A 144,179-nucleotide genomic window follows, 5' to 3' on the forward strand; every position below is an offset into this window, starting at 1 on the left:
TATGCATCCTAGTCTAAGCAGGAAATTAACTCTCTTATTCCAAAATTTACATTATTACATCACTAAATAAAGGAAATAAAAGAAATTTGCAGACTTCAGCTCCTTCTTTTGATTGTTCCTGTCAAACTTGAAATAGGGTTAGCTCAAATATGTAGGTTTTTCCAAGATTTTCCAATAATATTATGAAATTATTGGATTTAAATGGATATAAACCCTATTCTCATGCTTCCTTGATATTTGAAATGATGTAAATGCAGAGAATTCAGTGGAAAACAGTTTGAAATTCGGAATTGGGGTCAAAATGACCAAAATACCCTTAAAATTAAAGTTACACCTTTAAAATCAGGGTTTTTTGAAGGAAAACTTGGTAAAGTTGAGATTTCGAAATTCAAATTGAATCCAATGATGATGAAATGCAGTATGAGGCATGATGACATGCTGCTAAACACATTAGGACTGTAAAATCAGAATTTGACCTTTTGCAATTTATCCAAAATAACGAATTTCGCTTGTTTTTCACTTGGATCCGGGTCCTGCGGGACCCTGTTTTGGTATTATGGCTAATCCGAACCTCAAATGGATTCCAAATTGCACCAAATTCGGTATGAAGTATCTACTTACTCTGATAAACAGCCTAGAATGCTAAAAATCACGAAATGATATGATTTAAATGCTAAAATTTAAAGAAAGTCTTAAAATGGTGGATTTTGCCTATGGATCCGAACCAAATGCAATGCTTAATATGATAATGCAAGATTTACACCATGAAAACTTATGATATTTTGCATACTTTTAAAGGACCTGAAATGGAACATTTTTGGTTTTTACAGCCTCGGGATTTGAGCCATGGTGAGTTCAATAACAGAGATTTAGTTCTGACAGAGGTAAAAATCACACTAATCTGATGTAAAATTCTAAAAAAATATAAAACAGCCATGGAAATTTATGAAAATAATCAGAGATACTCACGACACCTACCTGAACAACTTTCATGTTCATGACTTCGGCATTTGATCAACATAAACATAGATAAAAATATAACTTTGTCTTCCTAAGTTGACAGAACAGACCAATGTGATCAAACAGGGGACTGACAAGAAAAATAAAAAGCAGGTATCAACATTGTTCTACAAATCACAGTCTTTCAGATGCAAACAGAGGACATCTCGCAAATAACTTTCGTTTTTTACAGTTTTGGATTTGGAGCAATACACAAATAGAAACCATAGCCCTAAGTCGATCCAAGATCTCAGAGGCCCAAATCAGGCTCTGACACGTGTCCCGAACTCTCGGATTTTTGTCAGGCATAAAAAAAAATCCGAAAACTCTGAGAAAATCAGGTTAAAAACTAGACATTCTCCCGAGTTCATAACATATTTCGGATTGAAAATCGGATATCCCATGAGGGTGATCTCGATTTTACAAATTGTCAAATGATTTTCAAAACGCCTCCCGGGTAACAAAACCCGACTTGCCATTTTGAACGTTTACCGCAGTAAACAAATTCAAATGCCTTTTTGGCACAATTCTAGGGACACCTAAGGGCGCATTCCGTGATTTTTTGGGGATTTTTAAATAAAAATAAATGCATGAAATGACGTGTGGACTGACTGACAAAAACAGAGACCTACTGAAAATGAGCAGAATTGAAATAAATGCTAAATTAATTCTAGTTAATTCATGCAATGTGCTAAATGAATGAAATAAAATGCAAGTTAAACCTATCTAAATGCATTAAGGTTAAAAATCATCAAAGAAGCATAATTGAGTATTTTTATGTATGTCGTTTTATGAGAATAGCTCAATCCATCTCTCGGATGAGCTCTTTCTTCAAACGACTCTCGAATCAAACTACGACATCAAATCAAGCGAAAAAGAGGTGCACCTTGCTTCGTTAGGCAGCGTAGGAGCTCTTGAAAGGGGCGGCTATCACGAGCTTCGTTCGTCCTTCGCTCCGGGCTTCAGATGGTTCACCAAAATCGACCCACCGTCTTCTTCACTGAGCCACAGGGGGTGTGAATTCCAAGGTGCAAGAAATCGGGTTTTCAGAAAGGCTAGGTCGAATTTCCAAGTTCACAAGAGTGGTCAAAAGATGGTCTTCTCTCCAAAAAAAGAATCTCTCCCTCCTACTGGGCGTGGAGCCTTGTTTTTATAAACTTTCTGAAAAAATTCGAATTTCAAACAGGCTCAATCTGAGCCCTCCATGTGGCGCCGTCTCAGGGGTGCTTATTTTGATTTTTGAGAAAATAAAAAATATGAATTTTGTGGGTGAGACACCTTAGCAGAATTTGAAATTTTTCAAACTTTGGTTTGCTTGATTTTCTCTGCAGGAAGCTCCCAGATGGCGCCACCTCAGAGGGTGCTCTCTTGAAATTTGAAATTCAAACTTGCTTTTTGTAGGGAGTCCTCAGGTGGCGCCACCTCAAAATGGCTATTTTTATTAAAAGAAATAAAATAAATACAAAATGGAGCCAAATGGAGTTCTGGAATGGCGCCACCTCAAAAGGTGTTCTGAGGTGTAAAGTTGGAACAGTAGGGGCATGCCATGTGGCGCCACCTCTGGGGAGTTCAAATGTTTGAAATTTTGCTTTTTCTGCAGGAAAGGAGATCTTGACATGTGGCAATCCAGGATGGTTCCATACCTGACAAGTGTCAGCCTGCTGGAGGAGGTTCTTCAGATGGCGCCACCTCATGGGGAATTTGAATTTTAAATGGAGGTTGGCCCTGGAGGAATGGGAGGTGGACATGTGGCGCCACCTCAGGGTGGCTCCTACAATGCCATGTGACAAGAGGGAGGAAAAGGAGGGAAAGGGACATGTGGCACCCTCATAGGCCATCTGGAAAAATCAGAGCTCAGGATTTGCGCCACCTAGGCCTTGTTTGAACATTTGAATGGTTTGCTTTTTCTGAAGAAAGCCAGAAGTGACATGTGTCTCCTACTTTTCTGAAAAAAAGTAGGGAGAGGACATGTGTCCTCTACTTTTTCTGAATGAGGCAGAAGGAGACATGTGTCACCTGCTTTTTCTGAAAGAAGCAGAGAATGACACGTGGCAGAGGGGAGAGAAGGAGGCTCAAGCCATGTGGCACCATCTCAGACAAGATGAAAAAGGTAGAAGTTCAGGATTTGCGCCACCTATGGAGATTTTTGAATATTTGAATTCTAGCTTTTCTGAAGAGAGCAGGAAATGACACATGGCATCTACTTTTTCTGAGAAGATGAGAGATTGACACGTGTCCTCTGCAGGAGACACACTCCAAATGGCGCCACCTCAGAGGAGACAAGCCTACCTTTTCCGGAGGAATTTTAGGAGTGACACGTGTCTCCTACTTTTCTGAGAAAAGTAGGGAGAGACATGTGTCAGACTACTTTTCTAGAAGGAGGGAGAGGCTGACACGTGTCCCCTGCAGGAGACACACTTCAAGTGGCGCCACCTCAGAGGAGACAAGCTCCACTTTTTCTAGACAGGACAACCTATGACACTTGGCATCTCCTGGTAATCTTGGAATGACACATGGCGCAGGATGGATAGGGTGACACATGGCAGATAAATGGGATGACATGTGGCGGCTTCTTAGGGTAGCCCCACACTGACACTTGGCATGGAAATGGGTGGAGAGAGAAAAGACAAGTGACACCAATCCAGGGGACAAGGCTCCTATATTTTTGGGTTTTTCAAAATTCAAATTTTCAAAAGAAAAGCTTGTGTGACACCACCTCAGTGTGGGTCCCACATTGCTTCTTTACTGAAATAAGGATAAAACAACAACTTCTTTTTGGAATTTTCATAAAATCTGGATTAATTGGTAAAACAGGAATTTTTGGAAAGAGTTGGCCCCTGTAGGGCAATTTTGTAAAAGGGAGATATTTGAAATTGTCAAAAGGGCAAAATCTGAGGTGAAGTGGCTGAAATCCATATTGAAAACTATCCAGATCATTTTCCTGAGAAAATATTTTGAAATTCAGAGTCCTGGGGGTAAAATGGGAAGAATTGATAATTTTGAAGACCCAGGGTTTTGAAATCAATTTTGAAAAGAGTTGAAATTCTAATCTGGGTTGAAAATTTTGAAATCAAGAGTTCTGGACCTCGAAATGACATATTGTGCAGTGCAGTGATTTGAAATGCTCATGCAATGATATGCAATGTCATGTCTTATGCAATAGAATCTTGAACCAAGACTTTGGAGCTGTCTGTCTCCTGTCAGGAGTAAAATTTTGAACATCTGAGATAAAAATAGAGAAAAATTGAGAGTTGTAGATGCAATCTGAAATTTTGCAGGTTCCCTGCTCAGAAAATGACCATTTTGCCCTCTGGCGATCCCAGAGGTTGAATGATGATGCTTGGTGGAACTGTCGGGGAGGTGAGTGAAAATTTGGGGTGTTTACACCTTGCAGAGAGAATACCTGTTCTGTAATGACCGAAGTCGAATGTTTAGGAAATGGCTTGGACAAAATTTCTGGCTGCTGCTCATCCTCGTCCTCAATCAGCATGTTCTTGTCAATACAATCATGAATGATGTTTTTGAGGACAAAACAGTGCTCGGTGTCATGTCCCACAGTCCGGTGAAACTTGCAGAATTTATCAGTCCATTTACCCATAGCGACGGGAGGGTCCGCCACCTTGGGAAGTTTGATCATTCTTTTCGACATCATATATTCTAAGATGTCTTCGCGGGACTGCTCTAAAGCTGAAAACTCCCGATCATAACTCCAACCTTCGTGTTTCGGCTTTTTTGGCTGCTTTGCTTCTGATTGGGGCGCAGACTGAACAGGCTGTGGCTTAACAAATTTTCCCTTCTGGGCTGCCGAGTTTGTCCTTTCGGCCCTGGGATGCCTTGAGTTCTTGCCACGATTCTTCTTGCTTTTCTTTTTGCCAGAGCTACTGCTGTTGTCCGGGAAATCCGTGGAATAAGCAACATGAGCCTTTTTCTTCTGCTCAGGGTTTCCTCGGACGAAACGGTAACCCTCATACAGGCCATTATCCAGGCCGGTCTCGAGTCACTTGACTCTCTCAATCAGTTTGATGAATGATTTAGCAGGCGATGTAGAAATGAGGTTCCTCAGAGGCTGGGCAAAATTATTCAGAATAATCTGCAGGGCATGCTCCTCTGGGATGGGAACTTTCATTCTGTTACAGGTGCTTCTCCACCTGTGGATAAATTCGTTGGCTTTCTCATTCTCCATCTGTTTTAAATTGTACAGATGATTGAGGGTTGGTGAGGCTTCGACATTAAACAGGAAGCGCTCAATGAACAAGTTCACGACCTTATCGAACTCTCGTAGTTCGATAGGATTAATGTGGTCTGCATACCACCTGGCCGCTACCCCTTCAAGGCTGCGAGGAAAGCATATGAATAACGCCCGATTGTCTTTCCTAAAACGACCGCATTCGGCATAAAAGGTGGCCAAATGAGCCTTGGGGTTGCTAGTTCCGTCGAATTTAAGGAACTTGCGAGGGAGATTCTCCAAATTGTCATCCCCGTCCAGACCATGATAAAAGTCTTCACCGGAGTAGGTCTGCTTGCCCTTGCTTTTAGCCTGGATATCTTTGATAGCTCGATTCATTTCTTTCATCTGCTTTTGCATCGGATCATTAACCGGAACGGGCTTGTTGATTGATTCGGGCTCTGCAGTGGTTTTTACCAACTGCGGTGGAGGATTCTGATGATAAACATACTGCTCTTCCTCTTCTTACTCCTCTTCTACTGACTCTGTTTCTTCAGAAGTGGTGTCGGGTTGTACTTGCTTTCTAACAATCCTGACTGGCTTCTTTACAGCCTTCTTTTTTGGCTTGCTTTTTGGAACAGCTTCTTTCTGACTGGCCTCGGCCTGCTCAGCCATCATTTTGGTCATCATTCTTTTGAACAGATTATACATGGCTGGATCTATATCATTTGCTTGATTCTGTCCCCTGACAGATTTGGGAGAATCCATCCCTTCGGCCTCGCTGTCACTGTGTCGAGGAGCTGTTTCTTTTCCTGCCCTTGTTACAACCATTTTGCCAATGCCAGTGATTTCCTGCGAAGGTGAAAGGAATGGTTAGGGTTCGGAGAAATTTTTTTTGAAAGTGTGATTTCTTTTAGGAAAAGACAGGAAGGAAGAATTTGATAGTCAATTTAGATAAGTTATCCCATCACCAGGGATTGGGTCATCACAATTTTTTTTCAATGATTGTGTCACCTTTTGTGGCAACAAAAATGCGCCTTATGACCTAGGTGAGGTCGTCTATCATGATGAGAGATAATCGAAGAAATGATATACAAAACGGGTCTTATCACTGGGGATGAATTCGTAACCTCATGAAACAATAAGATTTGGCCATAAAAAGCTTTTTATCAGAAAAAAATTTGTATTTTCATTAATGACGAAATTTTAAATACAAAGAGAAGGTGGGCAGACAGTTTGCCACCATTCTCGATACTCTGATGATACATTAGGACCGGGAAATATAGACAAAGGAATAAAGGAGTCCCAAGTGTATTTGGCGACGTGGTATGCTCCAGACCACTGATCCGACCGTAGATCAAACTCTGGCATGCGGCCTGTCGGGAAGCGAGTGTTGGCACGAATCTGCCGCTGCGAAAACTGTCTGAGACATCTCTCTGGCTGATAGTCTATGCAGAAGAAAGGGCCGAGCAGTTTGTAGCGCTTGTCGCGAGCATAGGTGTAGCGAGGAATGGTCTCTCTTCTGTCGAAGAAATCCCAAACGATTTTCTCCTGATGCAGTTTTTCGATCAATGCTCGGCACTGAATGGCTGACTTCGGCTGCTTGCTACTGAATCTGAAAGAACTGGCTTTTGACGGTACATGTCGCAGGAACCACGACTGCAAGGCATACGTGCATCCTTCCACCAAAATGGTCTCTCCGAGGGCGAAACGAGCTAAACCTCTCTAGAGAAAATCTAGAGCTGCCATGGATATTGAAAGCTGACGGGTCTGCTTGCTTCCCCATCTTCGAAAAAGTTGGGCGACTCTGATATCAACGAAATTCTGACCATCCTGAAAGAATGCTAATCCTACTGTGCATAGGACCATGGCATGCTGGATTCTTTCTTTTGCCGCCCGGGACAGGGTATCGACTTCTTCGTAGGCTCCATACTTGTTGTAGAGCTCGAACAGATCGATGAACTGACTACAGTTGATCTCTGTAAGAGGCCAGGATCTGCTCCCTGTAGCTCTGGCCAATGCTTCTCGAACATCTACCCCTTTGACATTGATCAAGAATTGCTGCTCGACTGGATCATCCGGCTAACCAGCTGGTTCTGGCAATCCCACGATATCACTGAACTCGTCCATTAGCATAGTCATCTCTCCCCATGGAAACCAGAATGTACAGGTTTGTGGATTCCACCGCTCTGCCATAGCTTGAATCAGACTGTCGTTGATGGTTCGCTTGCCCACTGCCGATGCCATCTCCAATCCACAATCATCCAAGTGGTCTGGGAACATACGCGAGAAGGCGGTGAACCAAGAATAGTACCACCGAGGGAAGAAGGTACGAGACAGGATGACCCGATGATATGGGGTTTCATCTCTTATTTGATAGAAGACATGATCCCAAGGAAAGATAGCATCGGGAGATTCGGATGCCATCGGAGTGATACTGAGGCAAAAAGAGAAAAAGAGTCGGATAGAATGCAGGACTTACGGATAGACTTTTGAGGAACATGCATAATTTCCTGGAAATTTTGTAAAAGATCAAGGGATTTTTAAAGAAAGAATTTCCAGGGTTTTTAAAGAAAGATTGACAACAAAAGAGAGAAGAACGTAGGTAAATGAGAAAATATACTCCCGGGATTTTTGAAAATACAGGAAGTTTTGAAGAGTACACCCAGGGTTTTAAAAAGAGGTTGATATATATAAGAGAATACAAGGAAAACATCGTATAATCATAGCTGCACAAACAAGGATGTGCACACAGCACTCCCTAAAGGCTGACTCTATATGCAATATTTGAAATGGTTTGTAGGACCTTAATCCTAACTCTACGGTTCAGATCATCTGATTTCAATCAAGGTATGCCGATATACTTAAGCCGAAGCTCGAAGTACGTGGCATATAAGATATTTCTCTGGTTCTAAGGTAAGGGCTTCCCAACATCCTTGAGCACCTACCGATATACCTCGGACTATGGCCCTTAGGTACGTGGTAGGGGGGCGCGAACCCAAATAAGTGGTCCAGTTGTGAGGCTCTCTCCCGAACTATGGTTCAGTGAGACAACCCAGCAACGTGAAGACCGGGACAATATAGGTAGGGATGTTTTAAAAATATGATCAACATGCAATAAAATCAGAAGGTTCTAATGCAAGTCCTAAAGAGATAGATTTAAATAAAGAGAAGCATACACTTGCATACATTTTTTACATTCAATCCCTATAATTGAGGAGAGTTGTATTTAAAACCTAAGTCTAATGTGAACATGGGTAATCTCCTCAATATGGTCCTACCAAACCATACTTAGATCCTATATGCAAATAATGTCAGCTTAGGACAGAGTCTAGGCTCCTAAGGTTTGCATGAAAATGAGGCTGACATAGAAGAATAAAGACTTAGAGAATATTAGAGCAAAGCAAAGGCATAGATTCAACCGGACGAAGACGAGTCCCATCACGGTCGCCAAAACTGTGATCATCGCAAAATTTTTCCTCTCTGGCGGTTTCTCTCTCTTTCCTTCTCTTTCCCTTTTCCAACCTCTATTTTCCTCCTTTTTTGAAGGGAGGAAAATAAAAGAAAGAAAAGAAAGAGAGAAGAGAAGAGAAAAGAAAGAAAAGAGAGAAGAGGAATTCTTTTGCGCGGTCTCACTTGACCTTGATTTGAAAAATATTTAGAAATTTAACTCGCCTCCATTTTGAAAATTTATTTGCGGAAAAATGGAGAGACGGGATTCGCTCGTCGATACGAGGTTCGACCGTTCCTAGAGCCTTTACCAGGGGTAATCGAACCAAGGATTGAATCTATGCCTTTTGCTCTGCCTAAGTATCATCTAAGGATTTATTCTAAATCTAAATGCACAAAGAATCATGCTTGTGCAATGCAAAAATGTATGCTCTTTTAAAAAACATGTTTTTAAGATTTCCAAGTATTTTGAGATGAACTTGATAAGGGAGTGAAGAAATGGTTGAATCTAACTTAGAACTTGAGATAGATCCGAGAAGTTCTAAGTCTTTTGAAGTAAATCGGAGTTGGAAAAATAAATCTTGATTTTGAGAAAGAATGTTTCGAAGCTTTGAAATGAAAGGAAATGAAGTTTTTCAAAGTCAGAAATGGGCTTTGAATTTAATCATGGATTTAGGAAGGAAATGAGCATTTGAAATGGAACTTGAATTTCAAAGATGGATCTGAGAAAATCAAATGGTATAGAAATTTATTTAGGAATTTTAGATGAGATCTGAGAAGGGAGTTGGATTTGAAGTCTAAAATGGGGAATGGACTTGAAGCTTAAAATGGATTTAAGATCTGAGATCCAATGTAGAATTGGGTTTTGGATCCTAAAATGGATTTAGATCTGAAGTCTGAGATCCTAAGATGGATTTGGATCTGAAGTCTTGGATCCTAAGATGGACTTGGATCTGAAGTCTGAGATCCAATATAGTGTTGGACTCTGGATGCTAAGATGGATTTGGATCTGAAATCTAAAATCCAAAGTGAAACTGAAGTCTGGATCCTAAAGAGGAATTGGATCTGAAGTCTAAGATCCAAAGGTGGAATTGGACTCTGGATCCTAAAGAAGAATTGGATCCGAAGTCTGAGATCCAACATGAATGTTGAATCCTGGATCCTAAAGAGGAATTGGATCTGAAGTCTGAGATCCAATGTAGTGTTGGACTCTGGATGCTAAGATGGATTTGGATCTGAAATCTAAAATCCAAAGTGAAACTGAAGTCTGGATCCTAAAGAGGAATTGGATCTGAAGTCTAAGATCCAAAGGTGGAATTGGACTCTGGATCCTAAAGAAGAATTGGATCCGAAGTCTGAGATCCAATATGAATGTTGAATCCTGGATCCTAAAGAGGAATTGGATCTGAAGTCTGAGATCCAATGTAGTGTTGGACTCTGGATGCTAAGATTGATTTGGATCTGAAATCTGAGATCCAATATGAATGTTGAATCCTGGATCCTAAAGAGGAATTGGATCTGAAGTCTGAGATCCAATATGAATGTTGAATCCTGGATTTGGAGTTAAATTCAAAAAGATGAATAAAGAACTTCCAAGTTTAATTTGAACTTGGAAAATGAGTTTTAGAAATTGAATCTTTGAATATACAAATGAATTTCAAAGTCAAATTAGACATTGGATTTGAAATTTAGAAGATGAATCAAGAATCTCAAAGTTAAATTGAACTTGGAGATTGGATTGGAGTTTTGAATGAATTTTGGAATGTCAAAGTTAAATTTGATTTTTGAAATCTGATTTGAATCTGAATATGAAATCTCAAAGTTAAATTGAACTTTGAGATTGAAAATAGAATTTTGACAAATGAAAGGATGAATCGGATTTGATAAGGATTGGAGATAGATTGAGGAAGATATTTACATTTACTTGGAATTTTTTTGAAAAATGAATTTTTGAAAATATGATGTAATTTTATCCTAAATGAATGAATTTGAAGAATTTGAAATTGAATTTTGAAAAGCTATTCCATTCTTTAAATGAATTAAAACAAGATTGAAGATATAATACATCATTGACTATGGTCATTGAATGTATTTTATAAGAATCTATATTTAAATTCAAGAGAAGAATAAAATCCATTTGGTGCTTTTATAGAATTTAAAATAAAATTAACTCTCAATATACCCTGACTATGGCCATTGGCATATATTTTGAGTCAATTTTAAGTTAAATTCTAATAAAAGGAGAAGACATTTAAGGAAAATATGATGCATTTTGAAAACGGATCCAGTGTGGATCTAGTGTTATTTCGTAAAAGATAAAAATACTAAGTTTTGTCCACACCCTAACTATGGCCATTGATATGGATCATCAACTTAGTATTAATTTACCTCTTACGAAATGGTGCACGTGCCATTCGTGTTTCACCATTGTGAGATTTTGAGAAATAAAGGAAAAATACATGAAAAACAAGCAATTTGTGAATTTATGATGCCCATTCATTCTACCTAAGACAGGAAATGGAAATTCTCATTCAAATCTAACTATTACAACTTGAATCTGATTAAAAATTGAAATAATCTCCAAGAAGATAGACATTTTCATGTATTTCCTGCAAAAACACCTGATTAGTATGATCATAAAGGAGATTTATATACATCGTATGGATATCAATGGTAAAAGTCAAGATATAAATGGTGAAAAAGACGGAGAAATGACAGTATCTACCTATGTACATGCATATCTAGATATACGTATATATACGTATATATGTACATCATGTATATGTGTTCATACATATACATATATATATGTATATATATATATCATATATGGCATATACTCAATGTAGGTGGATGAGGATGGGCTGTGTGGGTGTGTAGATGGTGTAAAGGGAGGTTATGAATATGATACAGTAGGGGACTGGAAGTGGAAGACCAAGTGAAGGAAAGTATGGCTGGGATGTGCATGACAGCTGGGTTGAGGTGTTAACAGATGATGTCTGGAAAAAAAATGTAGGTGACACAGGCTGTGAAAGTGGAGCAATGGACTGAGAAAAGGATATGACTTTATTTCAAAAAAAAGATATGAAAAAGGCCCACGGTTCCCCCTATTATACTTTCTACTGGTAATGATCAACTGACAAATAGACTGCAGACAAGTCGAATGCAAACAACGATTCACAGTAATCAAAGGAAGCCTCTTTGTCAATTGATGGTAGAAATTTTCAGCGCAGCTTAAGGACCGGATCCAACTTAAAGCCAATGGCTCTGAGTCTCTAGGAGACTCAATGATTCCTTCAAATGATGATAAACATTTTCAACTCTTGAATCACAATAGTGGGGGATTTTGATGATCCAGTTTCGTCGTGAAGATCGCTGGATGGAGCACCTTCAGAAACATGGTTACTCTGAACTGATAGCTAAGTTTTTGATTAATGTAAAGCCGCAACTTGTCTTAATGTTTTCAAATGCATAGAGGCAATCATAACTGGTAGAAGTAAGCTCAGAACTAACAACTCCCAACTGCAAAATGTTGCTTCCTTTTCACCATTGACAGATCAGTGATTATAACACAAAGGAATATCCTGACAGTCTTATGATAGAAATTATTGTTCTACATTTCTGTAGCATTCTGTTCCACACTTTAAACAGAGTGTCGAAAACATCATGATTTGACATCTGAACAAGTCATCTATTTTCATTGCCAGAAATTCTTTGCCAGACCATATGAGATGACAAGTTGATATTTAAATCATCTTAGAAGCAGGAAACACAATAAAATGTAATTGCAGTAAATCAGTGATGTAATTATACTAGTACCAAACCCAAAAGAGATATATAAGATGCCTACTAATGTAATTAGCCTCACAAACTTAAGGCATAACATCAACTGCTGATGAAAGTAAGAGGGGAAAAAAAAACGCTAAAATGAGATGCTATCTAATTTATACATAGTCAAGTATATGAATATCTGAAAACATCTAATGAAAACCAGATTTACTATTAGGCCCAATCGATCACGGGATAACTGATGCTCCTCAGGCTATAGGGTGCGTCTTACAGAAAATCAGTGTACCACAGATAATAGATAATCAGTGCAGGAGATTGGAAATTCAACGAAGGTGCAAACCAGAAATCAAAAGAGGACTTAGAATGTAAAGCGAGCATTCAGAAATGAAATCAGAAATCACATGTCTAATTATGAATTGATCCTTTATCTTTTGTAGGAAGTCTAGAGCATGCAATGCTTTAGTTTATGCTTATGATAAAACAGGATATCTGCGAATGCCATGCCGAATATATTGATCTGATGCGATGGATGTATATAAAGGGAACAATTCATTATACAGTAGATATGCCTATCGTTGAAATGGGCATGCAACACACATGCAAAAATTAAATAACAGTGAAGGGAAAAATGCAATTGGTGACGGTGGACAAAGATGCAGAGTACATTGTCTTAAGAAGACTAAAAGAAATGAAGCTAGCAATTCGGCTGATTACATCTACTAAAAAAAAAATAACGTTACATCAGAATAAATAAATGATATCACACATATGAAGGGAAGAAAGGATAATGGACTGGAATATTGAACGTGAAGGCTAAGCTATGTAAAAAAAAATGATGCTATTACGGACGGAGGATGTTGAGCTAAAGGAATGCAGAGAAGTGAAGATATGCCCTGCATTTACCGAGCATTGTCCGGCAGCCTTATTCCTACCTGTGAAATCAAAATTGGTCTGTATCCAGGGTGTCAGCAATCCGGACATTATAGTAAAGTCAGATATTGAAGAATTAAGGCTTTGCTTCAGAGGAATGGATCAGAATTTGGTTTGCCTTTAGCAAACCAAATATGAATCCAGCATGTCACGATGGGCATTGAAATTCCTGGGATGTAGATGCTTACCCCTCTTCTTCCCTTCCCCTTTTTTTTTAGCTATTGGATACATGCAGGAGATGGAATGATGTTGGATATTCTATTATGAGATCCCAATAATTTGGTTGCACAGATTGGTTGATAGTCTCATTGTAGCCTACAAATTTCCTTTGAATCGTGGGAAACCGTTGAAGCTGGAGTTACTTCATCGGAGGAATGAAGTATATAAAAAAAAATGATCACTGAAAAACACTTGGAATCGCCATTTATCACTTGTTTACCTGAAGGTGCTCGAAATGTTACTGGCATTTCCTAAACTTTAGACACCATTTCTAAACTGTGCAGCCGAAACAAGAGATTATCCATTTGTACACTCTTAAAAACATGATAATGGCAAAACAAGCTTCATTAGCAGCAGTGTGCGATGTTGAATATAAAGTAACTCCCAGGAAGATACAGAAAATATGAATGACGACAGGGAAATGATAACTGAAACACAGAGTATGTCTCTTTTGCATCGAAAGAACTTAAATCATAGAATGACCCGGCAAGGTGATCGAGCCGAGACTATTGGGTTGTTGAACCCAATAACATGAGCAAAACAAACAAAGAAGATAAAAATATGGAAAAGAAATGTAGGAATTAGGGAATTCCTTCTCGCTGCTTGCAAGGGGATGAGTTGATCCTGCTATATGCAGGTCGACCTTACCACCAACGCATTGTGGAAAGTAAAAAAAGGAAAAAGAGAAAAAAAAATCTAGTGGAGATTGAAATAAAGCACGAAAGTATATAATGAAACAGGAAGAAGATATTCAATAGCAAGTGGGGGAGGAAAGGAGTGGTCTCTTACCTCTTAGCCGCGAGTAATGATCGACTCCCCTCAGGATAATCCGAAACTTCTGCTAAAAAAAAAGAGAGGGGTATCCAGCAATGGCGATGGATGAAGGGGGACACGCTCACTAGGTGTTTCTTCAATGTAGTCGTTGATTGTAGTTCTGCCCGGATCCTCCAGATGCAATCGATCTTTTATTTACTTCACAGAGTTGTACCAAAGAGTCTTTCTCCCAAACACTGAGTGGATTTCGACTCCTTCCAGCAGAGAGAGAGAGAGAGCTTTGTGAAATTTCTGTTGTAGGATCATCCTCCTTTGGTCGAGGGGGAGGGGGGTAAAACTAGAGGAAATATCAGAAGGAGAAAAAAGGAGAGGAGACGAAGAAGAATGGAGTTGGTCGATTATGAGTGAAGGTAAGGGATGCTTCAGAGAAACAGAAGGCCTCGGTCAGCAGAGAATGCCATGCCCTAGGGATCCTGGAGGGGTTCTTCTTAAAGGAAGAGTGGAAGGTTCCAGGGGGTGGAGGTTGGTTGCGGATGAATGGAGGAAAGGAGCTCCCAGATGATCGAGGGTGGAGAAGAGAAATTCGCGAAACCGCGGCCGTTGTAGACTTTTCTTTTTTTTTGAAAAGAGGGTCCCTTTACAAGGACTTTTCAAAAAGTGGTTTTAGAGAGGGGTTTTTAGCAAACTTTTGCTAAAAGGTGCTTTCCATAAAACTTGATTTTCAAAAAGGGTTTTTAGAAAAAGAGGTACTTTCAAGGAGGTTCTCAAAACTGTTTTCCTTTCTTTTCTATGTTTTATTATTTTTTTGTTCTTTTCAAAATTTTCTATATTGTATTTTATAGATATATATATATATATATATATATATATATATATTGTATTTTTGGAATAAAACCTTAAAATTTACGAGAAAACGAGGATTTTAACTGATTTTCTTGTATTTTTGGAAAATATTTACAAAAGAAGGTTTTCAACGCTATTTTGGGAAAAATTCTTCAAAAAAAATGGGTTTGGACCCAAGTTTTGAGAAAATGTTCGAGTTTTGAAACTTGAATCGGGATATATGACATAATGGATCCAAACGGACACCGGACGAAGTGTCTGAGCTTTTCAAAAGTTATTTTGGTAATTTTTTAGAAATTGATTAAAAAAAATGGATAATGAAGCTCAGATTTGGATTTTGATCTAGATCCGGATCCGAAATTGAGTCAGATATGTAAAATGAATTTAATTTCAAAAAAAATTGAGAAATAAAATGGAATTTAGATTAGAAACTGACTCAATTATCCAGAAAATGGGGGAAAAGGGCAAAAAGGAGATATTTATAACATTTTGAAAAATTTGGGGTGTTCACATCTTATAGTTCAGAAAATCAACATATGCATTTGAATTGTCTTTCAGACCTTGAGGTCACTTATGGCTCATGACTACAGGGTGATAAGGCGCCGTCTTTTGAACTTGAAGGGAATTTAAAGGTCTATTTTTTCTAAAAGAGCTATTTTATGAATTCATTAAATTTACAATTTTGTCCTTAAAAAATAACTATACATTTATAAAAATATATCACTTTTAAGAGCATTTTAATCATTTTAATATGATTGAATTTATCTCATGTTAAAAGACAATAATGTTAAATTAACCCTCATCCAAACACGCACACACACACACACACACACACACACACACACACACACACACACACACACACACTATATATATATATATATATATATATAGTAATGGTGCGTGTTAAACCCATTTGGTGCTAAACCACGTGCTAAATACATTTTTCAGCTTTTTCGATGCTTTTTACACGGTTCCAGCCCCGTAAATGTGTTGGGCATGATTGATTTACTAAGAATCCACACTTGGATCATGTGTTTTCGATGAAAAAAATGATGTTTGGAGTCTATTTTGATTGGTTGATTCTTTTGAATTTTATAAAAACCCAGCCATGTGTTGGAATCAAACGCTTCAAGAGCTGATCCCTATAAAATCAAGTACATAGATCACTTTAGTACAGTCAGAATTTAAAAATAAAATGAAAAAGCTTGAAAAACTGTTTAGCACATGGTTTAGCACCGACCCATCTCTCTCTCTCTCTCTCTCTCTCTCTCTCTCTCTCTCTCTCTCTCTCTCTCTCTCTCTCTCTCTCTCTCTCTCTCTATATATATATATATATATATATATATATATATATATATATATATATATATATATATATATATATATATAAACTCAACAAGCCCCATTTCTCGTTCTGCCCCGATCTGCTCTATAGGTTTAAGTGTTTGTTGATAGATCCGAACTGTTAGATGTGTTTAGCATGCTTAATTTAGTGGGAATCAACTCTTGGATCATGTTTTTTTTATGAAAAAATATATTTTTATGAGCCAGGAAAAATTGATACCTACCATCAGTGGAAACCCAACGCAGCGCCAGCCACCATCGTCGTTGGTCTCTCTGTCTCTCAACACTCCTCAGCCCGCCCCCATCAACTCAAGTAACCATTGTCGGTGGCAACCTAGAGCATTTTCGGCCACCACCATCATTGATCTCTCTTACACACTCCTCTGCCCGCCCCCATCGACTTAGGCAACCATCGTCGATGGAAATCCAATGCAGTGTTAGCCACCACCATTACCGATCTCTCTCTCAACACTCCTCAACCCGCCTCCATCGACTCAGGCAACCACTGTCGATGACAACCCAGTGTAACGCTGGCCACCACCACCGTCAGTCTTTCTCTCTCAACACTCTTCAACCAGCCCCCATTGACTCAGGCAACCACTGTCGATGACAACCCAGTGCAGCGCTGGCCACCACCGTCATTGATCTTTCTCTCTCAACACTCCTTAGCCTGCCCCCATCGACTTAGGCAACCACCATCGGTGGCAACCCAGCACAACACCGGCCACCATTGTCGTCGGTCTTGATGGAAATAAAACAACAAACTAGAGAAGAAGATTGTTCTCTAGAATGAAAACACACAGAAATGGTGCAAGAGAAAGAGAAGGCTACAAAAGGCTTCAATACATTCCAAAGACTTGTCAAAATGATGATACATGACTGCTATATATATAGCATTCAAGCTCAACCAGGATTTAACTACATAGTAAATTTTTACCATAGAAAGACTAAAAGACTATTACATTTTCAAGGAAAAGAAATATATTGGAGAGGAACCCAAAGAGTTGCATAGAAAACTGCAAATAGCCTTAATGTAAAACGAGTTCCCAAAATGAGGGAGGAATACGAAGAGTCTAGCTTATAATTCCAACAAGCCTTAAAGTCAAATGAGTTTCCCAAAAATGAGGGAGGAATACGAAGAGTCTAGCTTATAATTCCAACAAGCCTTAAAGTCAAATGAGTTTCCCAAAAATGAGGGAGGAATACGAAGAGTCTAGCTTATAATTCCAACAGCCCCTCTTAAGCTAGACTATAACGACACCTAATTTCTCTCTCAATTTATTGAAAGTTTCATTCTTCAATGCTTTTGTAAAGATATCAGCCACTTGGTCTTGGGTCTTGCAAAACTTGACATTGACATCTCCATCTTTGACCAAGTCTCTAATGAAATGATAATTGATTCGAATATGCTTGCTTTTGCCATGAAAAACTGGATTTTTGGTGGGTGCTATGGTTGAACTATTGTCACAAAACAAAGGAGTGCTTTCCCATTGAGGATGCTTCAGCTCATGAAGAATCCACCTTAGCTAGAGAGCTTGACAACTAGAAAGAGCCAATGAAATATACTCAACTTCGGTTGTAGAGAGAGCAACAATAGCTTGCTTCTTCGATGCCCACGAGATTGCACCTGAGCCAATGTGAAAAACGAAACCTGAAGTGCTTTTACTATCATCTCTATTTTCACCCCAATCACTATCACAAAAACCCACCAATTTTGAATCTTCGACACATTTATAATGAATTCCATAATTGATAGTGCCACGCACATATCTCAATTTTTTTTTGCTTGTGTCCCAATGAGTATTAGAAGGAGATTCCATGAATCTGCTAATCATGCTGACAGCAAACGTAAGATCAGGTCATGTAGCAGTCAAGTACATAAGACTACCAACAAGGCTTCTATAGAGAGTTGCATCGATCTTTCTCTCACCATCATTTTTGCTAAGTTTCAGTCCAACTTCCATAGGAGTATTAAGAGGTGTAGCACCCTCCATTCTGAACTTCTTTAATATATTTTCAGCATACCTTTTTTGAGATATGAATATTTCATCTTCGGCTTGCTTTACTTCAATGCCCAGAAAAAAATGAAGAAGCCCCATGTCAGTCATTTTGAATTCGTGCATCATATCCTTCTTGAAATTTTCACACATGCTTGCACTAGTGCCGGTAATTATTAAATCATCAACATATAAGCATATGACTAAGAACTCTCTTTGATTGCCTTCTTTGATGAAGAGAGTATGCTCGAAGGGACACCGTTTGAAACTATTCTTCAAGAAATATCCATCAATGCGACTATACCAAGCCCTTGGCGCTTGTTTCAGCCCATATAAAGCCGTCTTCAATCGACACACTTTATTTTCTTCATCCTTCTTCAAATAACTCGGAGGTTGATCAATATACACTTCTTTTTCAAGGAAACCATTCAAGAAAGCCGATTTAACGTACATTTGATAGACCTTCCATTTTCTTTGAGCAGCCAAAGCTATCACCATGTGAATTGTTTCAAGGCGAACTACAGGAGCAAAAACTTTATTAAAATCGACGCCATACCTTTGCTTGTAACCTTTTACCACCAATCGAGCTTTGCATTTTTCAACTTTTCCATTTGAGTTGAACTTTGTTTTATATACCCACTTGACGCCAATAAATTTGTGCCCTCTTGGGAGCTCAGTCAACTCCCAAGTATGATTTCTTTCAATGGAGTCCATTTCTTGATTCATAGCAGTTCTCCATTTTTTTTCTTGAGATGCTTCTTCATAAGTAATTGGATCGGCATCCGCAAATAAAGAAAAATTCACCAAATCTTCCTCAAGATTTCTTTTTGCTGTTTCATAAATTTCTTGAAGACTTCTTGTCTTCATAGGAGGAGATTCAGAACTCCTTGAAGATGAGGAAGACGATGATTAATGCGCAGATGGAGAGGAGAGTGAAGTATCTCCTTCGCCACCATCACTATTAGGGTCATAACTCTCCTCCTTATTGATGAAATGTGAATTTTTATTTTCATTCTCGTCATCCCAATTCCAAGATTCTTCTTCATTGAATTTTACATCTCTGCTTATCATAATTTTCTTGGTGATTGGATTGTAAAGCTTATAAGCCTTTGAGCATTCACTATACCCAACAAGGATACATTTTTCAGATTTATCTTCAAGCTTGCTCCTTCGTTCATCGGGAATATGAGAATAACATATGTTGCCAAATACTTTCAAATGAGCAACACATGGTTTTTGCCCACTCCAAGCATTTTGAGGAGTTAGGTCTTGAACACTTTTAGTGGGGGAACGATTAAGAAGATAGATAACACATGCCACTGATTCAGCCCAGAATATGTTAGGCATACCTTTAGATTTCAACATACTTCTTGCCATCTCGATGATCGTGTGATTCTTTCTTTCCGCAATGCCATTTTGATGAGGTGTGTACCGAGAAGTCAACTGATGACGGATGTTCTTCTTTTTCAAGAATTCCTCAAACTCATTGGACATATATTCAGCCCCACGATCAGTACATAAGGTTTTAATAGAAAGATCACTTAGCTTTTCAACAAATGTCATAAATTGCTTAAAATATTTAAACACCTCAGATTTTTCTTTTAGAATAGGCTCTCTTTCAAATATCGAATAGGAGTTTTTCTCGTTGTAAGCTCACATATTCATTCCTTGTTTGAATAGTTTATTTGAGTGTGTTTATATAGCTTTAAAAAAGTAGTCGTTACCTTTTTGAAATCGTAGTCTTTTTGAGATGTGAAATGTCATGTCATTTCAAAAACCAAATTTATGGATTTTCGAAAAAGTCTTCTTTCCATAAAAGTAAAATATGGGGTACAATAGTCGTTGTAATATTTTAGGTATTATATATTTTATGTAAAAGGTCTATCTCTTACAATAGTACATTGAACGTTGGATTGTAGGCTATCATCTAGTTTTGTCTTTATTCTAATTAATGATTTGTGGTACATAAGTACTTCTTTACTTAAATGAGTGTAAGTACAATAAATGCTTTGAGATCTTTATTTGTACATAGTCATATCAAGAGTTGTCTTTATGATGTGTTTTTCAATGTCTACAGAGAGAATGAAGACTTTAAGCAAGTCGACATTCTTGAGATGGATATTAGCAAAGATTTCTTACAGGAGGAATTTAATGCTATACAAAGAGAATGATGACTTCAAGTAAGTCGACATTCTATGGGTTTGTAAAAAGGTAACTAAAGTCTTTTCAACACATATTATATTTGTTTTTCTTTGTCTAGCCGATTTTCATGTTTTGTCTTTTTCCTACTTTTAAAATCATTACTTTTCAAGTTGTCTTGTATATGATAGAAGGTGCAATTATTACATTTTGAAATCATGTCAAAATACATTTTTCATAAAGGGTTGTAAGAAGGTACAATTATTTGTTTTCAAAAAGGAGCTTTTTGAAACTATCGTATACTTTTATGGAATATAGCTTTTATGAATGAGTATGTAATATGCAATATGTATGCTTCTGAAGGTTCTGTTACATATGACACTAAAGAAGAAAAAAGTCTTCATCTTGAGGTAGCCGATCTCTTTAGATGGTCTTTAAGAATGCATGGCTCATCAAGCTTTTCCTTCAAGGAGTATGATTGCACCATAGTTGTACTTGAACAGGAGGTCTCCATCTTTTTTGGGTGAGATATCCTTACATCAAATACTCGTTAGATATATGGCAAAACATATCCAGTCATAATATAACATTTTTCAAGAAGACATATTATCATATCATATGAAATCAAATAAGACAGTGTATCATATTATGTGACATCAAAACAGAGTTTCTCAACATTCTCCCCCTTTTGATGATGACAAAATATGCTCCCCTTGTCAAAAAGACATTATGCATAGAAGTAATTAATAGCATAAAATGATTGAAAAATGTTAAAGAGAGTATTTTTTCTAATAATGGAGACAGGTTTTTCTCCCCCTTTGTCATGGACAAAAAGGAAGGGATCAGAGTAAGCAGAGTTATTACAGACCAAAAATAATGTAAAGTTATTACAGACGTCATGAATGAAGAGTTCATTTTGATCCGGAGGAGGGGTGAAACTTCCGGAGTAAAGCATTTTGGCCGAGTTGTAGTGAAACTTAATTCTTCAGAAGGAGATCCTGGGTGTTCTGGACATTGACAAGAGCTGAGAAGATGTCAAGGTCAAAAGTTGCTGCTTGATCTGCTTCTTGAGGGCCTTCGTCGTTAGAGTTTAGGTGAGAGGACTCTTCTTCGTGGAGAGAGGAGTCATCAAATATATGGTTTGAGTAGTAGACGGCATCGGTAGCAATAGGAATCTGAAAGAATTCAAGAATGAGTGTGATGAAATATTCGAAAGGAAGAGACTTAAAAGACCGAAAGTTGATCATGTTGTGGAAGATGACACTAGACCAGTTGATGGGAAAGGCAGAGAAGATGGCATAAAGAAGAAGGGAGACTTCATTTGCAATAAATCCCCTAGAGGGCGACTTGGGTACTATATTGGAGGAAAGAATTTTGGACAACAATAGAGCATGAGGTTTGAGATTGCTCTCATGCCATGGAAAGTGAGTGGAGCGAGTGGAGAGGAGGATTTTCTAAAACACTGAGTGGTCGAGAGGAACAATGTTGGGAAGCTCAATACCGTAGGAAGAAATATTCAGAATGTTGCCTAACTGAGATATGTCGAAGGAGAAAACTTTTCCATGTACCATGGAAGTGATAGAAGAGTGATCATGGTCAATAGATAGGTTGGTGTAGAATATTTTGATGAGATTAGGATAGATGGGCATTTGTTTTGGAGAGGCTAGAACATGAATAAGTTCGGAAAGAGAAGTTTGCAAGTCAAAAGTTGGAAAGGCTTCAAGGTGAACCAACTTTCCTGGTTGGATGGCCATGGAGTTGATGGAGTGATAAGTGTGAATGAGATTCGGAAATCTCAACTCCGAAGCTTCAAGTATGTTGGATGTGGAAGAGAATTCCATTGCACGAGCTTAAAAAAAGAGCAAGAGAGAAGAGCTTGGAAGGAGTAGTAGTTTGTAAGAGAATAGAGCTAGTCGTGAGGAATTGGTGAGAGATGAACTAATCTATTAAATAGAAGGAGAAAAGTAGTGGTGATAAGAATTGAATGACATTGGAAGTGAAGGATTTTTAGATTTTAGCTGAAAGAGGAAATGCGTGAGTTATAAAATAAGAGGCTTGTGAATGACAAATCAAATCAGTTGTTGGAAGATAGTGTATTGTATGTTAAGAAGGACATAGTTTTGAATAACTTTTCTATAAAGAGAAAAAAAAATTCTATGAGAGAAGTTATCGAATTGTGAGATATGTCATGAATTGAGTATGGAGTATCCTATTGGACTTCACGTGTGATGAATGAATAAAGTCAAGAAGGTGAATACTCTAAAGATTTTCGTGAAGTGAAGAGATGTAAGAATTGTTATGGAGTGAAGGAAATAATGGCCTAATAAAACAAGCAACTTTTTATACATGATTTTACTTTATATGAAAGCATTCTAAATCCGTGAGAAGTGAATTTTGGAATAAGACAAACAAGGATATATGAGTGAGATGCAATAATTTCTTATTTAAGAAATGTTGTTATAGGTATGCATGGAAGGAGTGTGAAAAGGCATAAAGAAAGGTGAGTTGATATACGAATTTGAAAGAGAGAGATCATAAAGGACAACCAATCACTTGATGTATGACATAAAGTGAAGTCATGATTGATGTTTGGCTTAGAGGACATGGTTTTAATGGAGGGAGTTAATGGTTTTTAAAAACGATAAATTTAAATATGTAATGGTCACGGATGGAGGTTCACTTCGTATTGGATGGAGAGAGACAAGAAAAGGGTGGTACTTAATAGTACATATGAAAAAGAATGGAGGACAAGTTTTTGAAAATAATAATTTTTTCATAAAGAGATGTGAAGGATGACACAATAGAAATAGAGTGTACATAAGATATGATATAACAGATGATATAGTAAAACTATACGTGATACAACATTTGATTTTGACTAAAATTTGAAAAGCAAGATTTCTCATAGAGTGGATGAATACTATTCTTTGTTTAAGTTTGAGAGGAATACATTATCATGTTGAAGATGAACTAACTTATCGTAAGAGATGGTTTTCACAAAAGGACAAAAATAATAAAAGGTGTTATGAGATGAGTGATGTGAACAATGTCATGATAGCTTTTACTTAATATAATTAGTTCTTATGGATGTGAGTGAAAGGAAATAGGACAAGGAGTCATTAAAGATGTGTACTTGAAAGATGACAAGTTGAAAGACATAAAGAATGTGTCATGATGAATGTGTTTTTATAAGTGTTTAGAGTATACGTGAATATAGAAACATAGTTTGATTTTTTTTTTTAAATAAATATAAGAAATCGATAAGAATGAAACCGAATAAAATAAAATTTTAATAGAACTCATAAGATGTTTTAGTCTTAGTAGGTGAGATTAATTATAAGTCACTTAGTTTGCATATTCCTAAATCTCTTCTAATTCGTGTAAAGTCTTCATGTTTTAATGGTTTAGTAAAGATGTCTACTAACTGTTGATTAGTGAGTATGAATTCGAGTTTAATTATGTTGTTTAAGACTTGTTCTCTTAAGAAGTGGTGTCTTATTTGAATATGCTTAGTTCGTGAGTGTAAAATAGGATTTTTAGATAGGTTAATAGCACTAGTATTATCACAGAAAATAGTTGTATTTTCAAAATTTAAACCAAAATCTTTTAAAGTTTGTTTCATCCAGATGACTTGAGTACAAGTTAGGCTAGCAACTATGTATTCAGCTTTAGTGGTAGATAAGGATACACAGTTTTGTTTCTTACTGAACCATGAAACTAGTGAGTGCCCTAGCATATGACATGTTCCACTTGTGCTTTTTCTGTCAGATTTACTTCCAGCAAAGTCAGCATCGCTGTATGAAATTAGATCAAATGTAGAGGATTTTGAATAGAATAATTCAAAATCAACTGTGTCTTTTAAATATCTCATTATTCTTTTTACAGCTTTAAGATGTGATTCTTTTGAATTTGACTGAAATCTAGCACACAAGCAAACACTGAACATAATATCTGGACGGCTAGCAGTTAAATAGAGTAGTGATCCTATCATACCTCGGTATACCTTTGTATCAACAGACTTACCATCTTCATCTTTGTCCAAAATAGTGGTTGTGCTCATAGGAGTGGTTTTTGAAGCAGTTGAGTTCATGTTGAACCTCTTTAGAAGTTCATGAGCATACTTGGATTGATTGATAAAAACTCCATCCTTGGTTTGCTTAATATGCAGTCCAAGAAAGTAGTTGAGTTCTCTCATCATACTCATTTCAAATTCTTTCTGCATGGACTTTGAAAATTTTTCACAGAGAGTGCTGTTAGTAGATCCAAAGATGATATCGTCCACATAAACTTGAACAATTAAGGTATGATTATTCACCATTTTTACAAATAGAGTAGAGTCTGCTTTGCCTACTGAAAAGCCAGTTTTTAATAAAAAGGTTTTGAGTCTATCATACCAAGCACGAGGTGCTTGTTTTAAACCATATAAGGCACGTTTTAGTTTGAAAACATGATCTGGATATTGTTCATTTTCAAAGCCTGGATGTTGTTTTACATAAACTTCTTTATTAATAAAACCATTTAGAAAGACACTTTTAACATCCATTTGATAAAGTTTAAAATCCATATAGCTTGCATATGCTAAAAACATCCTAATAGATTCAAGTCTAGCAACAGGAGCAAATGTTTCATCAAAATCAATACCTTCCTCCTGGTTGTATCCTTGAGCTACTAGTCTTGCTTTGTTTCTTATAATATTACCTGTTTCATCTAGCTTGTTTCTGAAGATCCATCTTGTCCCAATGATCTGATGATCCTTTGGTCTTGGTACAAGATCCCAAACTTCATTCCTTTGGAATTGATTTACTTCTTCAGTCATGGCTAGCATCCAGAACTCATCGATGATGGCTTCATCAATCTTCTTTGGTTCAAGTTGAGAAATGAATGCCATATTTGCAATCCGTTCTAGCTGAGCTCTAGTCTGAACCCCTTTGTCAGGTCTCCCAAAATCTGCTTTTGAGGATGATCTTTGATTTCGACAAATGTTCTTTGATGATCATCTTCATTTGATTTGGCTGTGTTATCTAGGAATAAATCTGTACTTTCAACATCATCATCGTTAGTCTGTTTAAGAACAGATTGATCAATAGATTCACAAAAACTGACATGCATAGATTCTTCAATAGAATATGAACTCTTATTAAAAACTTTGTATGCTTTACTATGACTTGAGTATCCTAAGAATATGCCTTCAATAGATTTTGCATCAAATTTATCTAGGCTATCTTTTGTGTTAAGGATAAAGCATTTACATCCAAAGACTTTAAAATAGTCTATTCTTGGAGTTCTGTCATAGAACAGTTCATAGGGAGTTTTATTTAACAAGGGTCTAATAAGAACTCTATTGGTTATATAGCATGCAGTATTAATGGCTTCTGCCCAAAAAGATTTAGCAAAATTATTATGCTGGAGCATAGTTCTAGCAGATTCCTGAAGGGTTCTTTTCTTTCTTTCTACTACACCATTTTGGGGTGCAGCTCTAGGAAAGGCAAAGTTATGAGAAATACCATGCAAGTTACAAAAATTTTCAAAAAGTTCATTTTCAAATTCTCCTCCATAGTCACTACGGATTTTTACAATAGAACATGATTTTTCATTTTGTAATTTTTTACACAAAATTTCAAATTGACAAAACGTATCACTTTTGTTTTTCAAAAATATTACCCAAGTAAATCTTGAGTAATCATCTACAATGACAAAAACATATTTATTATGATTTAGACTAGCTACTCTAGAAGGACCAAAAAGATCCAGGTGGAGAAGCTCTAAAGGTCTTTTACTTGAAATGATATTTTTTGATTTGAAAGATGATTTAAACAGTTTTCCTAATTGACATGCATCACAAAAATAATTCTTTTTAAAAGATATTTTGGGTAACCCATGTACTAACTTGTTTTTAGCTAATTTAGACATATATTTGGAGTTGACATGACTCATTCTCATGTGCCATAAATGTTGAGTGTCATTATTAGCTATAAGGCAATGTTCAGTAATGTTTTCTAGGTATAATTCATATATATTATTTCTTCTTATACCTTTTAAGATGATGTTTTCGTTGGTGTCTGCTATAAGGCATGCATCATGTTTGAATCTAACATTATAACCTGTGTCACACATTTGATTGATGCTTAGGAGGTATGTTTTAATCCTTTAACAAGGAGAATGTCTTTGATAAGAGGTTTATCAATATTACCAATATTACCAATACCAATTATCAAACCTTTGTTGTTATCACCAAAGGTGACAGTTCCTCCTTCTTTATGATGAAGAACAGCAAAAAGGTCTGGATGTCCTGTCATGTGCTTTGAACATCCACTGTCTAGTATCCATCTGTTCTTCTTCTTTGGAGCCTGCAAAACATTAAGTAAAACTTCTTTTTGGTACCCAGTCAGGTCCCTTTTTGTTAGATTTTGGAACCCAAATCCATTTTGATTTAGGTTTGTCTATAGCTTTAGAGGAGTTTAAGGAATTAAAATTATAATACTCCTTTTTAGGTTCAGAAGAACTTTTCACAAAAGTGGTCTTTTGATTCATACAAGAAGGCTTATTGAAATGAGAGTAGCCGATACCATTCTTGTAGAAAGAGACTTTTTGAGAGGATAGAAGTTTATCCAAGTTCTATTTTCCTTTAGTAAACTTGAAAACCGTTTTCATGAGGTTCTCAGTTTTACTTTTTAATTCTGAAATTTCTACTTGCAGATTTTTAGTTTTGGAGCTAGTAGAAGAGATTTCAGAAGTAATAAGAAAAATTTTCTTTTGTAACTCAAAATTTTCAATACTGAGTTTTTCATTTTTCAGAATAAGCTCTAGATTCTCAGATTTCAAATTTCTATTTTTGAGAATCGTTTTCCTTGATTCTTCAAACAGTTCCTGAAAAGCATTTTGAAGTTCTTCAAAGGAGAAATCAAGGGATTCACTTACAGAGTTTTCTGCCATGAAGCACATGTTAGCGGTTTCTGCTTCATCATCACTTGACTCTTCACTTGTGGATGGTTCTGAGTCATCCCATTGAGCATGCAGAGCCTTTTTCTTGAAAAACCTCCTCTTTGGTTCCTCAGTCTTGGCTTTTCTTTTGAGAAGAAGACAGTCATGTCTCAAGTGACCTGGCTTATTACACTGGTAGCACATGGAATCTTCCTTGGGGTCTTTTCTTTCTTTGTGCTTATTTGGTAGCCGGTTTCTTCTCATAAAGCGCTAGAATTTTTTGGTGAGTAGCGCAATTTCAGTTTCTTTTTCTGAGTCCTCATTCTTTGAAAGGGCTGGGAAGGCTAGAGTTTTCTTTAAAGGTTGTTCCTCTTCTCTTCTTTCCTTCATGTGGACTTCATAGGCCATAAGATTGCCTATTAAGTCGTCCAGGGTAAGCTTGGACAAATCTTGAGCTTCTTCAATAGCAGTAGTCTTTTTCTCCCAATCAGTTGTGAGAGATCTCAAGATTTTCTTCGCCTTATCTGTCTGGGAATGGGTTACACCCAGAGATTTCAGATCGTTGGTGATGTTGGTGAATATGGTGAACATCTCTGTGATGGGTTAATCTTTGTACATTTTGAACAACTCATATTTTCTGACAAGAGATGAGATTTTGGCCTCTTTCACTTTGTTGGTTCCTTCATGAATAATCTCTAAAGAATGTCAAATATCATATGCAGATTCACATATAGATATTCTATTGAATTCATTCTGATCAATGGCACAATATAAGGCATTCATAGCCTTTGCATTTAGATTTGCCATTTTTTTTTCTTCATCAGACCATAAGTTATAGTCTGTGGATGGAGATGTGTATGGATGCTCAACAATTTTCCATACATCAAAATCTATGGATTTGAGAAATATACTCATTCTGCACTTCCAGTATCCATAGTTGGAGTCGTTGAAGAAAGGAGGACGAGATGCGTGTTGACCTTCAATATCACGAGCATAGGAAGTAGATGTCATTTATGCTGTAAGACTTGTTATGTCGAAACCAGCAAACCTGCTTTGATACCAAATGAAATTCCACTAGAGGGGGGTGAATAGTGAAATAGGATGCAGATCGATAAAATAAAAACTAAGGCAATAAGACACAACACAATAAACACAGGATTTATACTGGTTCGGTCAAAACCCTGACCTACATCCAGTCCCCAAGCAAACCACTTGAGCTTTCCACTATAACATCTGAGTCACCGGATAAATAGTACAACACCCTCTTCCTCAGAGGTCTTCTTCTCTCAACAGAGAAGAGGCACACCCTCTTCCACAGAGGTCTTCTTCTCTCAACAGAGAAGGACAACACCCTCTTTCACAGAGGTCTTCTTCTCTCAACAGAGAAGGGCAACACCCTCTTTCTCAGAGGTCTACTTCTTTCAACAAAGAAGGAATACAGTGAATAACAGAAAGTTACAATACTTCCTATAGAACCTTCAGAATGATATGAATGCACGAATGAAGGATTCTCAGAATGTTCTATTTTTTTCACTCAGAAGATACTCTTTGTCAAAGAGCTATTCTTGACTTTTTCTCTTTCTTTTCTCTTTCTTTTTCAAGGCTCTCTTTCAACTATCGAATAGGAATTTTTCTCGTTGTAAGCTCACATATTCATTCCTTGTTTGAATAGTTTATTTGAGTGTGTTTATATAGCTTTAAAAAAATAGTCGTTACCTTTTTGAAATCGTAGTCTTTTTGAGATATGAAATGTCATGTCATTTCAAAAACCAAATTTATGGATTTTCGAAAAAGTCTTCTTTCCATAAAAGTAAAATATGGGGTACAATAGTCGTTGTAATATTTTAGGTATTATATATTTTATGTAAAAGGTCTATCTCTTACAATAGTACATTGAACGTTGGATTGTAGGCTATCATCTAGTTTTGTCTTTATTTTAATTAATGATTTGTGGTACATAAGTACTTCTTTACTTAAATGAGTGTAAGTACAATAAATGCTTTGAGATCTTTATTTGTACATAGTCATATCAAGAGTTGTCTTTATGATGTGTTTTTCAATGTCTACAAAGAGAATGAAGACTTTAAGCAAGTCGACATTCTTGAGATGGATATTAGCAAAGATTTCTTACAGGAGGAATTTAATGCTATACAAAGAGAATGATGACTTCAAGTAAGTCGACATTCTATGGGTTTGTAAAAAGGTAATTAAAGTCTTTTCAACACATATTATATTTGTTTTTCTTTGTCTAGCCGATTTTCATGTTTTGTCTTTTTCCTACTTTTAAAATCATTACTTTTCAAGTTGTCTTGTATATGATAGAAGGTACAATTATTACATTTTGAAATCATGTCAAAATACATTTTTCATAAAGGGTTGTAAGAAGGTATAATTATTTGTTTTCAAAAAGGAGCTTTTTGAAACTATCGTATACTTTTATGGAATATAACTTTTATGAATGAGTATGTAATATGCAATATGTATGCTTCTGAAGGTTCTGTTACATATGACACTAAAGAAGAAAAAAGTCTTCATCTTGAGGTAGCCAATCTCTTTAGATGGTCTTTAAGAATGCATGGCTCATCAAGCTTTTTCTTCAAGGAGTATGATTGCACCATAGTTGTACTTGAACAGGAGGTCTCCATCCTTTTTGGGTGAGATATCCTTGCATCAAATACTCGTTAGATATATGGCAAAACATATCCAATCATAATATAACATTTTTCAAGAAGACATATTATCATATCATATGAAATCAAATAAGACAGTGTATCATATTATGTGACATCAAAACAAAGTTTCTCAACAAACAACACCTTAATGGTACTCACAATGACATACGTTCTTCAACAATAGCATGATGACATGGAAAGGTACTCACAACGCCTTAATGGCACTTGTTGGAATGTTTGTGCATCATTGTTTTTTTCCATATTGCCTAACAAAAATAAAGAAGAAGAGAAGACTGTAAAAAAAGATGGCCAACAAATGCCTCTATGACGTCCACCAATGATCGAACCAGTCGATCGATTTATAGTTATCTCCACAAGTTAGGAACAAACCCGGAATTGTTTTGTAACACAAGGCAGGAACGAAAAGGCAGTAATGTGTTATAACACAAGCTAAAACCAAGGTGAGAACCTGGACTCAAGACGACTGCAAAGGGTGCTCCTGCGGCAGCATACAACGGTAAAGGGTGTGTCGTCAAAGGGAGCTCCTGTTATAGCAGATAGTGCATCGTCAATGGGTGATCCACTGGCAACATAGGAGTTTACTATTTAGGGTGAAAATGGAACGTTTGAACTTTTTGAAGAGTTAAGATCATCCTCCCTTTTCTGGATGGAGGATATTTTTGTCTTTTCCTCGAACCCTCATTTCATGGCGAGAATGGCGGGAAAGGGTACTTAAGTCTTTGCAATCGCACCGGACTCTGATGCTAAGTGATGCTGGCACACATGGGGATATGAGCCCTATGTATTTATATACATGGCACTCATTTGAACCCCCGAACACGCACTGTAGCAAACTCTGCGTCTTCGAAGAAGAACACACAACACCCTCCCGAATTTTTCTATGCTTGTTTTTTTTACCTTTATGATATTGTTATATATTTTTTTAACTTTTTTGGCTACTATGGAGATTAAGTGATGAACCATGGTCATACATTAGTCAAGAAGAAAGGGACACTTTTTGGACTCATTCTGTTGGATCCGAGCCTAGAGACAAGTTCATCACATAGAGCCATAGAGGTATCTCTATGTCGAGTGTGTTAGTTCCCAATGGCTCACTTGGTCTTTTGATCTCAATCTTTGACTAAATGGGTTGGATATTGTTGGTTTGGATCGGTTCATATTTATGGAATCTTAGATGGACACATATCAGTGCCCATTTAGACAAATCGGCCACAAAAATGCGTCTACTTTTTCCTTTCTTTTCTTTTCTTTTTTTGTCAAACTTCGTTAGTTAGATCCATGTTCAAGTTGAGAATATCCAAGTCAGATCCGAGTAGAATTTGGATCATGAAATTTTATCAGGTGAGTAGAAAAGTTTTTTGTGCCCAGACAATAATCTTATCGAGCTCGCCTTAATTAGTAGGTCTATGGTCCCAACAGTGATGAGTTGTGGAGCTTGATTCATAGTTTTTTCCCTTGCAGAAAGATGGGTCTGGGGGCTCCCCCCGACGCGGGTCCTGGTTCAATGGCAAGGATTTCAGTTTCTGGAAGATGCAGATCGAGGATCTGTTGTATCAGAAGAAACTGTATCAGCCCCTATCGGGAAAGAAATCAGAAACAATGAAAGAAGATGAATGGGAGTTGTTGGATCAACAAGCCCTAGGTGTGATTCGCCTCACACTATCTCGCAATATTGCATTTAACATTGTGAATGAGAGAACGATGATGGATTTGATGGCAGCCCTATCAAACATGTACAAGAAGCCATCTGCCTCTAACAAAGTGTATCTAATGCGGCGGTTGTTCAATCTGAAGATGGTTGAGGGTGCTTCTGTGACTGATAATATCAATAAGTTCAACACCATCATGAGCCAATTGAGTTCGGTAAGCATTGATTTTGATGATAAGGTAAAAGCCCTCATTCTACTCTCCTCTTTACTCGAGAGTTAGTGTGCAATGGTAACTGCGGTGAGCAATTCATTTGGACAAAAGAAGTTGAAACTTTTGGGAATCTGAGATATGATTCTCAGTGAGGATATTCGGAGGAGTCGGGAGAATCCTCAAGCGCTGCTTTGAGTTTTGAAGGCAAAGAGAGGAACTTCCAACGGGGACAGAGTTCAAACCGTGGCAAGTCAAGGTCGAAGGGAAGGAGTAAATCGAGACCTCGTGGTGACCTTATGTGTTGGAACTAGGATAAGAAGGGTCATCTAAAGCGGGATTGCAAAGCCCCTGAGAAGAAGAGGAATCAGGACAACAATCAGGCCGTGAATGTGATGGTCGAAGAAACTACATGTTTTGAGGATGCTCTGATCTTGAGCGTGGATAGTCCGATTAAGTCATGGATTCTAGATTCAGGCGCCTCTTTCTACTCCACTTCGTGCAAAGAGCTTATGCACAATTTTATGGCCGAAAAGCTCGGTAAGGTTTATCTAGCCGATGATGAGCAGTTAGATATCATAAAGAGAAGTGATGTGCATATTAGAACTGCTAGTGGGTCCAAATGGATGTTGCATAATGTTCGCTATATACCCGACTTAAAAATAAATCTGATTTCAATAGGTTAGTTTGATAGTGTCGGGTATAAAACGGTATTTGGCCATGATTCCTGGAAATTGTGAAAAGAATCTTGGTTGTTGCACAGGGAAGAAAATTTGGGACCCTATACATGACTGATAACAACCGAGATATTGTTGCTTCGGTGAGTTCGAAACCATATGCTAAGTTATGACATTATAGACTCGAGCACATGAGCGAGAAAAGAATGAAGGTATTAGTATCAAAGAGACTATTGTCAGATTTGAAGTCAATACACACTGGTTTTTGTGAGGATTGCGTGTTAGGCAAACAGAAATGAGCCAGTTTCTTAAAGATCAAAAGAGAACCGAGGGCAAAGAAATTGGAGTTGGTGCACATTGATGTTTGGGGACCAGCCCCTGTTTGTTTCCTTGGAGGCTCACGATACTATGTGACCTTTATTGATGATTCCACGAGAAAGGTATGGATTTATTTTTTAAAGAATAAATCTGATGTTTTTTCCACTTTTAAGAATTGAAAAATGAGATTGGACTGAAAGTGAAGGGCCTATGGTCTGACAATTGAGAGAAGTATAACAGTGCAGAGTTCAAAGCATTTTGTGCAAAGAACGGAACTAAAATGAGTCAGACTGTTCTGAACCGACCACAACAAAATAGAGTTGCTGAGAGGATGAATAGAACTCTCAATGAGTGTACAAGGAGCATAAGACTACATGCGGGTTTGCCCAAGGCATTCTGGGCTGATGCTATCAATATTGCAGCCTATCTGATCAACCGATGTCCCTCAGTCCCGATGGATCTGAAACTGTCAGAATAAGAATGGACGGGGAAGAAGGTAAATCTATCTCATTTAAGAATTTTTGGTTGTATTTCTTATGTACATATTGATTCTGAAAATAGGGATAAGTTAGATACTAAGGCCCAGAAATGTTATTTCATTGAATATGGTTCTAATTACTTTGGTTATCATTTTTAGGATGAACCAAACCGAAAAGTAATAAGAACTAATGATATAACGTTTAATAAGAATTTGTTTTACAAATATAGGTCCAGTGTAGAATCAGAGAAGACAGGAAAATAGGGAGATATGATGAGAGAGATTGACTTGGAGGAAATCTCAACAAATACTTCTATTGAGAATTCTGAGACAGTCGAGGTAGACTCTAACACAGAGCCAGCCACTCCTGCACCTAAGTTGAGGAGATCTGTTAGAGCACTTAAACCTTTGATTCAGTATTTCTCATCTTTACACTATTTACTGTTGACTGACTCTGGGGAGCCAGAATATTTTTCTGAGGCAAAGCAGGTAAAAGATTCGGTTAAGTGAGAGTTAGCAATGCAAGATAAAATCAAGTCTTTGCAAAAGAATGAGACTTGGGTGCTAACCAAATTACCGAAGGAGAAGAAAGCATTACTGAACAAATGGGTGTACATAGTGAAAGATGAGTCTGATAGCAACAAAAGGTACAAGGCAAGATTGGTAGTCAAGGGATTCTTGCAAAAAGAGGAGATTCACTAGACTGAGATATTCTCTTCCGTGGTGAAGTTGACTACCATCAGGGCAATTCTTGGTATTGTGGCTGCAGAAAACTTGCACTTAGAGCAATTGGATATGAAAATTGTTTTTCTTCATGGAGACTTGGAGGAGAAAATCTATATGGTGCAGGCGGAAGGATTTAAAGTTTTGAAGAAAGAAGACTTGGTATGCAAACTAAAGAAGAGTTTATATGGCCTAAAACAAGCCCCTAGGCAATGGTATAAGAAGTTTGACACCTTCATGTGTAATTGTGGGTTCACCAGATCCGAGTTGGACCATTGTTGTTACTACAAGAACTTTAGTGAGTCTTACATTATTTTGCTTTTGTATGTAAATGATATGCTTGTTGGAGGTTCTAGCATGCAGAAAATTAACATACTTAAGCTGCAACTGTCAAAAGAGTTTTAGATGAAGGACTTGGGCGCAGCAAACCAGATTCTTGGTATACGGATCACTCAAGAAAGAGAGAAGGGAACTCTAAACCTATCATAAGAAAATTACATTAAAAAGGTGTTGGAAAGGTTTAGAGTTCAAGATGAAAAAGCTAGAAGCACCCGCTGGGAAGTTACTTCAAACTCTCGAAGAAGCAGTCACCAAAGACAGACGAGGAGCGAGAGAAAATGGCTAAGGTCCTATATGCCTCAGTCGTTGGCAATCTCATGTATGTCATGGTGTGCACCATACCGAACATTGCTCATGCAGTGGGAGTTGTGAGCCGTTATATGGCAGATCCCAGACTAGAGCATTGGGAAACTATGAAGTGGCTATTGAGATATCTGAAGGGGACATCAGGTATAGCACTTTGTTTCAGTGGAAGAAGTGCAAACTTGCAAGGTTTTGTAGATGCAAGCCTTGGTAGAGACGTGGACGGACGGAAGAGCACTTTCGGATATGTGTTTACACTTGGTAACACCGCGATCAGCTGGATGTCAAGACTTCAGAAATATGTTGCTCTCTCAACCACAGAAGCTGAATATATTGTTTTTTTTAGGCCGAAAAGGAGATGGTATAGTTGAAGAATTTTCTGAAGGAGAGTGGCAAGAAACAGGACAGAAGTATTCTCTTCAGTGATAGTCAGAGTGCTTTGTGCTTTGTGCCTTGTAAAGAATCCAGTATTTCATTCAAGGACAAAGCACATTCAATTGAGGTATCATTACATTCGAGAGATGATAAATGATGGGACGTTGTCATTAGAGAAGATCCTTGGTGCCAAGAATCTAGCAGGCATGTTGACAAAGGATGTAACCACTGAGAAACCGAGGTTGTGCATTGCCTCAGTTGGACTCCTTCATTGAGCATGAGGAAGGGTTGTCGTTCTAAAGATGCAGAGAAGATATTGGAAAGACAAGATAGATGGAGGAACCTTTTTTTGTATCAGTCTTCAAGTAGGAGATTGATGAGTTGTGGAGCTTGATTCAGAGTTTTTGTCCATGCAGAAAAGGGGGTCTTGGGGGTCCTCCGGCGCGAGCCCCGTTGCACGTTCAGCGGGTGGGGGTCCAGGGAGAGCCGCCCCTGGCGGGGTCGTAGGGGGGCAGCGCCCCCTAGAAGAATTTTTTTTGGCTTATGTTTGAGACCCGGTTTCTTATGGATCATACCCGATTTGTTTAGGTTTAGGGTTGTCGCCCTTGCCTTGTATAAATTCTTTCTTTTCTTTCTCTCTTGTAACAGTCGAAGAAGAGCAATAAAGTTTTTCTCTAGACGGTCGTGGTTTTTTACTCTCTCTCGGATTTGAGGAGAGTTTTTTCACGTAAATCGGTGTATCTTTGTTGTATTGTGTTTGATCATTCTTGTTTATTGTTTCCTTCGGTTGTTTCTTGCTTGCGGTTTTCCTAACAAATAGAACATTGACTTCAAACATGGGGCCTTATAGTCGGAGTCATGTTTTTATGAGATGAACATGGCAAGGTTTAAGAATGCACCCTCAAGAGGGAATGTGATGCCATTGCCTGCTTCTTTAGGCTTAGATGACTCTCACGAACAATTAAAAACATAGTGATACCTGAATCTTTTTTTTGTCCACCGATCCCACCTAAGGCTTCATGCCTGCAATGTCCTCGAGGTACTCGATCAAGTCAGTGCATGGAAAATGTTATGGTATCAGTGACAGGTTAAAGACCCAAGCTGAAGAAAACTCGGTTAGCCATCTAAATCCATCTATTGGCAAGTAGAATTATTTGATAACATAAAGTATAAAGAAAGAAAAAAAATACTGTTGGTATGCAGTACTAGACCACTGTGTTGTTACTATTGCTGCATTATTAGGTTTTTTGTTTTGTTCATCTTGAATGATTGCTTCTTGCATCAAAGCATGCTTGTCTATGGTGCTCGTGGACACATCATATGGGGTTTGTTGCCTTTCACTATCTTTCCTAACTGTGTCATCCTGAGATAATGATGGCCATGGTGTGTCGTGCAGCAACCATTGACAACACATTGTTGGTGGGCCCCACCTTGCTGGCGTTTGGTATACCATATGAAGATGCATTATGGACTGGTGATCATAACATGGACTCGCACGGACTGCTCCTTTTAACCCCTTTAAGTAGTCTAGGCTCGGAGCAGAGGGGACCCACGCCAGGCCCCCGGACCATTGCTTGGCCTCGGCTTGGTTTATATAGGTTGGTTAACTAGTAACAAATATACTTTACATATATTTTATATGATAGATTGTAAATGGTTGAAGTGTTTAAGAGAATGTGACAGATCTCATTACCAGAGGGGAGGGGGTGGGGTAATTTACAGGATTTAAAATTACTTGTATTGGCCAATCACATGAACACAAGAGGCAGCAGGTGGAGAGGGGAGGGGGTGGGGTAATTTACAGGATTTAAAATTACTTGTATTGGCCAATCACATGAACACAAGAGGCAGCAGGTGGAGATTTATATGGCGATGTTGGCTGCTTATAACTGGCCTTTGTATTTGGATGAAAAGGAACAATAGACTCTTCAGAGAGGCGATCCCCTCTGTGAAGCAAGTTTGTTTTCGGATTAAATGGAATTGATAGTAAGGCTGCATCTTAAGTGGCCATCTACAGGCATAGATTCGTTCACTGGCACCGGATTTATCTTACTTTGATTTTGTGTTGCTTTCTAGAACTGATATATCTCTTTCTTTTATTTTCTTTTCTTTTCTTTTCTTTTCTTTTACTACGGTTGAGTGATATCTCATCACTCAACATCTATATGCAGAAATTCTTCTAATCAATAATACTAGGTATCTTTCCTTAAAAAAAGTATAGTAACATACATAATACAAAAAATTGCAAAACATTAATATCATGTTAAAAGAATGATAATTTTAAAATAGTAATTTTTTTAAATATCTTGTTCTTTCAGTATGATATCATCCTATGAAAAATACCATGTTAAAACCGTGATATTTTTAAAATATCAGTGATATTTGTGACAAGAGCGCTAATCAAGGGTGCTATATATGTGACGGCGTGAACATTATGGTTGAACTATTTTACCAACAAGAATGACACAAATTGATGTGTTTTGGGGTTGTGCAATGGAACCCAGACCCATCTAAATTGAGTTACTAAGCTGTCTTGGTGCTCTACTGACTATTGTGACCAACTCAGAGGCACAGTTAACCCATGGTATTCTTGGCTTAGTGTTAGTTCATGTCACACTAGTTTTATAGCTGAAAAAGGCAAAGAACACACGACGTTACATTTCTTAAAATAATACGACGAGACACACTAGCATATCTCTTTGAATTGTAAGCCGTTGAAATTGGCCCTCTTGCCCTAAATCTGAAGTGTTCCGGAAATAAAAAAGGTTCATCAACTTATTTTTTCAAGATTTTCACCAATGGCTGGGAGAAAAGAAAAAATGAAAAGCAAGCCTTGAACCCTAGGAAAGAAAAAGTTTGGCACGTTAAAAAAGGTTATCACAGAAAATAAGAAAAAAACAAGTTAAACGGCAATTTTGTTATTTCCTACAAGAATATCTTGGATTGTTGGATATTCAAAAGCCAGCAAAAGAGGGAAGCATTTTAAAGGTTGGGTTTCCTGCATAAGTCACGTCAAATCTGTTTTGATTTGGTTGCATGAAAGAATGTCAACAGTAGCTACGGACTGTTGGGTATATGGGATGATGAGAGAAATAAAAGGGTTCCCTGTAGTGGGCCCTGCTCGACTCAACTAGCCTGGCTCCTCAACTGCTACCTAAAATTCAATGATCAAGACTATGGAATGCATTAGATCCGTTGTTTGGCCCCATAATGTTGGGTTTTCAGAATCTGACTTGATTAAATGGGGCTTCAAGATTTTCCGTTGATGTGCATAATGTTATGCGAATTAAATGCATAATATTGACATCAAGAATCTCTCTCTCTCTCTCAATCACAGAATATAAAGATATTTCACTTAAAATGGGAAGGTGCAATCTAAAGTCTAGTCGAGCACATGATGGATGTCAATAAGGCTCTGTTTGGGAGCCTTGGATTGAGATAGGAACACCATTCCCATGTGTTATCAAAATATGGTCTTGCCAAAACGTGGTGTTGAGGACTGTTGCCGAGAACATCCTATTGTGAATAGTCTTGAAATGTAGTGTTGGGGCTGACAACTCAATTCCCAATGCAGGCTTTAGCGACACCATTACCCCCCAACCAGTAGAAAGCGAGAGCACTGGGGGACTGCACAACATACCTGCCATTCAAGGTTCCCAAACAGGGCTTAAATAGTTTTTCAAAACCATGTTTGGAAAACAATTAGCTAATAATGCATTGTGTTACAAAATTCACATTGAACGCCGTTATTTAACTGTCCTACGGAATTATAGATTTCTAAAAAATCTTAAGAGCAATCTCAATATTTAAAACATTGAAAGTAGACATAAGAATACGTTTTTGCAATCGTTTCATGCAGTACTGTCAAGAAAAGGCAGAGAAGTCATGAATATCAGAAGAAAAATATACATTTAAATTATATAAAAATAAGACAGAACTATTATAAGAATGTTGTCATAATAGTCATAATGTTTTTAGAATTGTGGATATTTCGAAAATATTGAGATGCATTCCTTCTAAATCGGTGTTCCCTTATATCAACTACGATTGATGCATGTGCGTACATGCACGCCCACACACGTGGGAACATATCGTGAATATGCATGCTTACCTTCAGACTATCCATTTAAATACTTATCAAGCTAATAAAATTTTAGACATCATGAAATAAGGATAGGCCAACTAGTATTCATGCTAGTAATATACACGCTTGAACACTATAGCAATTGAAGAATCATTGTTCTCAATACTTGATTTTTGTCAAGGGAAGAAACTACGATTGTTCCCACTGAGGCAGTTGGTTTCATTTACTAGATGTGCCATACCAAGTTTTGATTGCAGACCTGCATATATAATTAGTCACTGCAGCTTGTAAATCACATTTAATCAGGGCAAAAACAGAATCCACACTAACATGTAAACCACCTTTTGGCTTGCAGTGATACATCTGTACCTATTGTGATCCTGAATCTTCCAATAGAATACATTGTGAAAGAATCTTTGTTATTAAATTAGGGCAATATACACAATTGCAAAAGAGTACAGGAGAAGAGAGCAAAGGCATTCTTGATCAACATCCATGACCACAAAATGAACTACTAATCCAAACTTAGGGATAAGTGATGATTATCCTTGCCGAGGTTTGGAGCGAGGCAAAAGAGCAAGCAGTATCTTCTTCCTAGGTCCCTACAAACAAAACAAACTTTGTAAAGTGAAATAGGAGATTCAATTAATGACTTTGAAATTATATATCAAACATGCAATATTTTCAAAGTGAATGCACATGATCAATCAAAAAAGAGAACCGCATTGACACATTAGAAGCAACCAAAGCATCGTTAAAAGAGGCAATGATTGGTTAAGGCAATCAAAATCCATCGTTAGTGCTATTCCGCTTGCATGAGGCTTGGTTACAGCACTGTTGATAAAATGATAAAATGCTCAAGGCACGTGCATCTTATCACAACTGAAGTCCTTTCAAAATCTCTTTAGAGAACCTTTTTGCTTGATGATTAAATTTGAGCAATGTATGTGAGATTTTACAGAAGCCATACTGCAACAACAATTTAAGCTCTCCTAAAATTCAACTATGACGGTCCAACATAGTACATGAATCATGAATGCCTTATTAATCAGTCACGTACATTATTATACACGGCAATCGTTCTTCAAATTGTTTGTTGGACATGAGTAAGAATTACTAGATTCACGTTTCAAGTCCTAGCTGACTCTACCACTGATCAAGGTGAGATGTTTAGACGTATACTTTAAAGTAGAGTCCGCTTCTTAATAAATACTAGTTGTTTCAGAAATGGTTTTAAGATGTTTGCACCTAAATTCTTCAATCTGTTGACACCCTTCTGCACATTGCAATTAATGCCAAATAGGCGAAGCATAGTGAGCTCAAGCGGAACAATATCTTCTCGTGTATGGGGAAACAGCCATATTCAAGGTTGCTGACCTCTCTACTCCACAGAAAACAAGCCTCATTTCTCCAGCAGACTAGTGGATATTACCATGAGCTTATGCAGTAGTGAATAGTTTGTATCACATCCACATTTTACTTTATCCACCCTAACATTTTAGGATAATTATGGCATGTATCTTACACAGAAATACAGTTGCACGTGTGAGCTAATCCTCCTGTTCGTAACTAAGGAGCTGCTTTGCTCACTGAGATTGGGAGCATCAAGGTGAACTCACGAGACAATGTACTAAAATACGTTGGCCAATGAGATGCCAAAATGCATAATTGCTTAAAGAGCCATAAGCACCTAACAAAGAATGTGCAGGGGTTGGGAACCAGGGAGGTGCCTGGGGGCACAAGCAACTTGGATGATGCGTAGGCATCACCTAGATACCTTTTTGCTGTAATTTCAAAGAAGCAAAAGATGATAATGATGATTGAGGCCTTTTTCTCTTCTATATATATATATATATATATAAGGGGGCATCCAACCAAAGGAAAATATAAACCACTTTAAAAATCATTTACGAAATTGTTTTTTGGCAAATCTAACCGTTCAGGTGTGATTTCCACGATCAAAAACCTAAGAACCAGCTCTTGTAGCAAACTCTTTTAATCTATAAATAGGATTTGATGATCTACAAAACTTCAAATTTTTCAAGCCATTCATCTTCAGCACACTATAAAATCCTATGCACACATCAAAAAAATTTGCTACAAGAGCCAGTTCTTAGGTTGTTTACCATGGTGATCACATCCTTACAGTCCAAGGTTGCTAGACTAGAAAGCAGAAGTGGGAAACGAAAGTGGAAGCGATGCATTTTAAAATGTATAAAAAGTGGGAAGAGAGGAATAAAAAAAGGCAATATAAGAATTGAATGGGAATAGAAATTTAACGCTAACAAAAACTAAAATAAAAGTGACTTCTTAAATTTCAAGATTTTTTAATATAAAAATTAAATTTTTAACAAAATCTAAAATTGATGACTGTCAAATGTCAAAGCACATGGAAGCGAGAAGAGTGAAAGGAAACACAAAAAACATGAAAAGTAGAGTAAGAAAACATATAAGAAGAATAGATGAAGCATGTAGAAAGCATGGGAGAATCGAGATTCCCATCAAGTTTCAGAAACGAGTATCGCACTTCCAAGAAGCGGGCTTCCCACATATTTAAGAAGTTTCTGGTAAACTCTGGTACACTCAGATTTGCCAATACACAGTTCTAAAACTAATTTTTTAAAGCAATTTGGACGGTTTGCACCTTCCTTTAGTTTGCTCTCTCTCTCTCTCTCTCTCTCTCTCTCTCTCTGTGTATATATATATACGAAAAGGGGTATTATTGGATCCCCTTTCATCGAACGAAAGTCGGATGCACGGTGCAATGCCACTCGTCCTTTTTTTCATTTTTCAGATTTTTAGCCGCCGCTAAAAGTAGCGTTTTGCGCAAATTTTTTGCGCCACTGATTGTGTGTGCGACCAGTGGTGTAAAACAATCCGATTTAGCATCAGATTTTTTTGGTGTATGACGATACTCTCTCTCTCTCTCTCTCTCTCTCTCTCTCTCTCTCTATATATATATATATATATATATATATATATATATATGTGGGGGTTATGTACCGTGATACCATACGATGGTACACACTCTTATTGTATGGAGCTAACCACCAAATGGTAGATCTGACTGTAAGATGTATTTAGCATGGTGCATTTACTATGTTATAAGGTTTTATCATGTCTAACCACCGATGGCTCACAGTTCATGAAAATAAGGGTGGTTTAGAAGTAAAAACATCATATTTGAGTCAAATTTAAAATATGAAAAGTGTAAATAGAATATGCTAAACATTATTTAAAGGTTAGATTTTTCATTGGGAGCTTAGATCTATGTAAATCACATGTGTACCACCATATAAGAGGCACCGTCCAACCAAAGGAAGGTCCAAAATCTACAACCTATGTCACACGAACACTCCATTTTGCCTTCCGTGTCCGTGTTGACATGTGTGTCCCCGTGTCAACACACGTCGACACTTGTACACGCCATTTTACCCTCTGTACATACAAGTTTGTATTCAATTTATAATTTATAATTATATTTTCAGTTTATAACTTTATACTTTCAATATATAATATATGTTTTAAATATAGCATATATATATATAGATTATATTCAGCTTATTTTGAATTTATTTTATATTTAATATATATATATAGCCTTGTTCCCGCACCCACATTTTTTTGAATTGTCGCGTTGTACCACATCTATACCCTTTGTACCCATACTCGTACCCAGGTGACAGTCTACAACCAATGACAATAGGATGACTCCCCTTCTCCAATGCTATGATACATAGATATGACTAACAAGCAACCGTACCCATGTCGACACAAGTACGGGTACTGGACATGGCACGAGTACGTGATGATCTGGATCGGGTCAGGTCCAACCTTGACTAAATTCAAATGCATTTCTCTTTTTTTTACTTTTGACATGGGGTTGAAGGGCAAGGAGGAAGAAGAAAAAGGAGGAAGAAGAAAGAGGAAAGAAGTAGAAAAAGACATAGGAGGAGAAGGAAGAAGAAGAAGAAAGAGGAAGAGGAAGAAAAAGTAGACGGGGAGAGAGACTGAGTACCAATTCTTCTTCCTCAACCTGCTCGTTGTCGTCTTTTTCTTCTCCATATCTTCGTGAGAGAGAGAGAGGACTAAAGCCCGTTCAATTCCCCCACCCTCCTTTTTATTAAAAAAAAATTCAAATCCCCCCTTCTTTTAAAAAATTTCATTCAACCCCTTATCATTTAAAAAAGCAATTTTATTCAGAGAATTTGGTTTTCAATTTTCTAATATAGATCCTAATGGAGAGCCACACTTGATCCATACCCAACTCTCTTTATATATAGTCGTGTCTCTATATCCTTATTTTTAAAAATTGTTGTCTCGTACCCTCCGTACCTGCACCCATACTCGTACCCATGTGACATAGCTTCAATGTTTGAGTGTTTCACCGATCAGACCTTATATTACCATTTATTTGGTAAAAAACATGTTTTACACAAAGACTTTATGTCATTTAGACATGTTTTCCGAATGTGAAAATTCGACAAGTGACAATGTATTTAAAATTTTACAATACAAAGTATTACAGGGCATTTAGTTTTAGCGCTTTCAAAAAATGCATCGAAATATCATAAATTCATAATCTAAAATGCGTTGCTTACTAAATAAATGATAGAAATCCAATATGTAAAGTCCGATAGATAAAAAACTTGAACGTTAGACAAGGAACATCATCGATCATCGTCGATTGTAGATTTAGGACCCTCCTTTGGTTGGACAGTTCCCCATTATATATATATATATATATATATATATATATATATATATATAATGAGAGAGAGCGAGAGTGATTGGTTCCTCCTAATGGTAGGAGGGTGTGGACAGTCTCAATTATCATTTTTTTGTACACTATTTTGGAAATCTGACCTTACAGATGTGATCTACATGGTTAGTTCAGTAGAAATCAGCTTTTGAATCATCTGATTATGACATTTCAGCAGGATTTTATAAGGATTCAAAAATCCATGGCTTAGAATTTTTAATAATTTGAAAGCTCCTAAATCATATTTTTATGTTGAAAAGTATGTATCAAGAACAAGAGAGGTCTCAAGAGAGAAACACAATAGAATGAAGAAGGTAGAAAATGCTTTACGGGTTGGTGCATATTATGATGCACTCAAAATTTCTCCTTAAGGGTTGTGTATTGTTTTACATCTTTATAGTAATTAGATTTAGTAATTTGTGCTCTAGGAGGTAGATGGAAGGTGAAGGTCTTGAAGGATGCCTCTTAAATGATCCAGCATTGAAATATTGTATACCAGTTGACTTGGAGATATGTTTGAAAAGAATAGTGAAGTGTAAATTTTGTGGTTTTGTAATGCATCGAGGATTGTATAAATTTAAAATATCATATTGTGGGACATAGCAACTCCACCGTGAAATGATGTCCACATCGCATTCCTTTTGATATTCGTGTTGAATTTCTGAATAGTCTTATAAAAGATGATAAAAGAAAGGTACAAGTACGTGCAGCATTTGTGGGAGATAAATTGCCAGAGGTGGTCCCTGATTCAGAAGATGAAGATGGCCCATCATCATCTGAAGCCATTGAACGATGCAATAAACGAAGAAAATCATTGAACTGAAGTTGGTCCCTAATTCATAAGATGAAGATGACCCATCATATCTCACGCCACTGAACAATGAAGTTTGATATTGAAGATGTCTTTTATATAGATATATGTTTTTGAACTCCGTGTTTAGTTAAATGTATTGTGCTATTAAATATTAAATATTTTGTGATGTTAAATGTATTGTGCAATTCATGTTGTTAAATGTTTGATGACATATCTATGTTTAGTTAATCTTATTATATAAATATATTGTGTTCTTGTATTCTATGATGTTTTCATGTTTTTTTCAGATTTTTTTTAGATTTTTAAATAATTTTTTAGTGAAATTTACGATTTTTTACGATACTCTATGATACATATCTTATTTTGGGTCTGACCAATACAGGTTATGATAAGCTACTTACAGCATTAGTCCATGTTATCTTTAGCTTGTATACTCTCTTCTAAATCAAAATATCCTTGAGGAAATGCCATATAAACTTCATCATCTAAATCACCATTCAAGAATGCATTTTTCACATCCAATTGCCACAATTTCCATCCTTTAAGAGCAGCCACTGCAAAGAGATTTCTAATGGAGGTCATATGTGCTACTAATGTAAATGTTTCTGCATAGTATATGCCATACTGCTGACTGTAGCTTTTGGCAACTAATCTGGCTTTGTATTTTTCCACTGAGTCATCTCCCTTGGTCTTAATCTTGTAAACCCATTTGCACTCTACTACATTCTTTCCATGTGGTAGTTTCACAAGCTACCAATTTTGCATTTTTTCAATGCATTCAACTCTTCAATCATTGCTCTCGACCATTCCTCTTAAGAAGCTACCTCAGCATAAGAACGTGACTCAATGTAGGAATGAATAAGAGCTAAGAATGTACAATGTTTTGAAGAAAATGATTCATATGAAACAAATCGAGTGGAAGGAAAAGAAATGCAGGAACTACGACGTACTTAAGGAAGAGGAGAGGGAATTGTTAAAATACATGTAATTCATATATATATTTATATATATATATGTAATTGTCTAAAATACCCGATAGGGGTATTTTAGTCATTTCACAAGTACCCGATAGGGGTACTTGTTTTTCTTCTTTTATTTTCCTTTTTATTTTTTGTAAATTATATTTTTCTTTTTTATGTTTTTTGCTCACACAAAAGGGGCCCCACCATGTAGTCGATGGAGGCCCCAACGGTCACATTTGTGACCGTTGGGGGCTCCCAACGACTACATGGGGAGCCCCTAGGTGGCTCTCCTTTTAAGGCCTCTTGGCCATCCCCCCTCTCCTTTTGTGTATAAATAGGGGTGAACCCCTCTTGTATTCTTCACTCTTGAGAACTCTCTCTCTTTTTCAATAAGAGACATTTATATTTTTATGTTGTGTTGTCTCTTGTGGGTTTGGGTGTTAACCCTTTTGGTTGTTCATTAGTGGATGTTGTAAGTGCCTAATGCACTCTTTGCTTTTCCGCATATTTCATTACATGGTATCAGAGCCTTGTGTATGATCTTCTTCTTAATATAGCTAGTTGTATAGCTATATTTTTTCCTTGTTGTATCTCTCTTCATTTATTCTCTTGTGAGTGATTAATATGGAAGGAGAACAAAAGATTGATCTCTCCTTCAAGCTCAATGGCTCCAACTACATGATGTGGGCCGCCACCATGGAGAACAACCTCAAAGGTAAAAAACTTTGGGGGTACGTTATGGGCACCATTCCGGAACCACAACTCCAACTAACTAAGATGGATGGTGATCAAGAAAAAGCTCTTGAAGGAAATGCCCGCATGAAGGCCATTGAAGATCACCAATCTAAAATAGAAGATTGGGAAAGTAAGCATGCCAAGATTCTTGCTTGGTTCATGAACAATGTGGAGCTCAAGATTTGCGCCAACATTGCCAAGTTTCGGATGGCGAATGAAGCATGGTTCTTCATGAAAGGTATGTTTACTCAAAAAGACCTTGCTCGTCAATTCTTTCTTCAAGAAAAAATCCGGACTATCAAGCAAGGAGAAATGAGTGTAAGGGATTACTTTAGCACTCTTGGTCCTCTATGGGATGAACTATCTTTACTAGAACCAAAATGGGTTTCTAGTGTGGATGTGGAATTAAGGAGAGAACAAATGGAAAAAAAGCACTTTTTCCAATTTTTACATGGGCTTAGGCCCGAATATGAACAAGTTAGATCTTCCCTCCTACATAGATCTAAGCCTCTTCCCTTGGAAGATGCCATAGCCGAAATATGCCAAGAAGAAACCCGTCTTGGCATGATCAAAGGAGGAGATGATGTCTTGGCCGTATCCAAACCCGGCAACCATATGAAAACTTACAAACCTCCACATTTTGGAAGGCAAAATAATTATAATGGCAACTATAGAAAAAACCATTTGCCATCATTGTCAAGAACCGGGTCATATAAGACCTAATTGCCCTAAGTTGAATGAAGCACCTAAAATTGAAGAAGCTACTCAAAAGAAAGAGGAAGCAATCAAAGGAAAGGACTCTTTTTCTCTTGCTCAACTATCGGAAGCACTACAAACTCTACTCAAGATAACATCAACTTCGGGTGCCGCCATAGCTTCTTCCTCTCCTCCAGGTATGTCGTCTTGGATCCTTGACTCTGGAGCTTCCTTTCATATGACCCCCCTTGAAAATGAGCTTTCTGATTTATGTAATAATTATAAAAACTCCTATGTTTCAACTGCCGATGGTACATCTTTACAAGTAAAAAGTTTTGGAACCTTAAACTTTTCAAAAGATTTCTTTGTGCCAAACGTGAGAGTTGTACCTCAACTTAATTTAAATCTCCTCTCTGTTGCTCAAATATGTGATCATGGATGTGAAATCTCCTTCTCAACTAAGGATTGCTCTATACAGGATCTCCGGTCCGGGAAGCAGATTGGGCAAGGCCATAGGAGGGGAGATCTCTATTACATGAGCAACTTGAAACTCCCAACTAACTCTTTTTGTAACCATGTCCAAGATAAAAATATTGATATTTGGCATCAAAGACTTGGACATCCAAGTTTCTCAAAAATATACTCCTTTCCATTTGGAAAGAAATTTTGTAATGAGAAACATTTTGTTTGCAAGAATTGTATTTTTGGCAAAATGAAATCTACTCATTTTCCAAACCGAACTTTTGTGTCCAAAAGACCTTTTGAGTTAGTCCATTCGGACGTTTGGGGTCCTTCCCCGGTCATGTCTAAATGAGGGTACTCCTATTACGTTACTTTCATCGATGACTACACTAGGTATGTATGGATCTACTTTCTCAATTTAAAATCCGAAGTCTTTGACTTCTTCAAAAAATTTCATATGATAGTTAAAAATCAATTTTCAAGTAATATCTCTACTCTTAGATCCGATTCGGGTGGAGAATATTTATCAAATGAATTTCAAAACTATTTAGAAGTAAATGGAATTTGTCATCAAAGATCGTGTCCTAGGACTCCCCAACAAAACGGCTTGGCCGAAAGAAAGCATAGACAGATCATGGAAACCACTAGGACACTCCTTATTTCCAAAGAAATTCCAAAGAGTTTTTGGGCCAAAGCGGCCTTAACCTCAACTTACTTAATAAATAGAATGATATCTTCATCCTTACAAAATACATCTCCATATGAAAAACTATTTGAAAGAACACCCGATTTCAATAGATTAAGAATTTTTGGATGTAAATGTTTTGTCCTTACTCATAAACGGGACAAATTATCTCCTAAAGCTATTGAATGTGTTTTCTTGGGATATGGAGAAAATCAAAAGGGTTTTATATGTTTTGACTTGAAAAATAACAAACTCTATGTATCCAAAGAAGTAACCTTTTTGGAAAATGAAAATGGTTTTGTGAAAACTAAAGAAATTGACAAAAGTGAATATGCTTTTTTATTTGATCTTCTATCTCAAGAAGATGAGACTCCTCAAGAAGAGGAAATCTCTAATGAGTCTTTGAATGACCTAGAGGAAATTCCTCTTGATAATGTTATAGATGAAAGTAATAGACCAATCCAAACCTATGTTAGGCGTGGTCAACAAACTCAGATGAGAGTCTTAGAAAAATACTCTCAAGGATCCAACATAGAAGAAACCTCTTTAAGGAGATCCGGTCGGATCTCCAATCCCCCTAATAGGTTTGTTTCCTATGAGTCCCTAACTCCAAGATATAGAGCGTGTCTAATTGCGTTGCATTCATTTCATGAACCTTCACACTATAATGAGGCCAAAAATATTCCCCAATGGGTTGAAGCCATGAACTTAGAGCTTAGTGCCCTTGAAAAGGCAAAAACTTGGGAAATAACTTCGTTACCCACTGGAAAGAAATCAATTGGATGTAGATGGGTCTTCAAAATTAAAACTAAGAGTGATGGTTCATTAGAACGTTATAAAGCACGGTTAGTAGTTAAAGGATATGCTCAAGAATATGGTATAGATTATGAAGAAATCTTCCCACCTGTTGCTAGAATGACTAGTGTTAGGACTCTTATTGCTATTGCGTCAGTGAAAAAATGGCCTATCTATCAACTCGATGTTAAGAATGCATTTCTAAATGGCGAATTAAATGAAGAAGTTTACATGGATCCCCCACCAGGAGTATGTATTGGTAAAAATAAAATTCTCAAACTTAAAAAGGCATTATACGGTTTAAAACAAGCCTCAAAGGCTTGGCATGATAGATTTAGTAATGTAATGACAAGTTTGAATTTTCGTTCATGTTATACTGACACTGCTTTGTTTGTGAAAAGTGCAGGGTCTTCAGTAGTTATTTTACTACTTTATGTTGATGATATGATCATCACAGGAAGTGATGAACAAGGCATTAATGATATTAAGAAGGTTTTGAAAGAAAATTTTGATATGTCTGACCTTGGTTTCTTAAGATATTTTTTAGGGATTGAAGTGGCATACTCTCCTCGAGGGTACATTATCTCTCAGATGAAACTTGTTGCTGACATCTGTTCCAAATCTGGTATCTCCGATGATAAGAAGACAGAAACCCCAGAAGTCATCAATGCAAAATTAAGGTTGGAAGATGGAACACCTCTCGAGGATCCTACTCCCTACCGGCAACTTGTTGGGTCTCTAACCTACTTATCCATCACTCGGCCAGACATTGCTCATGTCGTCCACTCTGTCAGTCAGTTTCAACATGCACCAACAACCGTGCACATGAGTGCAGTCTTAACGATCGTCAGATATATCAAAAATACCATAACTAAGGGAGTTTTTCTTTTCTCTGCCTCGTCACTTGATTTAATTGCTTATACTGATGCAGATTGGGGAGGTAATCCCAATGACCGAGTCTCAACTACCGGATTTTTTGTTTTCTTAGGTGACTCTATGATTTCTTTGAGATGCAAGAAGCAACACAAAGTATCATTGTCCTCAACGGAAGCGGAATATCGTGCTATGGCCACTACAACCATAGAACTTGTGTGGCTAAGAAGCCTCCTCAGTGATATGGGCATTGTCATCTCTACTCCTTCGAAGATATGTTGCGACAACAAAAGCGCAATCTATATTGTAAGCAATCACACCTTCCATGAGCGTACTAAGCATATTGAGATGCACTGCCATTACGTACGTGATGAATACCTAAGAGGAACCATAGCACTACCTTATGTCACATCAGAGTACCAGTTGGCGAACTTCTTCACTAAGGCCCTTGCTGCTCCTCGTTTTTTGTTTCTCCTTAACAAGCTTTCGGCTATATCCCCGTAAAGTTTGAGAGAGGGTGTTAAAATACATGTAATTCATATATATATATATATATTTATATATATATATATATGTAATTGTCTAAAATACCCGATAGGGGTATTTTAGTCATTTCACAAGTACCCGATAGGGGTACTTGTTTTTCTTCTTTTATTTTCCTTTTTATTTTTTGTAAATTATATTTTTCTTTTTTATGTTTTTTGCTCACACAGAAGGGGCCCCACCATGTAGTCGATGGGGCCCCCAAAGGTCACATTTGTGACCGTTGGGGGCTCCCAACGACTACATGGGGAGCCCCTAGGTGGCTCTCCTTTTAAGGCCTCTTGGCCATCCCCCCTCTCCTTCTTTTGTGTATAAATAGGGGTGAACCCCTCTTGTATTCTTCACTCTTGAGAGCTCTCTCTTTTTCAATAAGAGACATCTATATTTTTATGTTGTGTTGTCTCTTGTGGGTTTGGGTGTTAGCCCTTTTGGTTGTTCATTAGTGGATGTTGTAAGTGCTTAATGCACTCTTTGCTTTTCCGCATATTTCATTACAGGAACAACTTGAACTGTATCAGCAGAATCAACTGGAAGTGGATCAAGATTGGCCTCTAAAGATTCAACTTCTTGCTCTATTCTCTCAAAAAAGGGTACAGTTACAACTCTTTCTTTCCTCCTTTGATAAATCTGTTCAAATATTTTAGGAGATCTTTGATTATTATCCTTAGTATTTACTACCACTCTTTTCTTCTTTCTCACGATAAAACATCAGAAAGGATATATCTTTCTCTCCTTTCCCTCCATCATCAGCCTGCTCAAAATATGGAACATGTTCCAAGAACTCAACATGTCTAGAAATCCAAATTTTCTTCCCAACTGGCTCATAACATTTTTATCTCTTTTGTCCCTCAAAAAATCCAAAAAACCACCACATCTCGAGGGAAGAGTTTATCTTTATATCTATTAGGAAACATCACACAACATGTACAACCAAAAACTTTTAGCAGGTCATAGTCAGGAGCCACTCCATACATCTTCTGATAGGAAGATATGCCTTTTAGCACTCCTGAAGGCATATGATTTATCTGATATACTGCCATACAGGTAGCATTTGCCCAACGCACATTAGGTGTGTGGCTAGCAAACAGAAGAGCTCTGGTGGCCTCAAGTATATGCATGTTTTTCCATTTAGCAACACCATTATGCTCGGGTGCATATGGACATGATTTTTTATGTACTATGCCTTTTTCCTCCAAGAAATTTTCAAACACATGGCTAATATATTCTCGCCATGAATCTAGAGGGCCTTAATTATCGATGAGAACTGAATTTCAATCATTACACAATTTTCTAAATATATCAAAAAGTTCACTTCTATTTTTCATAAAATAAATCCAAATGTACCTAGTACAATCATCAATGAAAGTAACAAAGTAGGTAGAGCCCCCCTTTGACAACACTGGGGATGGTCCCTAAACATCAGAGTGAACAAGATCAAAAGCATGGACTGACTCTACTACCCTAGACACAAAAGGTAAAGCATGACTCTTAGCCTAAGTCACACGGACTCGGCTAAAAGGTCGATGCACCCGCGTCGACACTTCCCGACACGGGAGTGGACACGATCAACTAAGTGTCGGACTCAGACAACGCATCGGGGCAGAGTCAGTCCACATTTTGGACTTAGTCAACTTTGACCAAGTTTATTTTTGTCCATTTCTAAAAATTAATTTAGACTCGGGTCAGGTCCGAACCCGACCCGGATCCAAGACAGTATCGGGGTCGGGGCCCGACCCTTAAGAGGCTACGCAATGGGTGGGGAATACCCCCCCCCTCGAATTCTTTTTAAAGAAGTCGAGGGTTAGGGTTTCTCATAGGAGAAACCCTAAACCCCCTTCTCTCTTTGCCGCTGCAACCTCTCCCTCTCTCCGCTCCCATCCGAGCTCCGGCATGCCACCGACGACCCTCTGCCACTGCCCCTCGACACTCCATTTTCTCTCATGTTTTCCTGCCACCCGATGTCGGCAGCCCCCGACGCTCCTTTCTCCCTCCCGCTTGTCGTATTTTGGCAGTCGACGCCAACCCCCCCCCCCCCATCTCCCAACGCCGGTGACACCCCTTTTTCCGGCCACCTCTCTCTCTCTCTCTCTCTCTCTCTCTCTCTCTCTCTCTCTCTCTCTCTCTCTCTCGTTGTCTTCTTCTTCTTCTCCCTGTTTGCACAGAGGAGGGGCCGAGCCCCTCCCTACCATCCTGTTTTCGCAAGGTGCCCCTCCCCGGTGCCCCATTTTAGCAGGGGAGGGGCTCAGCCCCTCCCTGCTGCCCTGTTTCCATAGGGGAGGGGCCGAGCCCCTCCCTGCCTCCCTGTTCCTTCTGTACACAAGGGAGGGGTGGAGCCCTTCCCTCTGCGTATCTTCCCCCTCCCCTCTTTATCCTCTCCTTCATTGTCGGCAGGCAGGGCCTGCCGACCCTCCTTATTGCAGGACAGGCAGGGGCTCAACCCCCCCTTTCCTGCACCCTTTGCTCACAGAGGAGGGGCTCGACCCCTCCCTGCACCTCTTATTCTGCAAAGGAGGGGCTCGACTCCTCGTGTTAGTTTTCTCTGACAGGCAAGGCGGAGCCCAGCCTGTCAACTGAGCCCCTCTTTCCCCCGCCTTCTTCTATGCCGAAAGGCAAAGCCTGCCGGTCCTCCCGTTCGGGCTGGCAAGGGCAAATCCCCTGCCACCAAGAACCTATTCGGCAAGGGGCTTCGCCTCCCCTTGCTACTCGTTTGCCCAGCATGGCAGGGGCGATGCCCCTGCCACACGTGGGTCTTCGATAGGAGCGATGACCTCTATCTATTGGGGTTTTTCAGCAGGGGCGATGCCCCTGCCCCTGAGCACCCTTAGGTAGGCAAGGGCCTTGCCCCTGCCTCTTCTCCCTGTCACAGGCAGGCAGGGCAAGCATTACTTTTTTATTTTTGCTTTGAAATTTATAATCTTATTATTGTTATATATATTAAATATATATAAAGTTGTGTCCCCATGTCCAAAAAATTTGAAATTGCTCTGCACCCGCGTCGCGCCTGTACCCATACCCGCACCCATGTGACATAGCTCTTAGCCAACCTAATCTTCCACCCTTATTGGTGATCTTGTACAACACAACCAAGAGGATAAAAAGTGACATTGCACTTTAGTTTAGTCAATTGTTGAACTTAAATAAGGTTCATAGCAAATGAGGTTACATAACCAACTTGGGAGATATTTAATCTAATCTTAGGGCAAGGAGTAATAGACCCATTTTTTGCAATTGATCTAGAAGATCCATCTGCAGTAAGAATGGAACTACTACAAGGAACACAATTGGCTAGTGACACGGTCCAAATTCTAGATGACCCTGCTTCATATCCATTAGCCTAGTCAAGTAACACAGATCCAGTGTAGAAGACCATGATCTGCAATCATTGGCCCAAATGGATCTCTAAGTATGGACCATAGTGACAAACATTTTTATCGACAATTTCTCATTTTTCAAAAACTCATGAGAAATTGAAAAAAAAATCATAAATCTCGTGTTTTTTTGGCAAAATCTCGACAATAAATAAATAAATAAATAAATTTTTTATAAGAAAATATTAATAAAAAATATTTAAAAATAAAAATACATGATTTTTTTGCGATAAATAGCCGTTTAAAACATAAATATCGTGTTTAAATCATGGTATTTATGTTTTTTTCATAAATCTTGAGATATTTTGAAAATCTCGCAAGAAATTGCCGATTTAAACTTTCAGGCAATTTCTCACGATATTATCGCAAGAATTTCGTAAATCTCGCAATATTTGTCAGTATGGCATGGACTACTCAGATCCAAATCCGTTATACCAAGGAATTTGGGTGGATCAAAGCATTACTATGAAACCAATTGCCGAAGACCCGTTCTCGTTGTGGAAGACCTGAATTCAAGCTCCATAATCCAAGCAATTGATGAGGATTCATTCCCTACATATTCAAATCTAAGTTTGCAGTGGGACTCACTCCTAAGTGTCACATCAACATTTGCAACATCCTCAGCCAAGAGAGGCATTTGGTTTGGAGCATTACCTCATTCTGCATTTTGGACCCAAATCCAATGAAGCGCCCAGCGAATCAAACCCGGATCGAAGGAAGCAAACTAATCCGAACCCGGATCCATCCCAAAGGTTGACCGACCTTGTGGGGCCCACTAGGAAGGTCAACCTGCCCTCTTGAAGAGGCTTAGATGGACGTGAAAGGGTGATTATGAGGGGTCCCTAGGTGTTATCTTAAGCTAAGGAAGGTTTTACCTATTTTAGAGTTGAGACTGATTTGTCAATTTGCATTTACATTTCTTATATTTGATGAATCTTTTATATTTCTCCCTTGAGCCTATATAGAAAGGCTCCTTTGTAGTTCAAATCATATATGAAAAATCTAATAAGTTGAAGTTTCTCACTCACTCTCTCTAAAAAACATATCTCTCTCTCTCTCTTGGCCCCTAAGCCCTCGTCTATTCTCAAGTAGGCTCCTTCCTATGAGCCTAAGCCTTTTGTAGGTCAACCCAGCCGGACTTGGGGCGAGCCTAAGTCTAGACCGTGCAATAACATCAAGCAATTCGGTAGAACCAGCGCATCAACCAAGTCAACTTACCATCTCCCAGCAACAGACCCTTAGACGACCTTCTAAGTCAACCTCTCAAAACCCTGGTAAGTCAGCTAAGCCCAAGCCTTAACCTTGAACTCCGTCTTAGCCTCCTTATACCCATTAACCCAGCCACAGGTTAAGCATTTGTTGTTATGATTTGTTGAATTTCACCCAACTTCATTTGAAATATTTCTCCCAAACCTGACTTAGTCCACGCCTGCAAATTTAACCCTACACTCACCTACTTGTCCTTAGACTATCCACCAAAAATAGGATCTAAACTCAATCCCAGTGAGGAGAAATAAATCAGACACTGAAACTTGTTTTTACCAAATCCTAGTCCAAAACGATCCAAATCTAAACCCGTTTTTTGTGTTCCTATATTTTTATCTCCTTGAACCCCAAATTTTAACCAAGTCTTCCCTAGCCTATCCCAAGCCTTCTAGTAATTTCGCATATTTTTTTTATCCTTATTTTGAGAGGAATAAATTAATCTCTAAGTACTTATTAGAATCCAAACAGAACCCTATTCCTAGCAAATCCCAGTCCCAAACTGTAATACCCGTGAATTTTATTAGATAAATAAACTTGAAATTTAGGTCGTTAAGCTGGTACGAGGTTATTTTTATTGTTTTAATTGTTTATTTGTAATTGGATCTCGGATATCCTATTTGGATCTTCAATGTTGGATCCCTAATATCCTGTTCATAACTCCGATATTCCATTCGGATCTTAGATATCGAATCACGAACCTTAAATTGAATAGTTAATAATAGATTTTGGTCAAATGGATTAGATCCTCAAAGTTTAAATCGAATTTTTAATGAGAAAATTTCTATATTGGGCCTACAACACTTTAGTGGGATTGGTATAGCCTAGGCAATGTTCGGATCCACAATATTGCATTTGGATCTTCGACATCAAAACTTCAATATTAGTTTGGATCCTTGTATCGAAATCGTAAGGATCAATCTATATTTAGTTGGATTCAATGATAATTCATTTGGATCCATAGTTTCAAATCCTATGATCAAAACTTCGGATTCCTAGATCCAGATTTATTAAAAGGATTTACGAAGCATAATGGATCCTGGATCCATATTAAGTTATGTGAATTTTTTGATAACGTAAACGGATCCGGATAAGTCGAGTAAAGATCCATAAAGGAACCATATATATATATATATATATATATATATATATATATATATATATATATATATATATATATATCCTTTAAAATCCTATCAACTTTTATCGGGCAGGCCCTGCTCTTTTAACTTAATTGTTTTTTTTTCACTGCTTACCTTAATACACGGGGTGCGGCCTGGGTCCGGATCCGAGACCCGAGATCCAATCGCGTGTTGGATCCGTGTCGCTCAAGCGATGTGGATCCGTGACAGCTTTGTGGAATGGATCCGAAGGTCGGATCCAAATAGATCCAACTACGGATCCACGCAATATGTTTATTTTATGTTATATATATATATATATTATATATATACCCTAACGCATGCCAAAGAGAAAGGAGAGGGGGTGCAGCGCAGCCGCCGGAGTGGAAGGGGGGATACCCATCTCCTCCCTTTTTGGGGGCCACCCTCCCTATATTACTCCCCTCTCCTCACCATCTTCCTCCTGAGCTCTCTCTTTCCTTCTATGTCCTCTCTCTCTCTGTTTCCCTCGCCTTCTCGTTCTCCCTCTCGATCCGTGCTCGGCAGTAGAGCCTTCAACGCCGACGAAACCTCCCGATCGTGGCAGCTTTCCCCCCCTCGTCGGAACAGGTATGATGCTGTGACTTTTTTTTTGGGTTATTGAATGTGCTCGGGTGTGAGCGTGGGCAACCAAAAGGAAAATCTCCAAATTGGGGGTTTCTGTCAACCCTAAACCGAAAACCCCAAATCTACGATTTGGGGGTTTCGAATTGTTATTGTAAAGGGGGTTATGGGTTTCACATTTCTGTAAAAAGGGGAGAGGTTTTTGATTCCTGCTATAGGGTTTCGTTTCGGTTAAACAAAAAAAAAAGAGAACCATATACGATTATCCATTGTCCCAGTTTATCTCTGTACACTCGTACACGTTCGTTGCATAAAATTGTATTACCTATCACCTAATTTGGATGCTTCTTAAATTGTTTGAGTAACTAGAAAAAAAAATTATGGGGTCTTTGGCTTGCTAAATGTTGATTCAGGCCCCCTTTTTTGTTTACTCGACTATATCATCTTTCTAAAATGTTGTGTAATCAATATGTAGTGATTATCACATACTTGATTTGTTCATGAGAATCGAAAGTATTGCTCTTTAGTTTTCTCATGAACATCTGTATTTGTTTTCTCTAAGTGACTGAATATTGGAATCATCTGTATTTGTTTTCTCTAAGTGACTGAATATCAGAATCATCTGTATTTGTTTTCTCTAAGTAACTGAATTTGATTCACAGTATATAAATAAGTTTAGATTATCGATAAATGGAAAATCTATTTGGCAATCAAATGTTATCAGTGTTTCCTCTGATGGGACAACAGAAAATTTGTTTTGTTTATTGTCATCAATGTTGCAAATTAGTCATTGGTTACATGTCTTGAATGAATGTTATGTATGCGCTATTCAAAAGTACTGTTCAGTAAATAACATTGAATTCTTTAAATCTATTATCAACCTCCTGCGTTAATGTTCTAATTGTTAATTTATCATTGAACCCCATCTAATGGCTGGTTATGTTTGATGTCCCGCTAAACAATGACACTCGTGGGTCTGCTGACCACTATTTCAATCTTGCGAAATCCCAGTGGAGTTGTCTGTGTTGCATTGAACATGATGTGTTAAACTTATTGAATTTAAAGTTTAACTATCACATGCTTGATTTTTTCATGAGAATCGAAAATATTGCTCTTTAGGATCAAGAATAACAAGGTAAACAAAAGTGGGTTCGTAGCAGAGCCTGCAATTCAGATGAACCATAGTGGTGCAATATTTCTATTTAAATGTCATGATAGCTCAGAATTTTGTTGACTTTTCTGTGTAATTAAGCAACAATAAGTTCTTTGATATATGTGTGCTAAGTGTGGCTCCAAAAATGTCGACTTCTCTTAATTGTTGATTCCTGTAAAATGTTCATACTAGCTATACTATTATTGGACCTCAAAGGAGGATCAATGTTAATCTATTTTGTTGTTTCATCATAGGATTCTGAAAAAATAGTTTGATTAGCCCTGTATGTGATATCAGTGATCTCTGTTAAATGAAATCTATAGGTTCATAAGAGCATGTGTTAGGATTAGGAATCACCATGCTTATTTTGTGTGATCGTTAAAATTATTTGGAAATGGATTGAAACATTTGCTATTTCTGAATATACATACCTGATTGAGACTTTCTGACCTGTGTGCATGCGTAGGGAATATTCTCAGGTATTTGAAATTTCTGTTATGCGTAATCTGTTGTGGGAAGAATCTTGGAAGCATGTATAAATGAGAATCTAGTTGGATTCATATTAAGTTGAAATTCAAGTTAACATTTACCTGCATATTCAGTTGATATGCAAATTCCTATTTAGATGCCTATAGGTTGATGTTCGGTTCCATATGAAGTTGCATATTAGTTAGATACTCAATGCCTATGTAACTGCATAGTAAGTGTATGTTCAACCTCGTACAAAGCTGCATATCAAGCTAATATTCAATACAAACTTAATTGCATATTAGGTTGTTATTCACTGTTACATGAAGCTATATATTAAACTAATGCTCAAATGCATATTTAGCTGCATAGTAAAATGATATTCAATTTTATATACTAAGCTGCATAATTTAGTACGTTCAAATGCATATTTCTTAAAATGTTCAAAATGCCCATTAAGTGTATATCTTTTAGAATGTTCAAATGCAAATGTGCTGGGAGAAAGGTATATAGTTGTATTACCAAATCTCTAAGATTACACTGCATGCTCAATAAAGGGCACCAACAGTGTCTCTGCCTATGTCACAGGGATTCGGCTAGCAGGGTGCCGCACCTGCGTCGACGCGACTCGACGCAGGTGCGGGTGCGGCACCGGGTGCAGTCAACCCGTCCCTGGGTGTGTTGACCGCACCCAGAGTCATTTTGGTTTATTTTTTTGGGTTTTTTTTAAAAAAAAAAATCCGGAACAAAAACACAAAAAGGATGAAGAAAAGTTCTAGACCAACGAGTGATGTGTTTCTTATCCTTCTTTGTTTTTGTTAGGTAGGTAGAAGGGAAGAAGAAATACCTGCAGAGAGGCGAACCGCATCTCGTGGCGATGCGAGTCGAGGGGCTTTTGCAGGGGGCAGAAAGCTCTGGTCTTCTTCGATGTGGGATTTCCATTGTGGGTGCTGCTGCTGCTCATGATGGCTTTGAGGAGCCTCCATTTAACATCTGCTCCCTCTGTTAACCTGATTTTTCTTCTAAACGCACAGACGAAATAGGCAGAGAGAGAGAGAGAGGCGTCTACTGTTTCCTATCGGTCTAAGCCTGTCCTGCAGCATGTATGCGATGAACCCGAAAAGTGTGTCGAGGGTTGAATTATCAAAAGACGAGCTTTCTTATCTTATTCATTCATTGTGCACACTGTTTGAAGCTTTTGAGTGTCAAGATTAGGGGTATCAACGGGTCGGGTTTACCCGGACCCGACCCGTACCAAGCCTTATAAGGTCAGGTATGGTGATAAATAAGAAGACCTGATTAAGATTCGGGTTCAGACCCGAAGATTCGATTAATCCCAGTATAGTTTGTGAAATTTTATATCAGACCCAGACCCGACCTGTGTTTCGATTAAGACTCGCAATTTCTCAATGTAAATATAATAAAAAATAGTAGTTTATCCGGTATGGCCTGAGTCTGGTTCATGTAGTTTTTATCGAGTTTGAGTATGGTTTTTCTTATGATGAATCTGCGTGGACCCCCGCCCACTGACCGCGCAGCGGGACCCACGCTGGAGGGAACCCTCGGACCCCCCTTTGATATATATATATATATATATATATATATATATATATATATATATATATATATATATATATATATATATATTTTACAATTTTGCCCCTGCCGCACCCTCGCACCCGGGTTTTTTGGAAGTGCCGAATCCCCGCACTCGCACCCATGTGACATAGGTCTCTGCTTGTTTGGCAGAGCTTTTAGTGCATGCCATGTGTTGGGATGTCACAAGTCAAAACCTAATGGTACGTTGTGACAATTTGCTATTGAAGAATAAATAAATAATAATAATGATGATGAATGATGATCTGGTAACCGAACCTATGGGTCGGTTTGTTGTGGACACATGACTGTCAAGCCAGTGTGTTGAGGGTCATGCATAGACCATTGAAGTTATGATGTGAATTCACATGAAAATAAGAATATAATATTGTTGCCCGACTGGTTAAAGGCAATGGGGCATTCGCGCTTGACTGGTTTAAAGGCACCGGAGCACTCTGAGTGAGTTTGTGCAATCAATATGGAAAAAAATTGGGATGTGTATGCCCTAGTAAAATGACTAAGGTTTGGGGGACCCGGACTACCAAATGTGTCCTATGTGGTAGCTCCATGTTCTTCTGCAGAAGTTAGGGATGCATCCTGTTTTGGTTTGGCCCTTTAGAGGTTCTCTCGGTCACTGGCCGCTCCTTTGGGATTTTAATCTCAGTTAGAACATTCGGGTTAATAAAATATCTTTGAATAATATACCCCTGAATGTTCTTTTCTGTTATGGTTGCCTTGACCCGAGTGTACCCACGGGATAAGAAAAGATAAACACTAATTAAAACAGTTTAGGTATCACATTGAGTAGACTTAGTATGTTGCTAGTCTTACCTATTCTTGCATAATGTATTTTCTTAAATTTCAGTATGCTTTAGAAATTTTAATTGTGAGATAATTGACTTCATATTATGACTGTTATATGAAGATTATGCATGTTAGTGTTGTTGCATAGTCTGCTTTACTTGCTTATGTATAATATGCCTCTTACTGTTGTTGAATAGTCTGCTTTACTTGCTTCATTATATGCTGAAAATCACACATGACACCACGTCACATGCTTGACACGTGATATCCTTGCAAGAAAATCTACAGTAATTCCTACTTAAACAGTTGTAGTCTAATTCCTATAAATTTATCATTTTTCAGATGAATAATAGAGTTTATGAGCGATTGCGGTATGAGGCTTCGATTGAGACTTTGGATTTACTGTTCTCGGGATAGCTTGAGTTCATTTTTAGAACATGTCATTAAACTCTGATGTTATTATTAAATGATTTGGCTTGCTCTCCACTGTAATGTTCCGGAATGCTTAACCTTATAGTATTACTTGTTTCCGCTGTAATATATTAAAAAAAAAAAACCCAAAACTTGGGTTAAGATTTTGGGGCGTTACACAAACCACAATTCTCAAAATCCTGATATTTATAACCAAGCTAGCCTTGTTAAAGTATATATAGTATATATATATATATAATATATAATATATATATATATATATTTCTTGATGTAATTGGTAAAACCCATTAGGGGTATTTTAGTTATTTCATCTTATGTAATATATTGTGCCCATTAGAGGCACAACAGTAAACTCTTTAGGTATTTTTAGGCTTTTATACACAAATGTCCAGGGCATTTAATCCTTTGTGATAGAGTCATTGGGACCTCCCCCAACAGCTCTATTATAGTTGTTGAGCTGTTGGGGAAGGTCCCAAGGCCTCACAAGCTCTATTTCTAGTTATTGGGGAGGGTCCCCAGGCTCTCTTTCATGTCTTTGCATATATAAAGTGGTAGAACCCCTCTTGTATTTTAAGCTTGTTCTCAAGCATTCTTCCAATAAGATCCTTATATTTTTTATGTTGTTTCTCATGCCCATAAGTGGCATCGTGTTTATGATTGTATCTTGACCCATAAGTGATCTCCATTTGTGTATGTTGTTCTTACTCATAAGAGGCACTTGTTTGTGTTGATCACATTTCATTACATGGTATCAAAGGCTTTGTGCTCTTGGGTTTTAACTTGTAAGTGAAGATCAAGAGGAGGATCATGAGATTGGTGGAGCATGAGTCTGTTGGTTCGTTGCCTCGGGAAGCACACCATCAAACCTTTTCAACACATTTCTTGCAATTTTCTTTTATCTCTATCTTTTCTCTTCCCTTACCCTTTTTTTCTTGGTACGATGGTCGAACAAGTAGTTACGGATCCCATCAAATTTGATGGAAAAAAATATATGTGGGCCACCGCTATGAAAAGAATTTTAGTTGGCAAAGATTTGTGGGACTATGTTGATGGCTCCATATCGGAATCTCAACCTATTCCCACAAAATCCATCTATGGAGAAGATGAAATTACCAAAAAGAGGAGCCTCTTAAAGTTAAAGAGAGAGAAAAGGCTCTTTTAGACTACAAAAAGGCTATTAAAGCATGAGATGATGGACATGCCAAGGTTTTATCCCTATTTATGGAAAGTATGTGTGAAGAACCTTGCGAAAATATATTGGAACTTGAGAGGGCCGATGAAGCATGGGTTTATATCAAACAAACCTATACCCAACATGACAATGCAAGATAAGATTATTCACAATTGCAAGCAAGGAGAAAGAAGTGTTAGAGTACTATGGTACTCTCAAAAGACTATGAGACCAAACGGCTAAAATGGAGCCTATTTGGAATACCATTGATGATGCTCGCCATAGGAAAAATTAAATCCTTTGTGAGCAATTTTTTCAATTTATGAGAAGGCCTAGGCCTGAATTTGAACATGTTCGAGTTTCTATTATCCAGCTAAACAAAAGTCAAGAGGAGCTTCCTCCTTTACATGAGATTCTAGCCCAAGTTTGCATGAAAGAAACAAGGTTCCAATTCATGACCGAATCTAGAGAGTCTAAAGACAATGTATTAGCGGTTGCCAAACCCGGTGTCAATATTTATTCCAATAGGCCTCATCACTTCTACAAGAATAATTCTTCGAAGTCAATAAGCAATGATAAGAGGTATGATGGAAGAAATTATACAAAAGAAAAAATTACTTGTCATAATTGTGGAGAACCGGGGCACATCAAACCTTTTTTGCCCTGAATTCAAAAAGGATGAGAAAAGCCCTCAGGAAAACAAGGAAGCCTCCAATTTCGATTATCAAGGCATGACCTTATCTTAACTTGCGAAAGCTCTACAACCGCTCCTCAAAGGCTCATCCTTCATAATTGGTGTTGTGGTCTCCTCCTCACCTCCAGGTAAGATTTCTTGGCTCCTAGATTTTAGTACCTCATTTCATATGACCCTTAATAATATTATGGTCTCTGATTGTGTTAACTCAAGTAGATCTAATGTTTTTATCGCGGATGGATCCTCTCTTGAAATTAAAGGAATTGAAAAAATTTCAAATACTTCAAAAAAATTTATTTCAAAAATAAAAATTGTTCTGAAACTTAATTTAAATCTTCTTTAAGTGTCCCAAATAATCAACCATGGTTGTAAGATCTCCTTCGCATCTGACAACTACTTTATACAGGATCTTCAGTCCCCCAAGGAGATTGGGGAAGGACATAGAAGAGATCCCTACTACATAGAGCGGTTGATCATTCCCAAAGATTCTTTTTGATTCAATGTACAAAAATTGGATGTTTTTTATGGCATCAAAGACTAGGTCATCCTAGCATTTTTTTAATTATTCAATGTATCTCGTTTGATAAAATTTTGTAATGACAAAATCCAATGTACAAACTATATTCTTGGGAAAATGAAAGCACTCTTAGAAAATCCACCATAATACATAGGCCTCCAAATAGATTTATATCCTATGAAAACTTTGCTCCTCAATATAGAGCTTATCTAGGAAAGATTTTTTCTTATTTTAAACCCTCTTCATACAATCAGGCCAAAAATTGTCCTGAATGGATGAGTGTTGTGAATGATGAAATACAAGCCTTAGAAAAATCTAAAACCTGAGATATAAGAAGTCTTTCTCGTGGAAAGAAGACAATAGGTTGTAGATGGGTCTTTAAAATTAAAACCAAGATTGATGAAACTTTAGAAAGACATAAAGCTAGATTAGTGGTCAAGGGTTACTCTCAAGAATATGGTATAGATTATGATGAAACTTTTGTCCCAGTTGCTAGGATGACTTCCATTAGAACTTTTATAGCTATTGTTGTCATTAGATGTTAACCTATTTATCAAATGGATGTCAAGAATGTCTTCCTCAATTGTGAATTGAAGAAAGAAGTTTATATGAACCCACCACCTAGATACGAGGTTCTTGTTGAAAAGGTGCTTCACTTAAGGAAAGTCCTTTATGGTTTGAAATAGGTGCCTAAAGTCTGATATGATCGTTTTAGTTCTGTTATGGTAAAATTAGGCTTTACTTCCTGTTATACTGGCACTGTTATGTTTATTAAGAAATTTAATGCAGGTATTGTTATCATTTTTCTCTATGTTGACGACATGATCATCACTGAAGGAGACAAACAGAGAGTTAATTTTATTAAGAATGTTTTAAAACAAAGTTTTGAAATAACTGATTTAGGCTTTCTTAGATATTTTTAGGGATTGAGGTTGCATATTCCGCTCGTGGCTATTTTCTAACTCAAAAGTTTGCTTCTGACATCATAGACAGGTTTGGAATTACATATGAGAAAAGGGTAGACACTCCTGAAGTGATAAATGCTCAAATAAAAATAGATGATGTCACACCTCTGGATGATTCTACTCCTTACTGCCAAATGATTAGGGCCCTGACATACTTGACCATTACCAAACTTGATATCTCACATGCATTTACTACTCCCAATCAATTCCAACATTCTCCTACCATTGTGCACATGATTGTCGTCATATGTATCATTTACAAAATTTTGTTTCAAAGGGGATTGTTTTGTCTTCCTCCTCCCCACCCGAATTAATTGTTTATACTTACTCCGATTGGGGAATAGATCCTAATGATAGACGCTCAACTGCAGGTTTTTGTGTATTTGTAGGTGACTCATTGGTGTCTTGAAAATGCAAGAAGCAGCAAAAGGTGTCATTATTGTCTACCGAAGCTGATTATTGTGCCATGGCCACCACAACATCTGCAATTGTGTGGTTGAGAAGATTATTGAAAGACATGGGGGTGCATATGCAATCACCCTCAAGGTTATGCTGAGACAATAAAAATGCCATATATATAATCGGCAATCACACGTTTCATAAGTGCACTAAACATATTAAAATGGATTGCAACTATGTTCATGAAGAGTAGAAGAAGACCATCATCCTGCCTTATGTAGCATCAGAATTTCAGTTGGTCAACTTCTTTACGAAAGCACTTCTCGGTTTTATTTCTTGCTTGGCAAACTTTCGGTGATTATACTATAAGTTTGAGGGGGAGTGTTAAAGTATATATATATATATATATATATATATATAAATATATATATATATATATTTCATGTAATAGGTAAAACCCATTAGGGGTATTTTAGTCATTTCATCTTATATAATAGATTATGTCCATTAGGGGCACAACAGTAAGTTTTTTATGTATTTTAGGAATTTCTAGGCTTTTGTATACAAATATCCTTTAGCTAATAGCTAAAGGGCATTTAATCCTTTGTGATAGTCATTGGGACCTCCACAAAGAGCTCTATTTCTAGTTGTTGGGGAGGGTCCTCATGCTCTCTCTCATGTCTTTGTGTATATAAAGGGGTAGAACCCTTCTTGTATTTTAAGCTTGTTCTCAAGCATTCTTCCAATAAGATCCTTATATTTTTTATGTTGTTTCTGATGCCCATAAGTGGCACTATGTTTATCATCATACCTTGACCCATAAGTGGCCTCCATTTGTGTATGGTGTTCTTGCACATAAGAGACACTTGTTTGTGTTGATCCCATTTCATAAAAAGCCTAACCTATCAAGAAGCCCCTCCTAAATTGCCAGCATTTTATCTGCTGTGAATTGGGAGAACCGAATTTTTTACTAAACCCTGCCCAATCCAAAACTGAACCTGAACCTGTTTTAGCCTAACTGACCTAATCTAGACCTAGGCTCAAACCGACACATATCCGTGGGCCCAGAAACGTAACAGCTAGAATGGACTCATGGGTTGTCATATGACAGGATGCCCCTGAATTTATTAGCCATTCAGAGGGACTATCTAAAATACCTGTCTGACCAGTACCAGAGGATAAAGAGGGCGTAGAGGAGTGTGAGACAATGGTTGACTGAGCTAGAATCTATCGAATCTCCTGTTGAATGTGCTCAAGAGCCTGTGTCTAACAAGATCTGAGAAGCACCATTTGCAATGGAAGATTGGGGTCCACTAGTCATCTACCCTCCCTTTGGTTTCACACCTTTTTCTTCTTCTTAAGAGTTGGACATGTATGCTTCATATGTCCAAGCTCCTTGCAATAAAGACATCTAACTGAGCTCATATCTCCTCTCAAGCCTCCAGTTATTCCACCACCTTTGCCTCCTCCCCTGCCACCCTCTTGCCTGGCCATCACAAGAGCAGTTTCTTCAATGGGACGAGATCCAAGAGACTTATTCTTGGTTTCCTTCTTCCATCAATTATCCTATCGTCTGAAACAGAGTCAGAGAAAAAGCTCTATGGAGAATTTCATTTCTCACGCTATCAAATTCAAAGTGCAGTGCCATCAGCAAATCTATAACTTGTTGGTCTTTGGCCTCTGCTTCAAGCTTCTTACAATCACCACACTTCTTGCACCTCGTGCATCTTTCAATTGGAAGCATAGGAGCAAATGGGGGTATCCAGGTTGTTTTTCGCAAATCTGACCTTGTAGATGAGTTCAACAAGGTCAATTTACTAGGAAACAATACTTGGATCGTGTTTTTCGATAATAAAAAAAAAAAGTTGACTTTTTAAGCCTTGGATATTTATGATATTTATAAAAAATTTACATCATTTTCAAACCTCATAAAAAGTGTGTCATAATTGGACGATGCAAGAGTCGATTCCTATAAAATCAACAACGCAGAACACATCTATACAGTCAGATTCGAGAAAAACTCGGAAAGAGCCCTTCAAAAGCCCTGTAGGCTGAGGTAGGCATGGAATGGTGTAGGCGGTTGCTACCCTCGTGGGTAAGGAACCCCCTGGTTGGGACTCATAGTGGGAGGTTATTTTGTCCAAATCACAAAAGACACACACACAGCCACAAATGTATGCATGTGCATGCACAGACCTGCATGCACACAAGCGCAAGCGCATACACACACAGACATGCATGCACACATATATAGAGTATAGACACGCATGAACACAAGTGTACATACACACAAAAAAACAGGTGCACATACGCACACACCCCTGCATGCATGCAAGTACGCAGATGCACACACACACACGTGCACACACCCATGAACATGCACAGAGAGACAGATGCACGCACGGGTGCACACACACACACAATGATTGAATTCTCAGTAACTTTCCAAAAATCTCCATATTTGGATGCCTTTTCTACATCTTGCTCATAATTGTCTGTCTCAGCCTTGACGCACCGAATTCAACTTTAGAAGGCACTCTGTCTTACTACTTTTTATATCAAGAGATCATCATTGCCCTTGTTACTTGGTGCACACTTAGAAAAATGATCCTTCTACATGATCCATGTTCCAATTCCGTGTGCCTTTTTGTGGACCTCCCCCATAACTGTCAGACTTTTCAAAGAAACTGTCACAAGCACTTCATACTACTAAAGAAAATCAATTCAGGTGACTAATGTTTTCTCTCAGTGCCCTTTAGTGAATATGCTCAAGGCCCTATTAAGCAACAGGAGAAGCTCAAAACTGCTAGCACAAAAAACAAGCCAGGCCTTTATTATTAGATGCAAGATACTGGAAATCTCATTCATGCAATTGCAACAGAAATGTGGACCAAAGGAAATAAAGAAGAAAAAACTTGGCTTGTAAAATTATAAAATTTTTGACAGATGGAAAAGGAAGAGATTAGGCAACATAACAATTCAGAATAATACAGCAGAAAATAGTAACATATAATATATATTTTAGATCATGTAATAAGCATCATAAATTTGAAGAACACGGTCAGTATTAAAGGATATGATATACCATTGGTATCCCTAATTCTTTTAGGTCATTGTCTCCCATTTGTCTTAATGCCATCATGTCCACCTGCAACAACATAAGGACAAAAAAAAAATCTAGTGGAAGCCATATAAGAGTAAAACAAATGTAAACAAGCATGTAGGTTTAACTACACAAGACGAATTAACGTGAAAAGAAAAAACTACTCTTCCATAAATCCAAACCCGCCATCATTCTCTTCAATAACTTCACAAGAAAAGACGTCCAACTAAGTTCTTCGCACAAATATCATCATGCTTATATGCATTCCTGCAGTGAGAGACCTCACGTCTCTCCTCAAGAGACATTTTCTGACATGAATAAAAAACTTTTCTCTCTAGATAACTTTTGTGATCGTTCATACAGTACCAGACCTTCAGTACATAATGCTTGCTGACATTCCTAAGGGGAAATTATTTTACAACAATTCTAAAAAAATATTCCTTTTATTTGAGTAACTTGCTGGAACTTAAGTCCCTACATTTCCTTACAGGTTGCCAATGCCCACTCGTACACCATATTGCCAACTGGACCATGAAGGTGCTGTGGCAGATTATAAGAAAAGGCATAAGCTCCAATCTCAATTCAAGTTACATTTAGAGTTTGGCAGGCGAGAGTTTGGCAGGTGAACATGGCCCTGGCCTTGGGTCAAGTTTTACAACACTGACCTACCAAATTGATTGGTAGTGGTTGTAAATTTGAAGCTGTGTAGAAAAAAGCATGATACAAATAATTTGAATTCTCTTGTGAATATGAGTTTTGTAATTGTAATGTGATTTTCAAACAGAAAGAAGCAAAAACTGACAACTGTGAATTTACATGTACAAGAGCCATGCATCATGAAAAAAAAAATATGCTACATGTACACAATAGGGATGTCAATGGTACGGGTTTGGGTTGAATCTCTGACTAACTTGACTAACTGTAGACACCCCAATTTTGACCCATTTGGATCTTAGGTAAACTGGATTTTGGATTATATTTCTCAAACAGGTTGTTTCGGGTTCAAAATAGGTCAGAATTGGCTTGCAACATGGTTTTGACCCTCAAGATGGCATTTTTGACATTTCCACCAGAAAGGTTAAATATTCTAACATGTCTTATCTTCCAAATAAAACAAATTTGGGTCAAATTTGGATGCTTAGGGAGGAATTTATGGCCAAAATAGACAAGTCTGTCTAAGACAGACCCTGATTTTCAGTTGGGCCCCACTTAGAATGTGTTTTTGACCTAACAAATTACATGTCTTGAGATTAAAACAAAAGTTGTAAATAAATGTGTTATCTGTCAAACAAAACAAATTTCACGTTAACATCATTTATATTTTGGAAGATACGATGAAAACAGTGAAACCTGTTCAGAATCTGCCTCATTTCGCATGAAAGCCATCCAGGAAAGAGAATCCAATCCTATCAGCTTGCCCTAATCTTGGATTTGCACGACCCAAGCCTTCCAATTTCACTTGGCCTCCAAGCATACCCAAAATAAAGTTTTAGCTCCCAAGGAATTAGCCCAACCAATCATGGTTTGCCACCTCATTGTTTCAGTCAATCAGAAACAGTATGCTGCATAGCAGCTGAATCTGGATATCTTGACTCAAAACCTTATTTGTCTAGGTCCAAAATCCATTTAGAACTCTATAAATAGGGGTCACTACCCCTATTCTATCCATCTAGACATAGAGTAAGTAGGTGTTGACCTTAGTGAATTAAGCTTAGCCTAACACACTTACTCAGCCGAAACCATGTCTCATCTAGGTCTAGATCCTAACATAGCCAAAGTTCACCCATACCTTGTCAAACCTAGCCTTTCAGAGTCTCAGCCCTATAGAAGCTGTCGGAGTCACGTCGCACTCACCAATAGTCTAGGAGGGACCTAAGCTTGTGGTGAGCTCCCCCGTTCCTTTATTTTGCTTGTTTTTCTCATTTACTTCATTTATTATTTCTTAAATTGGTTTTTTCTTATGTTTTGTATGTTGTCTTGTTTTTCGTGTTTTTTCCAAGCTTTACACCATCAAAGACTCATTTTCTATTTTCAGGAGATCAAAAAAGGCACGCATGCCCAAATACATGAAGATCTGATCTGCGGAGCTACGATCCTATTGAAGCTGATCCCTCGCCATTTTGTGAGGAAAGGCGATCAACTTGCAGGCTAAGCACCCACATCATTTTCAAAAATCCATTTTAAAACTTTATCTATATTTTTTAAAAACCTTTTTGGTGGAATTTCCCACATATCCACACTAACCTGAATTTGTTTAGTTGTATTTGGTAACAAATTTGACATCCAATTTGGACTAGGTTGAAGTAATTTACATATAAAGCAGAATCCGAACCTGAATCTGATAACCAAATCCAACCCATCTGTTGAGGAATGTACTGTATAATATGTGTTTTACATGTTTAAGTGCTACCCCCTTTAATGTATCATTATTCTTGAGGGCATTATTGTAAAGTAGCTATCAGTGCAAAGTCAAAGATTTTTGTCATGTAGTGAGGCTAGGGAGGTCGACTCCCATAAGTGTTGTAACATCTTTACTTTTCATTTTCAATGAAGTTTTAGTTATTCCGCTCCTTTTCTTCTTCTCAATTGTGTGTGCCCTAATTTATTGCATTTGTAATCTTCCATTATGTGTGCCATTGTGCCCTAATTTCTTGCGTTTGTAATAACATCAATACATAATTGTATGATGTGTAAACTTAAATTTGGCATTCATTTACTTCATTTACTTACTCAGTAAACACAAATGCTCCCACAATTCTCATCTTACAAATTCCTGCTTATGTGCATTTTCTTTCACCCATCAATGACTTGGGAAAAAAAATTAAGCAAGTCATAGATTAAGTTTAATGGTATTGTTTTCTTCTAAATTAATCTGCAACATATTGATGCCTCTTCTGCTATTGATTACCCACCACTTATAACATAGACACAGGAGGATTTGTTTGAAAAGTGATACGTCCCTTTGACATCTCTTTATCTGCAAAAATTCTCAGCATAGCCTAGGAAAATTATTGGTTGAATAGGCATAAACGTACAAATAAAAAAACAAGACAACTGAAGTACAATGACACATTCCTAACCATGCAGATACTACTAACATCAAAATAGGAAAAAGATACTGACAAGCAAAGCTAGAAAGTATAAACAGCTCTTAGAAAGATGGACTTGTTGCACAACTATAATATCCGCATAGTATGTGACAAAAGATATACCACAGTAAGTAAATAGTGGTCAGAGGCATGAAACTTACTTCTTCTGCCTGAAAGAGAATGGCATATTTTGATAGGCCTAACGAATGCAACAAGCTTGACACAGTATGTTCTGCAGCCTGCATGAAACAATGACAGTTTAAGGGGCAATGACATGTTTTCCATTTAATAAGTCACATGCCAACATTAGCTAAACAAAGCAAGAACATTTGAACTCCATCATACCAGAAAAAAACAGCACTACATGCATAAAGCAGCTGGTCATAGTACAACAAGATTGATGTACAACTATGTGTGTTGGGTGTTGACACAAGTGTTGGTGTCAGATAGAGGCATGGACTCACACATTGAACATAAACAATTAAATACAGACAATATCCACATATATAAGGAAAATATTAGCTACTATCCACAGTGTCACGGGCCCATTTCCTTTAATAGGCCAGCGCGGTGCGACGGTCCTTCCTTACCGCCGCAAGCCTACTTGTCAGCTCACTTGCCAGTCGCGGAAGCTTGTAATCAAAGTGCAAGAGAGCAAGAGAGAATAAAGGGAGAAGAATTGCAATCACAACGAGGGTAAACAAAAGAAAGCTCAACGCATTTGATTCATTCACAATTTTGCCTGCATGCTATTACAGTTCAAGTATACGGGTTGCCCCTTCGGGGTATTGATTTACCTGAACCAGACAGCTTACATCAAACTCAACAAAAGCAAAACAGACTTTAAGCGCAACTTTACAATGTAAGTCACAAGAGAACATGCTCTCCCTTCAAATTATGTGTCGTCCTCGGCGCCATCTATTTCATGGTAAGCCCTGACTTCAGCCAGGTAGCGACTGTTCATCCGGAAAGCTGGCTCACACGTAGGTTCCGTTGTTTCCTCTGACTGCACTAAGTATTTCTTCACTTCGCCCAAGTAGTTGACCTTGTGGTGAAGGATCGAAATGAGGTATTTCTCAGCATGTTGTGCTGCCAGGGCTCTCTGCATGATGGGACCGTGTTGTGGCACGCTGCGTTCTGGATCTCCATCGTCTGGATGGAACTGCTTGAGGTTGCACACGTGGAACACCGGGTGCACCTTAAAGTCTGGTGGCAACTCCAGCTTGTACGTCAGCTTGCCCACCTTCTTTGTGATGGTGAAGGATCCTTCATACTTTCTGAGCAGTCTGCGGTACCGCCCGCGGAAGATGTCTGTGCGACTTGGATATAACATCACAAACACTTAGTCCCAAACTTGAAACCCAACGGGCCGACGATGCTTGTCCGCCCACTTCTTCATTCTCTTTGCCGCCTTGTGTAAGAATGTCTTCGCCAACTCATTCTGCTCGTGTCAGTCGCGAACAAACTGATAGGCGAAGGATGGCCTTCCCTTTTGTTGTACGGCAAGAATGTGCGGGGTCAATGACTGCTGCCGCGTGGCTATCTCAAACGGGCTATGGCCTGAAGACTCGCTCTTCTACAGATTGTAACAAAACTGTGCCACATCAAGGAGCTTCACCTAATTTTTCTGATTGGCACTAACAAAGTGCCTAAAGTACTGCTCAAGTATCTCGTTGATGCGCTCTGTTTGCCCATCTGTCTGCGGATGGAAGCTTGTTGAAAAAAGCAAATCAGAGTCAAGTAGACAAAATACTTCACGTCAGAACTTGTCCGTGAAGCGAGCATCGCGATCACTCACAATGCTCTTTGATATGCCTCAGTGCTTCACCACATGCTTTACAAACAACTTTGCAGTCTTGTCTGCAGGGTACTCCTTAGAAGCTGGGATGAAGGTGACATACTTTGAGAAACGATCTATCACAACCAGGATAAAACTGAGGCCTTCTACCTTTGGCAGATTAACAATGAAGTCCATGGAGATGTTATCCCAAGGACGTTCTTAAATTGGTAGAGGCTCAAGGAGGCCGGCAGCCTTCTGGTTTGTCCCCTTATCTTACTGGCAGATGAGGCATATTCGCACATACCCCTCCACGTCGTCCCTCATCTGCGGTCAATAGTAGCCGCGCTCAAAAGGTGCTAAGGTCCGCTCCTGACCAGGATGGTCGGCCCATAGTGTATCATGGCACTCCTTAAGCAATTCTCGGTGGAGGCTTTCCCACTGCGACACGAAGACACGTTCCCTTTTTGTCACGAGAAGGTCATCCTGTAGCCAAAATCATTGAGTTTTTTCTGTCTATGCCAGAGAAACAAGGTGTTGCGCTGTCAGATCCTGCTGCGTACCTTCATGGATGCAACCCAACAATGCGCCCTCCAAATGCACTTCAGAAGGTTTCGCGCGTGCAGCTGCCAGTTTAGTCATGTGGCTTAAGGCATCCGCCACAACATTGGTCTTTCCAACCTTGTACTTCAAGGCAAAGTCGAACTCAGCCAAAAACATCTGCCACCAAGCTTGTTCAGGCGTCAACTTCTTCTGTGTCTGAAAATAGCTCGTGGCCACATTATTCGTCTTGACGACGAACTGAGCACCCAGAATGTAGTGTCGCCAAGTCCTGAGGCAATACATGATGGTTGTCATCTCACGTTCATGCACCGTGTAACACCTCTCTGCATCCATTAGCATACGACTCTCATATGCAATCGGGTGACCTTCCTGCATAATAACTCCACCGATGGCAAAGTTTGAGGCGTCAGTGTGGACCCCAAAGGGTTTTGAGTGATCAGACAGTCGCAGCACTAGCTCCCTCACTAAGGCTTTCTTTAAGCCGTTGAAGGCATCTTGGCACGCTTCTGTCCACAGTCATACCTAATTCTTCTTTAACAAATCTGCGAGGGGCGTAGCAATGAGGGAATAACCTTCAATGAAACGCCGATAGTAGTTTGTCAAACCAAGGAATGACCGCAACTCTGGGACTTTACTTAGCGAAACCCATTCTTGGATGGCCCTTATCTTTTGACCATCCATACGCAGCACACCACACTCCACAACGTGGCCAAGGAAGTTGATTTCCTCCTGCCCGAAGAGACACTTTTCTCGTTTGACACAGAGGTCATTCTCCTTCAACACCTGAAACACTGTTCGCAAGTGCCCAACATGTTCCTCCATGTTGCTGTTGTAGATCACGATATCATTGTGGTAGACTACTACGAACTTGTCTAAGGGTAGAAGATCTCATTTATTAGGGTCGTGAACGTGGCTGGAGCATTCGTCAACCCGAACGGCATTACTAAGAATTCGTAAGCACCATAGCGGGTGACACAAGTTGTTTTGGGTTCATTATCATCTGCAATCCTCACCTGCGAGTAACCCGGTCTCAAGTCTAGCTTTAAAAAGACTTGGGCACTGCCCAACTGATAAAATAAGTCTATTATCAGTGGCAACGGGTACTTGTTCTTTACCATGACCTTGTTTAGCACACGGTAATCTACACACAATCGCTTAGAGTCATCATGCTTCATCTGAAATAAGACTAGGGCGCCAAATGGAGCTTTCGATGGACGAACGATACCTGCATCCAACATCTCATCTAGCTGCCTACGCAGCTCTTTAAACTCAACTGGCCCCATGCGGTATGGAACCATTTCGGGAAGTTTCGCTCCCAGGGTCAACTCAATCTTATGGTCGACCTCACGTTTTGATGGAAGATGCTTTGGCAATTTCAGAGGCATCACCTCCCGAAACTCCTCAAATAGTGGGGCTAGGGTCAGTGACACTGCTGCTTCCACCTTCCCATCTTCTGTGCGCACAGTAACTAAGATGTTTGCTCCATACTTGACACCTTTCTTCAGCTGCATCGCCGATAACACTAAAGACTTGTCTTTCTACGTAAGGCACTGCACTGTGTGGGACAGGTTTGGCCCCATGACCGTCAACGTGTTAAACTTTGGCAACATCATAACATTTTGACTCTGCAGAAACTTCATACCCAAAATCATCTTAAAATCGTCTAGGGGCACCACAGAGAAGTTGGCTTTGCCGGCCCAACTCCTCACTTGAATAGTCATATCTCTTGCTTCACCAAAGATGGGTTTGGCCTCAGAATTCACCATTTTGATGGTCCTCTGCTTTAACCCGGGCTTGAAGCCCAACCGCTCTGCCTCTTCCTGCGAGACAAAGTTGTGTGTGGCCCCGAAATCTACCATTGCTGAAGTGGACTTTCCATTTGTAATGACTTCGAGATACATCACTTCTTTGCTAACCTGCATGTTCTCAACTGCGTAACTTCTAGCTGCGTTGATCGACCGCATGACTCTCATCCGCGGTTGCATGGTCTCTGTATCACTGTATTCTGCCTGCGCAGCATTGGTATGTCTGTCGTCCTTCACGAGGCGTTTGGGCACTGCCTGGCGATATGCTTATCGCCACAGAACCAACATGTCACAATCGCACCTTTGTTGTTGTTATACTTTGGGTAGTTTTGTTTCTTGTTGGAGTGATGGCATGTTGACACCTTTGTTGTCATATCGTTCATCCTTCTTGCCTACGTGATCAGACTTCTTACCGACTTTGGTTGATGGGGTGAAGGGCTTGCGTTGAGTGTCAGCTAAGCGTTCGACCCTCACATATGCATCTTCCAAAATACGGGGGTTGCTCTTTTCCACTTTAGATTGTGCTCATGGTTGAAGTCCCACAATAAACCAATTGAGTTTGTCCTCCTCTGGCATGTTAAGCACCTTCAGCATAAGCTTTTGGAACGTTCTGACATAGTCTTGCAATAAACCAGTATGTTTAAGCCCGTCAACCATCATGTACGCCTGCCTCTTCGCATTCCTTGGCATGAAGTAGTTGCGCAGCTCCATTTTGAAGTCGTTAAGGTGTCTATCACGCATTGACCCCTCTCCATGTCACTGCGCTTCCGCCTCCACCAAGCGATAGCATCTCCATCGAGTAGAGCTGCTGCAGGCTTGATTTTGAGATTCTTAAGCGTCACATTTTGAATGTCCAAGTAGTCTTCTACATGGAACAAGAAATTCTCAATGGCTTTGCTGTCGCGAGAACCACTGAACTTTGTTGGTCTTGGCACATCAATTCTTGATGGTCGCTCACCATTTTCCCCATTTAGGGTCACTGTCTGTTGTAACGTGTGGTTCTTCAATTGAAACTCCGCTACTTCAGTCTGCAAGTCGGTCACTGTAGTTGTCAACGAAGTAACCAGTTCCATCAGCAAGATCACCTGCTCTTGCAGGCTCGCCACCACATCATTCAGTCCACCAAATGATTTAATTGAGTGTGACGAAGTCACATCTTCCATCAGCCTGTTGACAGTTGCAGTCATCTGCTCTTGGCCCTGAGGTGGACCCATCTCCTCAGCTTCGACGACTGCCTTGCCTTTGGTGTTGTGTAAGTTTTGATAAAGCGCCACGATGTCTTGCTTATAAATCGTAGTCTATCGACGCGTATGTCGACACTGACTCCAGAGTCCCTTCCCCAGCACGAGAACGGGCTCTGGTACCACTTGTCATAGACATATTTCCTTCAATAGGCCAGCGCAGCGCGACGGTCCTTCCTTACCGCCACAAGCCTATTTGGCATCTCGCTTGTCAGTCGCGGAAGCTTGTAATCAGAGTGCAAGAAAGCAAGAGAGAATAGAGGGAGAAGAATTGCAATCACAAGAAGCAATCACAGCGAGGGTGAACAAAAGAAAGCTCAACGCATTTGATTCATTCACAATTTTGCCCGCAGGCTATTACAGTTCAAGTATACAGGCTGCTCCTTCGGGGTATTGATTCACCTGAACCGGGCAACTTACATCAGACTCAACAAAAGCAAAAGAGACTCTAAGCGCAACTTTACAATAAGTCACAAGGGAACCGCCAGTGTCTTACTATTTAATTGACCCAACTGGTTGTTCAACATTTTTCTTGAATGTTTTATGGATCAGCCAAAGGGATATGATCCACATGATTTATTTAGTCAGAACATGCTTTCATTGTGCCATTGTGGTTTATGGAGGTCATTCAATGGTTTAAAAAATCAATAACCCAAATGCATTAATGTTTCACAATAGGCAAAAAAGATGGTTTTATGTCAAAACACCATGATCCAAATCATACTCATAAATGTACCATGATGAATGGTTGGATTGAGAAGAAAAGCTTGCACCTTGATGAATGCGTGTGCCAGCAAATAATTGTGATTCAACTTTGTTTTTTTAATTATCATCTTAGTCTCTCTCATTCATGATATAGTGAATGATGCATGAGAGCTTATAGGCACCTTTTATATGTTAATCATAATCAGAAACATACTCAAATCATATGTTTCCAAAGCCTCAGTTCACAATTAGTTGACACCGCAAGGAAATGAGGATCTTCCGCGAAAGCACAAATGCTTGTAATAGGTGTCTATTAAAGACACTTCAATCATAACCCACAAAAGGGTATAAATGAGAGAACTCAAAAAGGGAAAATAATAAACTTTATTTCATTCACATGAAATGCTTAAAAAGCATTGTTCCAAGGAGAGTGGAGTCGCCCCTATTTATACACAATGAGAGACAAAGAGAGAGGAGCTTTTAGAGGTCTAGATAGTAGCTCCAACAGCTCTAATTGTAGTCGTTGGCTAGCTCCAACAGCTATCAAAACTAGTCAAGAACTAGTATCATTGCTGGTCTGGTAAGAAAATATTCAAATCAACTCAAGTATAAACTAGGGAAAATACAAAGACCACTTAGGGTCACAGTTTGCAATAACGATGCTCAAGTTTCCACAACTTAACGTATATCGCAAAAGCCTCCTCGGGGTCATGATTTGAACATTTCGCTCAAGTCTCTAAGACTTGGCATATATCACGTGAGCCTCTTCAGGGACTGATAATACATTCATTCTTAATACATAAAATCATGCATTTAAGCATCTTTTATTGGTTTTCATTTCATACTTATAATGTTTCAAGGTTAAAGAAGCCATAGTTCGAATTTTGTGCGATTCGAGGTTAAAATGAGAAAGTTAGGGATTTTGAGTCTAGTTCAATATGAACTAGACAAAAATAAAAATATATAAAATATGATATATTATATTATATATAATTATATTTATGTATACATTTTTTAACACTCTCTCGAATTTATGGTACAATGAGCGAAAGTTTGTTTAAGAGAAAATGATATCTAGGAGCAACTAGAGGTTTGGTGAAGAAATCCACTAATTGGTATTCTGATGTAGCATAAGGCACATCAATGGTTCCATATAGATACTCATCTCTGACATAGTGATAATTCATTTCAATATGTTTGGTACGTTCATGAAATGTTCGGTTGCTGGCAATGTAGATCACTCTTGTTGTTACAACATATGTGAGGCTTTTGTCACTTCAACTTGTTAAATTATATGTAAAATATAGTTAGAATAGGATTAGTCTAGTTAGAATTAGTTTAGTTAGTTTTTTATTCTTTTTTCCTTTTCTTTTTGGATTGTTTTTAGGCTTTTGACTAAGTCAAACATTGACTAGTCAAAAAGCGAGGGAGTCGTTGGGCTCTTAATGCCCTCTCATTCAATGTGTATAAATATGGGGCAAAAGCCCCCTCATAATGTAAGGATTTCAAGGGTGTTTTACCCTCTTAATACATTTTTTTCCTTCTCTTTTACGTACCCTTTTTCGGGTATTGTTGTTGATCTTTGGTATTTTTGGATGAAACTATTTAAAGCATTGTTCGGTGATGATTAAAAAACTCATCTTCTTACATGGTATCGGAGCTCGGTTGTGATCAAACAACTCTTAACGGTACATCGGGAAGCATGCCATTCAAAGGTTGAGAAGAAAAATGATATTCTTGTCAAGTATACGTGAAGTTGTGTTCTTGTAAAAGCTTGGAGTGCTCGTACTCACTATCCGTGGTGGAGTACATTCTTTCTCCTCTCTTCGTCTACTCTTCTTCTCTCTTCTCTTTGTCATTTCAAACCTTGTAAAATGGATGGCAATGATAATGTCACCATTAAACTTATCGATTCAAACTATGTTACATGAGCTTCAATTATAAAGCACTTTATATGGGGAAAGGGGTTGTAGGATTAGTGGGTGAGACCAATTTGGAACCTAAGCTAATTCTTACAAAGGTTGAAGGAGAGAAGGAAATACCTCTTATAGAGGTTGAAAAAACCAAAGACATTATCACTTATGAGAAAAAGTGGAAAGAATGGAGAATGGGACACGTAATTTTGGCTCATAAGTAGCGTTGACATCAAGAAATATCTAAGCCTTGCAAAATTTGAACATGCCAATGATGCTTGGGATTATCTTAAGAGAATGTATTCTCTTAAAGATAGTGCCCATATATGCAATTTACAAAACCACGTTCGAAATATGGTTCAAGGGGACAAAACTATTAGAGAATACTACAATAATTTATCTGAATTATAGGAAAAGTTGGCTCTTCTTGAACCAAAGTGTCATTGTCCACAAGACATAGAACTCCGGCAAAATCAAATTAATGTGAAACACTTTTTTCAATTTATTAATAGACTAAGATCGGAATTTGAAACTACAAAGTCTATTCTTCTTCGTCGAGGGAAGGTTCCCTCAATAGAAGACACAATAAAGGAGTTGAGCATGGAGGAGAATAGGCTCAAGAATATAATCATCAAGAGTGATGATGACTCGGTTTTAGCCGTATCTAGATCGGGAAACCACGGTCGTACATACAAACCTCCAAATTATGGGAGAATAAACGATGAGATAAATGGAAATGAGTTTGAAAAAAAAATGATTTGTTACTATTGTCGAGAACCGGGACATATAAAAACCTATTGTTCAAAATTGAAGAGACCATATGAAAAGAAGGTTGCCTCTGTTGGACCTTCTCAAGAATCAAGTGAACCATCCATCAGAAGCATGTCCTTAACGCAATTGGTGAAAGCACAGCAACCTCTGTTCAAAGGAGCATCTTCATCCACAGGAGTCGCCGCATCTTCTGTGGGCATCTCCGATCCTAGTAAATCTCTTTGGCTTCTTGATTCAGGTGCTCCATTTCACATGACACCAAACATTGATATGTTATCTGAATGTTATAACTCAAATAGATCAAATGTTTTTATTGTTGATGAAACATCCCTTGAAATCAAGGGAGTACGAAATTTTGAAAAAGGTTTTCAAAACTCAAAAAGATTTTGTATTCTAAGTTAGATATATCCCTAAGCTCAGTCTAAATCTTTTATTTGTCTCACAATTGTCTGACCATAGATGTAATGTTTTATTCTCCTCTCGTGGGTGTCGAGTGCAGGATCACCAGTCAAGAAAGTTGATTGGGAAGGCCATAGAGAAGGAAGCTTGTACTAGATGAATTTTCTAAAAATACCCAAGAAGACATTGTGTTGTAATGTTCAAAAGTTGACTTAGATCTACGACACAAGAGACTTGGACACCCTAGTGTATCCAAGTTCAAGTTTTTTCCAAAGATGGAAAAAATTTATAATTTTGAAACCTTTACATGTGAAAAATGTATTCTTGGAAAAATGAAAAGATTACCTTTTCAAGAAAGAACTTTTGTCTATTCACGACCATTTGAGTTAATACATTCGGATATATGGGGTCCCATACCTATTGTATCAAAAGGAGGTTTTATATATTATGTAATCCTCGTAGATGATTTTACAAAACATACTTGAATTTATTTTCTTAAACATAAATCTGAAGTTTTCTCACATTTTCAAATATTTCATAATATGGCAAAAACCAATTTAAAAATAATATCTCAATTTTTCGCACCCATTTAGGGGGAGAGTTTTATCAAAAGAATTTAAAGATTATTTGAATATACATTGTATTATACATCAAATATCATGTCCCAATACTCTTCAACAAAATGGTTTAGCCGAAAGAAAGCATAGACACATTATAAAAACAACAAGGACTTTACTTATTACACATCAAGTACCAAAAACTTTTTGGGGCGAAGCCACTTTAACAACAGTTTATCTTATTAACATAATGTCATTTTCTTCGCTAAACAACATCTCTTGTGGAAAAACTTTTTAAATAAAATCCAGATTACTGTAGGTTGAGGGTTTTTGGGTATAAATGTTTTGTTTTTATAGATAAAAATGATAAATTCTCCTCTCGTGCAATTTCTTGTGTTTTTTTAGGATATGTAAGTCACCAAAAAGGCTATAGATGTTTTAACCTTAAATCTGAGAAATTATATGTATCAAGAAATGTGTCTTTCCTAGAAAAAGAAAGTTCTTTTAGTGAAAAAAACTACAAAAATGGATGAGTACTTTTTTTGTTGGACTTAGTCCCAAAAATTGATGAAGGTGATATTGATGGAAGTCAAGACAAGCAAAATGATCTGGTAGGTACAAAATCATTTAGTAATGATCAAAGTTGTATTCAATATTCGAGACGGAGAAGTTTAGAGAAATCATGTGCTTTAGAAAAATATACTAAAGAACATGAACAAGTATCAACTAGAAAGTCGTTTAAAGTGCCAAAAGTTCCAAAAAAAATTGTGTCATATGAGTCTTTTACACCAAAATATTAAGCCTACATTGCCTTGATTCACTCTTACAAAGAGCCCTCCAACTATGTTGAAGCAAAAGATCAGCTTGAATGGGCCAAAGCTATGACAGGAGAACTAAAAGCCTTAGAAAAAGCAAATACCTGGACTATTCAAGATATTCCACCAGGCAAAAAACCTACATGGTGTCGATGGGTATATAAAGTTAAAACCAAAAGTGATGGCACGCTTGAGCGGTTTAAATCTCGATTAGTTGCCAAAGGCTATTCCCAAGATTATGGAATAGACTATGAAGAGACTTTTGCCCCAGTTGCTAGAATGACTACAGTAAGGATCCTAATAGCCCTTGTCTCTTTAAAGAAATGGCATATATATCAAATGAATGTCAAAAATGCATTTTTAAATGGAAGCTTAATCGAAGAAGTATACATAGACCCACCACCTGACATCAACATTCTTGAAGGAAAAACCCTTTGCTTAAATAAGGCTTTGTATGGACTTAAGCAAGCCCCAAAGACTTGGTATAATAAGTTTAGTCAAGTTATGCTTGATTTTGGTTTTCAATTTTGTCTTACTGACACTTCTTTGTTTGTTAAGAATTCTGATGCAGGTATTATTATTCTTCTCCTCTATATAGATGACATGATCATCAACGGAAGTGATAAACAGGAAGTTGACAATATTAAAAAGTTTCTCAAAACACACTTTGAAATGAGTGACTTGGGTTTTCTAAAATTCTTTCTTGAAATAGAAGTTGTTTATTCTCCTAGAGGCTATCTACAAACTCAATCTAAATTTGCTTTAGATATTGTTGGTAGGTCTGGTATCTCGGATGAATGACAGGTTGACACTCCCGAAGTAGTAAATATCAAAATGAAGATTGATGATGGAGACCTGACATCGCACATGCCGTTCACACAGCAAGCCAATTTCAGCTTGCTTCTACCACTGTCCATATGGGAGCGGTTATATGCATTATTAGACATATTAAAACTTCTATTTTTCGAGGAATTTTCTTGTCTGCTTCTTCCTCCTTAGATTTAACTGCTTATATTGATGTAGATTAGGGAGGTGATCCCAATGATAGACATTCAACTACTAGTTTCTGTGTATTTTTAAGTGAATCATTGATTTCGTTGAGATGCAAGAAGCAACAAAAGGTCTCTCTGTCGTCAACCGAAGTTGAGTACAGAGCCAGCCATGGCAACAACCACTATAGAAGTAGTCTGGCTAAGGCGACTGCTTCATGACATGGGTTTTGAGAGTACAGAAGCATCACGACTATGCTGTGACAACAAAAGTTCAATTTACATTGTCAGCAACTGGACATTCCATGAACGAACCAAGCATATTGAGATGGATTGTCATTACGTACGAGAGGAATTTCAATACGACATTATTGATCTTCCTTATGTTTCTTCAGAATATCAATTAGCAGATTTCTTTACCAAACCACTTGCTGCTCCTTGATTTCACTTTCTCTTAGACAAACTTTCGGTTATCCAACCTTAAGTTTGAGGGGGAGTGTTAAATTAGATGTAAAATATAGTTACAATAGGATTAGTCTAGTTAGAATTAGTTTAGTTAGTTTTTTACTTTTTCCTTTCTTTTCTTTTTGGACCTTTTTTAGTCTTTTTGACTAAGTCAAACATTGACTAGTCAAAAAGCAAGAGAGTCGTTGGACTCCCAACAACTCTATTTAGAGTCGTTGGGAGACCAACGACTCCCTCTCCCCTCTCATTCATGTAAGGAAATAGAACTTCAAAAGCAACTCCGAAGACAAGCTCACAAAGGATCTCTAAATGAACACAAGAGTTCATTCAATATACTCACAAGAACCACAAAAAATACTCAAAAGAGTATATACACCAAGAAGGAAAAGAGGATAAATATATCACTCATGTGGGCCCACTCCAAAAAGAATACATAATGCATGGGGTATGGCCCCATATTTATACATGAAAGAAGGGGCTAGAAAGAGTTGTTGGACCCTCCAACAACTCTATTACAGTCGTTGGAGAGTCCAACAGCTCTTACATGCTTTTGCTTTTTGACTTTGTCAAAAAGCAAAAGTCTAAAGGATGTCCAAATTTTTTTGTTTTTTGCTTTTTGCTTTTTGCTTTTTGCTTTTTGCTTTTTGCTTTTTGCTTTTTGCTTTTTGCTTTTTGCTTTTTGCTTTTTGCTTTTTGACTTGGTCAAAAAGCAAAAGCTTACACTAGTCCAAAAACCAAAAAATAAAACTAACTAGTTGTCCTAATGTAACTAAACTAGAAAACAAATAAAAGATTACATATGATAGGATATTTACATATGAGATTACAACTTTTAACATTCCCCCTCAAACTTACGGTTGAACAACCGAAAGTTTGTCCAAAAGAAAGTGAAACCGTGGAGCAGCAAGAGGTTTGGTAAAGAAATCCGTCAGTTGATATTCAGAGAAAACGTATGGAAGCTCAATGGTGCCTTATAGAAATTCCTCACGCACGTAGTGGCAGTCTATTTCGATATGCTTTGTCCGTTCGTGAAATGTCCGATTGCTGGCAATGTAAATGAAACTTTTATTATAACAACATAACCGTGATGCTTTTGTGCTCTCAATCTTGAGGCAGTCAACCAGACTACTTCCATGGTGGTTGTAACTGTGGCTCTGTACTCAGCTTCTGTTGATGAAAGAGAGACTTTTTGTTGTTTCTTGCAACTCCATGAGATCAATGATTCTCCTAAAAACACACAAAGGCCATTAGTTGAGTGTCGATCATTTAAATCACCTCCCAAATTTGCATCAGTATAAGCAGTTAGTTCTAATGAGGAAGAAGGAGACAAAAAAAGTCCTCTATAAATAAAGGTTTTAAGATATCTAATAATTCGCAATACTGCTCTCATATGGACAGTAGTGAGTGCATGCTGAAATTGACTTGCTGTGTGAATAGCATATGCAATGTCCGGTCGAGTGATGGAAAGGTAAGACAATGCCCCAACAAACTGTCTGTAAGGTGTTGGGTTCTCAAGTGGTTCTCCATCATCCATCTTCATTTTGCTATTTACGATTTCAGGAGTGTCTACATGTTTTTCATCTGTGATTCTGGACCTGTTGATAATATCAAGAGCAAATTTTGATTGAGTTAGTAAATAACCTTTAGGAGAATAGGCTACTTCAATTCCAAGAAAAAATCTTAAAAAACCTAAGTCACTCATTTCAAAATTAGTCTTGAGAAATTTTTTGATGTTGTCAACTCCCTGTTTATCACTTCCTGTGATGATCATGTCATCCACATAAAGTAGAAGAATAATAATACCTGCATCAGATTTTTTAATGAACAAAGCAGTGTCAATAAGACAAAATCGAAAACCAAAAATAAGCATAACTTGACTAAATTTATCATACCAAGCCTTTGAGGCTTGTTTAAGTCGATATAAGGCCTTACATAAACGAAGGGCTTTTCCTTGAGGAATCTTGATGCCAGGGGGTGGTTCCATGTAGACTTCTTCGGCTAAACTACCGTTAAGAAACGCATTCCTGACATCCATCTGAAATATATGTCATTTCTTTACAGAGGCTACAACAATTAAGGTTCTTACAGTGATTATTCTTGCTACTGGTGCGAAGGTCTCATCATAGTCTATTCCATATTCTTGGAAATAGCCATTAGACAAGCCTTAAATCGTTCCAGGGTGCCATCACTCTTGGTTTTGACTTTGTATACCCAACGACATCCTATAGGTTTCTTCTTTGGTGGAATATCTTGAATAGTCCACGTGTTGGACTTTTCTAAGGCGCTTAACTCTGCTGACATGGCTTCAACCCATTCAGGATGTTCTTTTGCAATATCATAGTTAGAAGGTTATACGTAGGATTGTAATAGGGCGATATATTATGCTTGGTACTTTGGTGAAAAGGACTCATAGAATACAAATTTTTTAGGTACTTTTGACATTCTCGATGATCTTCTAGTTTCTATATGATCTTGTGCTTTAGTATATTTTTCTAGAGCACAAGGTTTCTCCAGATTATCCTGTCTGAAATATTGAATGCATTCTGAGTGAGACGATTCAATACTTACCACATTTTGATCTTCTTGATCAGCTTCTTCCTCATTTATCTTTGGAACTAGGTCCAGTACAAAAAGAGTATTCATCACCTTCTGTAGAGTTTTTAATTTCAAAAAAACTTTCATTTTCTAAGAAGGATACATTTTGTGACTCATATAGTTTTCTAGTTTTAAGATCAAGGCATCTATAGCCTTTTTTATCACTTGCATAACCAAGAAACACATATGGAACAGCATGAGGTGAGAGTTTGTCATTTTTGTTGAAAAAAACAAAACATTTACAACCAAATACCCTTAGCCTTGAGTAATCTAGGGTTTGTTTGAAGAGCTTTTCACCAGGAGAATTGTTGCTTAATAAAGATGATGGCATTCTATTAATGAGATATCCTGCAGTTAGAGCGGCTTTGGCCCAAAAAATTTGGGTATTAGATGAGTAATGAGTAGGGTTCTTGTTGTTTCTATGATATGCATATGTTTCTTTTTTGCTAGACCATTTTGTTGAGGGGTACATGGACATGATTTTTGATGTGAGATTCCATGTAATTTTAGGTAATCGTTAAATTCTTTTGATAAAAACTCTCCCCCGAATCAGTGCGAAAGATAGAGATATCATTCTTGAATTGATTCTTGACTAGATTATGAAATATTTGGAAATGAAAAAATACTTCAGATTTATTTTTTAGAAAGTAAATCCAAGTATGACTTGTAAAATCATCTACAAAAATAACATAATACGAAAAATCTCCTTCGGACATAACTGGTGCAGGACCCCATACATCTGAATGCACTAACTCAAAAGGCTAAGATGAAACAAAAATTCTTTCTTGAAAAGGTAATCTCTTCATTTTTCCCAAGATACATTCTTCACATTTGAATGTTTCAGAATTACAAAAGTTTTCTATATTTGGAAACAAATGAAGCTTAGATAAGTTAGGATGACCAAGTCTCATGTGCCATGTATTTAAGTTCATTTTCTGAACATTAAAACAAAAAGTATTTTGGGAAATTTTCAAAAAATTCATGTAGTATAGGCTTCCTTCTATGACTGACAATCCTACACTCGAAAATCACGAGAAGAGAAGGAAACGTTATATCCACGGTCACATAGTTGAGAAACAGACAGGAGATTGAGATTTAATTTGGGAATATATCTAATTTGTGGAACATGAAGTCCTTTTGAATTTTGGGAAACCCTTTCAAAATTCCCTATTGCTTCTAGTGATGTTTCATCGACAGTAAAAACATTTGATCTTTTTGAGTTATGACATTCAGATAATATATTAATATTTGGAGTCATATGGAAAGAAGCACCTGTATCAAGAAGCCATAGAGTTTTACCTGAATCGGAGGTGCTCACGGAGGAGGTTGCAGCTCCCGTAGATGAAGATGCTCCTTTGAGTAGAGGTCCAAGTGCTTCCACCAATTGAGCAAGAGACATACTTTCAATGAAAGTTTCACTCGATTCTTGTGGTGATCTGACAGATGTTGTTTTCTTCTCATAGGGCCTTTTTAATTTTGGACAGTGAGTTTTCATATGTTCAGGTTCACGGCAATAGTAGCAAATGATTTTCTTTTTCTCAAAATCATCATTTCCACTTCCGTAGTTAGGCTGATAAGTCCTTACGAAGTTTTCAGGTTTCGAAACGGCTAGAACTGAGTCGTCATCGCTTTTAGCAATTCTACCTTTTAGTCTATTCTCTTCCATACTCAATTCCTCCATTGTATCTTCAATTGATGGTACTTTTTCACGATAAAGAAGAATAGACTTAGTGGATTCAAATTCCGATCTCAATCCACTAATAAACTGAAAGAAATGCTCCGCATTGATTTGGTTTTGGCAGAGTTCAATATCATGTGGACAATGCCACTTTGGTTCAAGAAGAGCTAATTCTTTCCATAATTCTGATAAGCCATTATAATACTCCCTAATGCTCTTGTCCCCTTGAACCATATTTCTTACTTTATTTTGAAGGTTACACACATGTGCAATATCTTTAAGAGAATACATTCTCTTAAGATAGTCCCATGCTTCATTTGCATGCTCAAATTTTGCTAAACTTGAGCATTTCTTTATATCAAAGCTCGAAATAAGCCAAGACATGATCTTGACATGTCCCATACGCCATTCTTTCCACTTTTTCTCGTAAGTGGCTATGGCCTTAACTTTTTCTACCTCCGTAAGAGGTATTTCTCTTTCCCCTTCAACCTTTGTAAGGACGGTTTCATCTACTAATCCCCATAAATCCTTCCCCCATATAAGATGCTTCATGATTGAAGCCCATGTAATATAGTTGGAATCATTTAGTTTGATGAGCTTAATGGTGACATTATCATTGTCATCCATTTTACAATTTTTGGTGAAGTAGGTAAGAGTAAAAAGTAAAAGGATACTCTACCACAAGAGTAAAAAAATACTTCTCCAAGCTTTTTACGCTTCCACACGATCACCCCTTCAAGGAAGAACACTTTCTTGCAAGAAACTTGTGTAGCACGCTTCCCAATGCACCAAAAAAACTTGCTTCAACCAAGCTCTGATACCATGTAAGGAAATAGAACTTCAAAAGCAACTTCGAAGACAAGCTCACAAAGGATCTCTTAATGAACACAAGAGTTCATTCAATATACTCACAAGAACCACAAAAAATACTCAAAAGAGTATATACACCAAGAAGGAAAAGAGGATAAATATATCACTCGTGTGGAAAACCCACTCCAAAAAGAATACATAATGCATGGGGTATGGCCCCATATTTATACATGAAAGAAGGGGCTAGAAAGAGTTGTTGGAACCTCCAACAGCTCTATTAGAGCCGTTGGAGAGACCACTGCTCTTATATGCTTTTGCTTTTTGACCAAGTCAAAAAGCAAAAGTCTAAAGGATGTCCAAAGTTATTTGCATGCTTTTTGACTTGGTCAAAAAGCATAAGCCTACACTAGTCCAAAAACCAAAAAAATAAAACTAACTAGTTGTCCTAATGTAACTAAACTAGAAAACAAATAAAAGATTACATATGATAGGATATTTATGTATGAGATTGTTTATGAGATTACAACTTTTAACAATTCAATCTGTATAAATATGGGGCAAAAGCCCCCTCGTAATGTAAGGATTTCAAGGATGTTTTACCCTCTTAATACATATTTTTTTCCTTCTCTTTTGCATGCCCTTTTTTGGGTATTGTTGTATGAACCCTTGTAGTTCTTGTGAGCGTTGATTTTTGGTATTTTTGGTTGAAGCTTCGTTCGGTGATGATTAAAAAACTCATCTTCTTACACAACTTACATGGCTCAGTATTCAGCTTTAGTTGACAAAAGAGAGACCTTCAGTTGCTTCTTGCACCACCACAAAATCAAAGATTCACTTAAGAAAGCACAAAAATCAGTGGTTGAGTACTTGTTATTGGGATCACCTCTCCATTCAGCACCATTATAAGCAATGAAGCCTCGTGAAAGGAAAGACTTGATGTATCTAACAATACGTAAAATTGCTCACATGTGAACATAAGTGGGAGCGTGCTGAAATTGACTAGCTATGTATACAGTGTGTGCTATATTAGGTCTAGTAATGGAGAGATAGGAAAAGTCAAAATTTCAAAAGTATCTGAAAAACTTTTGCCACAATTCTGATTAAAATAACTAAAAATTTCAGAATTTATTTAGAAAAAATTGCCAAAATTACGGCTATATTAATTCTACTTTTCAGAAATTATTTAAAATAATTTTGCCAGAACTTCTGTTATAAAAACTCTATTTTTCAAAAAAAAATAGAAAAAATTTGCCAGAATAAATGTTATAGTAGTTCTGAATACTTAAAAATATTTTTAAAAATTTGAACAGAACTTCCCCTGCATAGAGGCAGGGTTGGATTAAATTTTGGCAAAATTGCCAAAATTTAAATCCAGAAAGAGAAGAGGGAGAATAAGAGGTCCTATAATTACGAATTTGAATTCAGAAGAAGAATTTGAGTACTAACCTGATTTAGAAAAATTAGGCAACGCTTTCGCAGTCCAAATCTGATTTTTATGCTAAATTTAACAGAACTTCTACAAGCAGCACTCCCGAGGCTGGATTTAGCTTGTCGAAACTCCTATGAAGGAACAAATATCGTCTAAAGAAAGAGGAAAAAGGCTAGAAGGGGTTTCACAAAAAAAATCTAAGATTCAACGGAGGTTTAGGCTTAAAAACTAGAGAGAGAAACTCAAGGTTAGAGAGAGAAAGTAAGAGAGAGAGCTTAGAGAGAGAGGGGTCTTCAGAACTTGGGTAAAGAGAGAGAAGGGATGAGGGGGTATTTATAGGAGAGAGAGGAGGTGGTAAGACCTCTTGGATCCTTGACTCTGGTACTACATTTCATATAACACCAAATGAGTCCATATTGTCCGAACGTAAGTTTAACCCAAATGACTTATGTTTCAACTGCTGATGGAACATCTTTGAAAATCAAAAGTTTTAGGATTTTTCAAAAGCATCCAATCTTTCGCATACCAAATATTAGAGTAGTATCAAAATTAAATTTAAATCTTTTATGAGTTTTTTAAATTACAAACCATGGTTGCAAAGTATTATTTTTATCTAATAATTGTCTAATACAGGATCTTCAGTCGGAGAAGTCGATTGGGCGAGGTCATAGAAGAGGAGATCTCTATGTTGTGGACAATCTTGAGTTAACAAAACAATCGTTTTGTAATTTTGTGGAAATGAAAGATATAGAAATTTGGCAGAAAAGACTAGGACCTCCTAGTGTGACCAAATTACACTTGTTTCCATTTCTTTCAAATTATAAAAAAAGAGATTTTATGTGTGAAGATTGCATTCTTGGCAAAATGAAGTCTTTGCCCTTTGGACCAGAACATTTTATAAGAACTCATTTGAGTTAATACATTCGGATGTATGGGGACCGGCTCTGGTTGTATCCAAAGGATGGGTATCCTATTATGTTGTGTTTGTAGATGACTATAGTAGACATTCTTGGATATTTTTTCTAAAACAAAAATCGAAAGTATTTGAGTGTTTTAAAGATTTTCATTGTTGTATTAAGAATCAATTTAAAATTATTATACAAATCTTTAGAACCGATAACGGGGGAGAATTTGTGTCAAAAGAATTCGAAAATTATCTTGACCTAAATGAAATTATTCACCAAAAATCGTGTCCATACACTCCTCAACAAAATAGACTAGCCGAGAGGAAACATAGACACATTATTGAAACCACTAGAACACTTCTTTGTGTCTAAAAATGTTTCAAAAGTTTTTTGAGCCGAAACCACCCTTACGGCAGTCTATTTGATAAATAGAATGCCTTCCAAAAACATTGAAAATATCTCTCCTATTAAAAAACTTTTTAAAGCATCTCTCGATTATAAAAGGTTAAGGGTCGTTGGATGCAAATACTTTGTCCTTACCAATAAGAATGACAAATTTTCTCCAAAAGCAATCCCTTATGTTTTTTTAGGCTATGGCGAAAGCCAAAAGGGATATAAATGTTATAACATTGAAAGAGACAAGTTGTGTGTTTCTCAAAATGTTACTTTTCTTGAAAATGAAATTAGTTTTTGCAAAGAAATAACCCAAGAAAGTTGTGACTATTCGTTTCTTTTTTACTTTGTCAATGAACATGAAAAGTGTGAAAATATTCATGACACACATGAGAGTAGAAATGAAGACATACATAATGCAAGTGAGAGTGTGAATGGGGGTCTTAATGATATAGACCCATCTCACAATGATATACAAACCTATGCTCGACGTACCAAAAATCATCTACCATGTGTTTTAGAAAGGTATTCTCAAAACCAATATATAGATTCGTTTAGTCTTAGAAAATCCATAAGAAATTCTAAATCTCCTAGTAGATTTGTATCTTATGATTCCTTTGAACCAAGGTATAGATCATGCCTCATGACTATACACTCATATTCAAAACCAAAATCTTATCATGAGAATAAAAATGATCAAGAATGGATTAAAGCAATGAATAATGAATTAAAAGCCTTAGAGAAAGCAAAAACCTAAGAAATTCAAACACTGCCTAAAGGAAAAAAGACCATAGGATGTAGATGGGTCTACAAGGTAAAAACTAAATGGGATGAAATATTAGAAAGATACAAAGCTAGGTTAGTAGCCAAGGGATATAGTCAAGAATATGGAATAGACTACAACGAAACATTTACTCTAGTTGCTCGAATAACTACTGTGAGAACTCTCATTTTCATAGCATCAATTAAAAAATGCCCTATCTTTCAAATGGATGTAAAAAATGCATTTTTGAATGGTAATCTGGACGAGAAAGTTTACATGGATACTCCGCCAGGCTTGAAATTAACACATGAAAAAACTCTTTGATTGCGCAAAGCCTTGTATGACTTAAAATAAGCTCCCAAAGCTTGGTATGATAGGTTTAGTAATGTGATGAAGCAGCTTAATTTTAAATCTTGTTTTACTGACACTGCATTATTTGTTAAGTCTTTCAATGCAAGGATGGTGATCTTATTGCTTTACGTAAATGATATGATAATCACAAGAGGTGATAGGCAGGGAGTTGATCATATCAAAGATGTGCTTAAAGCTAACTTTGATATGACAGATCTTGGTTTTTTACGATATTTTCTTTGAATAGAAGTGGCCTACTCACCTCGTGGTTATTTTTTATCACAGACTAAGTACGTCTGCAGAGATCAAACAAATGATTGGGGCTTTGTCTTATCTTTTTATTACTCGTCCTGATATATTTCATGTTATTCATTATGTTAGTTAATTTCAGCATGCTCCTATTATAGTACATATGAGTGTTATAATGAGAATTGTTAGATATATTAAGAAATCCATTAATCGTGGCTTGTTTTTATCGTCTTCCTACTCTGATTCTGACTAGGGAGGGGATGTAATGATAGACGCTCAACCACTGGTTTATGTGTGTTTGTAGGTGATTCCTCAATTTCATGGCGATGCAAAAAGCAGCAAAAGGTGTTTCTTTCCTCCACTGAAGTTGAGTATCGTGCCATGGCAACCACTACGTCTGAATTGGTATGGTTGAGACAACTTCCCGAAGACTTGGGAGTTCATATTGCGGAACCTTCAAGGTTATGCTACGACAACAAGAGCGTTGTATACATTGCAAGCAAGCATACATTTTATGAGAGTACAAAACATATTGAAATAGATTGCCACTACGTTCATGAAGAATTTCTGAAGAAGACCATCACATTGCCCTACGTTCCGTCTGAGTATCAACTAGCAGACTTCTTCACCAAAGTGCTTTTGTCTCCCAGATTTCACTTCCTACTTGGCAAACTCTCGGTTGTTCCACCATGAGTTTGAAGGCGGGTGTTAAGATAGATAGATATATATACATTTATTGTAAACTGAAATACCCAACAAGGGTATTTCGGTCTTTTATTGTAATAGGTGTCAGCCCATTAGGGGTTGACAATCTTTTACTTTTATTTTATTTTTTTACTTTTTATTTTATTTTATATTTTTTTTTTCGGTTTTTGTGTTTTTGGTCGTTGGGAGCAGCTCCTACAGCCATATTGGGGCTGCTCCCTAGTGGTCCATTTGTATTATAAATAGGCCCTATGTGGCCTTGTATTTTCAACTCATTTTTTAGTGACTCCATGCAATAACAAATTTGTTAGTGAAAAAGTCTATTTGTCTATGTATTCTTTACTTGTATTTGTTATTTTGTATTTCGGGTCTGGATAATATATCAGACCCGACCCATATTGTAAATGAAGGATATATATACATGTTTTAGGTCATGATTTTAGCATTGAAAATTGTGACAGCCACAGCTCATCCTTTCTCTTTCATCTCTCTTTTCACGTGTGACAGATCCTAGTGAAATCTAACACTTAGACCCTTGTGTGGGTGGTTTGATGATTCAATCAAGTATTCTACTTGATTGAAAGTGTGTTCTTACATGTTTATTGGATTCAATCCATTTCATTACATCCATATATACTTCTTCAACTAGGCTTCCATTGATAAAAGCATTTTTGACATTCATTTGAAATATGGGTCATTTTCTAATAGAAGCCAAGGCTACCAGGGTCCTAACTGTAGTCATCCTAGCAACTGGAACAAAAGTTTCTTCGTAGTCGATGTCATACTCTTGGAAATACTCATTATTCACTAATTTGGCTTTGTATCTTTTAAGAGTTCCATTACTCTTGGTTTTAATTTTATAAATTCATCTACAGCATATAGGTTTCTTTCCTTGTGGAATATCTTGAATAGTCCAAGTATTAACCCTTTCTAATGCTTCTAATTTTGCCCTCATGGCTTCTACCCATTCTATATGATCGTTGGCTTCAGTATAGGACGAAGGTTATATATATGAGTTATTATTGCAATAAATGTCTTATATGTGGGTGAAAAGGATTTGTAGGACACAAATTTACCGAGAGATTTAGAGACTCTGAATGACCTTTTGATTTGTGCTTCTGAATATTTTTTCAATGCACATGAAAGATTAGATTCTCTACGTCTTAAGTATCGCAAACCGATGTCCCTATGGGTTTGCTCTTCATTAATAATATTATGTTCATAATCAATAATACCTTGACCATCTCTAGATCATATTCATAGTCACATCCATCAGATTTTGAAGTCAAATCTATCAAAAAATAAATTTTGGTATTTCCTTTGTTTTTTTCAAAATCAAAAAAACTTTTTTTCCAAGAATGATACGTTTCTTGATACATATAATTTTTCATTTTTAATATCAAAACACTTAGTCTTTTTTATTATCTGCATAACCTAAGAAGGCACAAAGAATGGCACGGGGAGAGAGTTTATCATTTTTGTTGGTGAAGACAAAACATTTGCATCCAAAAGCTCTTAATCTGGAGTAATCAGGAGATAATTTGATAAGTTTTTTAATTGGAGTTATATTTTTCAAAGAAGATGGCATTCGGTTAATGAGATAGGTAGCAGTTAGGGTTGCTTCAACCCAAAAGCTTTTTGGTATTTGGTTTGTTATCAATAAAGTCCTAGTGGTTTACATAATGTGTCAACGTTTTCGTTCGGCCAAACCATTTTGTTGTGGTATGTGTGGACAAGATCTTTAATGTATGATGCCATGTAAATTGAGATAATCTTTAAATTCTTTTGACAAAAATTATCTCCCTAAATAAGTACGAAAAATGAAAATATCATTTTGAAATTTAGCTTTAGCCATTTTGTGAAATGTTTAAAAATGCAAAAAAACATCTGGTTTATGTTTAAGGAAGTAGATCCAAGTATGCCTAGAGAAGTCGTCAACAAAAATTACATAATATGTATATACGCCTTTTGATATAACCGATGCAGGACTCCAAACGTTCGAATGTATTAACTCAAGTTGTCAAAATGAAACAAAAGTTATATCATAAAATGGTAATCTCTTTATTTAACCAAGAATACAATCTTTACAAGCAAAATTTTCAGAATTACAAAATTTTTCTAAACTTAGAAAGTGTTGGATTTTGGATATACGAGGATGGCCAAGTCTTTTGTGTCATAAATCCAAATCCAATTTCTAAACATTATAACAAAAAGCATTCTTGGGTAACAACAAACAACAACTACGCCTTCATCCCAAAACAATTGGGGTCGGCGATATGAACCAACAAAGAAAATCATTCTGGGTCTTCCACATGAATCCTTCTCCTCCAATCATTTTTATCCAATGTCATGTCCTCGGTGAGGTTCAAAGCATTCATATCCTTTCCTATCATCTCCATCCAAGTCTTCCTAGGCCTACCCCGACCTCTTTTAACTAATATATTTTCTCATTTCTACATCCTTCTAACTGGAGCATCATTAGGCCTTCGCCGAATATGTCCAAACCACCGTCAACATATCTCTCTCATCTTATTTTCAATGGGTGCAACGCCTACCTTCTTACGTATCTCCTCGTTCTGAATCTTATCTTTTATTGTATTTCCACATATCCATCTAAGCATACGCATCTCAGCTACACTCATTTTTTGAATATGATGTCTCTTGGCAGCCCAACATTCTGTACCATATAGTAAAGTGGGCCTAATAGTCATCCTATAAAACTTTCCCTTCAACCGCAATGGCATTCTACGATCGCACAACACTCCAGTTGCACTTTTCCATTTCATCCACCCAACCTTTATCCTATGATTTACATCTCCGTCAATTTCTCCATACTTTTGAATGATAGATCCCAAATATTTGAAACAATCATCCATTGGTATTTCTTGCTCACCAAGCTTCACTACACTCCCATCACTACTATGTTGCTTACTAAACCGACATTCCATATATTCTATCTTACTCTTACTCAACTTAAAACCTCCTGCTTCCAATGTCTGTCTCCATAATTCTAACTTAGCATTAACCCCAGCTCTAGACTCATCAATCAAAACAATATCATCAGCAAACAACATACACCACGACACATTTTCTTGAATTGATCTCGTAAGCTCATCCATCACTATAGCAAATAGGAAAGGGCTTAATGCAGATCCTTGATGTAACCCAACCGTTATAGGAAAATTGGTTGTCACCCCTCCACAAGTGCGGACATTGGTTACTACTCTTTCGTACATATCTTTAATTATACTAATGTACTTGAGAGAAACACCTTTCTTCATCATTGTCCACCAGAGAACATCCATAGGTACTTTATCGTATGCCTTCTTCAAATCAATAAAAACCATATGCAAATCTTTGTTTCTCTCTCTATATCTCTCAAAAAGCATTCTTGGGTGATTCCAAAAAATCCATATAGTAGAGTCATCCTTCTATATGGCCTTTCTCAACCAGCTTCCCTAACTGGCGATTCTGTACCCAACAACCATGAGAAGAGAAGAAGATGTTACACCCATAATCAGATATTTGAGAGACAGATAAAAGGTATAGATTTAATTTGATAATATATCTAATTTCACTAGAGTCAAGTAGCTAAGGAAAGTTATCGAGATCGGAGAAGAATGAAACAGCTACTCCGATTGAGGCTTCAGTTGAGGAAGATGTTCCTTTGAGACGAGGTTAAAGAATTTTGATTAGTTGTGCCATAGACATGGGTACATCTCAATTGGCTTGATCTTTTGATTCTTGTGATGAACCGACAGATACAACTTTCTTTACTTCTCTTTAATTTAAGACATTGAGGCTTATAGTATCCTGGTTCATGACAATGGTGACAAATAACTTTGCTTTTATCATAATCATTACTTTGTCTACAGAAATGAGGCGGCCTATAAAGCTCAATATCTTCGGGACAATGTCACTTTGGATCAAGAAGAGCCAACTCTTCCTAAACTATGGACAACTCATTATAATATTCTCTAATACTTTTGTCCCTTTGGATTATATTTCGAACCTTATCTTGCAAATTGCACACATGTGCAATGTCTTTAAGGAAATACATATTTTTAAGATACTCCAAAGCCTTATTGGCATGCTCTAATTTGGCAAGACTAGAGCATTTCGTGATGTCTACGCTATTAATTAGCCAAGACATGATCTTGGCATGCCCCATCCTCTATTCTTTCCACTTTTTCTCATGGGTGACTAATGACTTACTTTCTCTTCTTTTGTAAGAGTTGTGAGAATTAGTTTTGGTTTCGAATCGAAACCATCTACTATCCCCCACAACCATTTTTCCCAAATGTGATGCTTCGTAATTGAAGCCCATAACACATAATTGGTATCATTTAGTTTTACGGGCATGATAGTGACTTTATCATTGTCATCCATTCTTACACGGGTGAAGAAGAAAGAGAGGATGAGAAAAAAAAAGAAAGAAAATATGAGAAAAAGAGGAGAGCAAGAGCATAATCATGATCTTTTAGTAGTCAACAATCCTTCAAACGACTTCTTTCTTCAACTATGATGGCACAAAAGCACTTAAATCACGAACAAGGAAATAAATCAACTTTTGCTAGAATGGCACAGAAAACGAGGTGGCAACTATCCAAGATCTAGAAGCTTCCAAGCTTTGATACCATGTAAGGAAACAAGGATTTTCCACGAAAGCACGAATGCTTGTAATAGGTGTCTATTAAAGACACTTCAATCATAACCCACAAAGGGTATAAATGAGAGAACCCAAAAAGGGAAAATAATAAACTTTATTTCATTCACATGAAATGCTTAAAAAGCATTGTTACGAGAGAGGAGTCACCCCTATTTATACACAATGAGAGAGGGAGAGAGAGGAGCTTTTAGAGAGCTCTAGAGAGTAGCTCCAACGGCTCTAATTGTAGACGTTGGACTAGCTCCAACGGCTATCAAGACTAATCAATTTTCTAGTTCAATATGAATTAGACAAAAATTAAAATACAAAAATAAATAAATATATTATATTATATATAATTATATTTATGTGTACACTTTTTAACAGACACAGCTAAAGCTAGAATCAATAGTAATCCTCAAGGAATAGTCTGTCCTGACTTTAGAGATAACTCCAATAATTCCATCAAAACCAGAATCCGGATTTGTGTCACAAGGTCCCACAGCTTTCATCTTGGTCCAGGTAAGAGGCAGATGAGCCCAATGGGCATCTTTATACACCACAATTTTTCTGTGAAAGGCTTGTAACTGTGTTTAAATTATTATTCACATAAAGTGAGGATATCATTGAGTCTGAAACTCCATAATGTTTCACAGGTTGTGAAATAGGTTTAGAAAACCATAAAATTAAATAATGCAGACCAAACATGCAAGATAAGACATCATGAACAAGCATGGTATATGAAGTCTTAAGTATTAACTACCTTAGAAATTTTCCACTAAGGACAAGGTATTTACTTCACATGCAAGCAATGAGGGTCAAATAGAATAGCTGGACTAGCAGAGTCATGCTATGTCAACCAAGGGTCCTTGGGTGTGCGCCACCCACCCCACCTCAAAAAGCACACAGACTTATTATATAAAAAAGTCCTTCAGAAGAACTCGGATGCCAGAAATGAACACTAGATAGAAATTGCAGATAAGGTACATCAGATTTATTATATCAAAAATATTTCTGAAGAACTCTGAATGAATCAACTGTTCTGATCTGCCAGTGTGTAAAATGGAGATGTGCAACTGGGAAATACCGGACAAGAAGTCTTCGGCCCATTAACAGCAGGAGTGGGAGCAAGCCTAAGAACAGGTTTTGTTGGTTCAAAAGATATGGGAGCTTTGTTTGTGAACGGCAGTTGCCTTGATGCATCACTTCGTATTGACTGCAACCTCCTCAGTTCATCCATGTTAGCAGGTGGTGAGATTCCTCTTGACATCATTAAATTTCTCTCTGGTGATTTATGCCTTAACTCATTTATATTCCAGCTAGAGTAGGATCTTCTGAGTGAATCCATCCGGAGCAAGTTATCTGAACTTCTTGTAGGAGGGATTCTTCCTGCAAACCCTGCTGCCCTGGGATCTGGCATTCGGGATTTTACATCTATTGTAGATGAAGAATGAGCTGTTCTTGAGAGCTTTTCACGGAGATCAGCATTTATTCTTTCTCTGCCACCATCAGTCGTTCTTCTTTGAGATGAGCTTTTGCGGATGAGCTTCATGCGTAGATCTTCGCGTCCATATTGAGCATCTTCAAGAATTCAAGCATCAATTTCACGACAAACATTATCAGCCAATTAATCGTAAATGATTTAAATTCTAAATAATTGATACTGGAATGCATTGAACCTCATAGCTCTATCATCATCACCTGAATTCCACCTATAGTCATCCAATCTCTGACTGCACAGATAATGGAAGCAGTTAGCGGTTGGATAATTTTGCTTAGAAAAGTTCTACATATTAGGAAGGGGGGGGATTTTGAACAGCCAACAGAAACACAATAATTGAATAGTTTAGTTATTGAACCGTAGACTTTACCTATCAACATGTATAGCTTTCCAATGTAAAGCAGCAAGCTAAAAGAGCATCACGCATTCAAAGTCCATGCAGGTGAAAATATCAACTAATTTTGAACAATCTACAAAAACACACTCAATGTTTCGGGTATTACAAAGCCTGACCTAACATTTGAAAATTAAACTCACCTAAGTTACGAAATATGATATCAAACAACCACCTAGTGCACTTCCGTTAGGTTAACCCTAGTGAAACTATAGTTAATAACAATAAGGCATTTCAGCCCTTTATGCTTTTAATTCTATTTCCTTTTACTATCGTTCTGCGAGGCTCCCTTCTTCTCCAAGTGAGAAATCTTTCTCCATGAGATGGTGCTGAAGACATAGTAGATGGCACCGATGGAGGAGAAAGGCAGAGACGACGATGATGGAGTGGTGTTCGTGGAGAAGGTGAGGATGTCAATGATGGAGAAGATGGAGGCCGGGAGCTGGCTGCTGGCTGCTGGCCGCAGAGGCAGATACAGAGATAGAACCTACTGAGTCAGATAGACTCATACAATATTTAGCAGATTGGTCTTGGGTTTGAACGCCGACTATTCCTCTGAGTTTGGCTATTACGTGGAAAAACTTGAAGCAATTATAGAGGAGAGATAATAAAATCACTCGCTCTGTAGATTGAGACATGATAAAATACATAAAAACTAATTTGTGGAATTTATCAACAAAAAAGAGGAGAAACAAGCAAAAAATAATCACTAGATCATGCTCACATTAGATTTGATAAATCTGTCTGAAGAAAAGTGGAGGGAAACAGGCACAATAGATGCTCTTTCAATTGATTGAAATGAAAATAAGAATTAAAAATAATTCACCAAATATATCAGAAAATTAGCACGCATGAAGATCAGAACACTCAACAGATGGCTTCAAAAAATAATATATACAATTCGTTGTCAAATTGGGAGAAGAGAAGAAAATGAGTCAGATACATCCTTCTATCCTCTGCTACTATTTTTCCTTTTCTGACAGAAAGGATGACATTTTTTGGGAAGATAATGGGAAAAAATCAAAATGATTGAGAGTTACTGTCAGTCACAACCTTGAACGACTAAAAACAGAGCACAAGAACATTAAAAGTCCTACCCCTTTTCTGCAACAATTCTGATCTACAAGCACAAAATTGAGAAGCAGTGTTTTTGACACATCAATCATCTAATAAAGAATTGTTCTTTAAAATCCATACTTCTGATCTTCAAAACCACCAAAAGGAAAGAAAAAAAAAACAAAAGATTTGATTTCTCAAGGAAGGGTAAGATCTCCTATCTGTGTATAACTGCACCAGATCTGTGAAAATCTAACGGTCTCAAGGCAAAAATGCCAACAACCCATGGCATTCAAATTATAGATCTAAATCTGCCAATATCTAACAACATTGACAACCAACTCATAATGTCCTAACATGAATTAAAACAAAGTTGAACAGAATCAGTAAAACACAGAAAATTGAATACAATGAAGGAAGAAGGAGAAGATCTGATCCATGATCATGGATAAATTTAGACTCCATACATTCACCACCTGATAGAAAGTCGAAAAAGTGAGTTTACATGAGCATTGATGGTTTTCGATCATCTGCCCTAAGACAGGCAGTTGTTTGACATCATATTTCTTAACTCAGGAGTCATATATGTAACTTCCTAAAATTTAGGCATGTCTTTACAAATAATTGAAAATTTAAGCACCCCCGCAAGGGCTCCTCTCATCTGGTAGAGGTGACTTGTGAATGTCACCAGGTTGACAGGACATCACGGGTGGCATCCCTTGCCTCAAGGTCGAAGCTGGGTGTACTTCCCCCGGTGGGCAGGGGGCACCTCAAGGGTTTTACCAACGGGAGGTCAGCCAATGTGCAGTCAGTGATGGGGTGTGTTTTTCCATTGGACTATCAAAAAAAAATGAAAAATTAAGCATGGTTTTGTATATTGATTATTAATAACTGTTGTTAACTATCTCCCCAAAAAAGTTCAATTGGCAAACAAACAGGTAATCCAAAAGATAAAGAACTAGAGTATATATACTATTATGAGGGGAATGATAGAGACATTGTTATCACACAAAAAAGACACAGGTGTAACATGTGTGCAAAAGGCATGTGCATACCTATCCATGCCTACATATGTAACATTTAGATATGTAGCAGAAAGCTATAATGGAAAACTTTCTCCACTTCATAAGTTCATGTTTTCATTTAAGAAATTTTGAACTTAAAGTCTATCCAGTCATTTGGAAGCAAGTGCCACAATTTACACTAGAATAATCATTAAAATAGTATGAAAAGAAAAGATCAACCAATTCATTGTCCAAACACAATAAAGAAACTGAAGTCTAAATATGACTTCTATTAGTTGTAAGGTTGTATACTACCGCTTGGGTATGGACTGGTTTCCATATAGAAATGGATTGTCAATGTTGCTCCCCAGTCTCTCTTGTATTGGTCTTTTAGTTCCAGCAACTGTCATGCGATCCAAATGGTTTCTATCTGAAGCTCCTGCTTGCTTTACTACCTGGAAAAAAGAAAATCCACGAATGAGTCAAATTAAACTTTTAATCACCAAAATATAGTAAATTTCCATGAACTAGAAGGACAAAGAAAAGAAACCACAAAGGTCATGCAAATGAGAAAAAACTCGGAGGAAAAAGACAAGTATTGTCGGTAAAGGTAGAAATAATAGTCTCCATTGACATACATACATGCACATGGATATACATTTGCTACTACCGATTGTACCTGCAATCGAGTTGGAATCTTATGATGCAACTTTTTCATTCAATCTAACCTCATAGGTGTGTTCAACATGCTCGATTTAGTAGGAATCAAACCTTGGATCATGTTTTTTTGATGAAAAAACATGCTTTTATGAGTCAGGAAAAAATTGATGCATTCATGTCCACTGATTCCTACATTGCTGGAAAAAACTGTATGCAGGTTGAATTCTAGCAAAACAAAAGTCGATTCCCACTAATAAAAACATATAGATCACATCTATGGTGTTAGCATAGTCATCTGTATCGTTAAAGGTAATTTCTCGGCGAGGGTATTTCTCGAAGATTTTCAAAAGTTGATAAATCTCGAGAAAATCTTGGGAGTTTAAAAAATTAAAAAATATATAAATAACAACAAAAAACATAAGAAAATAATAAGTTTTATATTATTTTTTCTTTCAAAACTATAAAAACATGTTTTTAAGGTTTTAAAATATAAAAGAAACAAAAAAATAGGAAATGCAAACTTTAAAAAAATAAAAAATATTATGATATTTTTTGTTTGTCGATATTTGAAAAATATCACGATATATTCAAAATATCGGCAATATCAGTGACAGTGGGTGTTAGATATGGGAAAGAAAACAAACAAACAAACAAAATGATGTTTGCTAAGTCGATTGTAAATACAATTGACTGTAGCAAACACTAATCCCATAGTTACAAATATATATGCATATATTAGTGTGTTAAAATGTATGCATTTACTCATTCATGTATGCTATTATATACATATATATTTTGATATATACATGTATATAGTTGTATATTAGCAAAACCTTAAGGGTATTTTTGTCTTTCTTATCATATGTACTTCTCACAGTCCATTAGAAACTTTTCACTTTTTCTAGTTTTACTTTTTTGACTTTTTGACCATGAACTGATGTCCACTTTATAGGACTGTTGGGATTCTCCCCAACGGTCACAAATGTGACCATTGGGGAGTTCCCAACAGCTCTATTGAGCTCCCCTTTGTTGTATAAATAAATTTGTTGTATAAATAAGGGACTTTGTCCCCTCTTATTTGTATGGCGCTTTAGAGCATTTTATCAATAAAATACATTATTTTTTATGTTCTTTTGTGCTCTATTGTGCTATTGTGCCTAGACACCTTGTGACTTTATGTATCTTGCCCGTTAGTGGCTTGTTATTGCGTGTTTAAGGATACCACTTGTGATCCCTCATTTCATTACATGGTATCATAGCCCATCGAGTTTTTTTTTATCTTGGAGGTCTTGCTTGTGGTGATTGAAGATCGTGACAAAGGTGTGTTGTCCTCTCTTCCTCTTTACCTATCTCTTTTTTGTCATGCAACATGAACGAAGAGTGGAGCTCTCTTTCAAACTCAATGGATCCAACTACTTGATGTGGGCTTTGGCTATGGAAAATCACCCTAGAGAAAAAAACTTTGGGGCTTTGTGATGGGAACTTCTCTTAAACCATCGTTAAAACTCACCAAGGTCGAAAAAGGTGCTGAGAAAGCTCTTGTTGGAGATGATCGTGTTAAAGCCATCAATGAACATCAAATAAAGGTAGATGATTGGAAAAGCAATCATGCAAAAATTTTGACATGGTTTATAAACAATGTTGACATAAAAATATGTAACATTGCTAAATTTAGAAGAGCTAATGAAACTTGGTTATTTCTTAAGGGTACGCATACCCAAAAGAATCTTGCTAGACAATATTTTTGTCAAGACAAGATTAGATTCACTAAGCAAGGAAATCTATCCGGGATTATTTTAGTATTTTGTCTCCACTTTAGAATGAATTCGCACTTCTTGAGCCTAATGGGTGGCTCCCAATAATGTTGAGATTAGAAGAGAGCAAATTGAGAAGGAGCACGTTTTTCAATTCCTTAATGGTCTAAGACTGAAATTTGAACAAGTGAGGTCTTCTCTCCTTCATAGAACCAAAGTTATGCCTCTTAAAGATGCTTCGGAACCGCGATGATAGAGCAGTGTGGGACAATGATACTTTTTGGAACGAGTACCCTGCAGGCATGGTGGAGGCCCGTCAGCAGAGAGCACCAGAGCGCCCCTCCACGTACGGGGTGAAGTTGGAGCTTCCAGAGTTCGCTGGTTGGTTCAATGCGAAGCAGTCCTTCGATTGGTCATATGTCGTCTAGTTCTTCTTCGACTACCACGAGGTCGTCGAGCACCGTCGTGTCTCCCTAGCCTCTACCTGATTGAGAGGCCTAGCACAGACATGGTGGGTTGAGCTGCAGAGGTCGAGGGAGCGACAGGGATTAGTGCACGTACAGACTTGGGAAGAGATGCAGCAGTTGATGTAGTCTAAGTTCGTGTCGTCAGATCACGCCGAGAGAGTCTACAAAGAGTACTTGACCCTGCGTCAAGGCACCAATACTGTGGCGGATTACACTGCTAAGTTTCATCGTCTTTCCCTACGAGTGCAGATCGAGGAGACCGCCCGCCAGCAAGTCACGAGGTATATTTTTGGTCTCCGTGCTGCTATTTCTGACGACTTCAGTTGTATCAAAGTCGAGTCATTGGATCAGGCAAGTGGTTATGTCATGAATGTAGAGGAGAAACTGAAAAGGAGGCAGGAACATAGGACGTCCCGTAGTGATCAGTCCAGTCACCCAAAGTTGAGTTTCCCAACCAGGGAAGCGAGCTCCCCTAGGAAAGAAGACTCAAAGTCCACCCGAGGAGTCGACCCTAGCAAACCCGATTAGTCTGGACCAGCATACCACACCAAATCCAGGGGTAAACCCAGTGAGTCCACCGTTCGTTGTTTTAGGTGTCAAGAGTTAGGTCATATTGCATCCAAGTGTCCCACCATGAGTAAGAACACCCATCTAGCAGAGGGCATTGTTGAGTCTGCGTCTGATAGTGAGAACAATGGTGAGTCGCTTGTTGAGGGGAATGACGAGGTAAAAGTCGTAGAGTTCGATGGCAGCATCAAAAATTTGTTAACCATCCGTCATGTGTTGACCACATCCCGAGAGTCGGCTCCCACAAAATGGTTGCGAAATAATATTTTTAGAACCCGGTGCAACTGTGAGGGGCGTGCGTGTGATGTTATCATTAATACCGGAGTGTGCGAGAATATGGTGTCTGAGAGTGTCGTGTCCACCTTGAACCTAAAAACGGAAAAATTGTCCCAACCTTATAAAATGGCATGGTTCAAGAAAGGCAATGAGGTGCCCATCACCCTGTGTTGTCTAGTTCGGTTCTCTATGGGGGAGCATTACCACGATGAAGTGTGGTGTGACATGGCGCCCATGAGTGCGTATCACATCCTATTGGGACGTCCTTGGTAGTTTGAATGTAAGACCATCCATGATGGCCGTAGGAATACGTACACATTTGTCTTTAAGGGTCATAGAATAGTTCTTCTTCCCACCAAGGAGGTCGGGTTGCCCCGGCTAGCGGGCCTATCTGACTGATCTTCCCTCCTTGGGCTGCCCGAAACTTTGCACCTTTCTCCTACATTTAATGTGTCTGATCTATATGCTTACTGTGGAGACAACAAGTCGTCAGAGCCGACTTCTTTCTCACCAGGGGAGAATGATGCAGGGCAAGATGGACCCAGACCATACCACAAGGCCCGTGACCCGGATCCAGATGAGGCTTTTAAAAGGCCCATCTAGGGTTGCGTGCAGGAGACAGACTTTTAAAGAATAGCCGCAACCTTTCTTTTTGCTCAGCATTGTTCTTTTTTTTCGAGTCGTTCTTTCATTTGCTTAATATTGTTCAGAGTTTTGTCTTTTAGTCTTCTTTAATATTCAGCATATGGTTCATTTGATATTTGATTACAAATAAAATCAGCCTCACCGTAGTGGGCATTGCTATGCCTTTTATTGTTTTGTGCACGACTGTGTGGGTCGTGTTTCTTTCCCAGCAGCCATCAAGAGCTCGTGAGGGCTGCATCATCAAAGAGTAGTGCCTTCATCGCCACCAGCAAGGATCGTCAAGGAACGAAGAAGCCGACACCCCCACTGCATCATATTTTTTCCTACTTAAAAAGAGAGATAGGGGTTGTTGCATCGATTGTAAGGTTATACCGGAAGAAAGTGTAGCTACACAACATAGTCTTAATTTTAGATCTTAGAATTAGAAAATGCCGCAAAAGGGATAGACATAGGATAGATCCTAGAATTAAGTGGTGGGCACTGAAAGGCGCTAAACAAGGAATGTTTGTAGAGCAGGTAGTTAAGGAAGTTGATTGATGTCTCGAGGAGGATTCAGAATCAATCTGGAATAAGATAACGGGTGGCAAGAGAAAGGTGGCTAAGAAGGTATTGGGTGAGACTAAAGGCAGTGCACCGCTAGGTAAGGATACATCATGGTGGAACAAGGATGTCACATTACCTATTAAGGTTAAAAGAGAGTGTTATAGAAATTTAAGTAAGAGTCGTGATAATGAGAATTTGGAGAAGTATATGATAGCAAAGAAGGAAGCTAAAAAAGTAATTCGAAACGCGAGGGATAAGGTATATAAGGAGGTTTATGACAAGTTGGATACCAAAGAGGGCGAGAAGGATATTTATAGGCTTGCAAAGATGAGAGATAGGAAATCGAGGGATCTGGTATGGTTAGATGTATCAAAGATGAAACGCAAAGGGTTTTAGCCAAAGATGAGGAGATTAAGGAGAGATGGAAAGATTATTTTGATAAGCTATTTAATGAAAGTCATGCTCAGGATCTTGGAGACTTCTCCATTCCTTTTCATGAGATGAATCGTGACTTCATGCGCAAAATTCAAAAGAAAGAAATTGCAGAGGCTTTGAAGAAAATGAAATCAAGAAGGGCAGTTGGCCCAGATGGTATACCTATCGAGGCTTGAAAATGCTTGGGTGAGAAAGGTTTAGAATGGTTGACAAATCTTTTTAACAAGATTTGGTGGACAAATAAGATGCCTAATGAGTGGAGGAAGAGTACTTTGGTGCCTCTATATAAGAATAACGGTGATATACAAGGTATAAAACTCATGAGTCATACTATGAAACTTTGGGAGAGGGTGATTGAGTATAGATTGAGGAAAGTTGTCATGATATCGGAGAATTAATTTGGTTTTATACCTGGAAGATCAACTATGAAAGTTATACATCTTCTTAGACAACTTATTGAGAGATATAGAGAGAGAGAGAAACAAAGATTTGCATATGGTTTTTATTGATTTGGAGAAGGCATACGATAAAGTAACTAGAGATGTTCTCTGGTGGACAGTGATGAAGAAAGGTGTTTCTCTCAAGTACATTAGTATAATTAAAGATATGTACAAAAGAGTAGTAACCAATGTCCGCACTTGTGGAGGGGTGACAACCAATTTTCCTATAACAGTTGGGTTACATCAAGGATCTGCATTAAGCCCTTTCCTATTTGCTATAGTGATGGATGAGCTTACGAGATCAATTCAAGAAAATGTGTCGTGGTGTATGTTGTTTGCTGATGATATTGTTTTGATTGATGAGTCTAGAGCTGGGGTTAATGCTAAGTTAGAATTATGGAGACAGACATTGGAAGCAAGAGGTTTTAAGTTGAGTAAGAGTAAGACAGAATATATGGAATGTCAGTTTAGTAAGCAACAAAGTAGTGATGGGAGTGTAGTGAAGCTTGGTGAACAAGAAATACCGATGGATGACTGTTTCAAATATTTGGGATCTATCATTCAAAAGTATGGAGAAATTGATGGAGATGTAAATTATAGGATAAAGGTTGGGTGGATGAAATGGAAAAGTGCAACTGGAGTGTTGTGCGATCGTAGAATGCCATTGCGGTTGAAGGGAAAGTTTTATAGGACGACAATTAGGCCCGCTTTACTATATGGTACGGAATGTTGGGCTGCCAAGAGACATCATATTCAAAAAATGAGTGTAGCTGAGATGCATATGCTTAGATGGATGTGTGGAAATACAATAAAAGATAAGATTCGAAACGAGGAGATACGTAAGAAGGTAGGCGTTGCATCCATTGAAAATAAGATGAGAGAGAATCGTTTACGATGGTTTGGACATATTCGGCGAAGGCCTAATGATGCTCCAGTTAGAAGGATAGAGAAATGGAAAAATATATTAGTTAAAAGAGGTCGGGGTAGGCCTAAGAAGACTTGGATGGAGATGATAGGAAAGGATATGAATGCTTTGAACCTCGCCGAGGACATGGCATTGGATAGAAATGATTGGAGGAGAGGGATTCATGTGGAAGACCCATAATGATTTTCTTTTTTGGTTCATATCGCCGACCCCAATTGTTTTGGGATGAAGGCGTAGTTGTTGTTGTTGTTGTTGTTGTTGTTGTTGTTGTTGTATGAACACAATTTAGGGGGGGTCCACACTGTCGGCCTAAGCAGAAACTTGGTAAATTGCATGGTGGATGATTCCTAATGAATGTTGGTATTTTCAGCACTGAGAATGTATAGATAATAGATTTTTAGGCTAGGATTTATATTTTTCCTATATACGTGCACATATATATATGGTTGTGTGCATACACGGATTTGTTGACTTTCATGGCCTTTAGTATATGTTAACACCACCATAAAATTATGCCCTTAAAGAATTTGAAAATTAACATGGTGATTACATGCATTAATTGTCACCTCCATATGAAGATAGACAAATGAAAGTGATAGGCTCCAGTGTTTTATGTTACCATGCAGCATCAGATTGGCCAAAGCAAGTATGGCGGCACTGACTGTCCAACAATTTCTGGCCAGTTCGATGCAGGGATGGTGCTGGTCAAAGAAGGTGTTCCATTTGGTAAAAGCTGAAGATAAAATCAATCCAAACCATGGTTGCCAGTTGAGGAAGCGGGAGCGGGAAGCGATACGGGAAGCGGGAGCAGGAAGCGAGGCACTTTCAAAATTTTAGGAAGCGGGGAAGCGTGGGACCACTTAGGAGCGATTCGGGAAGTGTCTCGGAAGCGACCTAGGAAGCGTCTCGGAAGCGACATAGGAAGCGTCTCGGAAGCGAGGGGGAAGCGAAAAAAAATACAAAATACACAAAAAATTGAAAAAAACAGGGGAAGCGAGGGGGAAGCGAGAGGGAAGCGTGGGGGAAGTGAGGGGGAAGCGCGCTTCCCATTAAAGGGAAGCGCGTCCCCCATTAAAGGGAAACGCGTCCCCCATTAAAGGGAAGCGCGCTTCCCAAAAAAGGGGGACGCGCTTCCCAAAAAAGGGGGACGCTTCCCCCCACGCTTCGGAAGCGCGACGTTCCGCGCTTCCGAAGCGCGCTTCGGGGAAGCGCGCTTCCCCTTTTAGCTAGGCGCTTCCGGTAACCCTGATCCAAACATTCATATTAAAAGCATCTTTCAGGAAACGACATCCTACAACGGTTTTGAATGCAGAAAAGTCAGATTTTTGTAAAGGGTGTATAAATATTCATGATGATGCAGTTTTCAGCATTATTTTAGCTGAAAACCATTAAAGTGTTTAGGCATTCCTGTACACTCAAGTGCCCAAAAAAATTGCCTTCTAAAACTACTCATTAACCTTCTAATAACAACAAGCAGCTCAATTCTTTTAAGCGGTAAAGAAGCATTGAAGGGTAAAACAATCATATATTTAGTTAATTAAGGACAACCAAGGGAAGAGTTCATGGACTACTCGAGAGAGGTTTGAGTTTGTTTATTTATTAAAAAAATTGAAATTGAACTCTTAAAGGAGTTCTGTTAAAAGTTCAATATGCTTTCTTAGAGCTTGATTAAGTTTAAGAAGTTGCCATAAGCAAGCACACACACAGTAGTTTTTTACTTTTTTTTAATGAACACTAACATGATGGTAGGATACTTCATCACTTTGCCTTCTGCAAAATAGGATATGGGTTCATTCACATCAATACTTTCTCTGATACAACTAACAAATATTCCTTTTATTGATAATTTCTTATGATATTAGCTGAGTCAAGACTGAGTTCAGCCAAGCTAAACTTAATCTTGACTCTGCAAGCATGAATAGACTTGAATAGAACTCGAGCTTAACATTAAAGTATCTAAGTTGTTTTCGGAATAAAGAAAAAAAAATATGGTGTCAGAAGTGAACTCAAATAGCCTAAGTTTGGATCAAGTTCAGCTAGTACACATCCCTATAATTAACCTTTTCCAACTGTGATGAAAGGTAACCTGGGGCACTTTTGAAGCAACAGAAATCGTAGGTTATTTGGCATTCTTCAAATTTGACAGGCACTTAAGGAATTTTCCAAGAGGGAAAATGCAAGTTTCTTGAAATCTAACACTAAATCCAATACAGACAAGTCTCACTGGTTAATGTGATTTTGAAACAATCTATGGACCGTAAATTGTGGTTAAAGAAGGACGTTTCCTTCAAATGTATGCCCAAAATATAACTTTTTTAGGATATTCACATGAATAACTACTTTGGGCTAGCCTTCTTGAAGAGTTATGCCAATATAATGGGCATTTCATCACTACATACTCTTGCGAAGAGTTATGTTAATATAGTAGCCATTTTATCAATAGACAAAATAGACAGTTAAGCAATTTATCAATGAGGAATAGAGAGAGCTATGAGCACTATAACTTTCTGTCACACTAATGTGAGGTGATAGCACATGAAAAATACCTTCAAAATCCAGAATATCAGTAATAACAAAGCATGTGTATTTTAACAAGAGAAACCCGCATGTACATAGATACAAGCGGGAGAAAGCAAGAGTAATTTATCTCCACTTTTTCAGGATGTGTTTCCCCAGCAGTCGGCCAGTAGCAGCAGAAAACGAACTACGGTGGATGGGTGGTTAAGGATAGATCATCCAAAAATGCATAAGCACATGTCATAGAAAAAGAGGCACCCTGGTCCTTCGATGGAATCAGAGGTTTCTCTTCATTCTTATAAATAGATGAACATTAAAAATAACATTGATTTGTCTTTGTCAATTACTTTCAAGGGAAGGAGATAGACAAATATATGCTCAAAAAAAAGGAAAGAACAATAAATAAATAATAGAAGTACCTGACCACTATGCCCCAGCGTGATTGTGACCCGGGGCCTAGACATTTTTCTCCAATGAACTCAACCAATGGTTCAATCGCTTACTCCACCTATGTAACCCTAGAGAAGATAAAAGAAAGATTGCAATGATTAGCATAGCAAAACTAATAAGATTTACTTAAAATCCTCAAAAACAGAAAAGCAGATATGACAATAGCAATGACAGCTGCCCTGCAAGAGAGGGGTAAGCAACTTGAAGTAGTTGAAAAGCAGTGGAAAAAAATTTTGAAGTGAATCTGAGGCAGGTTTCTCTTAATAAAAAGGGAATAAAATGTATGTTCAGTTAAAAGAATGTTTTCCCCAAACATTTTTCTTTGATGAATATCTCATTTTCCATTCGGAAGAAATAATATAATAGCCAGCACTATTTTACTTATTATGTACTCCTGACATTATTAAAATGTCTCAAGATGCCAATCAACCTTGCATATAGGCCCAACTAGTTATCGCATCGTGAAGATTTCACTGCCTAAAGAACACCTATGGCGTAGACATGTAAGAAGATGGGTATTGCATCTTTCAAAGTGGGAAATTGGATGTTTAACCAAGGATATTTATTAGTAAAAGGGTGTAGCACCAAGTTGCTGGGGATTAAAACAGAGACTTGGGATATATATGTACAAGCATGTTTTCTGGGCAACAACAACAATGATAAATCTTTAGATACAAGCTCTTAGACAAAAGCCTATCTATCTTACACTCAAGCCACTTTTCCTAGACAAGTCAAGTCTGCACTAAATCCAACAGCGAATTTGAAAAAATGCCATACAGCTAAATTGAGCATATTATCTCTTCAAGCAAGCATGCCTTTAAAAATCAAAAACTATCCGCATATGCCTCCTAAGTCCTAACCCCATAAACACCTCACAGAAAAAATCCTTGAGGTGAACCTGACTTGCAAATTGATATATACTCTTAGACAGGAGCCTAACCATATTACGCTCAGGCTTTTTTCCCCAGACACGTTAAAATTCCCTACTAAATCCAATAGGAAATTTTAAAAGTGCCTGTGTCATGCAGCTAAATGTATCATGTTACCTCACCAATCATGTATGCCACTAGAAAGTAAATATTCCCCAGATATGCCTCCTAGTAGACCACATTAGCATCGCCAAAATAATTCTTGAGGTGCCATAAAATTGCAAATGCCATTTCAAATTATACCCTTTTGATTCACATCAGATTCAAGATGTCTTATATCAATTTAGTTTGGTAACACATATTATTGCATGTATCCACCTAGAACAACAACATCAAGATGGATATGAGAGGTTGATCAGCTGAGCGAATCCTCTAGAATATGAAATTCACGGTGATACATATTCCTATTAAAAAGAAATATCTAATAATTCTTCGATACCTTTTCAGCCTTTTTTTGTGTGTTGAAAAGGTAGCCAGATAAACGGTTTGGACTAGGGCAACCACAGTTATTAGAAAATACCTCTTAAAACTACTGTAATCATTAAACATGGACAGAAGAGAAACAAACTGAAAAACCTTCGGGCTAGAAGCTTCCAATCATTGACAATGAGAACAGGGGGCTGCAACTCATCATCCATGAGCAGTAACTTAGACATGTAATTCCCTATTTTGATGATCCTTCTGGCCTTTAGAACACTAGTTGGTGAAGGATCTAAATCGAGAGACCAGAAGAAACCATATTCGGTAAGCCGTGTTCTGTAAGATTTCCCAATCTCATTTTCCTTGTTGTTAATCAACCATCCACCTCTATGAAACCATATCCTGTAAGGCTGGGTATTAAATTCTCAATTCTTAAAAATTTTGATAACGATCTATTCTAGATTGCCAAGATCCCCACATCCATTAGCTATATGCATCTAATGAGCTCACAAACTTCACCTCCACAATCACTCATATCAGGTGAGAGGTCCATATATGTGGAGGCTATGACACATGGGCTGACGCACTCGTGTCGACTCGGCAGGGTGCGGACGAGGGTACCGCCTGCGTACCAGGGGAGGTATGGGACGGGGAAACTTTTTTCTTTTTAGGCTTTTTAGGTCAAACGGCGGTACCTGGCCAGCGACAGAAGAAGAAGAAAGTGGAGGAGGAAGAGAGGGAGGAGGAGCAAGAAAAAGTAGAAAGAGGAGGAGGAGAAAGAGGAACAGAAGGAGAAGAAAGGGTCAGTGGTGAGAGAGAGAGGGGAGGAAGGGGGTTACCTGGCACGTCTTTTCTCCTCCTCCTCCTCCTCCTCCTCCTCCTCCTCCTCCTCTTCTTCTTCCACAGAGAAAAAATGGGGCGAAACCTTTCGGCCCCACCTCTCCCATTTTCTTATTTATATTAAATATACAGGTTTGGATTGAGTTAAAATCCAAACCCATATTTAAAGATATGGGTCTCGATTTTAGCTCCGTCCAAACCTTACATTTTTATATTCTGGCTTGGTTTTTGTCCAAACTCATTCATATATCTACAGAGTCACTAAAATAAGAGAACTAAAAATATGAACATTTCCAACACTTTTTTTTTCAAATTCAACCATGTGGATACGCTGGAATAGTGAATTTGCTAGGAATCAACCATTGGATAGTGTATTTTCGATGAAATTTTTTATTTTTGAATGTTTTAATATTTATGAAGATTATGAGCCATTGATTTTGAAGCCTTAAAAAAAATCTCATTTATACATCACAATTGGATGACTGGAGAGCGGGGTTCTTATAAAACCAAGCATGTAGATCACATCCTTAAGGTTAGATTAAAAAACAAAGAACAAAAATCCATGAAAATCATAGTTCATACATTAGTTCTAGTATTTTTACTACTCATTCTAGTGACTATTTATATAGGGAAATTGAAATAATGTAAACTAGCAAAATATGTAAATTGGTATGAAGATTATACAGGGAAGAGAAATGTTTATAGGTTTTTTGTAAATATATCTCTGCTGATGCATTCGACGTGGTCCATTAGCTTGGAATCGACTATTGGATCATCATAATCGAATCAAGAAATGTGATTTTTTTTCTTGCATATTTACAAAAAAATTGAGATGTTGATTTCAAGCCTTAAAAGATCTTTCTTATACATCGTAATCGGTTGATCCCTTCTATAAAACCATGCATTTATATTGCCTCCATACGATAAAATTTTAGAACAAAAAAATTATTATAAAAACCTCATTGCATACCAAATTACATATTTGACAGATTTACCTATAGAAATTAAAATATGTAAACTAGCAAAATATGTAAAATGGTATAAGTTAAGATTTTTGTAGGTTATATTTTGTATTTTTTTATATGATTAGAATTTAAAAATAAAATGAAAAAAGCCTGAAAAACTTATTTAACACATCATTTAGCATGTATCATTTCGCACCTACCCATTACTCCAGAGAGAAAAATGGGTATGTGCAAAATTGATACGTGCTAAATCGTTTTTTTTGCCTTTTCGGTGTTTTTTTTTTAATTTGACCCCATAAATGTGTTGGGCATGGTTGATTTACAGGGAATCCACACATGGATCATGTGTTTTTTGATGAAAAAAGTTATATTTGGAGCCTCAAAATTTTATCAAAAATTTTGGACTGTTGATTTTTTTAACCTTATAAAAACTCACCCATGTGTTGGAATCAAATACTTCAAGAGCTTATCCCTATAAAATCAACTATATAGATCACATCTGTCTGGTCAAAATTTATAAATAAAATGAAAAACCCCTAAAAAACTCATTTAGCATGTATCATTTTGCACCTACCCATTACTTTAGAAAGAGATGGGTAAGTGTGAAATTGATACGTGTTAAATGGGTTTTTCTACCCTCAATGTTTTTTTTTCAGTTTTGACCCCATAATTGTGTTGGGCATAGTCAACTTACGAGGAATCCACACCTAGATCATGTGTTTTCGATGAAAAAAATTATATTTGGAGACTCAAAAATTTATAAAGATTTTGGATTGTTGATTTTTTGAACCTTATAAAAACCCACCTATGTGTCAGAATTGAAACTTCAAGAGCTGATCCATATAAAACCAAGTACAAAGATCACATATGTACGGCCAGAATTTAAAAATAAAAAGAAAAAACCATGAAAAACTCATTTAGCACGTATCATTTTTCACCTACCCAACACTCTAGAGAGAGAAAAATGGGTAGGTGCAAAATTGATATGTGAAATTATTAGGGATGGCAGTGGACCAGGGGGAATGGGGCCTCGCCCCATTTGAATCAGTGATAGAGGACATAAAATGGGGATGGAGTCAAGGATGGAGGTTAAAATCAAAACTCATGCAGGGATGGACTTACGCTTTCCCCCACCCTGTCTGATCCCTGATATCGATTAGTAAAATAACTAAAATACCCTTAATGAATTAATAAAATTTGATATAACTCCCTTATATATATTCCTAATTTCTAACCCTAAAGCCAAAATGACTCTTCTTGTTTTGGTCATCGCTTCTCTAGTCGGCTCTCCTTCCTCAACTTCTTCTAGTAAGTGTGGTCAACCCTTCTATGGTTCGACCTCCTTCTTTAGGAATAGCAATGGATCAGAGGAAACTGAGGCCCCATCTCGCCTCACCCCGTTTAGACTGAGATAGAGGACATGAAACAGGGATGAAGGTGGGGATAGAAGTTAAATCAAAACTCATGCAGGGATGGAGGGTAGAATTTTGAGATGGGGCAGGGATGGAGACCTTGTCCCCCGCATCCGCCCCGATCTATTACCATCCCTCTAAATAATACATGCTAAATGGGTTTTTCTGCCATTTTGGTGTTTTTTTTTTCAGTTTCAACCCCATAAATGTGTTTGCCATGGTCGATTTATGAGAAATCCATACCTAGATCATGTGTTGTCGATGAAAAAAATGATATTTGGAGCCTAAAAAAATTACAAAGATTTTGGACTGTTGATTTTTTTAACCTTATGAAAACCCACCCATGTGTCAGAATCAAATACTTCAAGAGTTGATCCCTATAAAATCAAGTACATAGATTACATCCTTGCAATCAAAATTTAAAAATAAAATTAAAAAAACTCTAAAAAAACCATTTAGCATGTATCATTTCACACCTACCCATTACTCTATATATAGGGTAACTAAAATATGTAAAACAATCAGATATGTAAACATCTATGCTTCAAGATTTTCATAGATTTTTTATTTTTTTCTAAACTTTTCCCATATGAATGTGATCTAGATGCATGGTTTTATAGAAATAGACTCTTGGATCATCCAAATATGATCCATAAGAAGGCTCTTTTAAGTATTGAAAATCAACAACTCTAAATTTTCATAAATATTCAAACATCAAAAAATCACATTTGTTTTATAAAAATGCATGATCCAATAGTTTTTTCTTAGTAAATGGACCATGCAAAATGCATATGCAAGGTTGGATTTGCAAAAAAACATAAAAAATGTCTAGTTCATATATTTTCATTTAACATATTCTAGTGACCCTACATATATATATAGAGAGAAAGAGAACAATGTTTCATCAAATGCTACATGCATTAAACACGCGTCCTTTTTTTTTATGCAAAAAAGATCATTAGTGGCAGTCCAGAAGCACCGCTATGGGATTAAAATGCGAAAAAAAAGACAAGTGCATGTGTGATCAACATTGTGCATTCCGTCTAGTATCACGAGACAAAATTAACATATGCTGATACATTGTTCTCTCTCTCGTGTGTGAATTAGCGTATCAACATTGTACATTTTGTCTAATTTCATGCTAGTGTGAAATAATAATTGTGTAATTATGCACGAAAGTATGAGCGATAGAATCATGTTTCTAATAGGACTATGTAAATACCATTATGCATAGACTGATACGTCCTGTGCTCTTATGAATGAACCATGATTTGTGTGAATGCTATTACTATATGTATGTATATGTATATATATATATATATATATATATATATATATATATATATATATATACACTATGTGTGAGATACATTATGCATAAAATGCTTGCTTTGCATATTGATTCATGTAGTGAAATAATGCATATATGACTTGGATCATGTGTGAATAACTCAAACTATGTAAGAGTTACATATGTTGAGGTTCAGTTGCTTCGTATTAGAAAATATGCATGCTCACGTATGCATGCATAGAACTCATGTTTTGTTTATGCATGCTTCGAGGTTCAATTTACGAAATGCAATGTTCCTTATGTCGATGATATAATGTGTAGGATAATATGCTTATGTATGATATGATTTAAATATCACGTGATATAATTAAAATGATGAATGCATGCGATAAATATTTAAATTCAATAGTAAACTATAGTTCATGGAACCTTATTGGTTAAATGTGTGATTTTATGATTTAAGTACCATATGAAGTGATGTATGATGTGATGCATATTGATTGTATATATGTTTGTATCCATATTGGTGGCTATTGACCCAGATAGTAGTCAATTGTATTGATGCATGTATCACAATAGTTTTCACTAGATATGGTACTCATTCAGGAATTGTTCCCTAAGGATTATCTGTAAGGGTGCGCATGACCAAATCAAGTAATTCGGTTAGAGCGGTAAGTCTCTATGAGAAATTGCATTATCCCAAAGCGGGTAGCCTGCAAAGACGGTATATTTCTATATGAAAGTGCATTGTCCAAGACGAAGCAGACTATCTATTTAGGGCAGTAATTCCTTGTGAGGTTATATATTTTTGAAACCAGGTGATCCAGTATAGATCTTATGAATATTTATATGATTAAATAAAATATTATGATGAATTATGATGATCTTTTGAGTTGGTTGAGATCGCCAATCATGAATCTATAGATTTGGCTTTTCTGTTATAGCATGATTATATACTGAACTCAAATGTGAGAACCAAATCCTTATTGATTTTAGATCTTGATATGAGGCTATGATTGTGATACTTATGTTAACGTATATGTGAATGAAACATCACGCCTATAAATGACTAGTTTTGACTTATTAGGTGAATGATATATCATGCCTACATAGTTTCATTACAAATGATTACATTATAATTGTCTTAGTGAATATATCATACTTATGTATTATGATTGATATGTATCATGAATATCTAACTAAATTACTTAGAAGATATGTGTATGTGTTGCACGCTATAATGGTCAAATGTGATTTGACTTATTGTGTATAGGAATTATGAATGCATATTAAAATGATACAATGATCTGAATGTCTTATATATATATATATATATATATATATATATATATATATATATATATATATATATATGACTTGAATGCATACAGATTATACTTTATTATGTGAGTTAAGGTTGAATAGAATATTAAGTGATGAAATGTTTTTAAATGCTTTATGTTTGAATGCTTGAAATGAATGACTCATAGGACGTTGTTCCCTTGTCTATTACTTGACGATTGATGAATAATATATCATGTCTTTACCGTTAAATGCTTGATATATTTTCTTTAAGTTTGAGTTTGGTTTGCTTTACCAGACTTTAGCGAGTTTGACCTTATTTTATGGGGGATAGGTAATGCAGGTAAAGTATGATGAGTAGTTGTAGTGAAGGACTGGTCGAGTTGCATCCTCGAGGGTTCACTCATACCTTGTGATCTTGGTAGACATGATCTTTTTGTTTTAAGTACTTGATCATGTAGAGACTGAACTATTGTTTTTATACTCTCATTTGAAATGTAATTAAAACTCTTCGTATTTCAGTCTTATATTATATGTAGTTTGCAATGTGTATATCCCGTATATTTTGATTTGATTGTTATATTTATTGTAACCCTGCCCAAAGTCTTAACCATTTTTTAAAATCGTTTCCGCATTATAACATCTGATTTACTTATAAAAAAATTGGTCTCAAAATTTCAATATTTGAACAATAATTAAGGTTCAAATTTTAGGGGCGTTACATAATGTTACCTTGAGGTAACTTTGTTTTACCATTCCATGACTTTTTGACATGTATTAGCTAAAACCCTTTCATATAGGTAAATTTCTAGCATCCAAGAACTTGTTTAGCTTAAACCTATAATTGTTGTAATAGGGGTTGTTTATTCATCATTTTTGTTTTAGAAAATATCGAGTTTACTTGATCAATTGTTTTAGATTTTCATTTATGATTTATTGCTAGTGGATTTCTTTTTTCCCTTCTTTTATGTTTGGTAGCTTTACACTTACCTATGGACTTAGAACTTTATAATCTATATTGCACTTTATAGTTTGACTCTACTTATTTGTGCGTTCTTCTAATGTATGCTTTGATTTCCTATTTTGTTGAATGCTTATTGTCTTTTTTGTTCCAATTTTTCCTTTACTACCCTGTTTGATTATTGGTTCTTTACTCATTTTCTCATGGTGCTTGATATTTAGATCTCAACGTGGATTATTGTTTTAAAATTCTATAAAATTGGTTGCTTGTTCATGAGGTTTTGGGAGAAAGATTTTTCTCTCATGCATTTTAAAATGTTATAAAATTATGATTTTTTTCTAGATCTGGTTTGGTTGTAAGAGATTCGCTCTCAATTCAAATGAAAAAGGAAAATCTAATGGAAAATGATCATACAATATGGGTAATTTGACCTGATTCACTAAAAACCTTATAATTTTTTATATCCTCCTGATGTCCAAAATCGTAAATATTCAACATCGTTAGGACTCTTTTACCCTTTGGAACTAAAAATTTAGGCCTTTTACAATAAAATTGCATTGCCCGTTGGCTGTCCAACACCCACTTAAATCCAGAATCATAGGTTTTTTATGTGAAAACTCATGAACTCACATAAATTTATTTATGAAATTTTGGTAAAATTGAAACCATCAAAATCACAAATATCCTACTATTTAGCATATACGTTAATATTTTGTGTCAATATATATGCAAATATCCCACCTTTTTGTATATACTTCCCAAAATCACGTAAATTTATGTGTGAAACACTTACCACTAATTTCGTAAATAGTGTACTTTTTTGCATATATTACACACCCTCAAATGAAGTTATTTATGAATCATTAGATATCGCAAATATCATACTTAAATATTTATAAAATTATGATAAATATGTGATATTTCTTATCTTTTGCAAAAAAATTGAATCATATATAAACCCGCTGTGGTCCCCCAACCTGCTTATTTTCGCATAATCTAGGACTTTTCTTGTCTTTTCTCCCCAACCAGTGGTCCTCAACATGCTTTCCTTTTGACAACTAATTTCGGCAACTATTTCCAACTCATATGTGTATATCATACTTGTTTGCATGTATGTTTCAAAATGTCATGAAGTATATTTATGAAAATCCTATTGATTGGCAAAAAATTGGACAGTTTTACAGAACTGTTTTTTCATGTATAAACAAGTCAATATGATTAACATAGAACTAAATATAGTTGGCTTGCACAAAATCAGATAACTTAAAGTTTAACAATTATAAAGTTATATTCAATATATGGGATTTATTACAAAGTTATAGTCAAAGTTTAACTTGATCCATTCAATTACAAAGTTTAACTTGAATCATTCAATTACAAATGTAAGTTTAACTTGATCTATTACAAAGGTGCATAAATGTCTACAGCTCAGCTAGTTAGACAGAGTCTTTTGGCACCTCTCTAACCGATGTCTCTGCCTTTTATTGTCTTTCGCACCCTTAGAAGCCCTTTCTTTCATGTTCTTATAGAACTTGATCATACAATTCCTTATATTTTCAATATCTTGCTGAAAACATTCCTTTATTAGCAAACAACTAACTACAACAAACATCTCAAACTAGTGAACAACTGACATATAAACACATACCTGCGTGAAGTTCAATCTTCAGTTTTTGCCCAAGTACTATATATACTGTATAAAAAATATACCACAGTCATACCTATAAAATGAGAAAATACCAAATAAAAAATATAAGCATATACAAAATGAGTTAATGAACAAATGCAAAGGAATTACTTGTTCTCTTGTTGAGAAATACCCTCCATCCTTTGCATCGTCCAATCTTTGCAACAGTCAAACCCAAATTGAGCTAAAAAAAATAAACCTGCAATACATATGCATGAAAAGGAGATAACAAATATACACAAAAAGGAGATAACAAATATACACAAAAAAGCGAGTACATTATTGAGTAAGTTATGTTATCATACTGTTGTTTAAGGTTTTTATTTATTAAATATGTGTTCAACATGAAATTGTACAACCTAGTCCTTTTCCTTTGTGTCCATTTTCTAAAGAACCTAGTGCTCGTTGCCCCAATTAAAAGGAATTAAGAGCTGCAACATAAATCTTGTGTAACCAAATTATGTACGTAAAAATTTATTTGTAAGTATGAAAGTTGTGTAAAAACATACCTTGTTAGCATCATGAAAATTATACAACAAGTCATTGCTCTCTAAGCAGTCAGCTGCGCCACCTCGCTGTCATTTAGTTGTGACCGTTTGCTGTGAACATATAAGGTTTACCAATTAGTTTTTATTAATCAGTAGTAAAATAATATAAACATCTCTTTTATAACTTAGAGAAATACAGGGTAAGGTAAATGGTCTTCGACAAGTTGTCTCTTTCTCTGTTTTCATTGTGAGCCACTTAGAGTCTTTCTATGAATCTTGCTAGATGCTATATAGTAAATTCAGTATGGTAACAAAAAAACAAATAAAATTACGTGTAAATGTAATAAAAAAATAAACTAATTAATGTGAAAAACTAACACTTACGTCACTTTTCAAGAGAGTTTCTTTGCCAAACTCATACTCTTTCAGCTCTGAGATGTTCTCTTCTGTAGCTTTTCCTTTCTCATTAACATGTTCTTAACAACAAAATAAATTGTATATGATTAATATCAAATATACACACATGATTCAAGATAATACTTATACCTCATATACGATTGATTGTTCCTTGCTCTTCGAAACTTGAGGCCCTTTGAATCTTTGTTTTTTAATAAGAAAGTGTGCGATCATACATCTCAAACTACCTAGTGGAGAAGGTATTTTTTGTAATGTAATTGCATAAAAAAAAGTGCTGCCCTACTAGCTGCCCAACATGTGTCCTATTGAGATGGGCCCCAATAATGTCATTATTTTTTGACATGTTTCATGAGATTCAACAACATTTGTTTTGCAAGGAGGTAGGAAACCCTATTTTTTATGCAACTACATTGTACAATATAGACTTTAATCTTGTCTCACTCTAGCACAAGGATTAGTTGTAGTGAGTTAGGTTTGAAACCTTGGTTAATTACATTATGCTTGGTTGATTTGATCAAGCGGATTAATACTCACCAAATGGTTTGAATCACATATAAGTGCACAAGTATTTAAGAATAACATACTCTGTGACAACATAAGAAACGAGTAGTTCATGTCAGAACCCAACCCCTTGAAGAGTAGGATGTTGTTTGAGATAGAGCTATAAGCCAACTTAAGCCCTATTTGGATGACAATAGGCAAAACCATGCTTTTTAAATACCTATATATGATTTGCAACCTAGTTTAACAAGGATTTGATGGTGTTTGGATGAGCAAAAATCTCCAAAAAAAGGTTTTGGGTTTCCAAAACTCAAAAATAAAAAATAAGGAAAGAAAAAATATTTAAAATGTTAAGAAACATAGAGAAAAAAATTTGATCCTACAACTTAAATCCACCTATGTTGTTTCTAAAATATGGCACATACAACCTTCCATTACTGTAAAACCCATAAATTTTCGATATTTTACGAGAAATAATAGTAAACTTATGGCTAAAATGTTATTTAAAATTAAGATAAAAATTAAATTATAATTCATGCATTAATTAGGATTTAGAATAAATTTCAAGTTGAGAATTTATTCAGAATCAGGTTTTGATTTCAATAGGATTTAATATAGATTTAAGTTGAACTTAACTGGAATTTAATTTGAGTTTTAATAATAGTCATGATTCAAATTGAGTTTATATTTCAATTTGAAATTGTATTGAATCTCGATTTCAATTTCTGGAATTTATCGAATTTGGATTTCGATTTGGGAAATTGAATCCAGATCGGATTTGGATTTAAATTCAAATTTAATAAATATGTCTTAAATATTATAATTAGATTTAAGTTTGATTTGAATCTAAATCAAGACTTAATTAACTGATAATTCAAGTTCGAAATATACAATAACTTATATTTTTGTTGAAATTGAATTTGGAACTTTTGACTAAATCTAGAAATAATACCTATGAATTCTTCAGGGTAATTTTAATGAAAAAAATAATATTAATAATGAACTTTACGAGAAAGAAGTGTAAAAAAACAAATTAGCCGAAGATAAATTATAAGAAACATCCTACAAAAAAATTAAGTTGACTTCAGTGAAATTCACATTTAGAATCAAATTTAGGAAAAATATAAAATTTAATAAAACAACTGGTAAATTTTATCAAAATAAAGTCGGATAGGATTTCAGACAAATTTATGATAAATTGAGATGTAAATTTGAATTTAGTTTCGTGCGTATGAAATCTAATCTACAAAAAAAAATACAATACTCAAAATGACAATGGGTCCTACCGACCCTAATAGAAATCACTTTCGAAGTTTATTTTTGAGAAAAACAACATTTTCAAGAAATAAATTAAATAGTCTAGATTTATTAAAAATAATAGTGTAAACCAAGTATCATGCAATAGGAAATGTAAGACTTAGAAAAAATGTTTAAGTGTACGAAATACCCCCACACACCTCAAGGGGTTCATCGACCCTATTGAATTCCTTTTCTTCAGAAATTATTTTTGAAGAATTCAGATTTACCTTAAAAAGAATATTTAAAATAAATAATTGAAATATATGGATTTTTGAATTTTAATAGGTGACATGTAATTGAATATAAGCCTAATTCAAATCTCATCTAATGCCATTTCATTTAATTTCACACTTGAAATTTTAAAGAATTGAATTTAAATTTAATATGAATTAATTTAGAATTTATTTAATGAAATGAAATTTGTAAATTAATAGACTTTATAAACTTGTAGGAGTTCATAGGTGGACTGTCCCATCCTATGTGGCACTCCATTTAAGCTTTAAAATGTTAAATTTAAAACTCAAACTTTAAAATCAAGTTAAATTAAAAACTTACTAAAATAACAAGGTATGTCTTAAAAGTCAAAACTTTCCTTTTTTCAAACATGAGAGCTCTCACGAGAGAGGCATCCATTTCAAATTGGGATGGCTGGACCATGGAAGGAAAAAGGAAAAAAAAAACAAAAGAAATAAAGAAAACAAAAAAAATAAAAAAGATTAGCCTACTTGCTTGCCAAGCAAGCAAGTTGGACTTTTTTAATTTGGAAAGGGGGTCAACCCCATGGAGATGGACCAGCCCTTGTGGTCCTACATATAATATAATATATATATAGTATATACTATGATATATATAATATATTATATACCCTAAACTAACAAAAAGGAAAGAAAAGAAATTAGAAAAAAAAAGATATGGAAAGAAAGCCCTAATTGAGATCAAGGGCTGAGATCTACTCAACCCTACCCTATAAAGCCATGAAGGGGCTCACGCCCCCTTATTTGTCCCCATTATTTTTTTAGTATCTCTTTTCCCTTCTCCCCCTTACTCCTTTCTTCTTTTTCTCCCTTTCCTACAAAAACCTTAGTGCTTTCACCCTTGGCCCAACAAGGAAGACCACTATGTTCATGTAAGGATCAAAAAGAGGTCATGGGTGAAGCCATTAATCATGTTGGAGACCGGTTCATGCTAGAAAAGCAAGTTACATGTGTAGGAGCTGATTTTTGCCCCAAAAAAAGAATTTCGCAATACGGACACCCACTACAAGAAAAAATGTATATTAGCGACAGACGCTATCCATCTCAAAATCTGTCGCTAACGTGTTTAGCGACAACTTAGCGACAGATAGAGTCCGTCGCATAATCCTAGTTGTTAAATTGTGACAAAATTTATGTCGCCAATTCGTAGCCAATTAGCGACAACTTAGTGGAGGATCATGTTCGTTGCTAATCCGTCACTAAATAAAGACTGATTTGGTTATGCAACAAAATTTAATATGTCGCTAAGCTGTAACGAGAGATACATATCTGTCGCTAAGCTGTAACGAGAGATACATATCTGTCGCTAATGCCCGTCGCCAATTTGGCAACTGACATTAGTGACAACTTAAATTCCATAGCAAACCATCGACTGATTTAAATTGGCGACAGATAATATATGTCGCTAATCCATCACTATATTAAAAAAAAAATTTGAAATATGAAACTCGAGAAAAATTTCTCCTTATACAATTCATATAATCTGCTTATAAAAAACAAAGTACGCATAAAAAATACATATACAAGTGAAACAAATTTAACACAAGTTCTAAGTTAAACAACTTTAACAACCAAATACAGTCCTTGCCAAGTTATAATTAGTTACAAGTACGTCAAACAAATTAAACACATGAATCTAATCCTTGCCAAGATTCGGGGCATCATCCTCTTCATTTTCTCGATCTGCCCTTCCCTCCATGCCTCCATCAGTTCCTCTACGCTGATCATCTCCAGCATCCTACAAGAGAACCAAAATGTTAGTATTTATAAACAAAATATAATAAAATAAATTATATGCAATGCACCTAATCTAATGCAACAAAGTAAATAGTTGAATGACAAATAGACTAGCAATAAGCTGAAGGACATTAACGAAATTCAGATATGTGTTCTAAGACTGGAAAAAAAATTATAGTGATTCAATCATTCATATATGTATTCTAAGGTTGTTAAAGAATGTCACAGTAATTCACGCATGCATATATGGTTTATAAGGGTGTCAAATAAATGTGTTATGTATCACAATCATGCATATATGTGTTACAAGGCCGTCAAAAACTTCCATAGTGATGAAATCATGCTAATATGTATTCTAAGGTTGTCAACAAACTTTCATAGTGATTCAATCATGCTTATATGTGTTCTAAGGCAGTAAAAAAACTTTCATATTGATTCAATCATGCGTATATGTGTTCTAAGGAAAATTTTATAGTAATTTAATCATGCATATGTGTGTTCTAAGGCAGTAAAACAATTTCATAGTGGTGAGAGCATGCTTGTATGTGTTCTAAGGTTGTCAAAAAACTTTCATAGTGATTCATACATGCAAATATGTGTTTTAAGGTTGTCCAAAAACTTTCATATTGATTCAATCATGCATATATGTGTTCTAAGGTTGTCAGAAAACTTTTATATTGATTCAATTATGCATATATGTGTTATAAGGCAGTCAAAAAACTTTCATATATGCTAATATCATGCTCATATGTGTTATAAGGCAGTAAAAAAACTTTCATAGTGATTCAATCATGCTCATATGTGTTCTAAGGCAGTAAAAAAACTTTATATGTGATTCAATCATACATATCATGTTCTAAGATAGTCAAATTTTTTTATAGTGATTCAATCATGCATATATGTGTTATAAGGCATTAAAAAACTTTCATATATGCTAATATCAGGCTCATATATGTTCTAAGGTTGTCATAGTGATGAAAGCATGTTTGTATGTATTCTAAGGTTGTCAAAAGACTTTCATAGTGATTCAATCATGCATATATGTGTTATAAGACACTAAGAAAATTTTATAGTGATGAAATCATGCATATATGTGTTGTAAGGTTGTAAAAAAACTTTCATAGTGATTCAATCATGTGTATATGTGTTATAAGAGTGTCACAAAAATTGTATAGTGAATTAATCACGCATATATGTGTTTTAAAGGTGTCAAAAAAATTCATAGTAAGGCAATCATGCATATACAAGCTTGAAATCTAACAACATGAAACAAATGACATGAATCTTTATACCTGACGGGCACCAGAGCTTATGTTGAATGCAAACAAAGTTTTCCTGTCCTAAAAAAAGTTGCACAACTCATTATGCACAATGTTGGGAATGACTTCATTTAAAAAGTACTGCATTTTGTCCTCAAGACGCTGACAGACACCATCCCAAGACATAGCAGGGTCAATTGAACGCTGGGAGTTGATACTGGTGGGAGAACTCTGAGAGCCATGGCTGCAGGAGGCAACGACTGTTGTGGTGTTCAAGTTACTCCCAAACCCGAACACACGACCCTTTTTGGGTTCACTGGTTGCAGTCACCCATGTTGCAGGATCAAAAGGCGGATGTTGAGTGGAGTCATCGCCATATCGCTCTACCATTTGCTGCTCGTATGACTCCTACAAAATAATAATTATAATATGAATTAATAATTAAAAATTACAATATTTATGATAACGTAATTCATGGTAACTTGTATATTATAATGTTTATTAATACAATAAATACATACCGATGTCGCTCTCGCCTTCTCTGGTAGAAAATCTTCCGTGCTCTTACATTTATGTGTTTCAACAAACACATCCTTGTAAGGCACAATGTCTCATTTTTCTGCTTCTTGTAATGTTAAATGATAAAAAAATTAATTAATAAGTATGAAAAAATACTTACGAATTTGACAATATATATATATTGATAAGTTACCATTTTCTTCTAATGGCTCCCAAAAGTCCTAGATCCACTTGTGTGTAAATGGACATCGGGCATCTTCGCTCAGTTTTGTGCAACCTTTGTTGAGCGATTTTGAAATTCATTGCTCGCCCACTTGTCGCACATGCCCTCCCAATAATCTCTTCTGATAGTAGAAGGCCCATGGCCCTTCCACTGCAGTGGATCATCTATCCCACCAACTATTTTTTTTTGCTGCAATCTTCATATTTGTAGTAATTCAAAAAGGTTTTGTATCCTCCTTACAGTACAAACATGGCAACCTCTCATGTGTGCTCCAACCAGATAACATACCATATGCAGGGAAGTCACTAATTGTCCATAGAACAACAACCTTCATATTGAAGTTTGTTTTTTGTGGGTATCGTATGTGAGAACACCACCATCCCACAATATTTTTAGTTCATCAATCAATGACCTTAAATATACATCAAGATTTTAGCCCGGATAAGTCGGACCAGGGATCAATAGAGACAAGAAAAGATTTTGACGCTTCATACACAAGCTTGAAAGAAGGTTGTATGGGGTGACAAATACCGGCCAACATGAGTATGGGGTCGATCTACACCCAAATGGATTAAATCCATATGTATACAAATCGAGCCTAACATTTCTCACTTCTATTACGAAGTTCTGATGAATACGATCAAAGTGCTTCCAAGCTTCCGCGTCAACAAGATGTTTGATCTTGTCTTCGTCATGTTAAACTTTATTTGTATGCCATATCATTTATTTAGCTATCCTTGAAGACATACAATCGTTGCAATCTAGGGGTGAGAGGAAAGTAGCGGAGTGACTTGTATGACACTTCTTTTAACCTCGTGCTACCATTTCTCCTTGTCTTTGCTTGAACTGAGGATGCCCACATGATAGACATGATCTACTATTTTCTTGATCTTTGAAATACAACATGCAGTGATTTGGATAAACATCTATCTTTTGATACCCCATACCTAGAGCGTTGACCATAACCTTCGCACAGTCGAAATTTTCTAGCAATTTCTCATCTTTGGGCAACATACTCTTCACAATAGAGCACAAACGATCAAAACTTGATTGGTTCAAATTATATTCTGATTTCAAATTTAGTAGTTGAAGAACTGCAGACAAGATAGTGTGACTCTCGCAACTATTATATAGTGGCTCATCAGCATCTCTAAGTAAGTCATAAAATTTACTACCTGCATTGTTTGTTGCTTCTTCCTCTACCCTAGTTGGTACATCACTAGGTCCCATAGCAGCGCCCATTTCTAGTCCCGTGGCATCAAATATCAAATCTACATATGGATTATCGTGCACCCATTCACCCATACATCAAAATTATTCCAAAATTCTTCACCATGAAGCATCCAATTATGATAACCACTAACAAAACCCTTTATGTATAAGTGATGTCTAACGCCATGAGGTTCTACAAATTGATTGTTCTTACACATCGTGCAAAGGCATCTGATCCGACTGGTGGGATCCACTATACTAACACTTGCCATTGCGAATTCAATAAAATTGTCAACACCATTCATATATTCATGTGACACCTCATTATCAACTATCCTATGGTACATCCATTTACGGTTTGCATCCATTTTGTCCTATAATGTTACAAATATTATCATCACTACTTAAAAGAGAATCATAATAATGCTACAATGAAAAAAATATCTAATTAATCTATTAATTCTTGTTTGGTGATTGTTTACGAGTAATTTTTTGTTTCAGTTAATGCGTAAATTTTCTTCCCCTCTATACCACAAACATGCTTAACATAAATTGCAATTCCATGAACTATTATGCATACATTGATAATTAAATATTTTTTTGTGTAACACCATCACATCATATTTATACATATCATGAGTATATTTAGAAATATGAAATCATATTCCATAAAATGATACATTCATTTTAAGCATGTTTTCATGATACAATTTCACATGAAAGGCAGAATCAAATGGAAAATAACTTCATGCAAGCATGGATACAGACACATCAAGCATTGCAATACATTCAAATCATTCATATCAAAACAATGTCAAACATGTACCTGCAGCAAATACACTCCAATATCCCACTAACTACTACCATGCTTAGCATAGAATCTGAACTCTAAAAATAAGAACACTTCTATTTTCATACATTAAAATCATGCTCAGCATGATCTCCAAACTCCATCAAAGCAGTCCCAGATATCCACAACTAAGTGAGTGTGTGAACAGAAAAGTGTTGCATCCAATAAATTAAATAACATGTGATGTGCTTGTATTACTTTCTCACCACGGGTATTTACGCGATTTGCATTGCTTTTGCCTTTACATTTTTTTCTTATTTTTTTATTGCATTTTTAGCCATATGCAATGCTTAGCACTAAGCATCACGCAATTAGCTCAGCAACGTACCTGCAAAACACAATTATACAAAACAATACAGGGAGGAGGCTCGACCCCTCCCTAGCAAAAAAGGAAACAGGGAGGGGTCAGAGTCCCTCCCTTGCATCCGGTAAGACATAGAGGGGGCTCGGCCACTCCCACTCATCCCGTAAGATAGGGAGACAGGGAGGGGGCACAACCCCTCCTTGGCAAAAAAAAAAAATAGAGGAGGGGGTCGATCCCTTCCCTCGCATCCCGTAAGACAGGGAGGGGGCTCGGTCCCTCCCTGGAGAAAAAAAATAGGGGAGGGGGTCAAGCCCCTCCCGCACATTCCGTAAGACAGAAAGACAAAGAGGGGGCTCGACCCCTCCCTGGCGAAAAAAAATAGGGAGAGGCTGGGCCCCTCTCTGGCAAAAAAAAAAACAAAAACAAAGGAGGGGGCCGAGCCCCTACCGCGCATCCCGTAAGACAGGGAGACAGAGAAAGGGCTCGACCCCTTCCCAGCAAAAAAAGCACAGGGAGGGGGCTGAGCCCCTCCCTCGTATCTCGTAAGACAGGGAGATAGGGAGCCTCGGCCCCTCCGTAGCGAAAAAGGAAACGACTGACGAAAAAGGAAAGAGGGAGGGGGGAGTCAAGGGTTACCTGAGCCGAAGGGGGAGGTCGACAAACTACGGGCGACGGACGTCGATCAACGTAAGGTAGATGGCGAGCGATGAGCGACGAGCGGCAGAGACAAAATAGAAAGTTAAAGAAAGGGACTCGAATTAGTGATTTACGGAGAAATTAGCGATGGAAAAATTTTGTTGCTACTTGGTGACAAGGTAGCAACAGAAAATTTTTGCCGCTGATCCATCGCTAAGTTGCGACGGATCGTGAGACAAAATAAATTATATCACTAATCCGTTGCTAAGTAGTAACGGATTACCGATGAAATGTTTTTCGTGGCTAATTTTGTAAATAAGTAAAATTTTAGCGACGAATAGCTTTCTCTTGCTAAGCCATCACAAATTTGCGACAGAAAAAATCTATCACAAATTTCTGTCGCTAATTAGCATTTTTCTTGTAGTGACCTTAGTGCCTTAAGTAGCGAAGGGCCATATAGGCGAGCACATTCATTCGCTTAGCATTCAGTTTATGCCCCACAGTTGGGCATTAAATTCCCTACAAAAAATTAACTTATGACAGTACATAAATAGGTTGACTTCCATTCCTAAAGGCGTGCACATCGATACATAATTTACGTAAACATTTGGGGGTCGATTCACAAATCGGTTCTACCTTGCAAAAAACTCAACTCTGTTCGACTGTTACAGAGGTTACAAAAAAAATTTCAATCAGTGGCCAGAGTTGAATTTTTCATAATTTTTAGAAATTTTTGTCAGCTTTTCGATGCCGCAAATCGTTTGTAAAAATTAATTTGTACGAGGAAGTTACGAACATTTTGGTGGTGACCTATACTTTTTTGTTCCGACTGTCACAAAACATTGCTCAATCCATGAATAGAGCTCGAAATTTAGTCTTGTGAAATTTTGTTAGCTTTTCAATACAACAAATTGTTCATTAAAACTCCTCTAGACGAGGGAGATACAGACAATTTACCGGTCGAGTGTTAGGCCAGAAATACATATTAACGAGTATATGCATTCAAGTGAGGCCAAAACAGAACACTTGAATTCATACTTCTGCATTTTTTTTACATGGACATGCTTAAAAAATTTATAAATACCACATCAAAATCAATTCTAACTATTCCACCATGGGCAAGTCATGTTTTCGTAGCTGTTAGGCTGGAAAACCGACCCATCTCCCTGAAGCCTATTTCTTTATAAATAGTTTTGGTAAAATTACGATAAGGAATCTAAAACACATAATTTTTTCATAAAATAAAATCAAAAAAATTATGCTATAGTTACAGAGTATTCACATGCACAATCAATACAAATCCTAAATTAAATTTGCATAAAAATAATTAAATATAACATGGTTTTTCTAAAAATCATAGAATTTATTTTTGAGAAACTCAATAGCATGGAATATATATTTTTATATTAAAGACATAACAAAAAATCAAAAAATTGTTACGTACATTCATGTGAACATAATCTACTATTTCTAATTGAAATTTGCAAGAAAAAAACAATTAAAAAGTGAAATTTCCAAAATTTATGGATTTCATTGTTGAGAAACTGATAGCTTGCATATTTGATTTCCTTTTGATTTTTAATTCAAAATTTTGGCTACTTTTAGGGGATGAATCCATTTCTTCTAGGGGAAATCAAAATCTACCCCTTATTCTTATATAAAATATAACTTTTTATTATAAATTCACTTTTTATTCCTTTTCGAAAAATATATTTCAAGTCCTTGTACCCGATTATTGAAGAAATCAATTTTTAAAGAGGTTTTATTTTGAAACCCCGTTCTATCTTATATTTCGATAGCCCTAAGCCAAACCCATATGCGGGAGGCATGGTTTAGGGTCTGTCCTTACAAAAATTTAGAGAAATTTATGCCTACGAATTCTAATTTACATGTAGAGCATAGAACTCTCTGCCTTGTAAAGCCAAAGCCAATCTTTGAATTATACGGGTATGCAATTTGCACGGGCTGATCGGATCCTTCAGTTGGTTCTCTTTCTTTGCAGCTATACCTCCACTTTAATGGAGCTTACCACCCTTGGGAGAAGAGGGAAAATAAGAGAGAGGTCTGAACTAAATTTGGGAGAGAAATAAAGAGTAACTAAAAAACAAATCTAAAGTTCAAGGGCTAGGATATTACTCCAGCTCTTGACCTCTCCTACTCCCTAATTAAACAAGGTAGGGGCTCACGCCCTCCTTATTTCCTCTTCTTTCTTCCCCTCTTTCATACATTTTCGTGGTGCCTTCACCTTCGGCCCAATAAGGAGTACTTCCATGTTGATGTAAGGAGCAAAAGAAGTTTGTTGGCATGGCCGTTGCATGTGTTGGATGGTCAGTTTATGCTTGAAGATTGAATTCACAAGCGTAGGAGCCGATTTTGTCAAAAAGGTAGGGAGTCCTATGTTCTACACATAAATTGGAATTCGTAAGAACAAATTCCTTCAATTTTTTGTAAGAGCAGACCCTAAACCATGCCTCTTACATGTAAGTTTGACTTAGGGTTATCAAAATATGTGATAGAAAGGAGGTTTTTGAACCCTCCCCCCCCCCACCCACCACTAAAAATCATTTTTTCCAAAAAGTCAGGTATGAGGACTTGAATTAAATTTTTGATAAAAAGAATAAAAAGTAAAATTTTGGTAAAAGTTACATTAGACTTAAAGATACAAGGTTGATTTTGAATTTCCCTTAAAAAAATCAATTCATCCCCCAAAGTAGCTGAAATTTTGAATTTAAAATAAAAAAGAAAATATATATGCATGCTATCAATTTTTGTCAAAAATAAAATCTATAAAATTTAATAAAACACATGTATCATATAGTTGTTTTCTGTAAATTTTGGTTAAAAATAGTAGATCATGTGAATGTACTATAGAAATTTGAATGATTTCCATGGCCTTCGTTATAGAAAAATATGTGTTCCATGCTATTGGTTTTTTCAGAAATAAATTCTATAAATTTTTTAAATATTCACGTAATATCTAATGTACTTCATGCAAATTTTAGCTAGAAGCTGAAGTGGATATTCACATGAATGCATGGTGATGATTAACATGATTCTTTATTTTATATCATTAAAAAAGTATGCATTTTATATTTGTTATGACAAAATTTATCGAAAATATTTCTGAGGAAATAGGCTTAAGGGAGATAGGTCTATTTTTCGGCCCTACGACTACAAAAACAAGAATTGTCCATCGCAAATTAGTTTAAAGTAGTGTGGTTGTATTTTCAAAATTTTTATTAATTAGTTCATATAAAAAAATTCAAAAATATGAATTCAAGTGAACTGTTGTGAGCCCACATGAATTTATATACCCGCTAATACATATTTTCGATCTGACACCCAACTGGTAAATCACTCGTATCTCGCTCATCTAGAGAAGATTTTGTGAGCAGTTTATTGTGTTGAAAAGGTAACAAAATTTCACATCATTTGTGAAAATTTCAGCTTTGTTCATGAATCGAGCACTACTCTATAATAGTGGGAACAGAAAAGGATATGTCTACACCAAAACATTGCTATCTCCCTTATACTGATGATTTTTTATGAATTGTTTGCGGCATTGAAAAGCTGACATAATTCTCTACAAACTACAATTCAGCTATGACCAATGAATGTAAAATTTTTTATAGCCTCTGTAATAGTCAGACAGAGTTGGGTTTTTGCAAGGTTGAAACCGGTTTAGGACCTAGGTATCGATTTATTGTGAAGTCTATGCATATGTATGCGTGCCATTATGAATGAATGTTAAACTGTTATGAACTATTAAAAATATGAGTTTGCTGTAGAAAATTAAAGTGTTCACTTGCATGGCACAATTTGATCAATGTGCTAGGGCACAAGCATGCCCGTGTGGCCTATATCGAATAGATGGACCAAAGTGTCCATTGTACGTATTGATGCAAATGTTAAGCGTTATTGAACATGTTACAATTCTTTGCATATGACTGCCATGTACATGACAATAATAATGTGAATGAATGGATGCATCAATTGTTTAAGAAAATTCATTGCCTTGTTTGCATAGTCACAACTGATTTTGAAAAGAATGAAGCGTGTGCAATGATATCGAACTAAAGGTTTTGAAAGTGCATCCATAGGCCCTAAAGTGGCCGAATTCTCTGACTAAGATTGTTATATGAATGTTACATGTTAAACAGGTAATTAAAAGTTAAACATGTAACATTAAATGATTGATACTCACTAAGAGAAGGTAAGTGGTACTAGTCTGGCTTCATGGGTATCAAATTGAGTATGAAAGGTTGCTCCTCCCTAACCACGAAAATAGGAAAACTTTCTATATTTGACTGTAATATGGAGGTACATAATCTCATGAGTAGATTCTGATGTATCGGGATGGTAGTGTGAGAACTTCTCTCGCTTTAGGCATTCCTCACCATGCACTAGCGAATGATGATCATTCAGGCTAAAGCCACCCTTTGATTGAAAACATTGTCTGCATCATGGCCCTGACCCACAACTTTTGTCTGTGTTTGTACCCACAGGGTTTGAAAACTATAACTTACATGACTGTGCATTAGATAAGCATGACATGCATCATGTAAGAAAGAAAATATAATTAAAGATAATAAATGGATCATGCATAAAATCGACTTCTGCAATGGTAAGTACATGCATTTTAATTATTCGTGCATTTTAAATTATCTATGTCTAAGTGAATATTTGACTTAATGCATTTTTGCATATGTATGCTTGAATGAGATATTAGAAATCTATGTTTAATTTGTATTATATTTAATCTAGTTGATTGCACAGAAAATTAGAGTGATTTATGCTTACTTATTTTAATTTGCATGTTCTGTATAGTTTCACCCTACTGAGACACGTTTTATTTGACCCTATACATTTTAATGTTTTCAAGTAGTGAGTGAGCTCACATGCGATAGCGGGAGGTTGCAACATGGATCGAGCCATGCATTTCCCAATCTCTGAGTGTTTCAAACTGAGAACAATTTTAATTGCTCAAGATTTTGATAATTAATTTATTAAATAGACTTTTATTATTAATTAGGATATGTATGGACATTTATTCAATTTATAAATGTTTAATTTTTGAATTTAAATGCATGCATGGATGTGAATGTAAACGAGAAGTAATACACCAATTTTTTATCCCGTTTGGTTTTCCACTGCTATTTTATAAAAAGCTATTAAAAAAAAAAATTCCACCATTTTTGACATATAAAATTTGGGGTGTTACAACTATACTTTTATAAAATTGCAGCGAAAACCAAAATGGGACAAAAACTTGTGGTGTTACTTCTCGTTTACATTCATAACCATATATGCATTTAAATCAGAAATCAAACATTAACAAATTGAATTAAAAGTCCATACATGTTCAAATTAATAATAAAAGTCCACTTGACAATTTTAATTAAATATTAGTCTTGAGCAATTAAAATTTGCTCTTAGTCTAAAACACTTGGAGGTTGAGAAAGACATGGCTTGGTCCCCGTTGCAACCTCCCGCCATTGCTTATGAGCTCACTCACTTTCTGGAAAAAAAAATATTAAAATTCATAGGGTCAGACAACACTTGTCTCAATAGGGTAGAATTATACAGAACACATAAATCGTAACCAGTAAGTAAATACAACAAAAATTGAACATGCATTGTTAATATCTCATATAAGCATATATTTATGAGACTAACTCCAATTAATCATTCATTCAAACATAAATAATCAAACATGCATGAATAGTTAAATATTCATGCACTTACCATTGCATAAGTCAATCTTATGCATGAACCAATTCTTATCTTTAATTAACTTTTCTTTCTTATATGATGCATGCTATGCCTATCTAATGCACAGTAATTTAAGTTACATTTTTTAGAACCTTGTGGGTACAAACACAGGCAAAAGTCCTGGGTCAGAGCCATGGTGCAAGCGATGTTTTTAATCAAGGGGTGGCTTTAGCTTGGCCGAGCACCATTCGCCACTGTTGAGTAAGGGACGCCAAAAGCGAGAGAAGTTTCCACACTACCATCTTGATGCATCAGACTTTACTCATGAGATTATGTACCTCTATGATACAATCTAATGTGGAGGGTTCCTTTATCTTCGTGGTTGGGGAAGAGCAACTTTCCATACTCAAATTGATACCCACGAAGACATACTAGTACCACTCACCTTCTCTTAGTGAGTATCAATCATTTAATGTTACATGTTTAACTTTTTATTATTTATTTTACATGAAACATTCATATAATAGTCTCAGTCAAAGAATTCAGACACTTCAAAGCCTATGGATGCACTTTTGAAACTTTTAATTTGATATCACTGCATATGCCACATTCTTTTCAAAACATGCATGAATGCATGACCAAGGCAATGAATATTTTTTAAACAGTAGATGCATCCATTTATTCACATCATTTATATCATGTACATGGAAATCATATGCAGAAATTTTAGCATGTTCAATTAATTAGATTTTGCATTTTAGCATTAGTTCGCTAACACTATACAAGCTTAATTCAGTTCAAGTTTGAAGCCTATACGTACTAACAGAACAAAAAGTTTTCTTTGTAGCTAAATGCATTCAACATTGGAGTCTTTAACAATATATACATGATAATATTAAGTCAGAAAAAGACAGCATGCGTTCGTTACATAAAGTACTTATCAATTTGCATAATGGACCCTTTTGGTCCACTTATTCAGTAGAGACCACAAGACATACATGTGCCTTAGCCCATCTATAACAAATTAACATTCATTTGTAACAACACACACACAAACACATAAGTTTCGCAATGAATAGCTAGTCGAGTCTTAAACTGGTCCCAAATTAAAATAATCCAACTCTGTCCGATTGTTACACATGCTATAAAAAAATTTCCAGTCAATGGTCAAAGCTGATTTTTCATAGTTTGTAGAAAATTTTGCCAGCTTTCCGATGCCATAAACCATTTATAAAAATTCATTTATATGAGTAAGTTACGAACATTTTGGTGCAAACATATACTTTTCTATTCTAACTATCACAGAACAATACTCAATCCATGAACAAAGCTCAAAATTTTAGAGTAATTATGAAATTTTGTCAGCTTTCAAACACGATAAACCACTCATTAAAAATCCTCTGAATGAGAGAGATACGAGTGATTTATTGGTTGGGTGTTAGGTTGAAAATACGTATTAATGGGTATATGCATTCGGATCGTGCCAAAAAAAGCCATCCAAATTCATACTTGCAATTTTTTTTACATGGACATGTTACAAAATATCATAAAATCTATACCCATATTAATTCTAACTAATCTAGCATGAACAAGTCGTGTTTTCATAGTTGTTAGGCCAGAAAATAGATCTGTCTCCCCAAAGCCTATTTCCTCAGAAAAAGATTTGATAAATTTTACAATTAAGCACGTAAAACACATAATTTTTCTTTGAAATAAAAACAAAAATCATGCTATGATTTCATAGTATTCACATGCACATTCACTACAATTTTTAATTAAAAATTTGCATGGAAACATATAAATATAACATGGTTTTTCTTAAAATATAGAATTTATTTCTGAAAAAACCTGTAACATTGAATACATATTTTTAGATGAAGGACATAACAAAAACCGACCAAATTTGTACAATACATTCATGTGAACCTAGTCTACTACTTCTAATTTGAATTTGTAAAAAAATAAATATGTAATACATGAGATCTCAAAAATTTATTTTTGAGAAACTAGCTTTTAAGGAAATCGATTTTTAAAGAAGTTTTCTTTCAAAAACCCCTTTCTACCTTATATTTTGACTACCCTAAGCCAAATCCATGTGTGAGAGGCATGGTTTAGTGTCTATTCTTACAAAAAATTGAAGGAATTCACGCCTATGAATTTTGATTTCCATGTAGAGCATAGGACCCCTACCTTTTGGCAAAATTAGCTTCTACGAGCGCAAAATTGGATTTTTATCATGAACCAGCCATCCAACGCGTGCCATGACTACACTAATGACCTTTTTTTCACTCCACACACATACATAGAAGCACTCCTTGGTGAGCCAAGGGAGTATGCACCAAGGATTTTCGTAGAAAAGGGAGAGAGAGAAGAAGGGAGTGAGAAGAAGCAACAAGAAAAAAATTTCACAAAGGCAAATGGAGGGGGGGGGGGGGGGAGGCGTGAGCCCCATCCCTTGATCTAAGATTAGGGCTTATTTCCAAATCTCTAAATCTCCTTACTTTCCCCTTTTCTCTTTTTTTTTTCTAATCTTTTTTTTTTTGGTATTTCTATTTTATCTACTTAGGGTCTATGGTTTATATCATATTACATATATTTACATATTTCATACTATAGTATAGTATAATACATCAAATAAGAGGGTAATGGTTGGTCGACACCCCCCTTGGGGTTTCCAACATTTCCATAAATCAAGTTTGAATTTTCAAACTTTCTATATGTTTGACAATTCTTTACTTTTTTTTTTGAAATCACATCGACGTATATGCATTAACTAGGAACACACGAGTTCATATGCCTATGCACAACCATCTAACAGAGACAAGTTTCACAACCACATAAAAAAAATCCATAAACAATGCATGATTAAGTATATAAATCTCAATATTAAATTCTATATATGACATTAGGGTGCATGTATATATGATATTCCTGTTCACATAATTGTTAGACATAATTAAAATCAGAAATGAATGAATTCAATTAAGAATGACAGTTCAAATATAAGTATATAAACATCAAAACATTTTTTTTCAAAAACCTAGACATGGGTTTTCTCCACATCGATTTTTTTCTGAAGAATATGATCTTGGAGATCTATCTACCAAGATCCATATCATATCAGCCCTTGCATGGTTAATATGTGCATATGGCTATGCATATGAGGTTCATACCTGTAACGCTCCAAAATTTTGAACTTGTAATCCTTTAAAATAAACTTAAAAGAGACTAGAAAATCCTTTGTTTTTAGAGTTTCTATTTTTGTGAATCAACAGAAATGATTTTTTGAAAAAAAAAGACAAGTCGACAAGCTTGGGTGCATTAGCATAAAACCTCCATTTTATAATAGATTGTATCTTTGTAACAAGATTTAGAAACCATATGCATTAGAAGAAAATATCAAGTTTATATAAAATAGGATTTCCTGAGAAAACCCTTATACAAAATGCAAAACCCAAAAGATATATCCAGGACACGGAATGTGTAAACACCCCAAATTTTTTAAATTCCAAAAATGATCATTTCTAACCTTGATTTCTACCTTCTGAGTTATTCAAAAGGGAAATTGGGTCAATTTCTAATCATTTCTTGGATTCACTTCCTTGTTGAAGATCCAAAATCCAAGCTCATTTTCTATATTAGACCCAAACTCGGATCCAGATCAGACATCCAAATCCAATTATGAGCCCGATTCTTCTATTTTTAATCTAAATATAAAAAATCAAAATCAATTGTCTGTGTGGCTCAAATATTCATATTCAATCTCTATGTAAATCCATTCCTCTCATTTTTCTTCAAGTTCGAGATCCAAATTCTATCTTTACTCAAAATCTCAAATCTAGATTCATTTTTAAAATTCAAATTTAAAATTAATTCTTTTATTTCTAAAACTTTCTTTTACAAAATCCTCAAACTCCAAATTCAATATTTTGTAAAAGCTTTCAAAATTCTATCTGAATCTTGTTTCCTAAAGCATTTGCATTTTCGATTTTCTTTCTAAAAATAAAAAAAGAGAGTAAAGAAAAGCAAAATTTAAAAAAAACACTTTAGATTAAATAAGAAAAGGTTTTTCAGAAAATCTTTGCAATTAACCCTCTTTTTAAAATTTTGGAAAATTTAGAAGGCATTTTCAAAATTCTTAAAAACCACCCTCCCTTTTATAAGGAGAGGGAATGCATAAGAAAGAGGAAGCTCGATCAAAATTTCAAAAGGAAAAAAATGGAATTCCTTTGGTTCCCCTCTTTCCCTCTTCCATTTCCATATTTTCCCTCTCTTTTCCCTTTCTCTCTCTCTCCGATTTTCTTTTCTTTCTTCACAGGTGAAGTTGATCGGTTCAGCAAAAGCATAGCAAAGGAGATCGATTCCACCAGAGCACATCATTCTTCAACTAACCAATGAAGGAATGTGATCATTTCAGCATGAGCATAACAGAGGCTCTTCTCTCAACCGACCCTGCAGTAAGACTTTTTCTCATCTTCTTTCCTCTTCTTTCTCCTTTTTCAATTCACGGTTTATTTTCCATTCTTGCATTTCTAAAAAATTTCTGTAATTCATTGCTGATTTTGTGGCATCATCGCTTATCATTCCATCATTAGCGCATCATCTTCGCCGTTTCCTTCGTTCTTCTGGTTATTGCATCTCATCTTCATCATCTGGTCATTCATCACAGATCAACAACTCAATCCATCATCTACAACTGATTCTTCACCCTGCATCGTAGATTCATTGCATTTCTCCCTTTTCTCTGCATCACCTATGCATTTTATGTTCATCGGCATCATCGTTTTAGATTTCTGTCCATTGCATGTTTTTCATCTGAAATCCTCTGCATTTTATAGCACTTCAATTTCCCTTTTCATCTGCATTGAATAGCTCATCTGCATACACATTTTATCCTTTGTTCTTTGCTGTATTTGCATTCCTGCATCGGATTTGTTCAACCTGCATTTTCATTCAATAGAATATTTGTTCATAACATCATTTTAGTGCATCGATCTTCTGCGTTTTGCTGCATCATTGCTTTATTGTGTGCGTATGATAAGCACAGGAGTGCTGATTGTTCTGAAATGATTCTCCTGCTCCTTTATGAAAATTGAATTTCATTTTCCGTTGTTGATCTTCATTCATATGTTCGGTTATAGAGAATCATTCACATTGTGTAGCATTTCTGAAATTATTGATTCATCATCTGTTCGCCACTTTTACCTCATTCCATTTCCTGTGAAGTCAAACAAATTGATGGTTGTATGAAAATAGATGATAAATCAACTAACTCATGGTTCATTTTGTTGTCTTCATCATGAACTGTTGATTCCACCAGACTTCCTTTGGGATCCTTTTCAATATTACCATAACAACTATTAAAACTCCTCTCCAAAAGAATGTTGCATTTGTTTGTTTCATTAATGATTGCATAGTCTCGTTCATTTGTTTCAAACTTCTTTCTATTATCCTCATGGAAGCCACCAGAACCACTTCCTAATGCTGCGCTTATCTTTTTCATCAAGCGAACTGGAATTCATGTTGAAGGAAATACAATTTTCACTAAAAGGTGTACAGGGACCTGCAATACCATTTTTCTGGTTATTAAATTCATTTGAATTATGAATGTTGTAGACCTTTCCCATTTTGGAATCAGAAACTGCAAAGCCACTATTCTGTTCATTTACACCATCAGGCGCAGTAACTATGAAAACCATTTCACTGGCAGCATTCCCTAGAATCGAATCAACAATTTACAATCTACAGATCTTACTGAGTTATGAGATTGATTTCACCAGTAAGAGTTTGTTGGTTATCTGTTTTGACAGAAGTTTCAACTATTGAACTATTGCAATTGTCAGTAGAAGAATTCATTTCACAGGCTATCGAAGTCATGCCAGTAGAGGATGACTCAGGAAAATTTATCTCTGTAATTGTCTCATCTGGCAACGCTTCAAGATTTCTAACATGATGTCTCATATGAACACCAACATGTCCATTGTAGTGATGTCTTTCTTAAAAAACCTTATGGCATATCGGGCAATCATATTTTCCATCTTTAATGATAACATCATTACAATAATTGTTGTATTATTTGGTCGTTAAACTTTATATTCGTTATCTTCATTGCATTTTAGATTTCTATATGTACACACACTTATGTTTTCATCCTCACTTGCATTTCTAATTTTCAATTTGCATCCATTGCACTTATACTGTAGAATCATCTTCATTCATTGCATTCTTACATTCCCTGTTTCACTGCAATCTTTTATTTCTTGTATTTCATATTCTTGTTGTTTTGTATTGTTTCTTGTTTTGCAAAGAAGTGCAGAAAATTAGCTTCGCTTTTGGATTAGAAGATTTCATTATTCATTTTAAATGTAAAAATTATAATAATCTCATTTAATGAGAATTTCTATTTTTTTGTTTAGATTAGAATGTATGAGCATGTAGTTGCATTTTAAATTCTCGTAATTGATTGTGGCATTTCATTCTTATTTTATTTTTCAAAAGGCACTGTGGTGAACCATGAATGACACATGCACCATTCTAATAAGAGGTAAATAACCCTAAGTAGATAATTCACATTTATGGCCATAGTCAGAATGCGGACAATACTTAGGATTTTTATCTTTTATGGAATAAAATTTTGACCTACACTTTGGGTCCTTTATGAAAAATATCAATATTTTGAAAATTAGTTTCCTTTTTCTTTTATCAGAATTTAAAATAAATTAATTTGAAATGCATTTGTGGCCATAGTCATGAATGTATTAAAGATTAATTTTGTTTTAAATTCTGTAAAAATATAAAAATTACCTCTTAAAATAAATCTTTTAAATTTTTTTATTAAATGAATTCATCATAAAATTACATCATTTTATCATTTTTATTTTCAAATTATTTCAAATGTCAAAATATTCCAAGTGATTTTCAAATTTACTTTCCAAAATAAATTTTAGTTTATTTTCAAAAATCAATTCTCATTTCAAATTATTTTCAAAACCAAATTTCAAATTCAAAATTCAAAAGTATTCTTAAATTCAAAATATTTTCAAAACATTTCCAAGATGTTTTCTAAGTTGATTTCAATTATTTCCCGTTTCAAAATTTATTTTCAATTTCAAAATCTTGAATTTCAATTTCAAATTTCAATTTCAATTCAATTTCAAATTCCAAGTTTAATTTCAAATTTTAATTTTAATTTTAATTTTAATTTCAATTTCGAAATCCAATTTCAAAGTTTACTTTTAAATTTCAAAATTTCAATTTCTAAATTCATTTTTAAATTCCAATTTCAAATGTCAATATCAATTTCAAAT

The 144,179-nt window shown here is 36.6% G+C and overlaps 1 protein-coding gene across 2 annotated transcripts; it reads right to left on the reverse strand.

Annotated features, from left to right (window-relative positions):
• Positions 1–39,686: 39,686 nt before the first annotated feature.
• LOC149837520 (uncharacterized) lies at positions 39,687–113,947 on the reverse strand. Of its 2 annotated transcripts, none has more exons than XM_090006091.1 (8): positions 113,843–113,947; positions 111,624–111,722; positions 102,291–102,430; positions 99,722–99,753; positions 99,108–99,580; positions 71,655–71,732; positions 68,387–68,449; positions 39,687–40,022 (listed from the first exon to the last, which is right to left on the reverse strand). In XM_090006091.1, the coding sequence occupies exons 2-8, from the start codon at positions 111,666–111,668 to the stop codon at positions 39,963–39,965; spliced, it is 891 nt and encodes a 296-aa protein (XP_089862217.1). In that variant the 5' UTR covers positions 111,669–111,722; positions 113,843–113,947; the 3' UTR covers positions 39,687–39,962. The 2 variants fall into 2 exon arrangements, with proteins under 2 accessions (XP_089862217.1, XP_089862216.1); XM_090006090.1 differs by having other exon boundaries at positions 99,108–99,601.
• Between the last annotated feature and the right edge of the window lie 30,232 nt (positions 113,948–144,179).

The sequence above is a fragment of the Nuphar pumila genome, chromosome 5 (genome assembly GCF_984573655.1).
Source record: "Nuphar pumila chromosome 5, dmNupPumi1.hap1.1, whole genome shotgun sequence".
Classification (NCBI taxonomy): Eukaryota; Viridiplantae; Streptophyta; class Magnoliopsida; order Nymphaeales; family Nymphaeaceae; genus Nuphar; species Nuphar pumila.

Excerpts from the sequence above, each read along its gene's own strand:
- LOC149837520 (XM_090006090.1), bottom strand. The coding sequence starts at position 111,668 with ATGTCTAGGCCCCGGGTCACAATCACGCTGGGGCATAGTGGTCAG. Across the intron at positions 99,602-99,721 it reads TGACTATAGGTGGAATTCAG|ATGCTCAATATGGACGCGAA; the intron begins GTGATGATGATA and ends GAATTCTTGAAG. Across the intron at positions 40,023-68,386 it reads AAGAATTAGGGATACCAATG|GGACCTAGGAAGAAGATACT; the intron begins GTATATCATATC and ends TTTTGTTTGTAG.